Genomic DNA, 144,179 nt, shown 5'->3' with positions numbered 1-144,179 from the left:
ATCCTATTCTAATCAAATAATTATATGAAATGGTGTTAGGGTGATGTCTGGGACTGGGTTGTCGTCAATGTCAAGTGGGGAGAAAAAGAGGGTGAAGTGGGTTTTGTCTGTATGTTAGAAGGGCTGCGAATCCGAAGGATTGCAAATGCCAGGCAGCTGCTTCCCTACACCATAATATATTGCCAACTTTTTATTCATGAATAACCACATACACTGGTTCTATCAGAAAATAAAAACACTGACACTGGTTGCTTGCTTCACAAAAGTGCATCCAATTGACAACTTTCTAAAACCCTTTGTCACAACAATACTTGACAGGCTCCAATGGAAATATAAATTCGCTACAAATAATAATTCAAATGACTTAATTGATTTTTTTAAATTATTTTTAAATGACTTATTTAATATTTTAGTCTTTTATCAACGTAAATGTTATTATCCCTTCAACTCTTACCTAATGGCTCGAATATCAATTATTTATATAAAATTTAAATTTCTAAATTCATTTAAAAGTTTAAATCTATTTTTTACTGCGTACCTAATCGTATTTATGTGAAAAATATTTTAAATAAAAATTTTAAAAAGTAAAATAGATAATTAATTTGGATATCCAAATTTAAATATGTTATATGTAAAAGTAAAGTAGATTTGGATATTCATTATCCAAATTCAAATGTATTATATCAACAAATTATTATCTGCATACACTCTGAATTTGTTACAGATAACAATTTAAAAAAATCAAAACTCACTATATTTAAATAAAAAATCTACAAATATTCGAGTCTATATTCATTCCTTACCTAAATCAAATATCTACTATATTCATTCTTTACATGAAAACCCATCTTTTGTATGACGGCTTTCAAATAATGCAACTCCAGCCTTCACTTTTCTTCATTTTTCTCTTAATGCATTCCCATAATTTAACCTCAAGTATAGCTAATTTGAGGACATTTCAATTTTTTCATGCAGCATCTTTACTTTCTCCTGGCTTTCTTAACGTATCCAATGATGACTCTCTCAATATCTCTCTAGATTCTTTCTCCGCATTCTATTGCCTCAAGACCTCCCCACTTTATTGGCTTCTTCTCCCTTTCTAAAAAACTTTTGTCGTGTAAAGGCATTCAATTTTTTTGGGGGTCATTTTTTGCTCTCCTTCCTTATGTCGTCTATGTCTTGCCTTTCCTTTGCTCACTTTTCTTCTTCTCCAATTTGTGCCATTCTTGCAACTCCTTGCCAAACATTGAATTCCTCCTACCAAGTTTAAACGTGCTCCACCAATCCACCGCAATTTTATTTTAAAAAAAAAACATATTAATTAGAATTAGAAAATAACAACAAAAGGCCTAATAGACCTAATAAATGAAATGAGTCTAATAATTAGATACCATGCCCAAACTTTTTTATTAGGTCCACACTCAATAATGGATTGAAATTTCAAAAGAGAAACGATGTAATAAAAATTGGTCTATTGAAATCATTTTGAAGAACAATGATATAGATATGAAGGAAATTTGATGTCTACATGCATTGGAATGGGTGGTTTTTGGTTTCATGGGCTTAGCAATGGAAAATGTGAAGGCTTTGAGATCAACCCAAATGGGGGTTCGTTGCCTACAATTCTTGACTTGTAAATCTCATCATAATGGGGAAATAATTCGGCTTCCCAACCTTTCTATTTTTCTTTTATATAGACTTTGATGAAGCTACGGTGCCATCAATTTGATTCTCCCGCTGGATGTTACATTTCGCCTTCTAATCGGGTCCCATGCACCTAATCAAATTGACATCTTGGTTAACCCTCATCTAAAACATGTCTAAACAATTCAAAATTGAGTCGACATATTTAATTCATGAGTTCGGGTAGCTGATTTGCACATTTTTCGAAGGGATTTTTTAGAATTGTAAGCTAGATGACAGATTAAACTACTGACACATAAGTTATGGGAGATGTATGAAATTATGTGGGTTGTGAAAATTAATAATCATACAATTTACATAATCAAAATCAGTTGAAAAAAACATGAGAGAGAAGCAATTTATAGAACATTTGATTAGGCGTAGAAAAGCTGAAATATTCGTTTTGGATGAGAGGTCAAGGTCAGGTTTGTCGGTAAACCCTAAAATTATGGTTTGGTCCCCTTTTCCATTTTATCCCATGTTTCATGTTTTTCTTACTCTGATTCTAATTATGAAATCAAATCCCTTTAATCCTTAAACATCAAAACTAAACTATTTGCTTTAACATTGAATACACAAGTAGTTGAAGTTTCTAGATAGATACTTAAATAAGTTAAAATACAATTATTTCAAATTTTACTTTTAATAGTATATTAATAAAAAATTATAGAAAGTTAATAATTTTTATTTTATTTTGAGAAACTATGAATAAAATTCTTCTTGTTTTTTTTTTCAATTCAATATATTAACCACTTAAATAAAGAGAATTGATGACTTTTATTTTAATGTTAACGTGACTACTTTTATCTATTATCTCTTCCTAATCTATAAATTGAAAGAAAAATACACATATGCACTTTTGAACTCACATCCTTCTTGTTATTGTAATAACAACAATGCCAACTAGGTTAACACTCAATTGATTAATATGAAATATATGTTAAACATAGTTATTAAATAAATGAAAAAGGTTAACGTCTTTGTTTTTAATAGGTTAAATTTTGTATTAATCTTTATACTTTGTGAAAGTTGTTGATTTAGTTCCTATAGTTTAATTTGATTAATTTTAGTTCCTGTACTTTTTAAATTGGTCAATTTTAGTTTCTATACTTTTCAAAATTTGAAATTTTAGTCCTAACCCAAACATAGTAGTTAAATCATTTCAATTGAATTCAATTACTAGTATTTTACCATACGTAGAATCATAGATTTAGTCCATATTTTCAAATTGGATCATTCTAAGTCTCTATACTTTTTGAATTATGAAATTTTAGTCTGAAGCAAATGACAGTCATTAATCCACTGATTGGATTTTGAGTGAGTAATATGTAGAAATAACAAACTGATATGGCATTACAAATAAGATAATATGTTTGCCGCATCAAATTTTGGAAATAACAAAACTTAATGAATTTAACAATTATAGTTTGATGAGACCTAAAATTGTAAAAAGTACAAGAATTAAAAATGATCAAATTAAAATACATGGATTAAATTCACAATTTTATAAAATACAAAAACTAATAGTAGAATTTAGCACTTTAATATAAAATTAAAAGTTAAACTTCTAATCTAGTTACAAGCAAAGTTTTGAAAAAAGAAAATATACATATAATTAATTTTAGTTGTTTCAATTCGATTTTTACAAATTTTTCAAGATCAATTCACTTAAAAAAATTTGAAGAATTCACTTAAAATATGTAATTCTTATATAATTATTCTATTGAATATTTGGAGCAGAGTGGTAATAATAGCTTGACGACAGCTTAAAAGTTCTTGGAACATAAATGATTTTCTTCTGTTTTCGTTTCCTTTCGAAGACAATAAAAAGAGACTATAATTAATTCTGACAAGGACCCCAGTTTCATTGTTTCCAATTTGGATTTAAAAAATACAACACTAATCATTCCAAGTGTTAGGGCAAATATTTAAAAATAATGATAAACAAATTTGGTATTTTATTCCCAATAATTTTTATTGTTGTTGCATACATTCTATCAGCATTGTTAATGATTTTAGGACTGAAATACTATTAAGAATTGTTATGGATCTGAAATTTAAGCTAATATGTAGGAATGAAGTTAGGGATGAAAATAAAATTAAATATTTTCTATAAGTTGCAGCTTGTATATTAAAAAAAGACTAAATTGAATTTAAATGCAGTTTTGTTTTATGAATAAAGAGGGTTAAACCCTTTGCTTACTTCCTCAAGATTGTATCTTCCAATTCATGATTTGATCTATTTAGGACTCAATTTTTTATAAGAATAAAAAGAAATAAATTTTAATTCAATATATAATATATCACGAAACATTAATTTGGTATAATTTTATGTATATTCTGCTTCTACATATCATTAATATTGTTATCAATTTTTACTATTTTATGTTTACTTATGGTATATACAAATAATTATATTTTATTAATTTTTATGGGTGATAAAAAATAATTATATTTATCTTACGTGAAAATAGTTGAATGTTTATTTTTAATATATATAATTGAAGGAAAAGTTAAATTTATGCATACAATTGACGTAACTATATATATGTAATTTTGAGAATTATGAAGAAAAAAGTAAAGCCATTAGTCAATAATTAAGAATCAACCCTAACAATTTTAAGTATAAAAATAAAAATAACTTTTTTAGCACAAGACAGAAGAGATAAAGTATAATTTTGTATTGGCCCTAGCAGGCCTTTCTCCCTCCTAATCTTGATAGTCTACATTCATTCATTTATTTTATTTTTCTTAGTAATTTGCAAAACGACATATATGTGTTTATATATGGCTGACCACTTTTTGAATGTGATGTAATAATTTGTGTTTTTGGTGTGAGACCCTCATATTCCTGATTCCGAAGTCAGCACTAACCTATGATTAAAATTTGTCAAGCTTCTTTTCTTTTCCTTAAAGATTGTTAACAAATTAGGGTAACACCTCAATCCTCCTTAGAACGGATTACAAACAGAAGAATTTGAGGATCACTAACCTTTGGTCTAATAGTTGTTACAGAAAGGGCGACTGCAACACATATATAACTTTAATCCAGTATTTTAAATATACTTACTAATTAGATTTGAGTATAATTATTTGTAATTATATTTATTTGATATGTTTAGGTAACCATTATGATGACTGGGTCTTACTGAATTAAGTAAATTAAAAACGCCTCGATTAAGGAAAGGTAAAAATTAGAATAATATACGAGTAATTACAAATAATTACACTATAGCTTTCTGAACATGTTTGTATATGATTTAAGTTTGAAAACTTATTTTATACCGTAATAATAGTATTTTAATTGTAGGATATATATTTTAAAATTTTAGATATTGTTATATGCTATTTTACTAATCTCATTTAAATAATTTAAATTTTTTTATTGATGAGAGATAATTTTCTATGCATTTTGACCTACTAAATAATTAACTAAATTACATAGTATTTGTTATTAATTTTTGTACTTGATCAAACATCAATGGAATATAACAATAAGTATATGTTTAATATTAGAGATAGAATAACTCATTAAATATGAAATGCTAGAATAATTAAATAAAATTACTTAGAATATATTTTTCTTGTTAGTTTCATAGTAATTGTATTTCAGTACTTTTTGGACTAACATATTGTATATGATTATTTGATTATAGGTTTTGTTACTTGTTTATCGATTTTTCTTTTAAGTATTATTGAGAAATCTTCTAATAATTAGTATATTTTTAGAATATAAAATTATATCATTGTGTATTTACAATTTAGTCAAATATGTCTAAATAATTAAAATGCTTTATAATTACAAAGAATATAATTATTACCTTAATAATTTTATTTTTAACCCATTATTTTGTGATGTAAAAATATACTCTAATTATCATGATAGAAGACTAAAATGAAGGAGAATAAAAGTCTACAAATTAACAAGTTCCAAACTTATTATAGATAAATTATTATAAATGCAATCTTGAATTTTGAAAAAAAAAATTCATTTACAACAGTCCATTTACACCATTGTTCAGCCACCATTGTTAGAGAAGGAGATCACCATGTTGTTTATCAACACTTTGAAGGCTCCATTCATTACTCACATGATTGGAAGCACCACCAAAAGTTTTGCAGACATAGTCATGGCGGGAGAGATGATTGAGAACGCCATAAGAGGGGGCAAAATTGAGGGGGAAGCTGCCAAAAGATCGACCCCAAGGAGAAAAGACAATGAGGTAAACAACACGAGTAGCTTCAACTCAAAGGCGATCATAGTTGGTCAACCCAAAGTAGCTGCGGGTGGGCAACAGGATTCTCAAAGGCAGGAATCAGGTACAAGGCACGAAAGGATGCAATTCACACCTATCCCTGTGACGTATCGTGAGCTTTATCAAAGCTTATATGATGCATATGCTATTGCTCCTTTCCACTTGAAACCATTACAGCCTCCATATCCTAAATGATATGATGCAAACGCTAGATGCGAGTACCACGCTGGAATATCAAGGCACTCAATTGAAAATTGTACTGTATTCAAGAAGGTCGTAGAGAGGTTGATCAAGATGGGGGTTGTAAAATTTGATAGTACCCCGAATACTGAAAACCCTTTGCCAAATTATGACAATCAAGGAGTAAATGCCATTGGCGAAGCTAGTGAAAGAATGATGAAGGAAAACATTGCTGAGGTGAGGATGCCTGTGAAGGTGATTTGGGAAGAAATGATGAAGAGAGGGATGATAACCTCTAAGAAAGAAAGAGAAAAAACGGGGAACTACTGTGAGTTCCATGGAGAAGAGGGTCATGAGATCCAAAATTGTGAAGGATTTAGAGTCTTAGTGCAAGGCTTCATAGATAATAAAGAGCTATAAATTTGTAAAGGTAGCTCTTATAAAGGAGAAGTAAGTGTGCTGGAAGATGAACAAAAAGGAACCAGCCGGCCAAGGATTATTATCTCCCTGCCAGGGAATAACGAAGTGGGGGCACCAGCAGTGCCCAAGGTCATTATCCATAAGCCTACTCATTTCCCTTACAAGGATAGCAAGAGAGTATCATGGAGTTATGACTGTAGTATAACAGTGCCAGAGGAAGAAAATATAGCTAGCGCATCGAAAGATGTACAAGTTGAAGGTTCCCATACGTGGAGTGGGAAGCGTTATGATACAAGGGGGCGTCAGAGTGGAGCCCACAAAAACAAAAAGTGTCGAGGTTGAGAAGGAGAAAGAGACCAAAGTACCTATCAATGAGCCGGTAAAGGAGGAGGAGGCTAAAGAATTCCTAAAGTTCCTTAAACATAGCGAGTATAGCGTGGTCAAGCAATTGCGTAAACAGTCGGCTCACATATCAGTATTGGCGCTACTTCTGAGTTCTGAAGTGCATAGGGATAAATTAATGAAGGTACTCAACGAGACATATGTCACCCATGACATATCCGTTAATAAACTGGACCGGTTGGTGAATAATATAAGTGCTGATAATTTTATCTACTTTAATAATGATGAAATCCCACCGGGGGGCAAAGGGTCAACTAAGGCCTTGCATATTACTACTGGATGCAAGGGGTATACACTTCCAAGCGTGCTTGTTGACAATGGATCAGCTTTGAATGTTCTACCGTTGTCTACTCTAAATCGATTACCCATTGACGATTCTCATATGAAGGCATGTCAGAATATGGTGAGAGCCTTCGACGGTATAGAAAGGAAGGTGATGGGAAGGATTGACATCCCTTTAGAAATTGGGCCAAACATATACGAAGTAGATTTCTTAGTGATTAATATCAAGCCTTCCTACAATGGCTTATTAGGCAGGCCATGGATACACTCAGCAGGAGCGGTGCCCTCGTCGTTGCACCAGAAATTGAAACTAGTGACCGATGGACGGTTAATAACCATCAATGCGGAGGAGATTTCTTAGTGATTAATATCAAGCCTTCCTACAATTGCTTATTAGGCAGGCCATAGATACACTCAGCAGGAGCGGTGCCCTCGTCGTTGCACCAGAAATTGAAACTAGTGACCGATGGACGGTTAATAACCATCAATGCGGAGGAGGACATTATAGCTACAGTCACTAGTAAGGCCCCTTATGTCGAGACAAACGAAGAATCTATTGAGTGTTCTTTTTGCTCTTTAGAATTTGTAAATGCGACTTTCATTTCGGAAGGGAGTGAGCTACTGGTGCCAAGGATAGTAAGAGCTACGAAGATGGCTCTACAAATGATGACAAGAAAAGGAGCTTTACCAGGAAGAGGTTTAGGAAAGTATCTGCAAGGAGAGACTCAGATCCCAAAGTTGATTAAGAAGAAAGACCGTTTTGGTTTGGGCTTCAGGCCAGACTATAAGCAAATGAGGAAAGACATCGAGAAGCGCCAAGAAAGGAGAATGGCGCGTTTAGATAGAAGAGAAGTGGGGTGGGAATCGATGACATTCCCTTCTATATCCAAAACTTTCATATCAGGAGGATTACTTGTAGAAGAGAGTCATCAGATTAATGCTGGACACGACGAAGGATCGGAGCAAAGGAACCTTGAGGGCATTCGCCCTTACGAATCAGGAAGCTCTCTGAATAATTGGACGTGGAGGAACTTCCTGTAGTCTTTAGGAATTCTTCAAAGTAATTCCCGAAACATTCTTGTTACTCTAGAGCTTAGGAGTAATAGGATTACATTTGTGAAAATAGGCTTATGTTCATCTATTATTATTTAAATAAAACATAACTTTTATCAATTTGAACGAGTATTGTTTCATTTTTATCAACCAATATTCCTTTAAATTTTGGCAATTCTTATTCTTTCATTCTTAGCACATAAATAATCATTCTTAAATTCATCCATTCTTTGTATATTCTTTATCCTTTACAGGCCCCTAGATGTCAATGACATGAGCATTGATATTACAAATCCTGATTTCTCTCGCGAGCAAGACATGTGTTTAGAGGAATCTCAGGATTTTGAAGATGTCCAGGATTGTGATGTGTTTCCAGATCTGTTAAGAATGGTAAAACAAGAGGAGAAACAAATTATGCCCCATGAAAAGGAGGCAATAGAGAATGTAGCCCTTGAGGAAGGGAAGGAGGTGAAAATTGAGACACTTATTGCCAAGGACACAAGGTAAGGACTGATTGAGTTGCTACGTGAATTCAAGGATATCTTCGCATGGTCCTATCAGGATATGCCAGGATTAAATACCGATATTGTAGTGCATCGTCTTCTAATAAGACAGGATTGTAAGCTAGTCCAAAAGAAGTTGCGGAGAATGAGGCCAGATATTGTTCTGAAAATAAAGGACGAAGTTAAGAAGTAGTTCGATATGGGTTTCTTAAAATAGGTAAAGTACTCGGAATGGGTAGTTAACATTGTGCCTATTCCTAAGAAGGATGGAAGTTGCGAATGTGCGTTGATTACAGAGATCTGAACAATGCTAGTCCAAAGGATAATTTTCTTTTGCCACACATCGACACTTTAGTAGACAACACGGCAGGATATTCGTTGTTCTCTTTCATGAATGGTTTCTCAGGGTATAATCAGATAAAGATGCATCTAGAGGACATGGATAAAACTACCTTCATAACCTTGTGGGGTACCTTCTGCTATAAAGTAATGCCGTTTCGGTTGAAGAATGTGGGGGCAACCTACCAGCGGGCTATGGTGAACTTGTTCCACTACATGATGCATAAGGATATTGAGGTGTATATTGATGATATTATTACCAAGTCGTGAACTGAGAAAGAGCACATTGAGGTTTTGAGAATATTGTTTTTGAGATTGAGAAAGTTTCAGTTGAAGCTCAATCCAGCAAAGTGTAACTTTGGAGCTAGATCGGGAAAGTTATTAGGCTTTGTAGTCAGTGAAAAGGGAATTGAAGTTGACTCAGACAAGGTCAGAGCCATACGAGAATTACCTCCACCACAAACTTAGAAGAAAGTTCGAGAATTTCTAGGAAGACTGAATTACATTGCTCGGTTTATTTCACAACTAACTGAGAAGTGTGATCCTATCTTTCGCCTCCTTAGAAAGCACAATCAAGGTATTTGGGATGAGGAATGCCAGAATGCTTTTGAAAAGGTCAAACAGTACTTGTTGAATGCTCTGGTGTTATCTCCGCCCAGTCTAGATAGACCACTAATACTGTACTTATCAGTATTCAATAATTCCATGGGATGTGTGCTTGGCCAACATGATGAGTCAGGAAGAAAGGAGAAAGCGATATATTACCTCAGTAAGAAATTCACTGAATGTGAAATGAGATACTCGCCCATTGAAAAATTGTATTGCGCTCTGATTTAGACAACTCGGAGGTTAAGACAGTATATGCTATATCATACTACTTGGCTTATTTCAAAACTTAATCCTTTGAAATATATGATGGAGTCAGCAGCGTTGAATGGGAGAATGACGAGATGGCAAATACTACTTTTAAAGTTTGATATAGTCTATGTGAGTCAAAAGGCTATAAAAGGAAGCGCGATAGCAGAATTCCTCACTAGCAGAGCGTTAGAAGACTACGAGCCATTGAATTTTGATTTCCCAAATGAGGAGTTGATGTATGTAACAGCTACAGAGGATCATCCTTGGAAGTTGAACTTTGATAGGACATCTAATGCAGTGGGAAATAGAATTGGGGCAGTCTTAGAATCCCCGAATGGTGATTGTTATCCATTCAAATGCAAGCTAGATTTTGATTGCACAAACAATATGGCCGAGTATGAAGCATGCATCATGGGACTCCGAGCGGCTATAGAACGATGAATAAGAACCATAGAAGTATATGGAGACTCTGCATTGGTGATTTACCAGCTTAGAGGAGAATGGGAGACAAGGGATCCCAAATTGATTAATTATCGAAAGGTAGTTCTGGGGTTACTTGAGGAGTTTGATGATATCACTTTTAACTATATCCCACGAGATGAAAACCAAATGGCAGATGCTCTAGCAACTTTGGCTTCAATGATTAAAGTGAATAAAGAGGAAGAAATGAGACCCATTCAGATGAGTATCTTCGAGGCACCAGCTCACTGTTGTAACGTTGAGGAAGGAGAAAAGAATGATAACCCTTGGTATTGGGATATATTGCAATATGTGAGAGATCGTAAATACCCAGAACAAGCAACTGAAAATGATAAACGAACTTTAAAGAGATTAGCTTGCGATTATGTTGTGGACGCGGACATCTTATACAAAAGAAGAAAGGACTAAGTACTGTTGAGATGTGTTGACGCCGTGGAAGCTAAGTTAATCTTAGAAGAAGTTCATGAGGGTGTTTGTGGGACACACGTTAATGGTTTCACGATGGCAAGACAAATTATGAGATTTGGATATTATTGGTCTACCATGGAAGGGGATTGTATTAACTACACCAAGAAATGCCATAAATGTCAGATCTATGAAGATAAGATACATGTACCACATTCACCTCTACATGTTATGACTTCTCCATGGCCCTTTTCCATGTGGGGCATGGATGTCATTGGGCCAATATCACCGAAAGCTTCGAGTAGACATCAGTTTATATTCGTGGTCATTGACTACTTCACAAAATGGGTAGAGGCCGCTTCTTTTACAAATGTTACTAAGTCGGCTGTGAGTCGATTCTTGAATAAAGAGATTATTTGTCAATATGGGATGCCTGAGAGAATCATATCAGATAATGCATTGAACTTGAACAACAAAACGATAGTAGAAGTTTGTAGTCAGTTCGGAATTAAGCATCATAACTCTTCTCCGTATCGCCCAAAAATGAATGGGACAGTAGAAGCAGCCAACAAGAATATCAAGAGGATAGTGGGGAAGATGACTGAGACTTATAGAGATTGGCATGAGAAAATACCATTTGCACTCTTAGCTTATCGAACATCCATCAGAACTTCTACAGGGGCAACTCCTTTCTCGTTGGTTTATAGGATGGAAGCAGTGTTACCCATTGAAGTAGAGATACCGTCTCTCCGAGTCTTGTCAGAAATAAAGTTGAACGAGGCTAAATGGATATAATTGCGATATGATCAGTTGAATTTGATCGAAGAAAAGAGGCTAAGGGCTATTCGTCATGGTCAGATGTATCAGAAGCGAATGATGCGGGCTTACGACAAGAAAGTGCGACCAAGAGAAATCTATGAGGGCGATCTTGTGTTGAAAAAGATCCTTCCCATTCAGGAAGACTTTAGAGGAAAATGGATACCGAATTAGGAAGGGCTGTATGTCGTGAAAAAGGCTTTCTCTGGGATGCATTGATCTTAGCAGAAATGGATGGGAAGAGTTTGCCTAATCTAGTGAATTCAGACTCAGTCAAAAAGTACTTTGTCTAAAGGAGAAGAATTCAGGGTAAAAACCCGCAAAGGGCGCCTTGAGTTTTTGAAGAAAAAGAAGAAGAGAAAAATGGAGAGGCCAAGGTGAAAACCCGCAAAGGGCGCCTTGTGACCAAAAGGGTTTTGAGTTGAAAACCCGAAAGGGCAGCTCAAACTTTGAAGAATACACGGTAATCTTGCTATATCTGATTCAATGAAAAGTGAAGCGTGTTGCATATCGAGGCATCGACAAAGTACTTTGGGTCTTTTAAACATATGATTCATGGAGTTGGCATATAAACGCTCAAGCAGCGGTATCTAGGGGATCTAACATTTGTCCTGTTTGCTATCTTTAGATTCTATTTCTTCTCAAAGATAGGCTTTCAGATTAATTTCCCTTGTACTTTTGACAAATTCATTCAAATCTAATTATTCTCAAGATTTATTCATCTTCCATTATTCTTAAAGTATGTTGCATTGAAATAGTGATAGATGAACTAAATAATTTTTACAAATAAAGTTTTGCGCATTACTCTGAAAATTTCTAGATGATACAAGAAACTAAAATTGGACAATTGTTCGAAAAATTAATGTAAGTGAGGGTTGAAAGAACTTGAGGAATTTCTTTCTTCCAGTCCAAAATGATTGGACAAATCAAACGATTCGATTCTAAGAAAAGATCATCTTATAGATATTCTCAGTGGGTCGTAGCATTTGAAGAATGATACAAGCCTACAGGCTGAGCAAGAATAATACTTTGAGAGAAGTAAGGATAAACGAAGGAATGTGTGGTGACGTCTGAAATAGGGGTCATATTCATCATAATATGTCTAATTAAGAGCATGTGACTCACTTTGATTATAGCATCCTAATCATCAGGCATAAGCACATATGCATTCTACAGGTTATATAGGTCAAGGATGAGGCGCCTTAACCCCCTAAAGCGATAGGGTAACAGACCAAAGTATAGCAGATCCGGCCTTCACGTGTTTACACTGAAGCAGATCCAAAATAACAAGATTTGGCTTCTCTATCTTCGACGAGGAGCAAATCGAAGACATAGCAGGTCTGACTTTTGGATGTTTTCACACCAAAGCAGATCCAAGATAATAGATCTGGCATCTCCATTTCAACGGAGAGCAAACACATAGCAGATCTAACCTTCAGATGTTTATACTAAAGTAGATCCAAGATGATTTGACATTCTTGTGTTTACAAGGAAAAAATCGAAGATATGGCAAATCTGACTTTTGGATGTTCTCACACCAAAACAGATCCAAGATAACAGATCTGGCATCTCCATTTCGACGAAGAGCAGACACATAGCAGATCTAACCTTCAGGTGATTATACTGAAGCAGATCCAAGATGATTTGGCATTCTTGTGTTTACAAGGAACAAATCGAAGACATAGCAGATCTGACTTTTGGATGTTCTCACACCAAAATAGATCCAAGATAACAGATCTGACATCTCCATTTCGACGGAAAGCAGACACATAGCAGATCTAACCTTCAGATGATTATACTGAAGCAGATCCAAGATGATTTGCATTCTTGTGTTTACAAGGAACAAATCGAAGACATAGCAGATTTGACTTTCGGATGTTTTCACACCAAAGCAGATCCAAGATAACAGACCTGGCATTTCCATTTCGACGGAGAGCAGATACATAGCAAGATCTAACCTTCAGATGATTTTACTAAAGTAGATCCAAAATGATTTGGCATCATTGTGTTCAGAAGGAGTAAATCAAAGACACAGCAGATTTGACTTTCACGTGTTTACGCTGAAGGAGATCTAAGATGATTTGGCATTTCTGTATTTGTCAGAAAACAAATCGAAGAAACAGATTTGGGCGTCTCCATTTTAACGAAGAGCAGATCGAAGATATCAACATGACAGTCTCGAGCTTGCAACAAGCAGATTGAAGACCATGATCCGATAAGGCCAGGAAAATTTGGTCTTTTTATGAGTCTTTGCTCGATTCCTGTTACACAGCAATGAGTAAAGAGGGGCAGCTGTAATAGCCCAAATCTGCCCGGGCCTTAAAAAATAAAAAAAAATAATAAATAAATGTTTAAACAGTCCATTTACAACAGACCGTAAGCCCAAAATTAGAATTACCCAGCAGACCCATTTACACCCTACCCCTGAACCTAGGACTTAATCGGTCCAATTGGCCTAATCTATCTTGACGAGGAACCCTAGTTAGGGTTTGCGCCATAATCGACCAAGAGTCACGCCTTCGACTCGTGTCCGTTAAATCGATCTAGCTACCTCTATCATTGCAGTAAGCTGTCTTGCGATCAATGATCGATCTGTAGTCACCATCGTCAAGCCTCCATCATCATTGAATTTTTCTACGTTACTCGCAAAAAGAAGAAAGGAAATAAAGAAACGAACGAAATAGATATGGAAAGAAATAAAACATTTCTTTCCCAAAATGTAATAGAAATAGTGGCTATAAAAGCCCTTTTTTTGTAACCTATAAACGAGACGAATACGGAGGCAAAAAAAAAATCAAATACAAGCAGTTTTTTTAAGAGGTGAATCTTCTATTTTATTTTTATTCAAAGCATATACATTCACAAACAGCTTGATAAATAGTTTTAAAGTGTGAAAAAGGGTTTTACCTTTCATCTTGTGTCAGAAATCGAGGTCTAGAACCTCTGAAGGTCGTGTACGACGGCGAAAAGGGCTGCGCGTGGGCGCGTAAAGCGCATGAACCGCCCGATGACGGAGGCTTGGCCAGAGCTCCGAGGGCCTCTTTTCCTTTCTCTTTCAGAGGACTTTCTAAATTTTTTTTTAAAAACACGGATCAAAATGAAACTTTAGAGTTTTTTTTTTTATTTATAAGCCTCCTGAACGACGTCGTGTTGGGGTGATCGTTTTGTGACCGAAACGGCGTCGTTTCAAGGCCTCAAGATCCGCGTGTTGACCCGTAACCCGGGGAGGATCCGCGTGTTTTTTATACTTAGGCTAATTGCTCAATTGGTCCTCTCATTTTTTTATCTTTATAATTTCATTTTTAATTCAGCCCTAATATTTTAATTTTATTTCGATTTGATCCTCACAGTGGCTTTAAAACTGAGTTGGTGGAAACGCTGTCGTTTTAGGATTAGGGTTAATTCCCAAGGAGTCCTCTGAATTTAATGCACATTTCAATCAGGCCCAGAGTTTTCGTATATTTTGCAAATAACCCTAATTCCTTAATTAAATTCAATTTTAATCTTTTTATATTTTTAAATTTATACTTTACATATTTTTAAATATTAGTTATACAGATACATATTATTTTTATTATCCATTCTGTTATATTTATATTTTACTATATGGTATATATTTTTATTATATATTATTTACATTACTATATTTTTATATAAAAATATTTCTTATATTATTATTATTATTTCATATATTTTTATCATATTTCATTATATTTTATTTATGCATTTTTATTACATGCTATATTATCTATTGTTCCTTGTAATATCTATCTTTTATATATATATATATTATATATAGATTTTATTATATATTATTATATTATTTACTATATGATTTGTATATATTTTATTTGTAAATTATATCATACACTCTATTTTACCATGTTTTTTTTACATTATTTTTATTTTATTATAAAGTATACCCTATAATATGGTTTTTATATATTAATCTTTTGGGTTTTCTTTTATTATTTTCATATTAATCTAAAGTCTATGAATATTTTTATTTGATTTATATTTCATATGTTTATACTTTGCTTATTTTTCATATTTCGTTATTGTTTAGTAAATTATTTGTTATTGTTGTTACGTATTTGCATGGAAGTTAATTATTTATATTAATTGAAGGTATATTTGCATGAAATGTTGTTATATAGATGTTATGTTATTGAATTCATTATACTCTATGTTGTATTTTTGCATGAAACAATGATAATACATGAACATTTAGGTCATTTATGATGATATATGCCTAAAGTGGTAGTGTATATTGTGTAATTTATGTCAAATTGTATATCATGCATCACTTTTAAGTTAATTATTATTTTGCATGTTTATATGTTTTGCTTATTCATCTTTAATATATGCTATGTGTATCTTTATGTGCATGATGTAATTTTAAACACGTATGTATCTAGTGTACGATCTTTGCATTATTGCCATTGAATTGTTTAAATGCATGTTTTAGCTACCTATTATTTGTAATATGCTATCTTGTATGTTATATTCTATAATGTTAATATGATTCCTCATGCATTAATCAAAAAGGAGATTCCAAAGTTTTCGAATAAAAAGGCAATGCTTGGTATTTGGAATCTTCAAGAAAGGTAGTGCCCTAACTTACTGGGTTGCAACTTTTCTCGTTGATTCGAATAGTCAAGCACCCTTCTAAGTTTTTAAGGTTTTCAAAATACGAGCAGCTGTCTTGGAATTTCAAAGCGTTGTGTCCTAACTTACTGGATATGGCCTTTTTTTGTTTCGAGATAGAGATTTTCAAAAGGTTAGCTTAGCTTCGAATGTCTTAAAAATATTACGTTCTAACTTACCGAATGTGATATTTTGATACAAATGAACCCTAATCAAAATATTCTAAAGGGGATTGCATCTTAAAACTTTCAATTTTCCGACATTAAAGACACTTGATAATCAATTAGGTACCAATTTTTGGGCGTTATGAGGGTGCTAACCCTTCCTCGTACGTAACCGACTCCCGAATCCGTTTTCTCGACTTTCATAGACCAAAATTAATGTTTTAAAATAAAATATTTTATAAGGTGATCCAATCACACCTAAAAAGATTGGTGGCGACTCCCGTTTTCGTTTTTCTTAAAGTCGATTTCTATTTTCCAAAACTCGATTTAAAAATGGTTTTGACATATATGTTTAATATTAGAGATAGAATAACTCATTAAATATGAAATGCTAGAATAATTAAATAAAATTACTTAGAAGATATTTTTCTTGTTAGTTTTATAGTAATTGTATTTCGAATACTTTTTGGACTAACATATTGTATATGATTATTTGATTTTAGGTTTTGTTACTTGTTTATCGATTTTTTCTTTTAAGTATTATTGAGAAATCTTCTAATAATTAGTATATTTTTAGAATATAAAATTATATCATTGTGTATTTACAATTTAGTCAAATATGTCTAAATAATTAAAATGCTTTATAATTACAAAGAATATAATTATTACCTTAATAATTTTATTTTTAACCCATTATTTTGTGATGTAAAATATACTCTAATTATCATGATAGAAGACTAAAATGAAGGAGAATAAAAATCTACAAATTAACCAGTTCCAAACTTATTATAGATAAATTATTATAAATGCAATCCTGAATTTTGAAAAAAAAAAAAATTCATGATTTCCTCATTGCAATCATTTTATGTAACATTCCCAAAATCTCCTCAACGAGATTAAAACACTATTAAACTCTATAATAACCTTGTCTCGAGAGATAAATGAGGGGCAATTAGATCGATCACATCGTTATTTAGTAAACTTTGACATTACCACCCCATCTCTCATATTTCACCCTTATTTATGCCAATACGTATGCATTTGCATTCACATTTTTATACGTACGTATATATCCGCATATATATGCATATATATTTCCACATATACCTCAGAGACTTTGACAAATGAGTAGGCTTCTTAGTATGATCTTGATGATACGTACTTCAATTATACCGACAATGGTTGAAGGGGTCTAATGATGACGACGGTGATGATGACTTCGTCAAGCTCCATAGATCAATCTCGTCGCTATAAACCTGAGAGTTTTGATTTGATCTCTCCAAACGTATGTTCGATAATTGAATATCATCATGGTGACAAAGACTGAAAACCACACTAGGGTCAGTCAAATATGATTGTTGCTTGCTTGTCTCTACTTGACCATTTAACTGGGATGCCACAAATCGGTCCAGTGTGACCCAGTCATTAACCCAAATGTTTTTGGATTCATTATTATCATCAATCACTGAATCCGTCTGATGATGATCATAAGCACCACTATCCCCTTGGTTGATCGAAGATGGTTGGGTTACAGTGATCAGGGTATCGTCGGTGGATTGGTAACACGGCTTGAAGCTTGTTTCTTGATCCAAGAGTGAACTATGAATGGGAAGCGGAGGGAGAGTTGGGCTTTCCAGTCTGGGCATATGCATAAACATTTCATGTTTGTTTTCTTCGAAACTTCTCGGATTGTTCGTGCTGGTAAATAAATCATTCTCCATTTTGCAAGTCTTTCCCATATACTGAAGAACTTGATCTAGAACCTCCTCGTTGCCGGAGAAAACCATCGGCGCCTTTGGACCCGGTGAAGTGTAAGAGGATGAGCTTTTCGGATCCTCTAGGGTTTTCTGATAATTCTTCTTTCTAAATACACGGCAAACCACCCAACCATCTTCAGCCATAGAATCTCCAATGGTTTTGGAACTCTGGACCTATATAAGATTGATACTATAATATTGCATACATGCATGAACATAGAGAGAGAAAGAGAGACTAAACGGTAGAGGGCTGCTTACATTAGAGTCATCATCGAGCCTATATTCATGCATAATCCAATCGGATTTCTTACCATGAGGCGCTCGTCCCTTATAAAACACCAACGTCTTCCTCAACCCAATTCTTCTCAACTCACAATAGATAATCTTATCGCGACCAGTTGCTTTCCAAAATCCGGCAGCCGTGGCACGATTCGTTCGGGTCCCCGTTGGGTATTTCTTGTCCTTGTGGCTGAAGAAGTACCAACCATTCTGTGGGGTGGAACTGGAACCTACTTTACACTTCTCTGCTTGTTAAACAGCCACCCACAAAAAAACAGAGGAAATGCATCAAAATCTATACTTAAAATAGAAAAGAAGAAGAAGAAGAAGGGTGTGTTTGATTTGGGGGCGTACCTTGTATATCCCAAGGCTCAAGTTTGTTAAGATCAACTTCTGGTATAACATTAAGATCTATCTTTTGAGAAGCTACTTTCTTTCTGAGGTAATAGTGAAGAAGTTCTTCTTCAGTGGGATGAAATCTAAAACCAGGAGGAACCTGAGACTGGCCATTAATGGATAGATTCATATCTGCTGACGGCATTTAGCTAATCTCTTCAAATCAGGCAATAAAGGGTAGCTTTTTTTTCTGCTTTCTGAGATATATAATAGTTCTGAAAATAATAAAACAGATCATAATCAGCCATGAGAGAGAAAAAGAGAAAAGGGAAGGGGTGCGTTAAGGGTAATGTAGTCATGATATTGTATATTGGTGCCAAACATGCATGTAAAAGTATGGGGTATCATTCGCGACTGCTGTATTTAGCCCTTCAGAAACGTGAATTAAAGATGGCAATGAGCGGCGGATGATTGTCTCATTCATCTCCACCCTGCTTAGGTAGTTTTTCATTTAACTTGAAATATGATGATGGTTAATGTTAAAGAAAAAGGAAAAATTGAATTTACTTAGGTTTTTATCGTTTTATTCTTTAAATTATTTTATTTATAAAATTATTATTTTAATAAATAAATATCATGTTAAAAATGAGAGAAAAATACATTTATTTATGGGTTAATATTTGATATATTAGTAGTGTATTTTTTATTTGGTCTTAAAAATTGTCATGTGGCACTTGTCAACTCCTTCGCTTTATTTACGGAGTTTAAAAACTTTATTGAGAGTGTATGAAATATTATTCCTTTATTTATTTATTAATATTTTTATAATTTTATGTATTTTTATGGAAAATAAATGTATACTTTTTTTGAATTTGTAAGAATCAACGCTACATTGAAATTGAAGATAAATTTGTTGATTTCTTTTATAATTAGGACCAAGTTGATATAACTTGTAAATATTGAAGGACTAAATTTATTATTATACCAAATTGAAAAGAATTTGTTGCAGAAATTCTTTATAGAACAATCTAAGAATATAGAAGATGGTGGAACATTAGAAAGAAACTTTTTTCTATGTTTCTAGGTATATCCAACAAATGGAATTTCTTTCCTATTTATAGTCTTCATAGGGACATAACTACCTAAATGAATAATTATATCTTTAACCACAAACATAATTATTAAATAGGTATCAACTTGAATAATTGTGACCCTCTGTTATTAATTAAGTGATATAACTTTTGATGGCAAGAGAAATAACTGATCACTATGAATAATAACAACTTTTGCTTAATTACCAAATCACATTATTTTTTGAATCACTTGTAACTTTTCAGTTATAACTATTGGAACATTATAAATATTTTTAAAATGTTTCAACAGTTATTAGTATAACAATATGAGGAAAAAGGCTTATTTATTGCATATGTATTACAATAGTTAGGCCTAAAAAAGTATTTTGTATAAATTTAAGCATAAAATTAGAAATATGAATAAAAACTCTATTTTCTTTCTCTTTACTAAATAAAGAACGACTAAATATCATTAATTAAATTAATTTATTGTTGATTTATATAATAAAACATATATGAAAAGTAATACTCATAGGTTTAAAAATTTAAGTTGAACAAAGTAAAAGTATTTACAATAACAGTCTCACTTCATCTTTTACATCTGATTTTTTTCCTTTTAAAAAAATCATTAAATAAGCTCGAAACAAAATTAATATAGATGATGGAGAGGATTGCATGTTTTTAATTCTTTGCCTTAACATTGATTTTACACAGCAACCGCTTAATCTTTCATTTGATAGCTCAAAATAATAATAATAAGCAATGGACAGTCTAGATTGACGGCAATTTTAGTGGGGAAAGAAAAGGAGAATGGGCATTATTTTGTAGACGTAAAGGTTGACCACGCATAAATACCAGTAGGGGAAACCAGGTTGATAATCTCCCTCAATTAATCAACTTTTATTTGATTTAGGGTTTATGTAGGTTTTTAAATTAAAAATACTTTCCAACTCAAAAGTAATAGCACTTTTGTTAGGTTTTGCCTTTTGGACACAAATAATAATTTTAGTTTTTATTTATAATTTAATATTTTTATGTAATATTTATATTAGATATACAATTACTTTTTTATTAAATTTTATTTTAAATATATATCATATTATAAAAATTTGATATGTGGCATCCACCTTTTATTTACTTTTTATTTGTATGTTGCAAGTTATATTTTCATAATAAGTTGTTCCAATTTGTTTATATTCAACAATTTAACTTATTATTTTACATAATAAGTCACTATAAATTTAAAAATGTCTTTTTAAGTTTAGCACTATTTTTAAAAATTAAATTTAAGATCGAAATATATATCTAGAAATATAAATAAATTTACAATAAATTATTCAGTTGTGATAATATTCAAATTTAATTTACAGTCTTTAATTGTTAATTAAAACATAATAATAATATTATAATATGAAATTCTATTTTGTTATATATAATTAAAACTAAGTTAGAAACTATATATAACAAAATAGAATTTCATATTATAATATTATTATTATGTTTTAATTTCGTGGTCATTATTAATGAAACGCTATATTAGGTATTTTTTTCTTTTATATTTGAAAAAGTTTTTGAAGGTAAAAATAATGCAGAGTTAGAACTTTACCCTTAAAATTTTATAATTCAATTACAATCCTCCTTAAAAAAATTGAATTTACTCTCTTTCTTATACCCTATTCAAATATATATGGAACATGAATTTATTTCAAATTATATAAATTTTGTACAAGAAGTTTATAAGGTGGACAAGTTGGCAAAGCAACTTGGCCATTGTTTCTTGCTATAAACGTAAAGCGACAAGACAGAAGGGGGGAAAAACATTCAAGATTCATGATTTGTGAAAATGGAGCAAGGCAAAAAGGGCTTTGCTTTTGATATAAAAGAAAGAAATAGAAATAGAAATAGAAATATATATATATATATGTATATGTATAAGTTGTGGTTTCATGGATTTGAGCAAGAGAAAAGGATTGGTCTCATTTCACCATGGATTAAGTGCTGGTGGAATCTTGTGTTATGATTTATGAATTTGTGAGTTTCTTAGGCGTAATCATGATCGTTATTAAACTTAAATTCGGAGGCTAAATCATGATCTTGGGCCGGAAATTGATGGAACAACCAATTTCCTACACACTCGACATCTCATCTCTCTTTATCATGCTTTGGGTCGATTGAAATTTTTACTTTTGATTTTTGATTGTTAATGTTAAGCTATAACATTCCAATTATATGAAAATATTTTTCATCTTTTCTTTTTCCACCCAACTTGTTCCTTGCTTTTGTTGTTGTAAATGACATGCTTTCTCACGGTAGGTAGCTGCAGCATTTTGTTTAATTTATTTTATATAGTTCTATTTCATAGTACTCTAATGCACTACTTACTCTGTTCTATTTCATAGTTTTATTTTATATAGTTCTATTTCATACTACTCTAATGCACTACATACTTTGTTTAATATATTTTATTCTTTAGATATAATAGACTTGTGAATATACATAAACTGGTATAATTAATACATTGCTTTTATTAGCGTAACAGGCCAATTTTATCCGGCCAAATAAATAAAAGTCCATTTACAAAATAGATTAGCCCAAACAAAAAAGAGTCCAATAACCTAACCCATCTGCTAAACCTAATACCCAATAACACGAAGCCCAACAGCCCATAACTTAAACTATTCTCAAAAAGCAAAAAAAAAAAAACCCGAACCCCTTTAGCGTTGCTCCCCACCACGTTAGCATACTCGCGCCCGAGGCCTGACGCCTTCTCTGCCACCGTTGCACCAAAATAGCCAAGGCACGACTCCCGTCATCGCCGTTGACCATGGGTTCCTGCAAAGGAGAAAAAAGCACAGAAGCAGCATAATAGAGAAGAGACAAAAAGGAAAAAAAGAGAGAAATATTGTAATTGAAAGGCTATAACCAAACTTTTGTAAGATTCAAAAAGAAAATAGAAAATACGAAGGTGATTCTTTTTTTTTTTGTTTTTTTTCGAAAACATAATAAGATAAAAATCATTTTTTACCTGAGTCTTTTCACCTCCCTCTGTCGTTGTAGGTATTCCCCGACATCGAAAACCCAAGAACCCTTTAAGGTTTGGCCTGGGCTTCGATGGAATAAGGTGTGAAAGGCGTGCGTCGGCTAGGTAGAGAGGTCGAAAGTTTTTTTTTGCGAATAGAAGGCTTTGTCTTCATATTTGGGCCGAAGAAGAGCTGAAAAGGCTCGTTTTCATAATTTTGCCACCAGAGACTACAGTCGCCGTCGCTAATGACCGGTGGTCTCGGCGGGCTCCTGACGACCCTATGGCCGGACCCTAGACTACGTTTAGAGGAACAAAAGGAGAAGGGAGAGGATTTTTTTTTTTAAACAAGGGGGAAGTGCTTTTTTTTTTCCTGAAATTTTTTACTTATATAGGGCCTCAGTACGACATCGTTTTGGCCTGGCTTCAAAAGCCCCAAGACAGCGTCGTTTTGATGCTTAGCCCGGTGACCCAACCCTAACCGCACAGGATCCGCGTGTTTTTATATGGGGGTCTATTTATTTCCCTAGTTCTTCCGCTTTTTAATTTATTTTCAATCCAGTCCTGTTTCTTTTTTTCTTTTTTTTTTTAAATTTATACCATGTGAGATTTTGGATTTTTTCGTTTTGGTCCCTCTTGGAACGGTGCATTTAAGGGATCTGGGAATAATTTCCCATTTGATCCATGCTCCTTTTCGCGCGTTCAATTTTGGTCCTCTAGTTTGCTTTATTAATTAATTAATTAATTAATTTTATTACAATTTATGCTCTTAATTTCATTTAAATTTTGATTCAGTCTTTTATTTATTTTATTTCAACTTTTTATGAACTTTTTAATTATTTATTTATTACTTCTTTACCCTTTTATATATTTAAAATTTATATTGTTTATGTTTCCTTTTATTTGTGCATTTTTTGCCCGTATTGTTATTATTATTAGTATTATTATTATTTTATCGTTCATGTTAATATTATGATGATAACCATGACATGATTATCGCTATTATTATAAATAGATGTATTTTTATTATCGTTATAGTTGCTTATTATAATTCACGAGCATAACTCTTTTATTTTTTATTCTTTTATTATTTTTATTTATCATTCGATGTTATTATTTCATTCTTTTGACCTCTACCATTTTACCTTATTTTGCTAATCATTATGTTATCATGTTAAAATCTATTTATCCATTTTTACACCATGCCTAACTAAATTAAATATATATCATTTAAAATTTACCTTTGTTTTATCTAACTAATAGAAAATACTTAAAATCGATGTAATGTTCATTATTTTTAGAATTCGAGGGGTTGTGCTTTTAACTTACGGAGTATGACATCTTCCTAAATCTGAAGTAATCAAATATCCTATTTAAAATAACAAAAAAAAGATTTAGGTATCGATCAAACCGCGATTATTTTGGTTTTCGATAATTAAAGGTATCGTGTCCTAACTCACGGGGCATGATCCTTCTTCTCGATTAACTTGGAATAAGGCTTTTTTTTATTAAATTTAATTTAGTTAAGTAATGTCTGAAAACAAAAAGGGATTGTGTTTTAAATTCTCTTCAAATTTTCAATTCTCGACACTAAGATATCAAGTAATCAACTAAGTACTAATTTTGGGCGTCATAAGAGTGCTAATCTTTCCTTGTGCTTAATTGACTCCCGAATCCATTTCCTGGATTTTGTAGACCGAAAATTATTATTTTAATAAATCAAACATTTTATTAAAATGATCAAATTACGAGCTGATCTGATCACACTTCATAAAAATGATTGGTGGCGACTCCATTTTCATTTTTAAAATAAAAAGTCGATTTTAAAAAAGAAGTTTCGACAATTAGTTAATTTTTTTTTCTGATTTTAATATAATATATTAAAATTATAAAATTAGTAACTAAATAATTCCTAATCAGTGCGTATAGGAAAAGAATGAAACGAATATTTATTAAATTATTTAGTACTGATCGACAGATTCTACCTTGCAACGCCATCCAAAGGCGACTTGAGTTGAACTCTCTGTCTTAAAAAGCCGCCAGACATATTCTAACAATCATGTTGAATACATCTTGTCTTGTCTGTAATGAAGCAGAAAACAGTCTTTTAACTTGAAGATATTCAAGATATGGTGACGACGAGATGTCGTTTACAATGGCCTTGAAGGTTTCGATCGTGTGACAAACATATATATATATATATAACTATTTAATTTCACAAAAATTTTAAAAATTATTCGTATTTTTTAATATTTTAAAAATTTTTATAAAACAGTTGTTAATTTTTAATTTTATTCGTGAAATTTAAAAATTTTATTCCTAATATATCAAATATTTTTCGTATATACTAAAACAAACCTAAAGAGAAGACGAATTGGCCTATAAATTAAACTTTTAAGTTGAAGTAATAAAAAGATTTTGTATAAGCTTATAACTTTAAATATATTTGAAACTGAATATTTTTTTAAAGAGAAGCTTCAATTAGAAGATTAATTCAATTATAACATTTTCTATAATATTATAATACACTTTTGTCGGATCTTTAATTCTTTTAATTCGCTTTATAAATGTTCTAAAGTTGTAATGGATTAGCCCTTTGACTGCCTCTCCAAATATTTTACAATTCCATTCAAATTTATGTTTTACATTTGGGTTCCAAAACTTTTGATTTAGTTCTTTTAAGGTATCAACTAAAGAAAATTAATGATTAATTATCTGTGTTCTAAAGGTTAGTTTAAAGGATAGATATTAATCAAGAATTTTAAAATTATTTCACACCTAAAGTAAAAAATCGAACCCTCACCTGCTCTTAATAAAATAAGAGAAATATTCTAAAATTTTTAATATCATAAATTAATAGATAAATTTACTACTACTAGGAATTTTAAGCATATCCACAAGTTCATTTTTAATCGACAATTTATCAAAGTTTCTTTCCCACTTTTGAAGAAAAAAATCAGCCGCATAAAGGAAAGTTAAATACAGCTAGCAGGGTACCATGGTACCCAAAGTTTTGATTAGAAACGATTTAACAACACCAACCACTCAATATCCCCAAAGCTTGCTAAATTAAACATCGTGTTTTTTCATTCAAAATCTAGAATTAATAAAGCTGCTTTGTGTGTAGGGAAATTATTATTGAATCAAGTGATGAAAGATCATATGGCAGACCCCTTTCGACTGAAATATCTAACATATGATGAGCCAATAAAATTTATTAATAGAGAGTTAAAAAAGAGTACAAAATCTGGATAAAACCAGAATTGAAAGACCTTACATGGAGAATGAAAGCGTAACAAACAAAAATATTAATCATCCATTTGATAAGCAAATTTCAAGCTTCTTTGTGCGGCAAGTATCACAGCTCCTACATGTAGGATTCAGTTCATATACATAATTGAATTTGTAGTAAGAGTGGTCACGATTGTTAGCAAAATTTTGTGGAACCCATAATTGTGTCAAAATCTTAGCTTTGCTCTCTCTTTTCCTTCCGCTCATTGCGCTCTTTTATAACAAAATAATGGACTTTAAATTTCAATCTCAAAATATATTCGCATAAATATCAAATTTCTAGAAATTAGTTTTCGACGAGTTTATTGTATTTATTTATTAAAAGCATTATATTTAAGTTTGAAAATTATATATTTAAAATTTAAATCATTTACCACACTTTTTTTTATAATTTAATATAAATGAAACAATACATTTATTGCGGCTTGGGTTCAATTCTAAGCAATCCATCCCTTACCCTCAATTATCAAAAAGAAAAATATTAATAAATAATAATTATACGACAATTAAATTAGTGTGTTGTAAGATAAATTAAAGTGAACAACTTCTAGAAACTGAATCCTAAATCATAAAGATCTAATAGAATCGAAGCTTTCGGTGCTCTCCTTCCAAATTTGGTTGGTGGGTTCAATGTTAAGATTGAGAAGAGTCACATATGTTGCACCCCAAGTCAATTGGGCGGTAATCCGATGACATTTTTTTAGGTTTTAGTTGTTGGTCATGTTATTTTCAATTATTTCCTGGAAGACCAAAATCCATAGAAGAGAAGGAGAAAAAGAATATAGTCTTTTGGTGGTATTAGTTCGTCAGATAATTAGCGACAACGAAGATCAATTGAGAGAAGTCCAATTGAAAAGTGAAAATGTTAACAATCATGTTCCCTAATGCAAAAATGGTGGTGGTTAAAGTTTTTGTCAAACACTTATTTGGTACGAATTTGAATTATATTATTGTCATTCCTTATCCCTAATATTATATAATGAAATGAATGAAAAAGAGTTAAAAAAAAGAAAAAAATTTAAAAAAAGAAAACGAGAATGAAAATATCTATTAAATTTAATGGTGAATTGATTAATTTGATTCATTTAATTAACAATAATAACTAAATTAATGAAAAAAATTAAGAATGGGCTAAAATTAAATGATGATTCTGAACCTGACGTTACGTTGTCTTTTCTAACAGGATTTCCCCTGTTTCAAATTCCAAATTTTTGATCGGGAAGTTCTATTATTAATAATTTAAACTCACTCTTTCCCATGTGAAGTTGTCTCTCTTTCTTTGGTTGGTATTCAAAGACCAATCCGATATAGTGAGATCAAAGTTGATACACAAGTGTTAAGAGGCAATCTCCTGAAAATAAATTTAATTAACATTATTCTCATATTTTGAAATTAAAATATATTATTACAAATATAATTTAAAGAGAGTTCACATGATAATTGTAAGTTCTCTTTTTAAATGGGAAAGTAATTTTTTGTAATTATTTTAAATAACTAAATGAATTCATTATTTAAACATAATTTTTCGATAAAATATAATAATTATTCGTATTAATGCTTGCATATTTTATATAAAAATTGAAAATTACTAAAATAATTTTTTAAACAATATTTAAACATTGTTTTAAGTTTATAATATAATTGGCTAAGTATTAGTTCAGTTGGTATTAGTATTGTTGCAAGTATAGAAGGTTATAAGTTCGAGCAAAACACGTTTGCCCTCCTATTTGAGGTTTGAAGAGTGATTATGAGTAATTTTACGGATTGTATAAAAAAATTTATAATATTTTTAGGGTAAAGTACAAAAATGATCATTAAATTATTATCCATATTCTATTTGGCCACTAAATTATATGAAATCAAATAATTTCGTCACTGAACGTTAAGAGCCATTTGACTATTAACAGAAGTACTGATATGGTTTTTTTTTGTCTAATAACAAATTTAGCCTTCTAATTAGTAACACCCCCTAACCCCAAACTGTCGTCGAAATAAGGTTACAGAACATTACTGGACCTATCAGAAAATTTACAATTAATATACAAATAATTATCAAACATAATATAAAATAATCTTAAAATCCCTTAGATGGACCCTCGAGGCCCAAAATACAAGTTAGGAGTGATTCGTGACTAATTCAGGTGCTCGGTGATTTTTTTTTGTGCGAACTCAACATAACCACCTTTATAAATATCTAACCTTCCCTGCAAATTCAAATTGAGACCAATCCAAACAAAAATCACAACCAATTCAATTCACATTTAAATACATCTAAATTATACCTAAAACATTAACTTAATATTTTAATTAAATAAACATTCATAATATCATTCAAAATTGATTGATAATTTCATTCATTTCTATTTAACTTAGTATCAAAAATACCAAAGTGTCATATAACTTTTCTTACCATTTCATTTAACCATCCAAACATTATAAGTCATCCTTTGCAACCAAAACAAAATACATGTTCAAGTGACCTATACAATTCCTAAGTACATGCCACTTTTACCCAAAAAAAAAAGATTATATCACCAAATTTTCTCTGAAGTCGAGATTACTCTGGATGCTGAACTGGGACTCTTGACTTCTACTGACTTGCGCATGGAAACAACTGTACACTGAGTATGGGTATACTCAGTGGTATTACCATAATTCAAATTATAACAATAATAATAAAACATAAACATCAAACATGTAATGTGTAACACCCCTTAACCCTAAACCGTCACCGAATCAGGGTTACAGAGTATTATCGGACATATTGGATAACTTATAAATAATTCATAAATAAATAACATTCATATTATAGTTTAACTTTTAAGTCTTTATAATAGACCCTCGAGGCTCAAAATACGTATTAGAGTGGAGCGATTTTTTTTCTATTATGTTTCTTTACTTTACTTATGTTTTATATATTATATTATATATAATATAATAATATAATATATTATATATTAATACTTAAATATTAAGTTAATATAATATATAATATATATTTTATATCAAAATATCTTAGATTTTTTTCTTTCAACATTAAACCGCCTAATTTTATAATAATGGCTTATTTGTCTATTTAGTCCTTTCTATTTTCTTTAATCTATAATTAAACTTTCACACTTATTTCAATCTAATCCTTTTTTTTCCTAATTACTTCTAATTAAGTCGAATTCACCTAATCAAAACCTATTAGACACACAACTAGCTTCGTAAATATTTACGAATCCAATTTATCGGAACGGAGTCCCGAGAATGCATTTTATTCTTTCTTTTCTCTTTTTATCAATTTAACTATATAATCAATAAAATTTTCCTATCAAAATTTTCATGCAGTATTCCTATCGTAATATAGACTATGCCACAATATTAAAATAAATTTTCTTTTTAGATCGGATTTGTGGTCACGAAACCACTATTCCGATTTTACTGAAAATAGGCCATTACAACTCTTCCCCCTTAAGGATTTTCGTCCTCGAAAATCTTACCAGTAAAGAGATTTGGGTATTGTTTCCTCATTGCCTCCTCCGGTTCCCAGGTAGCCTCTTCAATTCCGTGTCGTTGCCAAAGAACTTTCACCAGATCTATCTTTTTGTTTCTTAATTCTTTTGTCTCCCGTGCCAAAATTTTGACTGGTTCTTCACCGTAAGTCATATCAGGTTGAATCTCAATCTCTGTCGGAGAAATAATATGTGAAGGATCTGACCAATATCGCCGTAACATAGACACATGGAAAACATTATGAATTCTATCAAGTTCCGGAGGCAAAGCTAACTGGTATGCAACAGGTCCGATTCGTTCAGTAACCTCATATGACCCAATAAAACGTGGACTCAATTTACCTTTACGACCAAATCGAATGACTCTTTTCCAAGGTGATACTTTCAAGAATACCTTGTCGCCGACCTGAAATTCTATCTCTTTCCTTTTAAGATAGGCATATGACTTTTGTCGATCAGAAGCTGCTTTCAAGCTATCTCGGATCACCTTTACTTTCTCTTCGGTTTCCCGAATCAAATCAACTCTATGTATCTTTTTCTCACTCAGTTCGATCCAATATAATGGTGTTTTACATTTTCGACCATACAAAGCTTCATACGGTGCCATTTTAATACTAGACTGATAACTATTGTTGTAGGCAAACTCAATCAAAGGTAAATACCTTTCCCAACTACCTTCAAACTCTAGTACACAACATCGAAGCATATCCTCTAATACCTGAATTACACGTTCGGATTGGCTATCTGTCTGAGGATGAAATGCAGTACTGAAATACAACTGAGTCCCTAATGCTTCTTGCAACTTGTCCCAGAAACGAGACGTGAACCAAGGATCTCTATCCGAAATGATAGAGACTGGTACCCCATGTAACCTAACAATATCATATACATATATTCAGCCAACTTATCTAAAGAAAAATCCATACGTACCGGTATAAAGTGTACCGACTTTGTCAACCGATCAACGATTACCCAAATAGCATATTTCTTCTTCGGAGACAAAGGTAATCCCGACACAAAGTTCATTGTGATCCTTGCCCATTTCCATTCCGGTATCGTAATTGACTGTAGTAATCCCAAAGGTACCTGATGTTCAGCTTTAACCTGTTGACATATCAAACATCTCGATACAAACTCAGAAATATCACGTTTCATCCCCGGCCACCAATACATCCTTTTTAGATCATTATACATTTTATTACTCCCCGGATGTATAGACATAATACCACTGTGAGCTTCGTGCAAAATCTTTTGTGTAAGCTCTGAATTCTTTGGTACACATACCCTGCCTCTAAATAGTAAACAACCATCAGATCTGATCTGAAACTCCGAATCAGTACCCGATTCATACTGCACCCGTTTAGCTTATAATTCATTATCACTTTTCTGAGCTTCACAAATTTGCTGTAGAAACATTGGTTTAACTTTCAGTTCAGCTATAAGTGTACCATCATCAGACTAGGGGTGAGCAAAATCCGATTCGATTCAAAAAACTCGATAAAAAATTCAAATTTTGAATTAAATAGTTCGAGTTATTTGAGTTAATCAAGTTATTCGGATCAACTCAAATAAAAAATTAAGTTTTTCGGTTTAACTCGAATATGAATTACACAATTCGAGTTATCCGAAAATCTGAATAAGAACAGACAAAACTACATAGTTTTGATAAATGTTTACTTTATTAAAAGTTAAAATTCAAAATAATTAAGTTAAAAGGTAAAATTACGTCGTTTTGATAAATGTTTACTCATTAAGTTAAAAGACTAAATTATTATATTATTCATGTAGTTAAATAATCTTGTACTTCATCTACTAGTTAAATAATCGGTCCATCTAAATAGAACATTAAGTATAAATAATAGGATTCGTTAACTCGACTCGATTTGACTCGAAATTTTTTGACTCGATTCGATTCGATTCGAAAAAATTTCAAATTGAGTTCGGTTGCTAAAATAGGATTTGTCAACTCGACTAACTCGAAAATTTTTGACTTGATTCGACTCGACTCGATCGAATACTCACCCCTACATCAGACAATGACAACTGAGTATTCATAGCTCATAAAGCAAATAGAGATTTTCGGCTCAAAGCATCAGCAACTATATTAGCCTTACCCGGATGATAGTCAATAACCAAATCATAATCCTTTAGCAACTCAAGCCACCTACGCTGTCGCAAATTCAAATCTTTCTGTGTCATCAAATACTTTAAACTTTTATGATCGGTATAGATATGACATTTTTCACCATACAAGTAATGGCGCCATATTTTCAATGCAAACACAATGGCTGCTAATTCAAGATCATGTACCGGGTAATTCTTTTCATGTGGTTTTAATTGTCTTGAAGCATAGGCTATTACTTTACCTTATTGCATTAAAACACAACCTAAACCATTTAATGAAGCATCACTATAAATAATAAATTCCTTACCCGGTTCAGGCTGTACTAAAACAGGTGCTTTTGTCAATAGATCTTTCAATCTGTCAAAACTCTGCTGACATTCATCAGTCCACTCGAACTTTACATCTTTTTGCAATAGACGTGTCATCGGAGAAGCTATCGTAGAAAATCCCTGTACAAATCTCCTATAATATCCAGCTAATCCTAAGAAACTTCTAACTTCGGACACATTCTTCGGCTGATTCCAATTGACAATAGCTGAAATCTTACTTGGGTCTACCCTGATGCCTTCAGCAGATACAATATGTCCAAGAAACCCAACTTCCCGAAGCCAAAACTCACATTTACTAAATTTAGCATACAACCGCTTTTCACGTAAAGTTTGCAGTACAATTCTCAAATGATCTGCATGCTCATTTGCATCTCGAGAATAAACCAGAATATCATCAACAAATACTACCACAAACCTGTCTAAGTACGGTCTGAATATTCTATTCATTAGGTCCATGAATATAGCAGGTGCATTTGTCAATCCAAACGGCATCACGAGGAACTCATAGTGCCCATACCTGGTTCTAAAAGCTATCTTCGGTACATCAAACTCTTTTGCTCGTAACTGATGGTAACCTGATCGAAGATCAATATTTGAAAATACAGTGGCACCCTTCAGTTGATCAAACAAGTCGTCAATCTGAGGCAATGGATACTTATTCTTTACTGTAACTTTATTGAGCTGCCTGTAATCGATACATAGTCTCAAAGACCCGTCTTTCTTTTTCACAAACAAAACCGGAGCACCCCAAGGTGAATGACTAGGTCGAGCAAAACCCCTGTCAGTAAGTTCTTGCAACTGTACTTTCAACTCTTTCAACTCAGTAGGAGCCATTCTATAAGGTGCTATAGAGATCGGAGTTGTTCCTGGAAATAAATCTATAAAAAATTCTACCTCCCTTTCCGGTGGTAATCCAGGTAATTCTTCTGGAAACACATCAGGAAATTCACATACAACCGGCACTGATTGAACTTTTGACTCAGATACTTTAGTGTCCAGTACATAAGCAAGATATGCATTACACCCTTTTCTGACATACCTCAATGCTGTCATAACTGAAATCACATCAGGCAACTCATTTAATTCATCAGATTCAACCCGGAGCAATTCACCATTCTGACATTTTATTACAATGTACTTCTGTTTACAATTCACTACTACATCATGTGGAGTTAGCCAATCCATTCCCAAAATCACATCAAATTCGTCAAAAGGCAATAGCATCAAGTCAGCTAGAAAACTATAACCCTTTACCATCAGTGGACAATTTTTACAAATTTTATCCACTATAACATGTTGGCCCAGGGGATTTGAAACTTTAACCGCAAATCCATTGAATTCAACAGGTAAATTTTTAATAGATGCTAACTTTGTACATATGTATGAATGTGTAGAACCAGGATCAATCAAAGCAATAACATCAGTATCAAGTAAAGAAAATGTACTAGTAATGACGTCTGGAGCAGAAGCATCTTCTCTGGCTCTAATGGCATAAGTCCTGGCAGGTGCCTGTGCTTCAGATCTAACTGTTTCTCTCACCGATCTTGTACCACTATTAATGCCACCAGCAATTTCAGGTCGTCTACCTTTTTGTGAAACTGAGCTACCTTTTTCAGACTGTTCTGCAACGCTTTCTGACATTTTTGGACAATATCTGATTAAATGATCTTTCGATCCACATCGAAAACAAGCTCGGGAATTTAGTCTACATTCTCCCCAATGATATCTTCCACAATACTCACATGATGACAACATTGGTTTTCTTCTGAAACTCCCAATACCAACCTTAGAGGTCGCCTGCTGAATTTGTTTTGTCTGACTTCTGGATCTTTGCCCAACAGTAGTAGAAATGTATTTAGAATCTTTAAAATCCCTCACTCTTTTTAAAGACAGTGGTGGTGCGGAACTAGTTGCTAATCTCTTTCCAAAACTTTTCTCTTTCGAACGAGCTAACCCTTCTTCCAGTCGTTGTACTCTATCAACCAACACAGGAAATTCTTGTAGATGTAATGGTATGAGAGGACATAAATTTCTTCATTTAATCCCCACTCAAATCTCCTGCACACATCTGCTTCACTTGTTACTAGTTCCTTAGCATATTTGCTTAATCTGATAAATTCACGTTCGTACTCAGCAACAGACATGTTATTCTGCTTCAAATCCAGAAATTCTCTTTTCTTCTTCTCAAGATAAAATTGACTCACATATTTCTTTCTGAATTCAGACACAAAGAAATTCCAATTAATTTTTTCTGCAGGATGAATGTTCACGACAGTGGTCCACCATTGGTAAGCCTCACCCTTTAGTAAAGATACTGCACACTTCAACTTTTCATCTCCAGTACACTGCAATTCGTCAAATATTCTTTGACTATTCTCTAGCCATTCTTCGGCCTCAGCTAGGTCATCATCTTTCTTTCCTTTAAACTCTTCAGCTCCATATTTTCTTATTCTTTCCAAGAGAGATCGATGACTAGTTACAGATGGTTGTAGATGTGGAACAGCAGGAAGAGAAGATAGTGGTGGAACAGATGGATCATTATTAGTTCTTACAACTTGCTGCAACAACTGATTCATTGTCTGTAACAAGGCTGCAATTGGAATTTCTTCTCTAGGCGATATCGGCTCAGTTTCAAATTGAGTTCTTTCTTCAAATTCAAGCTCCCTATCATCCCGCAAGTTTATCGATTCACTTCGAGCTTAGGTTCTATGTTGATCTCTTTCCCTTTCAAAGTTTGGCGCCCTACTCTTCACTTCATTTTTCGACTCTTCATGAAATCTATTTGACATCTTTAAGTTTCTACAATATTCACAAATTATACAATTAAATAATTAAATAAATAAACCTCATCTCATCTCATCACATCAATATATAAAATGGCATGTACGAATGACTCATTCTCGGCCCAAAAAATCAGAAAACCTAGGCTCTGATACCAATCAATGTAACACCCCTTAACCCTAAACCGTCACCGAATTAGGGTCACGGAGCATTATCGGACATATTGGATAACTTAGAAATAATTCATAAATAAATAACATTCATAGCATAGTTTAACTTTTAAGTCTTTATAATAGACTCTCGAGGCCCAAAATATGTATTAGGAAAGGAACGATTTTTTTTTCTATTCTGTTTCTTTTCTTTACTTATGTTTTATATATTATGTTATATATAATATAATAATATAATATATTATATATTAATACTTAAATATTAAGTTAATATAATATATAATATATATTTTTATATCAAAATATCTTAGATTTTTTTTCTTTCAACATTAAACCGCCTCATTTTATTATAATGGCTTATTTACTTATTTAGTCCTTTCTATTTTCTTTAATCTATAATTAAACTTTCACACTTATTTCAATCTAATCTTTTTTCTTAATTACTTCTAATTAAGTCGAATTCACCTAATCAAAACCTAATTAGACACACAACTAGCTTCGTAAATATTTGTAATAAATATTTACGAATCCGATTATCGAACGAGTCCCGAGAATGCATTTTTTCTTTCTTTTCTCTTTTATCAATTTAACTATATAATCAATAAAATTTTCCTATCAAAATTTTCATGCAGTATTCCTATCGTAATATAGACCATGCCACAATATTAAAATAAATTTTCTTTTTAGATCGAATTTGTGGTCACGAAACCACTATTCCGATTTTATTGAAAATGGGCCATTACATAATGTATAAATCATACATACAAGTTTAAACTCAAATTTCATATTTCAACAATAACAATTCATCAATTGATATCATATATCCACAATTTGAACTTTGGACACATCATGAACCTTAGGTTCATTCCTCAATCTCATATAACATTTTAATTCACAATTCAACTTTTTCATCTCATTTCAATAGCTCGATTGATCAAACTCATTCGGTTTATCATTTCATTATTTACCCCTATTAGCAAAGCTCAAACCTTGGCAGATACACGGATCCAACCAAACACTCCAGTATGGCACCCAGTGCCTCATCGGATAGTTCGAAGCAATAGTTGACACTCAGTGTCTCATCGGCAAAGCCGAAGAAAGTTGGTACCCAGTATCTCATCAAATCTATCCAAAGAAATATAGTGACACCCAGTGTCTTATCAACTCGAGGTCGAAGTATCCCTTAACACTTCCAATCCTATGGCATGCCAACTATATCCAACTCAGCCCGACTAGTTAATAGGATTTTCAATTCTCAATTCAATTTCACTTCCATTTTAAATTCACTTTCAATTCAATATACAATTCAATTTCACTTTTATTTCAATCACATTTCAAGTTCAATCATTACACATTTCGAATAATCACACTTTGATTCAATTTAATTCGATTCACTTTTCCAATCAATATACAATTCACATATTCACACTTATAATCATCATCCAGATCAATTTTTGTTCAACTCAATAATAATACTTACCTTGTATTTTAATTACCATACACATAAATTAACATTTAATAATTAATAATTAATAACTTGAATTATAGTAATACAAACCCAATTTCACGATAACTCCTCGATAACTTTCTCATTTCCTTTTTGTGCTGATGCCTCAGGTTTTTTGCTAGCTACGAAAATAATAATAATTTACGCTATTAATTACAACACTAATTTACAATAATTAATTGAAATCTTTTTCAATTTATACCTTAATTTTAATTTAATCCTAATTAACTCATTTACTTTTCTAACTCAATTCACACTTCATTTCTACTTAATATCTTGCCATATTCAACTTAACTATTCAATGTTCATATTAAAACCCTAATTTTAAACTTCTTTCAATTTCATCCCTACTATGTAAAAGTTATAACTTACTTTACAATTCAATCCCCTTTTTCAATTCTATCTTGAAATTCATTCAATTAAACCCCTAATTCATTATTTTGTTCAACCTGAACTATGTTCAAAAACCTAAAAGCTTCCAAAACCTCAACTTAATTTTAACAAAACTTTGTTCTAAAGCTTCTAAAACATCAAATTTAAGTAAAAAGGACTTAATTGACTTACCTATTAAAGCTTTAAACCTTCAAACCCTAATTTTTCTTTTTATTTTTATTCTTCTCCTTTCCCCTGCTCTGTTTAGAAATGCTCTCTGCTTCTTTCTCCTTTATTTTTCTTTTCTTTTGTTTTATTTCTTTAATTTATATTATAATAATATAACTTATAATAATTATTTAATTAATAAATATCTTTAATTATAATACTAGTGTATATACATATTTTTACTACCTTTGTACAACTTTATTACCCTACATTTGGCACCATTTGATTTATTTATTTTATATTTAATTAATTAGTAATTATAAAGATATATTTATTTTACAAGTGTATCAATATATGCATGACACATGTATAATTTTTACACCCTACATTTATCTTTTCTTAATTTATTCCATAATATAATAATAAAATAATAATATAAACAATAATAATAATTAATAATTATAATAATAAATGTCTATTTAATAACAAATATATGTATTACAAATGTAAACATATGTATTTTACATTTGTACATTATCATCACCATCCACTTGTCATAATTTCAATTTATTTATCATATAAAAATCTTATAATATAATTATTTTAAATTAATTTAACATAATTTATATCTATTAATTAATTATATAATTAAAATATAACATAAAAATTTTAAATTTTTATTAAATATATCTGACCTCATTTCTTGTTAATGGCTAAAATCTTAGATTTTTATTAAATATATCTGCCTCATTTATTGTTAATGGCTTGATTACCATTTTAATCCTTTTATTTTCTATTAATCTATAATTCAACTTTTACCTTTTATTCAATTTAGTCCTTTTTACTATTTTCTCTAAATTGAGCTAATTTCACTTAATTAAAGCCTAATTAAACACACTACTAGGCTCACAAATATTCCTAATAATTATTTATAAACTCAGTTTACTAAGACGGAGGCCCGAGACTACACTTTTCCGATGCCCATTAATTTTTGGGTCATTACATAATATCTACACATTCTATCAATTTGATCCTAAATAAAAAAATTCAACAAACTTAGCCCTCAATGTTTACAAAATTTATCATTTTTGTTCAAATTCTAAAAAATTCAATAAATTTAGCCCTCAACATTTAGAAAATAACAAATTTTTTGTCTCTTTTAGCTTTTGAACTAAAATCATTTGTCAAAACACCCCAAAATGGATGAAAAAATTAACGTTTGTTCACTTTACTGGTGTGGCGACTCACATGCATACCACATAATCAATTATTTAAAAATTTAAAAGTATTTAAAGTTCAAATATATATAAATTATTAAAATTTCAAAAATAATATATAAAATATAAAATATAAATAATGGTGAAAAAAGTAAAAACATTATAAAGCTTCCATTTCTAATAGGTAAAAAAAAAACTCTTTCTAAGTTTTTTATTGTCGTCTTTTTTCTATAGATAAATAAAACTTTCTTTTCTTCTATCCCTAAGAGTCGCCATTACTAGTGTCAGCATTGGTGGCTTCTTCCAACCACACCGTAGATGACGTTTCAAATCTAAAATCCTAAAATATTAGCGTCAATACCAGGCATGGAATAAAAACCCAAATCCAGTAGGTATGACCCGACCCTATCCATTAGGGTCAATTTTTTTTTTTGGAAATTTGGGTTAAGGGAGTCAAGTGAAATTAGGAAAAAAATAGTCGAGTTAGGGTTGAATTTGAGGTAAATTCACCCCGTCTTGCCTTGAAATATTTACAAAAATGCCCCTAATATGTATACATATATTAAGATTTTACTTTCAATAAATAAATATATAAATAAAAATAAATATATTAAGTTTTAAGTTTAAACTCAAAAAAATTAATCTTATATGCTTCAAAATAAAAAATAAAATAATTAAAAAATGTAATCTTAATTGTTGATAATTACCCTGCTTTCCCAAATCAAATCATCCTCCATCCAATCGTTCTTTCTATTGGGTTTGAAATTGTCGTTGATAGCATCCCTATTCTTGCTAAAAATCGATAAATATATCTCATTTTCAATGTTTAGACCTTGAATTTTCGTAATATTATTATCCAAGATAAATTTTTCGTTCGATTAATCAATCTTTTACAATTCCTGCCAAAACTTTCGACAATCTTGTCAAGTCTTGAAATCAACAATTAATTCTTGTGTAAATATCATTTAAAGGGCCTGATTTAGCTTGATCGGATCAGATTTGATTGCGAGGAACATCAATTGGACTCCCAGTGAAAGGTGTGTGTTCTTTTACAAGCGAATCGGGGCAAAGTGTGATTAGGATTAAGGTCACATGAGCGTGTGGACCACACAACCATGTACCACTGAAACCTTAGGCTTGTTCAAATCTTACACAATCGAGATCCTTCCACATAGCCTGCCACACGGTTGTGTCTCCCTTGTAGATTAATTTTGTAATTTCCACACGGCCACAGTCTGTTGTACGACTGTGTAACCCTTCCACACAGCTTATGGTTTCTTACACGGTTTGGCCATGCGACCCTCGTTTTATAGATTTGCCTAGAATTTTTTTATTTGTTCAATTAGTCCCTAAATATTTCCCGAGCTATTTTTAGAGTTTTATTTATCTTAATTGAACCCTAATAATATGAGTAAAGAAATTCATCGAATAAATGTCTAAATTATTACCATATATGCGTGATATGTGAAAAAGATATGCCTAATGCTTTCGTATTACATTTTGTATGACCAGTATGCCTTAGGTTATCATTAAATCAAATATATGATAAAACATGTTTTTTTTTTCTTCTGTTGATTGGATTTATTGAAAGCATATTAATTACTATCGTATTGATCTGTTATAAGTATGCCACATTGCATTGTATGGGTGGGACAATGTGAACAAAGGAAGATTAGCAGTTTATTTGTAAATTTGTTATGTACCCACAACTAGAAGCAGATTCCATCTGTGAGTTAATTGTTGTGCAATCCACAACCAAAGGCAGATTTTATCTGTGAGATTTTTGTTGTATACCCATAGCCAGAGGCAGATTCCATCTGCGAGATTTTTCTCTGTGTCCACATCCATTGGCAACTTATTTACAAACCATTGGTGGTTAAACCACAACCTGGTGTGTAGGTAGTTGGAGTTCCAAGGAACTCCCATTGTGGTGTGTAGTAATGAGGTAGGATCTTTCCTATTAAACTGTAACTGTATGACATTCACAAAGCATGTGCATACAAAACTGGGATTTTTGAGATGACATATATATATACATATATTGTTGAGTGATATGAAATATCGATATTCTGAAATTGCTATTGTGAATTATTTCTATGTGTCGTATTTTTGTATGCTTAATTTGTGATTGAACTCACACAAAGCTTCATAACTCACTCCCCATTTTATTTTTGTCTCTACAAATAACTCACCAAGTTAGGAAGCGGACATGGTATTCGAAAGGTCTCGGCTCGGATTTTATTTATTTTTATTATAATATTAAAGTATTTTAGGTTTATTATCCGCATTTACTATTATTCAAATATTGTATTGTTTTAGTATTAAAGCTGTGGCATGAGACTTAAGTTTTAATTTTATATAGTATGCATGATATTTAAATTGTTTTTTTAAATTGTTGAAATAAGGGTTTAATTACTTATGCATGAAATATAAATTTTATTAAAATTAAGTAAATATCACTTGTCCACTATTAGGTTATAGATAAATTTGGAGTAATAAATAAATTAGAAATTAACTAATTTTTCTAAGGTAATCATTGTTACAAGAAAAATGTTAAACTTAATTGGTTTTTGATGACTCATGAATTTTTTTAAAAATAAACTAAGTTTTCTTTTAAAGATAAACAAATGTTTTAAAATGATGGTTTCATATGACTCTAATCGTACTAGTCCATTTCGGTGGCTAATGTAATCTCCTAAATTCAGGTCTAACGTCTAGATCGGGTTGGGATGGTTACAATTAATGTTTGGTGATCAAAATATTTAATTTCGAATAATTTAATGACCAAAATAGAAAAAATTAAAAGTTCAATGACCAAAATAGAACATGAACAATACTTTAGTGACCATTTCTATACTTTACATTTGAATTTAAAATATTTTTAATTATTGTTTAAAGCTCATATAAATACTAACAATAGGGGTTAGGTAAAATAGTAAGGGTCTCTCCTACGTTAATCAGTGGTCAAGGATTTGATCCTTGTCCTGCGTATGAAGCATTTTAAAACTCATGGCCAATATCCACTCCTTAATGGGCCTACAGAATACGAAAGATTAATTACAAAGTTTGTCCGATAGATACATTAAGAAAAAAAAAAAAAACTCATATAAATACTATTTTTAATAGGGTTTTCTAGACCCTTTAATTTTTTATTCACAAGCCGCAAAAGTAAACCCCCACCCACTCTCTCAACCTTCCATTTTTTAGAATGTCTTATAAATTAAAGTTTTGCTTATCATTGGTGTTGAAAAACGCCTTTCATCAGAATCATGATTTTAAATATATATAAAAGAGAGCAAATATTGGTTTTAAACCGAGTCAAAATTGTTGGCTTTTGATTTTTGAAAAAAATGATTTTTCAATTAGGTTACCCATCATCGTATAATTGATAAAATTATATAACTTTTGAAATTGTAAAATATATTATTTAATAAATTAAAAATAAATAAAATTAGGTGCAATATATGTTAGAAACTAAACCAAAGTGTATATAAAGAAGGGATACTGATTGAAATATATGAAATCTTTATAGCAAATATATGATATGTAAGGATTAGAGGAACAAATTTCATTTATTCAACATCATTTATATTCAGATGTGAAATTCGGTTGAGTTGATTTTGTCAACTTTTGAAAAAAGATCATATTTTTGGAGTCCATTTTCCATAAATAAAATCACATCATATATGTAATTCTGTATTTCAAACCTACAACCTTGATTTGGTATAAAAAGTAAGGTTTTAAATAAATAATCATTCATTTTTAAATCCTAAAACTCTAAAAATCTTTATATTTTTTTTTCACCCTTAATTGTTACGTTATCGCTCAAGAGTCTATCAAGGACTTTTCACGTGTTAGCTTCCACGAATTTATAAGTTTCTTAAAGTTAATGAATAATTAAAGGAAAACTTCGTCATGGCGTGGTTCCCATTAGGGACCTCGGCAGCATTTGAATCAATTGAAGACTGTTCAAATTGGCGCTGCAATTGTGGAAACTAAAATAAAAGAAAATTGGATTTCGTCTACAAAATTGCACGATCGCCGTTGTCCCACCATAGACTAAGCTAAATAATTCGATTGTCCTTTATAAGTTAAGATTTTTTTACAACCCCATTTTAAGCCAATTCCTTGCTCCTTTATCAACTTCTGAAATTACTCTAACAAAGTTAAGAAAAATTTGGAAACTAGGATTTTAATTACTACCAATAATATTGGTCCATGTTCAACTTGCACGAATGACTTTTATTATCACTCAAATAAAATTAAAACTGAAACAATAGTTATTACTATCTCTAGATTATTAGACTTTAAACTTTGTTATTTCATTTTTGTTTTTGAACTTAAACAAATAAATTATTTTGGTATTTATATTTTTGGGTCCATTTTAATATCTGAATTTGATAATTAAAGTCTATTTTAACTCCTGAATTTATAAAATGTAAAATTTACTTTGATTTTGTGTTACAGCTTGTGTTTCGAAATGCTCTTTGATGCTTAAAGTTAATAAAAAAGAATATTAAGGTAGAGTGTAAGTAACAATGAATCCAAACCTAAGAGTGAAAATAGTGTCAATTGCTTAATGCTTCTCTCATGATCTTCGGTAAATACTATTGTAGGTTGTTGATGATGGCTCACTAATAACTTTTTCCAATAACACCTATCCGTTTATAAAGATTTGATCAATATATTTCAGCATGATGTTTAATCTTTGGGCTTAGGGTCTATGCTATAACAACGTCAAAACCACTCAAAGAAACATCGTTTATTGAGTTAGCTCAATAAAATTTATGAAAATTCTAGACTCCATCTCCATTTAGGCTAGCATTTGTGATTTCAAAAGCTTGGGTCTGTACTACACCGTGGAACGAAGCAGCCCAATCAAGCTTCTTATCCGAACACCATGGCCCAAACATCATCATACTTCTCTCATAAAATTTACTTAAAAAGAATTCATTTAAGGGATAACATGACAATAAACAAGACAATGAGACATGAGCAGTAAGAAACTTTTCTAGCATTTATGTAATACAGGAAGGTTGGAACTTTATTCTTCTTCTTCTCTCTCCTTTGATTAAAAAAAATAATAATAATAAATTTATCTATTCATATTGAGTTCCTAAATTTTTTTGAATTTAGTTGATTCTTAAATTTATATTTTGTCAACCAAACTAGCTAGTATCTCTATATTAATACTGTTAATTTATGTTAATATGACACTATTAATCAATGCGATAATACTACACGACAACTTCAAAGACTACATACATCCTGTTATGACTGCCATTTCCAATAACCAGATACATGCTCTTAAAGGTTGAAATTGAAGAAATTGTAAGGTGCAATATGTGAGCTTCGACTTCTATACGTTTATCACAGCTTTATTTTATCAATATATATATATATATATTTTTTTTTTGTAATGAGCACCAATATCGACTGCTAAGGGAAATGATCAAAGACTTGCTTTGAAGAACGGTTAGCTTCATTCAGGTCAATAAAATTACAAGCAACCATTATAAAGTGTTTATCTAATAATAACAACAACTAATGACTAACTGTACAACTATTTTCTACATCAAAATATTGATTTTGAAGGGTTTAAATTTAGATTGATATGAAATATTTATGTAGACACAAATTTAAATATTAAACAGAGGGAAAAAAAAGATCAAATAGCAAAATATTCTTGTTCATACTATACTTATTTCAATTGTTTATCACAATTGAAACAATAAGCCGTCTTTGTGAGAGGAAGCATTCCTACTGCTCGACAGACTCCATTGATCTGAGAACCCAACAGATGTTGACACCCCATTTCCACATTTGGCGACCGTTCTAACACTCTCGATCAGTTCTTGAGTTCGAGTTTCTTGCGACAAAATGTCCGACAGCTGTTCCTGGCTGATCGCCAGCTTAACTTTCCAAAATCCATGGTCGCTGTTGTTGTACCTGGAGAAAATATCAGTATGGGATCTCTTTAAAGTCCCCTGGAGATCACATGATATCCTGTAAGGAACTATGACAGACGACGGGTTGCTGTTCGACCGGAGATGGCCTTGTCGGACAACCTGGTCGCCATTACCGTGACTGCTTTCTTTGCTGTTGAATGGAAGTAGATAGTATGACTTTCCAGCCAGAAGCTCCTGATGGTGAAAGAGTGGTTTACAGGACGGATCATGGCTTCGGAAAATAGCATGCCCTGGGAATTCATCTATGATATTTCGTGCTGATATTGGAGCTGAAAACTCCATAACTCCGCTGTCGGAAGTTATGACTCTGATCAGTCCCTCAGGCTCAGCTTCTCCCAAGATCCCGAACAGGCAGTTCCCCATATCTTCTTCTTGTCATACAATAATTGTAGAATGGAGAAGAGTTTAGGGAAAGGGAAGAAAATATATGGCGGGTGGGGGATTCTTCTTTGGAGCTTCCTTAATCCAAGCGACGGTAACACAAATCCAGAAAAAGTGTAAAGAAAAGATAAAAATTAAAAAGAAAAGCAAGCGACCACTCTCAGTGGTGGATGCTTATTCGTAACCAAACATCAGATGCGTACTAGTAAGAGTGGCGAGTAACGTCTCAAATTTTAAAGTCAGTGTAAAAGTAAGTTTTGAGATCTTCGATTTTAAAAATTAGAGTCATAAATATTTATTAAAAATATTTATTTATGAAGTTAAGTGAGAGGTTAATTAAATTTTAATTAAGTAAATTTAATTTAATTAAGATTAATTGAGTATAAAAATTAAATTAAATAAAGTGTGAAAGTCTAATTATAAATTATAAAAAGTCATGAAACTAAACTAACAAATAAACCTTATGTGACAAGTGTGTGGTAAGTATAAATACATGTGTATTATTTTAATTAGTACAAATATATGTATATATATATATTTACTTATTATATAAGTAAATAATAATATAAAGTAAATTATACTATATTATATAATTATGCTATATTAATTAAATAAAGAATGAATAAAGAAAATAAAAGAAATAAAACATAAAGAAAAAGAGAAAGAAAGGCACGACTAGCAGGGAAAGAAAGAAGGAAAAAGGGAAAGAAAAAGAAAAGGAAAATTTAGGATTTTGGAGTTTCAAGTTTGATTGGCAAGTCAATTTAATCTCTTTTCTTGTAATTTTGGTATTTATGGAATCTTAGGAAGAAATACTATTTGAGTTATGTTGAAATTTAGAAAGTTATTAAATTTTTAGATGTTGATTAAGTTGAATGAATGGAAAAATTATGAGTTCAATTGATAGGAATCTAAGTTAGAAGTGAGAGAATGATTGAATTGTAAAAGAGAATATAAGTTTTGTAATAGTGGGGATTGAATTGAGAGGATTCTATAATTAATGTTTTATGCTGTAAAATTTAAGAGTTGGAATAGTTTAAAGTGATAATTGAATGAAAATATAGGATTTATTTTGAAGAGAAAGAATGATTATGGTGATAGGACTAAATTGGAATTTAAGCAAAAGTTGTATAGAAATTGAAATGTGTAATGTGATATAGTATATTGATAATTTTTAAATGTTAATTATTATGTAGCTAACGTGGCACCGGAAACGTCATCGAAGAAGGGAAAAGAGAAAGCGAACGAGGATATCGAGTAAACTCGAGAATAATGGTTTGTATTTCTATAAACTAAACTTATTGCATATTTATTGATGTGACTCCCGAAAATATATATTAAATGAAAATAAAGGTAAGTATATTTATTATCGAATTATGAAAACCTTATTAACAGAGTCGGGCTAGTCGAATATAGTTGGCATGCCATAGAATTGGAAGTGTTTAGGGATATTCCGACTTTGTGTCGATGGTGTCGCCTTACTGTTACTATTTCGGATTCGTTCCAAAGAGGTATCCAGTACCTGACTGTTACTGTTACCCTTACGATGTATTCCGGCTTCTGCTGATGAAACACTATATACTATCCCGGTGTGTGGGTTGGATCTGTGTATCCGTCCAAGTCCGAATTATGTTAATAGGGGTATATGAAGGTACTGTAGATTGACTGTTATCGATTATTGATTATGACTGAATGTTGACTGTTAGCGAATATAATGATATACTAATGTATGATTATTGAAAGTATTGAATGATACAAAATGTGTAAAGAATTGTTTAATGACATTAAAGGGTAAGAAATAAAAAAGAGTAAACAAACCTTAGCATCATGAATGTAAAGGCATAAGGCTAATTGTATTAATAATTTATTAATGCTTTAAGTGTTAGTTTATAGAAATACCACTGAGTGTATACTCAGTGTATGGTTTTGTTTTCGTGCGCAGGATTAGGTACTAAAGAACTAAGGACTCAGCATCCAAATCAATCCCGGACATCAAAGTGGTAAAGTACCTTTCTTTTTGGTAAAATGGCATGTACCTAAGCTATTAAGTTGTTGCTTAATACATGATAGTAAATGAAATTAAAGATGCTGAACTATGGTATAGAATATGAATGTTTGAAGTTAAATCTAATATGTTTGACATAAATTGTGGTACTCATGAGGGTACATTGGTTGAATGAATTATTGTTAAAAGTTAAGAAATTTGTTAGCTTAAAGCTTGAGTTTTGCAGGGTTGGTAAGTTTGTGAATAAAGGCTCATTTTGAGTCCACACGACCTGGCACACGGGCGTGTGATCAGACCATGTGAGACACACGACTAGACCATACGGGCATGTTGTTAGGCCATGTGTCCCATACACCTAAAAATGTCCAAAACAGAATCTCAGTTGATACCATACGGGTTGAGACATGGCCGTGTGACTCAGCCGTGTGAGGAACACGGCCTTGCACCACGGACGTGTCTAGGCCGTGTGAGTGATACGGGATGTTCACACGGGCGTATTGAAAGGGGCACACGGGCGTGTCCACTAGACCACACTGGCGTGTGATACTGATAATAGGGAGAAACTTGAAATTTTCACCTAAAATTTTCTATGCTTCCGATCGAGCGCCGGTTTATTTAAAATGTATCTTATAAGTACCGAAGGCCCATTAAAGGTATATTATGATGTATTTGATGTATAAAATTGCATTTATTCCTAATTTTATGTAAATATACTGTAATGATCGGTAATATTCTATAGTCCTGTTCCGACGACGGGACGGGATTAGGGAGTGTTACAGGCCGTATGATTCATATGAGAAAAAGAAATGTTTTTTTTTGTATTCCTAGAGTAATGTGGGAAATCAACTATCCGTAGTTTTATGTCATAGATGTGTTAAAATATGCTCTAAACATTCCACTAAAACATGACTGCTTTACCAAGTAAAGAGTTTGACTAGTCCATTTTGGTAAAGAATCCTAAAAACCCATTTGAATGGAGACTGGTCCTTTCAATCTTTCTTTATTACTTTCTCTTTAGAATATTACATATATATATATATGTATATATATTTCTTCCCTTAAGGCTTAAGTTGACAGGTTTGGAACTAAAGTAGAATAAGTGAAAGAGACAGAATCGCATACAATCTGTGATGGTTCAATTATAACGTCATAAGCTTTCAAACTCATCCATGAAAATGGCAGTGTTGCAACTTAAGTTGTGTTTAAATAATTCAGGGTACTTTTTTACAGAGAGTATCAAAGTTTTGTCGGTGCAAAATTAATCGAAAAATGACTAACAAGTAAGAGGGTTCAGAAGACATAATGGAAAATTTTGAGGAAGAGACAGAACATAGTGGAAGAGCGTGAAATCCATGGGATGGGAAGACTTCCACTCAGGTAGTGGATATGTGATGGATGCTTCTCCTAAAGGGATGATGAGATTAGAGCAAGTATTATACAATTATAATAAAATATATAATAATTTGAAATCTGACCCGGAATTTGACCTAGCATATCCATTGAGTAATCTTAGGTATTTCATTTGAAAATGACCTTCTATCTTGTCTTCTAAAAGAGAAGACCATCCATCTTTATCTTAACCTTCATTTTGACCTCTGTTGATACTATCTATCAATTAATGTCGATACCAATCAAATTAAGACTTAATCAGTTGTACACTAAACTTTTTACAATGATGGTATATTTAATGAAAGGATTTTCTTATTAGGAAATTATTCATAAAAATGCTTGAAAAAAATAAAGTAATATAAATTAAAATTAAAGGTAATAATGCAAAATATAATAAATTAAATCTTTATATAGGAACTTTAGTAAATAATTATAAACATATAAAACATAAACTAAATTCAATAAAAAATCAAATTAAAAACAAAACTACATCAAATAAGAAAATTAAGGGACCTAACATGCAATTAGGAGAATCAAATCAACAATAAATGCATCAAGTGGTTATATAAAGAGGTTCACCAACTTTTACTTTTTCTCCTTTTCAAAAAATATAAAGCTACATTAATTAATGACGTGGAGAAAAGCACTTGGGAAAACAAACTAAAAACCACCGGTTCAACACCCACCTCCACTAAGCCAGAAATTCAGTAAAATGAAACTTAACGGTTTCTCCCCTCCATATCCACGCAGATAAAAAAACCAAAAGCCAGCTACAGTAATCTCCCAAACTGTAGTGCGTGAGAGGATGGTGTAATGAACCTGGATAGTGAAGTAGAACAATGGAAAACAAATGTGGAAATTTTACTGATAGTATTGAATTTACTTGCTCAGTCTGTAAAATTAGTCATTACTCACAAGAAGGGAAGATAAGAAAACAGAATTGGAATTCGAGATAACAAAATAGGATAACCAACTAGGAAATTCTGTGTCATCATATAGTCTCCCAAACCGTTTTTCTGGTGCTTGACCTGTACTAAACGACAAAATCAGCATAGTTTGGAAACTTCTTTCGGTGTGTTTGTCGCTCTGCCTCTTGCTGATCCATGCTCTGGTGCATGTGTTCTGGTGGTTCTTCTCTTGGAATTACCGAGGTAGTAGGTAACCCCTCTTGAGGTTCCATTAATAGATGGTAAATTTGTTTAAGTTGCAAATTTAATCTAGGGTTTTAGATGAATGAAAAAAAATTCGGGGCTTGACACAAATGTAAATAAATTCAAGTCAAATATAAAAAAATTAAAATAAATAATTAAAATAAAAAATAATTAAATAAATCAAATATTTAAATAATTAAACAAGAACAAAATAGAATAAAAACAATAAAGAACATAAATGGAAGAAGATGAAGATACCAGGTAGAAGTTCTAAGGAGCTTTGGCAAACAATTCTAATTTCTCCTTCAAGAAAAATAACTTGGCAAAAAAAATTGAAAATCACCACAATTTAAAAGGTTATCAAATTTCTTTTAAAAGAAATTTCAAGAGAAATTATTAAAAGAAAACTTAAGAATTTTATTAACTTAATATGAATAATAATTGAATTGATTGTTCATTGTGTATAATTTGGATTCATATAAAATAAAAATTAAACTTAATATGATTTAAACTTAAATTAGAAGCTTAAAACTCGTAATTTTTGTAATAATATTTAATCTCATAAAAAAATTCTACTTATGCAATTTTCAATAAAACAGAATAACTAAAACTTCCGAATTGAAATTCAGTGATTCAAAATGTATTGTAAAGTTAAGAGATAGTCAATTTTTATGTTCTATTTTAACTAATTATGCCCGGATCCCGTCTAAAAATTTGTCATAATTTAATTAATCTTTTCATCTTAAAAATTGGGAACTTGATTAAATTAATTTTAATAAATTTCACTTATTCTATGTATGTATCATTCATCTTTTTCTCGAAAAGATTTTTCATTTTGATCGGATGATAATTTGATTTATTTAACCTTTTACCTTATTATCGAATTTTAAAGTAGTATATTGGCTAAAATTCGGCAATCGGACTCCATCAAGTCTCATGGAAAAAACTCATAGCACACCAACAAACCACCAAAGCGGAGGCAATCTACCAAAAGCTGTTGTTTTCATCGCCACCGTTAAAGTCGTTCTTTCACCGATCGAATATTGTCAATCTCTTTTGCTTCCTCTCCTCTCTCTACCTATTGGTTTGGATCTCCAAAAAGTTAGTTCAAAACCACCAAACTCTCACCTTTATATTTGAAAGCCTATAGTTCTGATCTCCACCATATGCTGTTGGGTTGGCATGAAACTCTAGCAGTAACCTCTCCTTATTCCGATAGATATTTTGTCCAAACGGATCTCCGAAAAACTTCCTAAGAGCCTTTGGATTTGAAACTAAGATGAGTTATCCTCTCTTTCTTTTTTGATGGATTTTCACTCATTTTTATTACTTCCTCTGACTAATATTTTCCTTGTCGTTAGTTTATACCTTTTGCATGTCACTTTCCAATGTGGTTGTGTGTTGACTCCGTGTTCATTACAATAACAAAAAGTGAAAATATATACATAAAAGTAATTTTTAATAACTTCGATTACTTTATTTAATTGCCTTCTGCAATTGTTCTGTCTGTCTTTCCGATAGAGGGATGGAGGATTGTTAACGTCGTCTGCCGATGGCGACTGTTTATACGACTTCGTTTGCAATGTGGAAGATATCAGTTTTGGAAGTCACTTCTGAGCTTTTATGATATATATTTTTTTCAAAGCAATTCTTCTGTTTGTGTTTACTGCAAGCCTAGTATCTATTGGCATGGAACTTTCAAATCAAAATGTGATCATGTTAATTTAATTTTGAGAAGCCATTCCAAGAAAAGCAATTCATAAAGATCCACTACTATTGCACATCAATCCATGGATTCTGAAAAACAAATTCCAGATTCCAAATTAGAAAAATAATACATAAAAATCCAATTAATATTACATATCAATCCATATTCCAAAAGAATGCAGATCAATCCCACACAACTTTAACATCAACATATTAAATCCAATACACCTAAAAGAACTTAACATTAATGGTCATAAATATAGAGTAATACAACATAAGCCAGCAACTTTGATAAACCCTTTAACAACAAAAAAGAAGTAAAATGCCTCAAATATAAGTTGAATGCAACAACTGAACTCAGGCTCAAACCTACAATTCCAAGACGAAAGTTCAGACCAATAGGCGGATAGCAAAATTGAATAAAACGCCAGGGGGATGAAAGTTGAACTCTCAAGCAACTGAGCAAGATTTGTTTAGACGGTAATAAATGAGAAATCACGGAATAAAAATATATGCTTTCTTTGGTTTTTCAAAATATTTTTTATTTTTTATTTTCAGAAATTGATTTTTTATTTTTAATAATTAAAAAGTACATTTGATAAATAAAATAAAATTTTGTTTTCAATAATGAAAACATTTCTCGTAATTATAAGGAACTAAATTTAATATTGGAAAAACTGTTAAAAAATAATATTTTTATGTTTATATGGATTGAAAGCAAGTTATTAAATTTTTATTGTTTTATAAATTTCATATATTTTCATTTTTCAGTAATTTTTTAAAAAATCAATCAAATACATTTTTCAATGTCTTCCATATTTTAAGAAAACAAAAAGTAGTCCCTTTTTTTTATGTTATGGATGTCTATTTTATAATCCATGTTCGAGGTTTGTGATTATCCTTCTTATCTACGTTCTCCTCATAGAGGTATAATGTGTCTTACCATTACACCTAATAATTTATCGGTAAAAAATAATCTATGTTTATTGAAATTAAACTGTGCCTAAATTTTGTAGAAATTAGGTTTTAAGATTAATTTAGGTTTAAACTTAATTTTTTTAAAGATAAGTTCGGACTTATGTTAGATAATATTTAAGTTTGAGTTAGATTATATATATTTAATTGTTACTATAAACATATATTTAAATTTATATAAATAGTTGGATTGAATTAAATTCAAGCTTAAAAATTTATTTAAAGCCGATTTAAATAGAAAACAGGCCCACACTTTTATTTGAACTTAATATTTAGATTCTATTTTTTTCAAATAATCTCGTAGATTTTAAGCTTAATCGATAATTCAACTCATATATAACTCTATTTTTCTTCTTTAAAAGGACTCTTGTACTACTTAAAATTAAAAGTTTGGGATTTAATATTTTAAAAAATATATATTTTAAGAATTAATTGTGGAAGTCTTTTAGTTTGATAAGAAAATATAATAATGTTTAATAAAAATCAAATTATGTATGAGGAATTGTTAGGAGGCGTATATAAAGGGTTAAGACAAGACAAAGGCAAGTTCGTTGAAAAGACGGTAATTTTAATTTGAGTTCTCTTTCTCTCTCTCTCCAGTCTCCCCTTTTCACCCGATCTGCTGTTTAGGGTTCCCTCGAATATTCCATTTTCATTGGTAATTGTGTCTTCCAATTTCCCTACATTCTCTCCATCGACGAACAAGCGGTTTCTGATCTCCGCAGGTCATCCAAATCTGCTTTAATTTTAACAAGGGGTGTTCATCGATCATGACGATTCAAGATTCCGGATTCATGATGGAGGACGGGGTTAGTTGCTTGCCGTGCACGCCCGAAGAACAGAAAAAGATCGTTATTGATTTAAGAAACGAATCCGAGCGTAATTTGAAAGAAGGCAACTTGTATTTCGTTATTTCCAGCAGGTCCGTTTAAATCGAATTTCAATTTTTTTCTCCCTTTTCTTGCTATGCTTTTGGGAAATCTATGAGGAAAATGCTTTTTATTTTTGAATTTGTAAAATTCTTTCTCAGTGTTTAATTAAAATTGGATTAATTATCCAGTTTTTATTTTGGAATAATTTTGCCTCTTTTTTTTTTCCTCTTTGGCAGGTGGTTTCGAAAGTGGGAGAGGTATGTTGGGATAGACGCTGATGCAAATCTGATTGGGAACCAATCTTCTGATTCTTGGCATATGAATGTGACTTCTTCGATGGTGGCAGAAATGCCCGGTGCCATTGATAACTCCGATATTGTTCAAAATGGGAGTGATTGCAATTGCAAGGAGAATGAGATACAGCTTCGCAGAAATTTGATGGAAGGCCAGGATTATGTTTTGGTGCCTCAAAGAGTTTGGGTAAAGCTTCATGAATGGTAATGCTTCACCACTGCCTATTTTTGGCATTAATAAATAGAATGTATACGGTATATGCTTTGGTCACTTCGAAAGTTTACCGATTTACCAAACAACTTGAAGGTCTATTGATATAGGTCCCTGGAAGAGTTGTAAGCCTTTGATGTTTATTCGATGCTAATTGTGATTTAGTAGTTTATGTTAATAAAACGGATGTAGATACAATTAAGGAGCAGACACGTTTTTGCTGTGACAATTAGTATTCCTTCCTGGGTAAAGCAATTAATATAAGCAACTTTGATGTGGGCCAACTTTGAATGTACAATAAGATAGCTGGTAAAACTTGTTTCTGTTGTTTATTATTATTTTTTATATCCTTTTGTAAAATTTGTTTCTGTGTATTATTATTATTATTATTATTATTATTATAGGTATAAAGGTGGGCCAGCATTGCCACGAAAGATGATTTTGCAGGGTGTCTATCACAGAACTTTTGATGTGGAGGTTTACCCACTTCGTCTTAAGTTGATAGATTCCAGGGATGAAAGCCAGTCAGTTATATGGTTAAGCAGAAAGGTATAGCTTTTGATCTTTACAACTTGAGGATTGGTCTTTCTCCAGGCCAAGTGGAAGTAATAGTGATGAAATTATTTTGCTAACGCAGGCTTCCAGTGTTGATGTCTGCTCATTATAAGTTTTGAAATTTATGATGAAACTGGAAATCATTCCAATTGTAACTAATTTATGAAGTGATTTGGAATTTCCATTTGGTTTCTGAGTCTTACACTTTCAAGTCTTTAATGTCCATGAAAATTTGCATTTTTGTTGTAGACCATGCAGATTCTAACTCCTTTTTTCCTTCGCTTCTATTCTTTTTTTGGTTGGATGATATGTTTAGGCTTCTCTATCTGAGCTTTTCCAGAGGGTTTGTGCGCTTAGAGGAATAGAGCAGAATAAGGTGCTCATGTCTTTTTCTTTTTCCTTTTAAGCATGTATTTTATATAATTATTTTAGAAGAAGATTTGTTTGCTTTAAATCAACTTCAATCATGTATTTTGGTTCATTATATATTGCTAGGCTCGTATTTGGGATTACTTCAACAAGAGAAAGCACACACAGTTGTCTGCTTCAAACAGAAGCCTTGAGGAATCAAACTTGCAGATGGATCAAGATGTCAGTACCTTTTGCTTGCCCTTCACTATTTCCATTTCTATTTGGTTTTGATTTATTTGTATGTTTGATGAAACTTTACAGATTCTTTTGGAGGAAGTTGATGGACATCATTCTTCAAGATTTGGGATGGATTCTACAGGAAATGAACTAGCTTTGGTTTCCATGGAACCTTCAAGGTCATCCTTTACAATTGCTGGAGGGCCAACTTTGTCTAATGGTCACTCCTCTGGTTACAAATCAAATCAGTATCCAGGAAGTTCCTTAAGCTCAGGATTGAAAGATACAGATGATGGTTTTGATGCCTATAACACTGTTAGAAAAGGAGAGAAGAGGGGTTTGGCTGGGTTGCAGAACCTAGGAAATACTTGTTTTATGAATAGTGCTCTTCAATGTTTAGTGCACACGCCGCCACTTGTTGAGTATTTTTTGAAAAATTACAGTGATGAGATCAACACAGAAAATCCTTTGGGAATGCATGTAAGCTTTTGTGCTGTCAACCATTTTTGTTTCTGTAGTTTACCATGAACTATTCATTTCTACAATTTTGACACCTTTTTGTGAGCACTTCGCTAAATCTCTAACCTAAGTTATACCTGTGCAGGGGGAGCTTGCACTTGCCTTTGGTGAGCTATTACGAAAATTATGGTCCTCTGGGCAAACTGCAGTTGCTCCACGTGTATTTAAGGGAAAACTTGCTCGGTTTGCACCCCAGTTTAGTGGTTATAACCAGCATGATTCTCAAGTAAGTTTTTTTTTTTTTTTTTCCCTTTTATAAGGCATGAATACTCTATTCTGCAGTATCAGCAATTGAGTAACTTGCATAAAACAGCGGGCATTATGATACTGGAGTATATTTACTGCTACAATATTAATTCTAAAGAAAGTGATGATGTTAAAATTGTTTGAACATAACAAATAGGATGCTTGGTTTGACTTACAATTATGATTTTGGTACTCCCAAAATTACTCCTAGGAAGGCCTGTCAGTTAGTGACTGTATTAGCAACATGCTGTCTGTTGTCTAATCTCTAGTGATGGTAGTATGCAGGGCAAGAGATATTTTGGCCTTCACTACTGTTATAGTTTTGTAATGCACATTTGAACCAGCCTAAGCTTTAACTTGATGTCTTTTTTTATTCTAAAGGCTTACTACAGATCTTTTGCATTGTACTTTAAAGGCAACTTAGGATAGTATCATTTTGAAGCAGAACATCTACTACTTTGATCAGATTTATGCTTTCTCTAATGATGGAGCATCTTTTATTTAGGAACTTTTGGCCTTCTTACTGGATGGGTTGCATGAAGACTTGAATCGGGTAAAAAAAAAACCTTATATTGAATTGAAGGATGCAGACGGTCGTCCTGATGAGGAAGTTGCAGCTGAGTCTTGGAAAAATCACAAGGCCCGGAATGACTCCGTGATTGTAGATGTTTGTCAAGTGAGTAACTTTCTTGTTGAACCTGCATGTTTTGATATAGTGCCGCATCTTGTAGTCATTCTTAAAGTTATCAGAAAGTTAGAGTCGCTCAGGTTTTCTTTTACCTGGCAAATGCAATTACTAATCTAAGATTTGTTGTCAGTGTGTTGTCAGTGCCACTCTAAGCAGGTTGTCAACCAATTCCATTTTTCAAGCATTATTGAGATTGCATTTTGCTTACATTGCCATTTCTCAGTCTATAGATGCCTAGTGCTTTGCAGTACTTGTGCATTTATTTTCATTCATCTTTCATGTCAATATGTGCTACTTCGAGTTTCTGAGCATGGGAATGTAGGATGCTTTTCTCCTAGCTACTAACAATTGGAATATTTTGATGATGCTCTTGCTTCTCAGGGTCAATATAAGTCAACGCTGGTTTGTCCAGTTTGCAACAAAATTTCAATTACTTTTGACCCCTTCATGTATTTGTCATTGCCACTACCTTCAACTATCACTAGGACAATGACAGTGACAGTGTTTTATGGTGACGGAAGTGGTCTCCCGATGCCATATACTGTCTCTGTGCTCAAAAATGGTTTCTGCAAAGATCTCCTTCTGGCTTTGCGTACTGCATGTTGCTTGAAGACTGACGAGAACCTTCTGCTTGCAGAGGTAAACAAAGCTTGAATTGATTCTTAATTTCATTTTTATTTCAGTTATAGGTTACCTTGATTGGCTGATGCATTCAATATTCTATATCAGGTCTATGAAAACAAGATTTACCGGTATTTGGAGATGCCCTTGGAGCCATTGGCTTCAATAAAGGATGATGAGCATATTGTGGCCTTCCGAATTCAGAAGAAGGGGATGGAGAAAACTAAGCTAGTAATTTTTCATCGATGGCAGGAAAAGTAAGTTTAATCTAGCTATTGGTCCAAGCAAATTATATTGTTTTAATTTAATTTACTATCTGTAGGCACTTTGATATTTGGGAAAACTAGGGATCGATAGTTTCATCCATCCTTGTCATTGTCTGGTTATTATCATCATCATTATCTGCATCATGTAGTTCATCCATTGATTGTTCACTCACCTGTCATGAATTTGATTAAGAAAATCTACAGAAGAGTGCATGACTTTTGCTGCACTTATTATTTTAAGATCTGTGTTGTAAGTGTGTGTGGGTCTACCAGGAAAGTGCTATAATATGAATGGGGAGTTAGTATATTTCGTATATTTTCACTAAAAGGTTTCTTGGGTGAGAGAGAAAGTCACGTATGAATCAATAGGGGAGGAAGGATATTTCATCTTATGTTTTCACTAGGTTTTTTAGGGAGGGTGAAAGTCACAGGAATTTGTTGAATAAATAAGCTGTTCTCTTCTTTGTTCAAGATTTGAACCTATATGTTTGGCTTTCCAGATCCACAACAGATTATCTTAAAAGTGGAAAAGAGCTTTTTGGAACTCCATTGATAACTTATTTGGGAGAAGACCAACCAAGTGGAGCTGATATTGAAACTGCTGTATCTAAAGTATTGTCACCTTTCAAAAGAATGCATTCTTCAGCTAAGGCTCATATTGGCAAAGGGAGTGACTTCCTCTCAGATGGTCTGGATGAACTATGCAGCAGTTCTGATGCTCAGTCAATTGAAAATGCAGAGTTTGAGGGTGCATTGAGCATGGACTTATCACTCCGGCTCCTTTTGACAGATGACAGGGTTATGAACTTCAAGTCTTTTAAGAAGGATACCCTCTTTGAACCTGGGAAAATCTTAAGTGTTGTGATGGATTGGACTGACAAAGAACAGGGCCTATATGATGCCAGCTACTTGAAGGACATCCCTGAAGTTCATAAAGCAGGGTTTGCTGCTAAGAAGACCCGGCAGGAAGCCATCTCTCTATCTTCATGTTTGGATGCTTTCTTGGTGGAAGAACCACTAGGGCCTGATGACATGTGGTAAGTGCTTTAAACATGTTTAAATGGATTTCAGATAATAAGTGTGGAGTCCGTCCTCATAGTAAGCAGTATTGATGCCTTAATGGTGTGACCAAAATTATTAATGCAGGTATTGTCCACGTTGCAAGGAACATAGGCAAGCTGTAAAGAAGCTAGACTTGTGGATGCTACCAGAGATTATTGTTTTCCACTTGAAACGATTCACTTATGGCCGATACCTAAAGAACAAAATTGATACTTTTGTGAATTTCCCAATTCACAATCTTGATCTGAGCAAATATGTCAAGAACAAAGATGGGCAGTCTTATGTATATGAGCTATATGCCATCAGCAACCATTATGGTGGTCTAGGTGGCGGGCACTACACTGCATATGCTAAGGTACTGTTGTAATCTAGCTGACATTAGTCTGTCTCAATAGCCATCTCTTGTGGATAATACTTATACGGTATGCATTTTGCGACCATGTCCATATCACGGATTATTTAATGTTTGTTTGGATTAGCTTTCATACAAGTTTACTAATTTGAATGATTATCTCTGTCTTTTTGTTTTTCCACTGCCGCAGTTGATTGATGAGAATAGGTGGTATCATTTTGATGATAGTCATGTTTCTCCCGTCAACGAATCTGACATCAAGACTTCAGCCGCTTATCTGTTGTTCTACAAGAGAGTGAATGAATCAAAGATGGAGATAGGGGAGTCATCATATAGTCATTCCACCTCTTAATAGTCTAGTTGAGAGCATTCTGCAATACCATTGTTTTTTGGAGCTACTTCCATTTGAGGTTATGCCGTGCTCACCTGTGACAGTACTTGGCTGAGCAAAGCTGACCTGCGGTCCCACATTTTATGGAAGATAGATGACACTAGCATGGGACCAAATTCACTCCGGAACGGTGGCAAGAATTCAAGGTAGGGGCAAATTTTAGTTCCAATTTTCATTTTGAAAGAAATTTTGGGCATAGTACTAGCCACTAAGTTTTGTAATAGGTGCTTAATTTTGTAATAGGAGCCATCTATTTGTAGTAGCTGCTTAATTTGTATTATGAGCAAGTGATTGCTACACTCGGCGATTAAAATTGGAAGATGACTGGTCTCAAGTTTAGCCAATACTAGTAAGTGGTAAAGATTTTAGAATCGATTACCACTGTAAGTTCCATTTTGTTCAATTTCTTTGCCCACTTTATCTATCACAAGTTATATCTCTACCAGCTGAATTGACCCAACCCTATTTATTTTCCTTTTTTTTCTCATCTCTCATTTCTATGGGTTAATTGAATATGGTGAGAAAAAGTTTTTGAGGTGTTTAACTTGATATGGACTGCTGCTGTTAATCAGAATAAATCTTGAAATTACACATGCTTCAATTAAATGTTGTGTGGGTGGAAAAAATTTCTACGAAAATACAGAAATATATAATGGTAGTTCTTATTAAGTGAATTAGCATTTTTCTTAGTTTTTCCTTTTTTCTCAATTGAGTTGATGGCATAAATCCCAGTAAATTATAGCATATATACAGAGCTCAATTTCGAACCGGAATTAGAAGTTGAAGTTTATTTACTTCATATAACCCATAACAGCTATATGCAGTGAAATCGATTCTCCATTTAGTCTTGAGATAACACTTTTTGACTACTACATATATCCTTTATACGAAGCCTTTTTTAACTTTTCAACCTCAAAAATAGTATTTACTACAGAGCAGAACAAGGGAGTTGGTTTTCCACCGTTGAAGCAAATGGCTGTCAACAGTTAACAGATGATGCTCCCGAATTTTGCTTGCAGAAATCTGTAATGGAACTCAGGAAAAAATTAGACTCCACCCACATTCAGGGAGTGGCAATGTTTTCCTTGGCTAGTGGAGCAATCTCCTCTCCTTCAATACCCGGTTCACTCCCAGCAACCTCTAAGCTCAACAATATTTTCTCCCACAGCGTTGATGGTCCCTGCATGTATCAAATAGATTTCAATTTAAAAACCCATTTCACTCAAATTTGAAAATATGAGTCAAATATAAGTGTTAAATACGAGTACTTCAAAATACGAACCTTCCATGAAAGATCTTGTGCCATACAATTCTGGATCATTTCTCTCATGGCTCCAGTGCCATACGTTGCAAGAGCTCTAATGACACCTTTAGCCACCTTATCTACATCTCTTGGATCCACTGTATCACACTGAAAAAAAAAAAAGAAAAAAAAATCCCATAAGAGATGAATGGTCAAAATATAGACAAGTCATCCAATGCACTTCATACAAAGACAATCACTTCTTCCTACTCACTTCAACATTGAAGGCTCCCATTTGGAACCCTGTGAATCCTTCCTTGACTGTGTCAACTAGTCCACCAGTAGATGCCACTATTGGTATCTGTAACACAAAGGCAACCAGTTCATGAGTAAAGTCAAATCAGTTGGTCGCAGAGAAAGGAATGGCTAAAAGGATTTACAGTTCCATATCGCATAGCTTGCAGCTGAATGAGACCACATGGTTCAAATCTACTAGGAACCAAAAGGTAATCAGCACCCGCAAAAATCATATGGGCCAATGGGACATTGAATTTGGCTACTCCTATAGCTTTTCCAGGATATAGGGTCTCTAGCTGTTGAATCTGCTTCTCCATGGCCGTTTTACCAGTTCCCTGAAATCAAAATAGATCCATTATTAAACTACTATGCTCATTGAAGCAGCAGTATCAACCTATGTCGCTCAAACTCGAATGTGAGGGTCAGATATAGATACTAACAAGGACAACAATCTGACAATTCTGTCCAATGAATTTTGGAATAGCTGCTGTCAAGATGTCTGAACCTTTCTGCTCTTCTAGCCTACCGATGAACCCAATCAATGGAACATTCTCATCACAAGGCAACCCAAGTTCTGCTTGAAGAGCTACCTTTAATAATCGCTTTGCATACGTTACCTGCAGTAGTACTTGTTGATATAAAAAAACATGCCTTCTAATACTTCAAAAGAACCCAGAAATTGGAAGTTATTGAAAGCACACTAACAGTTGTTGCATCATATTTGACACTGATGTATTTGTCAGTGGTAGGGTTCCATTCTTGAACATCCATGCCATTCACAATTCCAGTGATGCCGGTTTTACGAATGATGTGATCGAGTTCAACACCTTTATCTTCACCGGAAACAAGCTCCTGGGCATAGTATGGACTTACAGTCAATACCCTGTGTGATTCCAAAATTCCAGCCTTCATCCAATTGATTTTCCTTCCCTTGACAGGCTTATCATACCTGACAATAGAAACCATTTTAAGCCCATCACTATTGAAAATAATTCATCGAAGCAATATGAACCATAAATATCAAAAGGGTCAAAAAATGTTTTTATTCATACCCATCCATGAAGTCAAATGAACTCTTGAATTGATCAGGCAAATTGAGAAGTGAGTAATCTTCAAAGGCAAATCTCCCTTGATAGGCTATATTGTGGATGCAAAAAGCAACCTGCAAAAATTTATTTATCATACTGTAAGCTCCAAGCTTCTGCATGTGCAAATTAGCCGATTTCACTTTGAAAAGAAGCCGTCCTACCTTGGCACTCATATAGATTCCCCTTGATTGATACATGCTTTTCAAATAGCACGGAAGAAGAGCAGTGTGCCAATCATTGGCAACGAAGACAACGTTTTCTCCTGCAGAAGATGGAGGACCATTATTTCAAGACAAAAGAGTTTTTAACGTTAAAGGTTAAGACTTAAAGAAGAAGAATCCGTACCGTATGGTCCTGAGAAATATTTGCTGCTATTTAAATTCAGAACTCTTGGTGCCTCCAAAGCAGCCTGCAATTGATGAAATTATACTAACTTGATTGACATTATGAACTGTAATTCGGAATCGTGAACCAGCATTAAGGTGGGAATCAATATGAAATACTGCAAATTGTACAGCTTGATGAGCAGTAATTGATTTTCCATTAGTTTATTCACATAAAACATCTTATACAAGGCTGATATTCAAACCCCAAAGGAGACTGCATGAACTAATTAAGCTAAGATCCGGCTCATACAATTATTGGAATTCGAAAGAGACAATATCATAATTAGGAAAATTTACCAGACATAACAAGCTAAATCGCAATTGATTATCCTTGTAGTCCAGACCTGCTCTAGGGCCATAGATTTTGGATCCTGTTTTGCCCCATACCTGAATCATCACAACCATGAAAATGAATAAACAGATAAAAAAATGGAAATAAGAACATAAGTTAACTGATTCAATCTTTAATAAAGAAACATTAACAAAAAAAAAAAAAGACAGTTCCAAACCTTCTCGAGGAACACAGGGTGATCAACAAAAATACGATCAACTCCACGTTTGTAACAGTGGAAGAACCGGACAGTCAAAATCTCTTCCCCAACTTTTAGCTGCATATTAGGAACTGATCTTTAAGAATACAATCCAATCCAGACCCATAACTCATTTCAATTCACTTTGAACTGTATATATAAGGAACAAAACAGGATTGGGAAACCTTACATCAACTGTGACACAAGTGTCCCATGCATCCTTGTACTGGTCGTACCGAGCAGACACTGTCATAACACGATGTCCTTTGGCCTAATCAATGTCAAGCAATGGGGATTAACATCAAACACTTGATAAACAAAATGAACAGAAAATTGAATATGCGGCAAAAAGAACACATAATGTGCACTATTGCATGCTTATACTTACCGCCATTGCAGGAGGAAGTCCGCCAAGAACATCACCAAGTCCACCAGTTTTGCTCCATGGACCAACCTCAGCTCCCACAAAGATAATATTCATCCCTGTTCCACATATAATTTTCCCAGAAAGCTTGTCATTTGCAGTTGGGTGTTCATCTTTCACTGCGTTCCTAGCAACAGCCTTTGCATTGGTCCTCATCTGCAACCTATCTACCTTGTTTAAAAACCTCAACCCATTGTGAGTCATGGATTGATTCCTCAACCCTGTCTGACTCAGATTGGCCTTAGTTTCAGCTCCATGGGAAGTCCTCGAAACAAAGTGTGAAGCTGTCACTGTTGCCATGCTTTTCTACTTTCAAGCTGTAAGAAAAACAAAAATCAACAAAAACAAATCAAACCCAAGTTCCAAAACCATTTAATTAGAAAGGGAAAAAAAAACATAACAAGAACTCCAACATGTCTCAAATTCGAATCATAGGATGAACAAAGAAACAGAAACATACGAAACTGTTGCTTCACATAATCAGTTAGAAAGATGCATATGCATAGCTTAACTCACCAGTTCTACTCCAAAAGTCCCAGAAAATGTATGGCTATTGGTTAGGGACTTGGAAGTTGGTCAATGAATTCAACCCAGGAGCTGCCTTTTTGTACAGAATCCATGGCTGACCTGCAATCGCACGTGGCTTCAGGAGAATGGCTGAATGTCCTTGCACTGTCTGAGAGCCTCAAGATTGTTTCCCACGTGTAAAGTGGGGCCCATAGCACAGTATTAAGAATCATGGAATATGCTGGAAACTAGCGGTTCTCAACCTATCGTCAGTCCCGTGTTCTAAATGTGAGCTTATTTATTCAAGTTATAACAGAGGTGCAAAACGGCACCGCACAATCCTGTGGCTCAAGGATGTAGCAGAGAAGGTCCTTAACTTGTGGGGTACAACAAATGTATTTTTACGCATAGTTTTATTCCCCTACTTCGAGTTTTTTTTTTCTATTTTCAATATATTATATAAAATAATATATAAAGAAATAATTTATATTTTAAATTATTTAACAAATATTAGTCGTCACCATCTTAAACGTGATTTGAGTTCAAATCACATTAATCGTGTTACTAGGAGAATTTTACACCTCTTATAATTCAAAAAAAAATTATTTAACAAATATTATTTACCATTTGTTAGAAGACAATATTGATAAAAGATTGAAAACTACCGTTCAACCAAACAGAACACTTGTAAATAATGACGTTTTCCACTATTGAAATTGGAACCAAAAATCAATGTCGTTTTCTAAAATAAAGAAAGAGTATATTTTTTCTTAATTAAAATAATAAGTCAAAACATAATGTAATTAGTACAACTCAAATCTAAATCACATTTAAGACGTGATCATTCTTGAGCATCAAGTCATTGCATAAAGTTTAAAAAGAGTATACTTTTAAGGGAAAGGATTGTATGAAACAGTGACGCTACGTCATCTGTATCCATTTTCAATAGTTTTATGTCACATTAGTATTTTTATCCTGAATTTCAGGATTTTATCCTAAATTTCAAGATTTTATCCTGAAAAAAATTAAATCCAAATTAAAATACTGAAATTTAGGATAAAATCCTGAAATTCAGGATAAGAATACTGATGTAGCATAAAATTATTGGAAAGGATCTGAATGACGTATGCTCTTGTTTTATACAATCTTTCCTCTAATTTTAATACAACGTCTTTCACAAAAATAATAATAGTAATATCAAAAAAGCTCTTTAGTAGGAGGTGATTTAACTTTTAAATTATTTTTAGTTTATTTATACTATTTACAAAAAATTTTATTGAGTTGGTGTTATTTATTAATTGAGTTTTAATTTTAAGTGTTATAAGCTTCTAATGTTACATGCTTTGCATGTGACTTTATGCATTTATTTAACTATTATATTTTTAATTATGGTAATTAACATAAGATAATATTCCTATTTAATATAATTAAAATATGAATATTATAATAAGAATAATTCAAATTATAATTAAATTATTTTTAACATATTTAACATCTAATATAGTTTTACTTTATCTAATTAATGTAAAGTAATATTATTCAAAACAATAATTAATTAACATAATTAACTCTAATATATTAATTAACATAATGCAAAGTAACTCTATTTTACATCAATAAAATCAACAAATTTTTTACATCAAATTTTTAATTAATAATTGTAATTTAATTTATAATTATCACGGCAATTTTTCTATATTTTATGCTTAGCGTTCTATGCAAGTAATAACTCTATTTTCAAATTATCATAACATTTTTAACTAATAATTACAAATTAAATTATAACACTTTTAATGTAACGCCCCCTTTACCCGAGACCGTCGCCGGAGTCGAGCACGAGGCATTACTAAACTTATTTGAGCACTTAAACAAATTCAAACAATTTATATCACACTTTCCAGACAAGCTATCCAACTGTGTCATAGTTGCTAAATAATTCATATCTCGAGTTATAAAACTCGAAATCCAAATCCGTAAATTTTCTCTAAATTTATACTCATATATCTACTTACCAATTTTTTTCTAGAATTTTTGGTCAAGCCAATTAGTACAGTTTATTATTTAAAATCTCCCCTGTTTCAGGGTTTGACTACTCTGACCTTTGTGTATTACGAATCAGATATCTCTCTGTACAGAGCTTCAATGACTATGCCGTTTATCTCTAATAAAAATAGACTCAATAAGGAATCTGTACATATAAAGTATGACTTCTAATTATCTTTGTAAAATTTATGGTGAATTTCCAAAGTCAGAACAGGAGATCCAGAAATTGCTCTGGCCCTGTTTTACAAAAATTTAAACATCTCATAAAATATAGCTCATATACCTGTTTTGCTTCTTCCATATGAAAATAGACTCATCGAGATTCGATTCCATAATTTATTCATTATTTAATTCCATTTCTACTATTTTTAGTGATTTTTCAAAGTCAAACTACTGCTACTTACGAAAACTATTTTAGTACAAATATTGTTAACTAGTTTATAACATCTTTACTTCAATTCATTCAAACTCTATACATGCCATATAAATCTTCAAACATAAAACAAAAGCTACCGAAATTGATCTGGATAGTGTGCTTTGTTGTGTTGATCCGATCTACCCACTTCACTTCAAGTCAATCTACATAAAAATATTAAACACACACAAGTAAGCTTATTGAAGCTTAGTAAGTTCATAGGTTAAAAGTAATGCTTACCAAAAATAATATTTCCAAACAATACCAAAACATTTACTAAAGTTTCCTGCGATTCACAACCATTGTTATAATAATTCACATAGTTGAGCTCAACAGTAACAACTACTCAATCTCTTTCATTTGGATCACTTCTCTTTATTTCTTATAATCAAATTAGGAAGCGGCTTACGAAATTGAGTACGTCGTTGCTCAATGCCACGATTCACAACTCAGTATGGTTTTCCTTATTGAAATACCATACCTACATTTTTTAACTCGGTATGGGAAATGCCATACCTACATTTCTTAACTCGGTATGGATTTGATAATACCATACCTACATTTCACTGTTCGGTATGGATAATACCATACCTACATTTCACAACTCAGTATGGATGATACCATACCTACATTTCACACTTTGCCATGGAACAACCATGGTCTTATCCATCAATTCATCACACGTCACGATACTGAGCGTACTCAATCCTGCGTTTTTCCTAATTTGCATTTCCACATTTATTCTTTCATTAACAAAATCTACACAATCCCACAACAAATTCGTATATAATAACACATTATATACTTCAATCATTCACAAATAAACATCTAATTTCAACCATATGAACTTACCCGGCTAATTTGTAGAAGATATTGAAATTTTGGGACTATTCATAACTTTTTCTTTTCCTCGTTCTTCTTTGGATTCTTGATATGATGTAAAAATATGAAAAACCAGCTTTCTCCAGACCTTCTATGGCGTTTTGGCTGAGAAATTATGAAGAAAATGTCTAGATTTTTCAATTACATCATTATTTAACTATTAACTTTTATCTATTTCCAATTTTGCCCCTTGTTCACATTGTTTTCTTGCTTATTTCATACCCAAACCAGCCATTAACCTTTGGGTCTAATTGCTCTTTAAATCCATCTTTTTAAATACTTAAGCTATTTACTCACAATTTAACAAATTTTGTGCTATTTTCAATTTAATCCTTTTCAATTAATTAGCCATCCAAGCGTTAAAATTTTCTAACTGAAACTTTAATATTAACTCAATGACACTCCATAAATATTTATAAAAATATTTATAGCTCGATTTTCAACTTTGAGGTCTCGATACCTCATTTTTGACCCGTTTGACCTAATAAATTCTTTTAATTCACTAATTTCACCATTTCACAAATTCTTCTAAATTCTTACTTGACTCATAAATATTAAATTACTATCTTGTTCAATCTTATTTGTCGAATTTAGTGATCTCAAATCACCATTTTCGACACCACTGAAAATTAGGCCGTTACAACTCTCCCCCCCTTTAAAAATTTCGTCCTCGAAATTTGTTACCTGAAAATAGATTTGGATACTGTGATCTTATTGACTCCTCTGTTTCCCAGGTTGCCTCCTCCATACCATGTCGATGCCATAATACTTTAACCAATGGTACTCTTTTGTTCGCAATTCCTTAACTTCACGAGCCAAAATCTTCTTTGGTTCTTACGAATAAGTCATATCTGGTTGAAGCTCAATTTCAGTATGGGGAATTACGTGTGAAGGATCTGACCTATACCGCCTTAGCATAGACACATGAAACACATTGTGAATCTTCTCAAGTTAGGAGGTAAAGCCAAACGATAAGCCACAGGACCAACCCTTTCCACAATTTCATATGGCCCTATGAATCTCGGACTTAATTTTCCCTTTTACCAAATCGTAACACCCTTTTCCATGGTGAAACTTTTAAAATACTCGATCACCCATCAGATATTCTATGTCTCTTCGTTTTAAATCCGCATATGACTTCGACGATCCAAGCGACTTTTAGACTATCTCGAATAATCCGGACTTTCTCTTGGTTTCTCGAATCAAATCAACCCCAACTATTTTTGATTCACTCAATTCGGACCAACACAATGGAATCTTGCATTTTCTACCATAAAGAGCCTCAAATGGTGTCATTTTTATACTAGGCCGATAGCTATTGTTGTAAGCAAACTCGATAGCGGTAAATACCTTTCCCAACTGTCACCAAACTCGAGTATACAACATCTTAACATATCTTCTAAAATTTGAATCACTCGCGCTCGATTGTCCATCTGTTTGAGGATGAAATCTTGTACTAAAATTCGATCCGGTGCCTAAGGCTTCTTGCAATTTATTCCAAAATCTTGAAGTAAACCTCGGATCCGATGCGAAATGATAGATATTGGAACTCCATGTAGTCTCACAATCTCGACACATACAATTCGCTAACTTATTAAGTGAAAAATCTATTACGATTTGGAATAAAGTGTCTTGACTTTGTCAATCTATCAACAATCACCCATATCGAATCTTTCTTTCTCGAGTCACAGCAATCGACACAAAATCCATTGAAATATGCTCCCACTTCCATTCGGGAATCATAATGGGTTGTAATAAACCCGTTGGCACTTGATGCTCTGCTTTAACTTGCGGCAAATCAAACATTTTGCAATAAATTCAAATTTCTCTTTTCATACCAGGCCACCAATATGTCTTTTTGAGATCACTATACATTTTTTACTACCGGATGAATAGAATACATACTATTATGTGCTTCAGAAAGAATATCATTCTTTAAATCAGAATTATTGGGAACACAAATCCTATTATGATAGCGCAATATACCTTCATCATCAATACTGAACTCTGAATCTAAATTATCCCGAACCATTTGTCGTTTCAGCACCAATTTTGGATCTTCATTCTGCAACTTCTGAATTTGTTGAAGAAACATTGGTTTTACCTTCAATTCTACTAATACAACACCTTCTTCATTAAGAGCCAAATGAGCATTCATTGCCCGAAGTGCAAACAAGGATGACTTTCGACTCGATGCATCAAGAACTACATTAGCTTTCCACGGATGATAGTCAATAACCAAATCATAGTCTTTCAAAGAACTCTAACCACCGTCTCTGTCTTAAGTTCAGCTCCTACGAGTCATTAAGTATTTCAAACTTTTGTGATCCGTATACATATAACACTTCTCACCATATAAATAGTGTCTCCAAATTTTTAAGGCAAAAACAATTGCACTAACTCAAGATCATGTGTAGGGTAATTCTTTTCATGTGGTTTTAATTGCCGTGAAGCATAAGCCACTACCTTTCCCATTGCATTAACACACAACCCAAACCACTTAAAGATGCATCATCTGTACACAACATACGGTATACGATTACGGTTGAGTTAAGACCGGAGCTTCATTAACATTTTCTTTAATCGATCAAAGCTCACGACATTCATCGACCACATAAACTCAACATTCTTACGTAATAAACGAGTCATTGGTGAAGCAATCATGGAAAAATTCTTTACAAAGCGGCGATAGTATCCTGCTAATCCCGAAAACTTCGCACTTGATTACATTCTTGGTGTTTTCCAATTCACCACCGCTAGAAACTTTACTTGGATCCACACGAATTCCTTGGTGATATAATATGACCCAAATCCAACCTCATGAAGCCAAAACTCACATTTACTAAATTTCGCATATAAGCTTTTTTCTCTCAAAGTCGTAGTACAATTCTCAAGTCTTTGTGCATGTTCGGATTCATCTTTGAATAGACCAATATGTCATCAATAAATACCACCACAAATCTATCCAAATAAGACTGAAAAATTCGATTCATTAAATCCATAAATGCAAGAGGGCATTCGTTAAACCAAAAGGCATTACCAAAAATTCGTAGTGACCATACCGAGTTCGAAAAGGTCTTTGGCACATCACACTCTTTAACCTTCGGTGATAATACCCGGATCTAAGGTCTATTTTTGAGAACAACAAAGCACCTTTCAGTTGATCAAACAAATCATCGATACGAGGTAATGGATATTTATTTTAATTGTTACCTTATTCAACTGCCTGTAATCAATACACAATCGCAACGAACCATCTTTCTTTTTCACAAATAAGATAGGTGCGCCCCAAGGTGATGTACTCGGTCTGATGAACCCTTTATCCAATAACTCTTGCAACTGTGTCTTCAACTCTTTTAACTCAATTTGGTGCCATTCTATACGGTGTTATTGATATTGGGTCATGCAGGAATTACATCAATTGTGAATTCAACCTCACGATCTCGGGGTAAACCAGGTAATTCCTCAGGAAACACATCAGTAAACTCATTAACAACTGACAATTGTTCCATCTTCAATTCAGAACCCCGAGTATCAAGAATATAAGCTAGAAATGCTTTATTACCTTTCCGAATCAATTTTCGTGTAAAGGTGAAATAATCGACATCATTCTTTTATCCCCAAACTCAATTGAAACTATTTCCCCGTCGACATTTTAAATCAATCCGTTTTCTCTACAATTCACTATGGCATCGTGTTCAATCAACCAATCCATTCCAAGAATAACATCAAATTCTCGGAAAGGTAACAACATTAAATCGTGAGAGAATTCACGACCTTGTATTTTCGGTGGACAATTCGACATATTAAATTAACCAACACACTTTGCCCTAGTGGATTAGTGACTTGCAATTCAAGGTCGATGGACTCAGCAGTCATTTTCTTTTCGACACTAATGCAGTGCAAATATATGAATGTGTAGATCTAGGATCAATTAAAGCATACACAGAATCATCAAAAAGATAGAAATTACCAGCTATCACATCTGGAGCAGAAGCTTCTTCCCTTGCGGATAGCATATGTACGTGCAGGTACTCTTGTCTCGATCGAAATTGCAGATATCTCGTTCCCGAATGAACAGTCCAGTAGCACTACTTTGACCTGAACGTTTACCTTTCTGAGGAGTATTTGCTTGCTTCTCCCCTTGTTCTCTATCTTCTTTTAATAATTGAGGACAGTCCCGAATAAAATGATCAGTTCCACCACATTTATAGCAAGCTCGGCTCTTTCCCAACACTCACCAATATGAAATCTACCACAATTTTTACATCTAAGTCTCGAATATTTTGCACACTACTAACACTAGCTGCTGGTTTCTTAGTTACTCCGACATCTTGTTGAGTCGTTTCTTTGTTATTCGATCGTTCCGGATTATAACAGTCGACGAATCATTTGAACTTTTGGCGAAAAAGTCAAAGTTGGTCTAGAGAAACTTCTTTTGTATACCTCTTTACCTCTTCTTTCTCTTTGCATCTTTCATTATACACTTCTTCCATCTTTTGAGCTCGATCGACAGAATCACAAATTCCGAATCTCTGTACCTCCAATCATCATTCGATTTCATCATTAAGCCCTTCTTCAAATCTAATGCACATTTCTTCCTCTGTCGATTTACAACATCCCGAGCATATCTCTTGAGATACACAAATTCTCTTTCATATTCGCCCTTGTTTTATTCCTTGTCGAAGATCAAGAAATTCTCTCTTCTTCTTATCTAAATATCTCTTTCCACATACTTCTTCTTAAATTCGTTTTGGAAGAATTCCTGTAAGTTTATCTGCGGTACCCTTTGCCTCAATGGTTTCCCACCAATTATACGCTTCTTCTTTCAATAGCGAAGCGCACATCCCAAATAATCCTCCGGAGAACACATCATCTGTTTAAAACTCTCTCCAAACTCTTTAACCAATACTCGCTTTAACCGGATCATCGTCCGATCTCCTCGAAATTCTTCACTCCAAACTTTCGAGTTTTTCAATTGGTGTTCTTTTGCTAGATTCAGTTATCGGAGGAGGTGGAGGAGCAACCGGGGTACTACAGATGTTGAGATAGGGGAGGAGGTTGCGAGTCGATTTCTTTCTCGCACATTCTCATTATACCACCGATTCATGAATCCATAAATCATATTTTTGAGTTCTTGTTCTCGCATCAATGAAATTGGAGCTTCACTACTTGTTCCTTGTTCAGAGGTTTGTACTCGCTATTAACTTCTTCTTGCTCAGTTTGTTCGGTCTATCGACATCTTTTCAAATCGAAGATAATCTATAATAAAAATAAGGATTAGATCGGATCATACACAAGACACTATCACATGATTTATATGGCATGTAATTCTAGATACTTTTCACATCATACATATTCGAGAATCGGCTAAACCGAAGCTCTGATACCAATAAATGTAACGCCCCCTTTACCCGAGACCATCGCCGGAGTCGAGCACGAGGCATTACTAAACTTATTTGAGCACTTAAACAAATTCAAACAATTTATATCACACTTTCCAGACAAGCTGTCCAACTGTGTCATAGTTGCTAAATAATTCATATCTCGAGTTATAAAACTCGAAATCCAAATCCGTAAATTTTCTCTAAATTTATACTCATATATCTACTTACCAATTTTTTCTAGAATTTTGGTCAAGCCAATTAGTACAGTTTATTATTTAAAATCTCCCTGTTTCAGGGTTTGACTACTCTGACCTTTGTGTATTACGAATCAGATATCTCTCTGTACAGAGCTTCAATGACTATGCCGTTTGTCTCTAATAAAAATAGAATCAATAAGGAATCTGTACATATAAAGTATGACTTCTAATTATCTTTGTAAAATTTATGGTGAATTTCCAAAGTCAGAACAGGGATCCAGAAATTGCTCTGGCCCTGTTTCACAAAAATTTAAACATCTCATAAAATATAGCTCATATACCTGTTTTGCTTCTTCCATATGAAAATAGACTCATCGAGATTCGATTCCATAATTTATTCATTATTTAATTCCATTTCTACTATTTTTAGTGATTTTTCAAAGTCAAACTACTGCTACTTACGAAAACTATTTTAGTACAAATATTGTTAACTAGTTTATAACATCTTTACTTCAATTCATTCAAACTCTATACATGCCATATAAATCTTCAAACATAAAACAAAAGCTACCGAATTGATCTGGATAGTGTGCTTTGTTGTGTTGATCCGATCTACCCACTTCACTTCAAGTCAATCTACATAAAATATTAAACACACACAAGTAAGCTTATTGAAGCTTAGTAAGTTCATAGGTTAAAAGTAATGCTTACCAAACATAATATTTCCAAACAATACCAAAACATTTACTAAAGTTTCTGCGATTCACAACCATTGTTATAATAATTCACATAGTTGAGCTCAACAATAACAACTACTCAATCTCTTTCATTTGGATCACTTCTCTTTATTTCTTATAATCAAATTAGGAAGCGGTTTACGAAATTGAGTACGTCGTTGCTCAATGCCACGATTCACAACTCAGTATGGTTTTCTTCATTGAAATACCATACCTACATTTTTTAACTCGGTATGGGAAATGCCATACCTACATTTCTTAACTCGGTATGGATTTGATAATACCATACCTACATTTCACATTTCGGTATGGATAATACCATACCTACATTTCACAACTCGGTATGGATGATACCATACCTACATTTCACACTTTGCCATGGAACAACCATGGTCTTATCCAATCAATTCATCACACGTCACGATACTGAACGTACTCAATCCTGCGTTTTCCTAATTTGCATTTCCACATTTATTCTTTCATTAACAAAATCTACACAATCCCACAACAAATTAGTATATAATAACACATTATATACTTCAATCATTCACAAATAAACATCTAATTTCAACCATATGAACTTACCCGCTAATTTGTAGAAGATATTGAAATTTTGGGACTATTCGCAACTTTTCTTTTCCTCGTTCTTCTTTGGATTCTTGATATGATGTAAAAATATGAAAACCAGCTTTCTCCAGACCTTCTATGGCGTTTTGGCTGAGAAATTATGAAGAAAATGTCTAGATTTTTCAATTACATCATTATTTAACTATTAACTTTTATCTATTTCCAATTTTGCCCTTGTTCACATTGTTTTCTTGCTTATTTCATACCCAAACCGTCCAGCCATTAACCTTTGGGTCTAATTGCTCTTTAAATCCATCTTTTAAATACTTAAGCTATTTACTCACAATTTAACAAATTTTGTGCTATTTTCAATTTAATCCTTTTCAATTAATTAGCCATCCAAACGTTAAAATTTTCTAACGAAACTTTAATATTAACTCAATGACACTCCATAAATATTTATAAAAATATTTATAGCTCGATTTTCAACTTTGAGGTCTCGATACCTCATTTTTGACCCGTTTGACCTAATAAATTCTTTTAATTCACTAATTTCACCATTTCACAAATTCTTCTAAATTCTTACTTGACTCATAAATATTAAATTACTATCTTGTTCAATCTTATTTGTCGAATTTAGTGATCTCAAATCACCATTTCCGACACCACTGAAAATTAGGCCGTTACATTTAAATGCGTAATAATTATCACAACTTCTATTTTACAAGTGTGAATGTAGTAAATTGAGGGAAAATAAAAGGTATTTTCGTTAATTCAAAAAAAATTCAAACTCATGCTTATACATATATATATATATATATATATATATATATATGAAACTTTAATAAATATATTTGTTATAGATTTGTATATCTATACTATTATTTAAGTCCCTGACTGAGTTGATACACAAGTCAACCAAACATCAACTCGGTTAGGGAAATTACAAAAATATCATTTCGTATTTAAAATAAATTATATTATTTGATGATACTTTAGTCTTTCTATTTAAAAATATATATGTATATTGTGAGATTTGAGCACATACCAATATTATCGGTAAAACCTTATTTACCACTCAACCAAAGCTTTACTTTGGCCTTTACATATATTTTGATTTTATTATGCATATTTTACTACCTCCATCCAATGTATATTTATACTATTATTTAAGCTCGTGACTAAGTTGGTGTCACGAGTCAACTAGGCACCAGAATTACGGAATGTCCTTTCGTAATTAAATTAAGCTACATTATTCGAATGTACTTTAGTCTTTTTATTTATTAAAAACTAATAAAAATTTGCATATGGTTGAATTTGAACACATGTTATTCAAATCGATAAAATATTAATTTTACCATTAAACAAAAGTATTATTTTAATATAATATTTACATTTTAATTATATTATGTATACTATATTACCTTCATCAATTGTATAGGTCTATACTATGATTTTATACTATTAATTAAGCCATTGACTGAATTGGTATCACAAGTTTATATGTGATTGAATTTGAACTCATGCTATTAACATCAATAAGACATTAACTTCACCGCTAAACAAAAATTTATTTTAATATAATATCTATATTTTAATTATATTATGCATATTGTATTAAATTGTAGTACATTTAAAATTCTTAATATGGATGAAAAACCCTAAAAACTTTTCTCTCTTTTTTCTCCAAGTTGTTTGCTTCTTATCTTTTGTTTTTTTAGTGGCGGTATCAGCCTCCGGGCTAGCTATAGCCCGCCTTTTTCCTCTCCCATTAACCCTTTCTTTCTTTCTTCTTCTCATTCACTACACACGTCTTCTCTCTTTTCACTTTGCAAATCTATTTAGTGGGTATCTTTGTTATCTTCACAAATTGTGATGGATAGATGACAATGCCTGTTGTTTGCTAAAACTTCACTAGCCACCAGTAGTTTTTCTTGGAAAGTGGGTAGCTCTTCGTCAACTTATTAATTTGTTTCTGGTTTGAGACTATTTCAGAATAATAAATGATTTCACATGTCGATTTGGACTCATGTTGTCTTAAGTTTTATATGTTTTTTGTTTGATTTCTCATTGTTTAATAAGTCTTTAGTTTTAGAAGTTTTTGTTTGTTTGCTCTTGTAGTACATTTTTTAATATTGCTTAATGCATGTAATTTTAGTTTTATAAGTTATTTTAGGGATGATTTTATTATCGTCCTCTCTAGTTTGGTGAATGATTGATTTTTTTGTCGATTTTTGCTCGCCGCTTTGGAACAGCCGAGGCTGATTTCATTATCGTATTAAGTGCTTGCAATCACTCCAGATATGTCGTGCTTGAGTTGTGACAAAATCAATTATCAACGAGTCATAATGTTCTATTGATGCTGAGATTAAAGTCTTTGTTGTGTTAATAGAGTTTGTCCTTCACCATCTACGACGAATGTTTGCTTCTTCTTCTTCTTTTTTTTTCTCTCTAAAATGTATGGTTCTATATTGAATGAATTTATGAATTTACTTTTCAAAAAATTTATTAATATGATTTCTATAAGGAAAAAGAATTCTTAATATGATGTATTTATATATTTTAATTTCATTTTATTCATAATTTAATTTATTTTTATCTTAATATCATATCTATTTCATTTGTTGTTATTAATTAGTTTCAAATCATACGTTTTCATTATTTATTATATGTTATTTTAAAATTAACCTTCGTATTTAAAATATATAATTTTTTATATGATAGAATTTCTATTATTATTTATAGTATTGTAAAAATTTTAAAAATTATTTTCAAAATAAAATCACCCTAAAACTAAGAAAATGATAATTTTTTATTCTAAAATGTTCAAAATTAAAAATATAAAGTGAATATCATTTAACAAATGAAAAAATATTAATCACATATTCGTTTTTAATATTTTTTTCATTTTTTTGAATATTCAAATATTGGTTTTGATTAACGATTATTTTAGCCGACAGCATTGAACTTGACATGTGATGAGATGAGTGGCTGCAAATTTCAATGTGTTTACAAAGGCTACCAGATATTTTGCCATTCGATTTATGGACACCATTTAATTAACTTGTTTTTTTCCTTATAATTTTCATCAACTTGTTGCCCAAAATGCAGACACATTTGTCGTATTTATTTTGAAACCAATTTCATACATAATTTACCCTGTAATATACTTATTATTTTTAATATTATTATCATTATAGAAGAACGGAAGTTTTAACGCATTAAAATATATTATTTTTTATTTATAAATTAAGGGAAGTCATGAATAATATTAGATATTATGTAAAAATATATATATATATATATAATCAGAATTTAGAGTGAGATTATTCAAAAGATTTAACTTATAATTTATAGACATTGAGTCTACTGGTACTAAAAATTACAATAATTTAGAATCAGTAGTTTCAATTTTTTGATATTATTAGGTATGGATATTTTAATAGAGAAAAACGAAGACGACCTCTAGCTCAAATAGTTGATACACTAACATCTTGTGGCCAGGATTTGTTCATTCATGAAAGTAAATAAAAAACAAAGGTTCTTTCATTTAAAATTCCTCCTTGCCTTGCATATGGAACAATATCTTTCATAAGAGCCTAAAATGTTTCTATTATATACACAAGAAAGAGAGATGGAGATGGAAATGGAAATCAAACGGCTTATAAGATTTTGTGAAATAAATATATTTTAATGGCGACTTTTTAAATCTATCCATACCCACCATTATAGTTTACTAGTTTCTTGGATCAGATTTCAATTTATACTATAGTCACACAATGTTGTATATATATATATATGCGCATATATGATGGAAGAAACTAAGATCATTTTTTTCATATTCATAATTTTTTTCTCTACCATTCAAGATCATCACCAAAAAAGAGGTAAAGAAGAATAGAGAAAGAGGGGCAAATATTTAAGGACAAATAATAGGAAAAAAAAAGAATGGTTTAATGTCAACCACACATTTTAATGTAATCTAATAATATAAAATTATTGGTTGATGCTCAGAACCATGGAATCTTTTACGTACGATGCACCGTTCCTCTGGCCTTCCTTGGTTGGTTATGGGAGATTTTTATGAAATTATTTTGAGAAACATGGTGGTAGGTGATGTCGATGGCAATTGGCAAGAGTCATACTCCAGTATTGCAGTGGTTGCTACTAACTATTATATAGATTTATTTGCAAAGAAGGCCGCTAGAGACCCTTCTCAGTTAATTTTCTAGGGTTCAATGCTATGTTACTGGAGAAATGAATGCTAGATTCACAGTGTGTTTCAGGTCAAAGGAGATTTGGGAAGTTGTTCCTTCAATGCAACCCACAAAGGCATTTGGGCCCAATGGATGCCTGGATTTTTTTACCAAAGGTCCAAGTATGATATTCTAGTTTGCATGGGGTTCACCTTAATAAAATTACATGGTGAATTATTTTTTCGCCATTCTTATTGAGTTAAGAGGATATAAATCAGTTAATTCCTAAAACTCAAAATCCAAGTAATATGACACAATATACACCAATCAGCATATGTTGTTTTTTCGTATAAAATAAGAGCAAAGGTTATTGCTAATCGGCTAGTGTTGGTTTTGGTGCCTTTGTGCTTGGTTGACAAATCGTAGACAAGATGTCTACAAGAAATGATCAGGCGGGTTCTTTTACTCTAAAACTTGATATAAGCAAATAAACTTTCTTAGCAAAAATATGCTACAAACGGGATTTTCTGATGAATGGGTCAACTTGATTATGCAATGTATCTGCTTCTTGATATTATTGGGGAGTATAAAGCTTATTCAGAACAAATAGTTAACTTTGAGAAGTCTTTGCTGTTTTTTAGTTCAAATGCTTCAAATTGCTACAAATAATTGTAAAATCCTGCATAAGAACAAACCTGCATCTAGTAAGGTTAGGAGTTTGGAGCTTTTAATTTCACCATCAAATCAATCAAACAAAAATTACTACTAATAATAATAAGCAAAAAACAAAAACGATAGGAATTATTAAACAATACCAAGAAAAACGTTACTTCATAATGTAACAATTAAAATTTTACCCAACAAAATAAATAAAATCTAATTAATAAACGGCGAGAAAGGACGGTATTTTGTGTTACTAATCATCTCCTCCTATCTGTGAGCTGTGATCAATGTTTCTATGAATCTCAACCCATCAAATCGTGGCGTGAAATTCTCCCGCTCTGTCGCCGTTAAATTCCTCGACGCACCATTTCTTGTCCCCTAAAAAATCAATATTCAATGTCAAAAACTAGAAATTTCAAAAAATAAATATATTTTAAAAATATTTATCCACATATTAGACAGAAAGGGGAAAAATGAAAACAAAAGGCAAATTCAGATCCAGAAACAAACAACTTAAATCAACAGATCGAAGCAGGCAAAACTTTCACATTTGGAAATGGAAATGATTAAATCACAAGAACCGAAGAAACAAAGTTTTAAATATTAAATGAGAATGAATACCTGGTTGGAAGAGGTAGGAGGAAATGAAACATTGTGGATTCCGGGGGAGGAAGATGATGAGAGCGCCACCGTGGAAGCAGCGAGCAAAGTCGCAACAAGATGTGTAGATCCCTTCATTTTTTGATAATTCCTTTCTACTCCGGCGGTTAGAAACTTAGAAAGAGAGAGAGTACTATCGAACCCCGACGACAAATGGACGAAATCCGACGAAAATTTGCCGGATCTCGACCACTAGTTCCCGGTTTTCTTTAGACTGCCCCTTTGCGTTTTTTAACTTCCCTTGCGCTTTTATAAGAATATAAAATGAAACCAGCTCCCTCAATTTACGGAATTTAATTATACTCTTCGGTCCCGTTTTGCTTTTTTAAGACATTTGAATTAATCTGTGTAGTTGATGTGCCACGTCAGAGTCCAAGGTATCCCCTACTGTATTTAGCAAATAAGTATCTTACCCTCTTTGGATGGTACGTTACTTGCAACGTTTATGTATAATTAATATAAAATTAATAATGGTAATAATATTAAATACTATAACAATAGTATGAGATAATTTAAAAAAAAAAAAAGCTAAATGCATGGCGTTCAAAACAAATGGTAGTCTAAAGGAAGTCAATCTATGAATTCTACGGCGATGAAGGATAGAAGCCCAAATGCTTTTTGAGGAAGCACACTCGGAAAACAGGTGGCTCCTTGTTTCTAACAAAGCACAGCATAGTTTACACTGCCCATCATCAATGATGCCCAACTGAATCAATTTGTCCTTGTTTCGTAGCCTATCAAGGATAGACATCCAAGTAATGATAGCATGCTTTGGAATATGAAGGGGATACCACTGAACTTTGGTCCCAGCCCTCCTAATCTCGCACCAGATTTTGCTAACAGACAGCGAAAGAGACCAAGAAAACACTCGAGCAGCCTCATCTCTCATCTTTAACAGCCTTCTCATACTCCAGCTCATGCCATCCTTGCTTACAACTTGCCAAAAATCTTCACCTTTAAGGACATAGGGCTTGACCCAAGCGAACCACAAGGAGCCCTCACCAGCAACAAACAAGCTTTGTTCCAGCTGTATGTCTTTCAAACCCAATCCCCCTTCCGACTTAAGAGAACAAAACTTGCATCCAACTCACTCTAGCCCCCGAGGCAGACGCATCAGCTCCTTTCCAAAAGAACCTGGAGCGTCATTGATTTATTCTTTGCAGTACAGATTTGGGAAGAATGAGCTGCCGACACCAGTAATTAGATGTTCTAAACAACACAGCTTGAATAAGCTGTAACCTCCCTGCAAAGCTCAAATTCTTAGCTGACCAGTGTCGTATCCTAGCTTGAATCTTATCAACTCAGATAGCTTCCTAGTTACCAAAGGGACACCCAAATAACGAACAGGTAGTTCCCCATTCCTAATGCCCGAGATGCTTTGAATACTCTCCAACTCCAGTAGTGAAATTCCAGAAACAAATTATTCACTTCTGGCAGCATTAAGCTTCAACCCAGACATCAAGTAAAAATGATCGAAAACACTCTGAACACCAATAACCGAGCCCAAGGTTCCTTTGCAAAAGATCAAAAGATTATCTGCAAAACAAAGGTGAGTGAGCTTTATTTGATGGCACTTGCCATCGGATGATACTGAAAGATCCCCTTTTCCACTGCAGCATCGAGCAACTTTGAAAGAATATTCATAGATAGAACAATGGGTCCTCCTGCCTAATACTCCGAGCACCTCTAAAGATTATGAACAACTGAGCAGCATGAAATAGGCCGAAAGTCCTTGATCTGGTTGGGGCTTTCCATCTTCGGAACTAGTACAAGTGTCGTAGCATTGAACGTCGGCAGTATAACAAGAGGTTGTGAAGAAGTGCTTTGTAGCAGCCTTGAAATCATTTCCCACAACACTCCAGGCAGTTCTAAAAAGAAAGCTGTAAAATCATTAGCCCCAGGACTCTTTTCTGATTTCCCTGCTCAAAATGGCAGATCGAAGCTCCACATCACTCATCAGTATCTATGCATCGAGAAAGGATTCAGGATGAAAGTAATGATGTGACATAAAATTATTGAAAAGAAATACAGATGACGTGGCATCACTATTTCATACGATTCTTTTCCCTATACATCGTATAAGTTAGAATATAAAAATTGACGGTACATAATTAATTTTCATTTTCTCCTCAAATCATTATTTATAAACTCTTCAAACTAATCTATTTGTCATAAATATAATTATTGTTTATGAATTCTTGAAATTATTTTGTTTGTCTCAATCAGTCACATTCATCCAAATTCAAATCAATGGAACTATGAATGCTGTATTATCCTTTAATTATGGATTTGGAAGACCACGAGTAGTAGTAGAAATTGTAATAGCAAAATAGATAGGGATATTTGTGAGATATTTATTTATTTCTACAACTTAATTACATATATTTTTATGATTCACTCACTCACTATAGCAACCAATGCTATAATAGTATTTTGTTAGGACAATTAAGTGTTTTTTTGTAAATTCAATTTTTAGGTTTTATTTTAATCTTTTAAAATAATTTTTCACTTATAAAAACAGTAATTATAGTTATGAAATATTTTCTTTATAAATTTAATTCTCTATAACAACATATTGTCGAAAATTTTAAGTATATTTTAGTCTTTTCATATAATCAAGCCTATTAGTTATAATTTATTAAATAAAAATAACCTTAATTAAAATAATATTTCAATAAAATATTTAAATTTCACATGAAAAATCTGTTAATCATAATTTATTAAATAAAATTATATTCAACATGAATTTAGAATATCGTAAACTTATAAATTAATTACTTGAATTTAATAAGTCATAATAAATTAATTAATTGAATTGAAATGAATAACTCATCTTGATTAATTAAACTTGTTAAATTTATGAACTTCATAATAATTCATGTAAAAAATATAAAATAAAAATGCATGAAAATGATAATTTTACTAATCTGATTCCTACTTTTTTCTATTTGATAAAAATTTATGAAACAAATTCTATTGTTAATTTACAACAATTATCTCTCTATGATAATATGTCGCTATAGATATATAAAAGTCATATCTCTATATAGACAAAATCTTAGTCAATTATTTAAATTGGACCAGTTGAAGTGAAAATTGACCTTGAAAGTGACTTTGAAGTGGTTAGATTAGAAATCGGTACAAACCAATTAAATCAATTAAAAATTAATTGAATCAACTATTAAACCGACTAAAAACATATTGAACTAACATTGAATTAGAAATTATTTTTTTAAATAATCAAACCGATTGACGTTCCGATCCAAAAAACATAAATCTTTATAGATAAATAACTCGAAATAATTTAATCAAATTTGAGCTTTCAAACCTCAAAATTTGGGTGAAAAGCAGGGAATTAATGAACTCAACCTCACTGAAATTAATCAATGGATCTGGATGATTATATTCCACTCGGTTCTGCAGTCTTCAAAACATAAATATTTGCAGAGGGAAACAATGCTGGGCTTGCCAACATTGGCTGTTTATCATCATCAACTCAAAATCTAGCACATGAACACGCCATAATCAAGGAGATAAAACAACATATAATATAAATAAGTATATATATTGAAATAGAAGAGCCACTGAACAAGAAAAGGAACTCAGTTTCGGTTTTAAGATCTGTTTTCGACATGGCCATTTAAAAAATCCAACTATCTGATCCCATTCTCTTGTGCCCAATTCTAACTTCTTATATGGCCCAAATATTGCAAAAACTAATATAATCTTTCCATCTTCCAACCTTTTAAACGCGGCTAAGTGAGAAGATTCATCCATCCCCAACATCTCACTTCATTGCAATGGCAATCTGCTTTGCTGGTGGGTGCGGTTTCCTTCGATTGACCCACAAAAATATTCAGGATTACAACCTTCTTCCGATTTTTGCAAACCTTCGGGCTACTCCGAATATAACAGCTTTGGTTAAGAGCCCTCGATCTAGAATACAAGCAACAGCAATAGCCCCACCAACAACTACAAGTTTGGGAATGTTGTTCTTCCCTGGTTTCTCAGATGAATTGTGTGTTTCAAGCTCTGATGAATCATTACTATTGCTTTCCAAGGATCTCAGATAGTCTTGAGTTACTTTGGTGTTTATTTGAGCCATGGAAGCTGAATGAGAAAGGGGCGCTCCCGATGCTCTTTCGGTTTGATATGCACGTAAGCCAGGGTCAATCTTCCTAACAGTTCCCCACATGCCTAGCTTGACCCCAAGCTTTGCAATTTCCCATGGTATACCCATATTTTCATGGTGAAAAAGTAATACCTCGCATGCAGTCAGCTGGCCATCCCCTTTCCTTGATTCAGCTGTTCAAAACGTGATGCATACAAATTATTGGCAGACTTGTATAAACTCAAACATGATATTCCTAGAAAATTCATCTAACAAAGAGTTATACATTCTCCATTTTTTTTATCCTCGGAAACGAATTGCCTACAACTAAGAAAATACAAGTTTCAAACTTCCTAACAGCACAGGAAAAATTTAAAAACAATTTTAAACTAGGTTGGGTTGAAAAGTCCATTACCTGCACGAATGCACCAACTTGAATAGTATAAATCAACGCGCCTAGGTTTGGTTTTTCTAGGAATAGAGGGATATGGTACTCCCTGAAACGGGACAAAACATACTACTAAGTTAGCTACAAAACAAATTTGACCAAATGATGCTGTCATGGCATGAAGTGTTTTAGACTTATAGTCATCGACCTATTATTAGGCAATAAGACGACTAAGCAAAGAAATAATAAGATTAATTCAAAGCTTAGGAAACAATCTCGTCAAGTGTTCCCTTAATGAGATTAGAACAATTTTCATTTTTGTTCACAACATAAAAGATCTTATAAATGTAAAAGGTATATTGTTCCCACTAATATTTGGTCAAATGTCAGACTATCGGCTGCAGCCTAGTTATTTCTAACGAGAAATGCAGAAAACAGAACAATATAGGGAAAAAATAGGAAAGACTTGTTAACTTGCAGCATTTTAATCAAAATCGAAAACCAGGGACCAGAATAGGATGTTACCTTTGTAACACAGTAATATGTCCGACCACACGACCAAATCCGACGACCTATCAAGTATTCTCTGTCACTGCAGAAGAAGGGAAACTACAAACCAGAGAACATATTATAAAACAACTTTAGAAACAACAAAAATCAACCAAAAAGAAAAAGAAACAATTAGAAAACCTATTACGAACCTTTCGAACCCACTGGACCACCATGGTGCCATCAGTGGGAGACGACTCGAGAGTTTCGGCACTAAGAAGCATTTCATCCCACTTCAATTTTGATCGGAATTCATCGTCCCAAAAGAAATCCCTCACCATCTCAGGAGTGGCATCATCGAAAACAGTCCGGCTACGATATTGTGTAGGACCAATCTAACAAGCAATAAAAAGCATAATTCAAAACATCAAATGAATCCCAAACACAACCAGCAGGTTTATTTATAATAAGTTTTCGATTTTTACTGGTTCTGATAAATTAAATAACAGGAAGAAGAAATGATACCTCAAGATCTCTTTGCCAAGCCTGATATCCCATAGTTGGGGTGGACTTATCCATCATGTGAATCCAAGCAGGACCTCCATCTTTTTCTTCAACTAATTTATATAAATGCTCTAAATCATCATCTGTCAGAAAACCCAGTTTTTCCTTCTCGTTCTGTGATGAACTGTCCAATTAAACAGACATTAGTTGTTGGTGAAATCAAATCAAATACAATCCCAATTCCCATTAGAATTCCCTCTCCTATACCATTTACAACTACAAAATTGCTATTAAAGAAGGCAAAATATGGAGTTGCAAACCTGCAATTGGAATGAAGAGTAGGTGACAAAAAGAAAGAATCTTTTTGAGGCCCATCATCTGAAATCCAAGAGATAGCACTCGACAACTGAAACTTGATCAAATTCAAGCTCGGAAGGGAACCAAAACCACTGGAAGAAGACTCAGAAGATTCTGCAGGAGCCGAATTCTTAGAACCAGAACAATCCATGAACATCTCCCTGCCTATATTTGCCCACTTCGGCTTCCATGCCCAACCAACTAAAACCCCAACAATTACAGCAACCCATAAAGGAGCTATAAAAATCAGCAACTCCCTCACCACATCTCCAATTGTGGGTTTCTTTAAAATCTCCCAAAAAACCGACACCAAACCCATCTCTAAAACAACAAGAAGAAGAGAAGGAAAAGAACCCCTCGAATGAATAAAAAAGTAAGCGTTAAGCGCATAGATTTCTCGAGGGTTTTTTTGAAGAGAGAAACCCTTGAAAACTAAACCAAAGAACCCACCAAATTGAAGCTAAAAGGGAGTGAAAATGGGGGAGAAGAAGAATATTAAAAAGGGAAAGAAATTATTGGGGAGTGGAGGAGATAAAGGATATGGAAACCGTGCACAGTGGAGCAACAAGACAACAAGTGAGGAAGGGAATTAAAGATAAGGATTTGGTGATAAGCGGTGGAGAGTCGTGTTCCCTGGATTACCGTAGGCCCATAAATGAACTCAGTCTCATACACACCACCAAACTAATATTTTAAAATTTAACATTTACATACATATATATACTTGTAGAGAGAGAGATTTACATGACAAGTCATTACTCACTAGCCTATTAGGATTATTACTCCTTTAGTTTAATCATAAGATTAATCTTAAACTCTTAACTCCTAATTTTACATCAAATTTAATTCATTTTTCATTATTTATATAATATAGTTCGTATTTTAGTAGAACGGTGCATTATAAATATCAAATATATTATCTGTGGTTTTATTTGTAACTTTTAAAGAAAGGTTTTTAGCATTTATAAATTATCTTTGATTAATTTAATAAAATATTATTTGAGGTTTAAATTTGATAATATTTTTTACATTGAGATCTAAAATTTTTTATCTAAATTTAGTTTTGAACTAGACTTGAACTTGATTATATTTTTTATTGGAGCCTTGAACTTAAAAATTATTTTCACATTATGACTTAAATTTTAAAGTTTTTAAGGTAAACTTAAACAAAAAAATTCAAGTCGAGAATATTTATCAAATTTAAAATATAACTTGAAGAAAAAAATTCAAACCTCAACTTAAAAAAAATTACGAAATTTAAGCCCATAATGTGATTTAACCCATAAAAAACCTCGAGTTATGTTTTTACCCTTTTACAGTTACATATGTTATTCTTTTACTTTCTCTTTTAACCGTACATCGGAAGGGTTTTTTAACGTATTAGTTTTGAACATTTGGCTGAAACGAAATTCAGACAGAATTAAAAAGAATTTGCCAAATGTTTGGTAATAAATGGGTAAAACTAGATAAGGGATCCTTTTTTGTTTTTCCCTTAACAAATATATTTTAAAAATGAAAATCAAAGAAGGTTGTAGATTATAACGTAAATTTGATTATGCATTTATCCTATTATTAGATTACAACACATCTGTGTTGTGATGCTAATGAAAAAATTCTTTTACAACAAATGTATTTATAAATACTCCATACAAAAACAAATAATATTATAGTCAAAATAATAATGTTCAAATATTAAAAATTAAGAGATTTTGGGTTAAAATTTTAATATGTGTTATTTTTTCTAAGTTTTATATAAAAGATAAAAAATTTACAATATATTCATGATTTTGGAAAATAATTAAATAATTTAATACATTTTTAACTAAATTAAGTTTTAATTGATGGGTCACACTTTTATAATTATATTAAACTGTTTTATATATTCACCATATGCATTAAAAATATTATAAGATTTATCATATTATATTTGTTACTTTAAAATATTGTATTCTAATTATTTTTATTTTTTTATTTATATCAAGATTTTAATTAAGTAGGTGTTGTCCATTCATTTAATTGTGAAATTATTAAAATTTATATATTTTTTATAAAATAATGAGTATTATTTCAAATGTATTTTATTATTTTATGTATCTATATAAAATCTAGAACAATATATAAACATAAGAAGATGAAACCTAAAACACCATAAATTTTATTATTTCAACTTTATCATTTTAATCAAACTCGTGTAATTTACTTAAGTATTTATTGTTAGGTTAATAAAGAGTGGGGTGTGGTTGAGAAAGCATTATTGATGGTATTTGTGTGTCTTAATTGATTGGCTTAAAACTGACAAAACAAAAACCGTTCATTTCTAAGTTTTGTATTTATTTGAACTTGATACACTTCCCACTTAAATTTGTGGTCGCTTGCGTTTTTCGTTTACATCCAAATTTCATCATTTTTACTATCTTTTATTTATTTCTTCTTCTTATATATAAAATCTTATTTTAAGGGTTAAATTTACTTTAATATTCTAATTTAGGTATATAATACAAAAATAATTATAATATTATAATATATATAAGAATTTATACAGTATAAATTATTAATGTGCAAAATTTATACGATTTTAAAATATATACTTGAATACAATACTAATACGTAAAATATTAAATCAAAGAAAATGGAATGCTGCAGTAATGAATTGAGTTTTATTTTTGAACCATACTCTTAGGGATTGGTTGAGGATTTGTCTGATCAAAAACCAGAAAATGACAGATAAAAAAAGTTATGAATTTAATGAACAAAACAAAAGAGCTATGAATTTGATGATTAAGTTGACACAAATATACTTATAAACCAGTAGTGGTGGCAAACAAATTTTTTGCGCCACAATTAAATCGTGTTTTTTTATAATATTCTATATTTTATAATTTTTAAAAGATTAAATTAATTTTTATTATTTTAAAAGGGTCAAAGTATAATTTTGTCATTACTAATTTAAAATTTTATAAATTATAAATGGCCTAAATAGAAATTTTTCCATTTTAAAGAGCCGGAACCCCTACTAACCCCCCTTGGCTCCACCATTGTTATAAATCCTAACTATTTCCGTTTCCATAAACTGTGAATGTAAGTAGGGGTAATTTTGCATAAAAATACATTTCTAATAGGCATAATCACACATTTGATTATTAATTCTAAATATTTTGTCAAATTGACTCTTATTCTTTTTTGAGTTAAATTTAACTCACAACCTTTCAAAAGAGTTAAATTTAATCATCAACTTTTTAAACAATCAAATTGCTTCTTCTTCTTTTTTTACGAAATATTGACTAAATTGTTAATTTTTAAACATAACAACCCACGTGTAGTTAATGCTAATATTTTTAATTTTTAATTTTTATAATTTTGAGTTATTTTTGTTTGAATTTTTTATAATTATAAAGTTATTATTGATGTGAGGTACAAGACAAATATTATTATGTTAGTATGAAGCACATATATATTGTCACGCCAACATCATTAAAAAATTAACGCTTTAGTCAAAATTTCTATTAAGAAAGGCAATTTGACTACTTTTTAAAACGTTAATGGTCAATTTTAGTTCAAAAAAAGAATAATGACAAAATATGTAAACATTGAGGGCTAAATTTATTATTATGCCTTTTTAATGAAAACATTGAGAGGTGAAAAAAGCTATGATTATTAAATTAGGGATAAATCTCAAAATTATACATAAATTTTAATTTAATGTGCAATTTTATATAAAAATTTAATTTTGTGTAATTTTATACATAAAATATTCATTTGATTCAATTTTCACTTATCATTAATACAATTATCAATGTAGAACCATTTTATACTTACATATTGCATACACAAATTATTATATTTATCTAATTTATAATAAATTGATATATTTATTTCTTTAAATGTATACACCCTATAAATGGGTCACATGTAACGCTTCCATATCATGTAATCATCAATATTTACGCATTTGTACCATGTATTATTACATAATAACCAACTTTACACAATATTCTAATTCAATCCAATACTAGACAGTTACACCAAATTCCAAGATATTTCAATTATATTCAAATATTCATACATTAAATTAAACACAAGCATGCACATATAATTCCAAGTGAAATAATATGCTCCATGTGAACTCACCTGTTTAAAACACCAAACAAGTTGATTCTTCCGGGAATCAATAATTTTAGTTTTCCCTCGATTAGCTCTACTTTAATACGATTCTTAATCTAAACAATTATTTTTATACAATCCATCAATACCAAATATTTTCATATTATGACACGACATAAATAAAACTATATAATCTCATTTTTATACCCTAGAATTTTAAATTTTATTCAATTTAGTCCCTGAATTCTAAATAGCCATAACTTTCAATTTTTGACCTCGATTTACAATCTGACTTCTCATACATTCATTAGGGATCCTCTACTTTCTATTTATACCGAAATTTCACAATAAGTTTATATTTTTTTCATTTTAGTCCTTAATGTACAAAGTTAACAATTAAGCTAAATAATTTTACAATCTGGTCATTCTCATGATTTAAGCTTAAAATCTATTAATTTCAAGCCTAATTATTCAATAAATCAACAATGGAAACTTTCAAAAAACTTTAACATTTTTTCAAATTGATACATATGATAACTAAATCAAACTCTCACAACCTCAAATCTATAAGAATTACAAGAAAAAGGCATGAATTAGCGAATTATTTGAAGAACTTGAAGCTTTTCCTTAGTTTTCTATTAATGGTGGACGGCGAAGGGAAGAAAAATAAAAGATTGTCCACTAACATTTTCTATTCATACATCAATTAGTTGTTAATTAATTTTTTAATTAGTTAAATTATGATTTACTTAACTTAATTAACTTTTAATTAAACTTAATGGAATTCCCATCATCTTCTACTATCACACATTATAAAATGGTTTAATTTCTATTTCGGACCTTTGGTTAATTGTAATTTGAATCCTTGAGTTTTTGACTAATTAAAAATCTATAATGATTAGACTTTTACAATTTACTCCGTGCACCTAAATTACCTATTTAATTTACAAAATTAATGAACCAAACATCTATATAATTTTATATTAATCTCGTAAATATTTATATTTAATATTTATGAAATTAGTTTATTGAAATAGTATTTCAAAATTGCCTTTTTCGATACCACAAAACAATTAGGCTGTAACAATTTTCTTCCACAAATTCTAGCTTCAATCACTTATCGAGTCAACGATTTTGATTGAAACTGAAGGGAACCTTGACTCTTCTAGTTTAGATGCCTTTCATGGGAACAAGCTTTTGCAAATGTTATAGCATCAATCGAGTACAAAGACTTGCTCTAAATCAACCTTAAACAGATATTCAAGTTTATAATAAACCTTTTTTATGGTTAAACTAAAAGATTTATCCATAGTTGAACAATGCTTCAGCACTTGCAGAAATCCAGGTCAATAAAGTATATGAATCAAGAGAGTTAGAGTTTCCTTCAATTGAAGTTAGAATTGGGTCGCAATCCCCTGATTTGACAAGGGATTGTAGTAAAATAAAAAAGGTTGAAGGAAAATAATTTTATGGGATTTTATTGGATGCTTTAATTTAGGGGTAATTTCACTCACAAAGTAAACTAATATAAATAAAAAAAAAAGATGTTATAATAATCTCATCCTAATAAAATTTGATTTGAAATTATTTGATACCATTTATATTTATTTTTTAATTAATAAAATATCATTTGATTTTAAATAATGAAAAATATTTTAAATATAAAATGTTGAAAAGTAATTTTCAATATTACAACTATTTAAAAAACTAATGTTTTGATATTAAATTTAAATAAATGATTACTTATTTAGATGTAGACTAGTTACAATATATGTGATTGCTCCAAATAATCCTAAGATTTGAAACATTTAATATTTTTATTATATTAAAACTTAATAAATACAGAATTAAATATGACTTGGTGTTATCCCTACTAACTTATTATAAAATTATAAAAATATCCTTACTTTTAAATTATAATTAATATTATTATCCGTCACTTTTCATATTTTTATATATTTTAATAAAATAATTAAAATAGTAAATTCATGGATCAAACACGTGTTCACTAATAAACCCTAAAATTAAAAATTTAAAATAAAGTAAAATTAAAAAAAGAGAGAATGAACAATAATTTTTATAAAAGCTTTGAAAATCTCATAATCAAAATTTTTACAATATTCAATTTTCTTTAAAATTTTATTTTAATTTTTTTAAAAAAGTCATTTTAAATTGTATCATATAAGATATAACATATCATTTAATGATTAAATTAATAATATTAGTAACGGAAGCATCTTATTAATATAACAATGATAATTTTAAGATATTATTGAAATGTTTTAAAGTTAAAGACCTATTTTAAATAAAAGTCTTAATTTGGAGATATTTGATGCAATTGATTCGAAGAACTTAAATAATTTGTATTATAAAAATTAATATATTAGCACATTTTTCTCCTGTAAATCTACTTTATATGCTATCTTGAGTGACTATATATTTGGAAATTTTGACACAAATAAAGGCGTTCTGAGTACCATACAAAATTACTTCACGATACTCTTGATTGGAATATGATTTTGTTCTTATTTTAGATTTAATTTTATACCTTAAATTAAAATAATTTATTCATTTATTTTATAATAATATTAAATAGTTTTAAAAAATTAATATATTGAAATCTAAAAATTAACATTTATAACCATTAAGATTAAAATATTTTTATAAACAATCCTTAAAATAAAAATAAGAAATTGTGTGAGCATAATGATTGAAAAGATTATATTTACGAAAATAATTTATTATGAATTTTAGTCACATTGTCACTTAAAAATTTTAAAATTAAAAATAAAATTTTATATATTTTAAAAAATTTCAAGTGATGATGTGATTTACTCAATCATACCTTAACAAAATCTAAATTTAGGAATAAAAAAACATGTTTTCATATTAATATATTTAACATTGTTATCTATTTATATCAATTGATGACATTAAAATATGGCATAATGACTCATTTAATCCTCAAATTTTATAAATAAAAAAAAGTCATTTTAGTTATCTTATTTTAATTTTTCACCACTTTTAATCCTTCAACTTGTGTTATTTGTCAAATCACCCCAAAATAGATGAATAAGTTAATATTGATTAATTTTTTGATGTGGCGTACGTGTATGTCAAATAAACAATTAATTAATTAAAAATAAAAATTCCATAAAATAAGAATATTTAAAAAATAAAAATTACAAAAAATAAAATTGATTTAATACTAAATTTGTAATAATATTCTATAATTTTACATTTTTTAAAAATTAATTAAATGTTGATGTGGTATTCACGTGAACTGTCATGTCAACAAAATTAACAAGCATTAATTTTTCTATTTATTTCAAGGTATTTTGACAAAAAACGAATTCAATAGCTTAAATAGATTGAAAATTAAATAATAGACTATAATATTTTTTGTTGTAAAGCTAGAAAACCAAATAAATTATGCCTAAAAATACAAATAGAAAAAATTATATGAAATAAGAATATAAAAATAAAATCTCAAAGTCAAGTAAAGACAAAAACTGTATTTTTTGACATTTTCTTTTCCAAATTCATTAAGATATCATGTACTAAATCTTGAATGCCTAACTACCATTGAATATTCGTGTGGAATTTCTATGATTTCGCACGTAAAGCGCATGATGTTCCTTGCGTTTCTCCAACCAAAACACTTTGCCTCGCAAAAGTTTGTATAATTTTGGATATTTGTAATTTAGTTTTTTTAATTTTTATTTTAAAGAATTTAGTTAATTTATTTTTAGATTTTAAAATTTAAATTTAATTATTAATTATGACTAAATTTTTTATTAAATTTAGTTTTATAACATTTTAAAATAAAAATATTTATTTAATAATCATGTAATAAAAACATATTGTAATAAACTTAAATTTAATTAAAAAATTAATGATATTATCAATTAACTTTTAAATTGGAGAAATAAAAAAGTTAAATTCTTTAAAACAGAAATAGAAAACTAAATTCCAAATATAGTATCCTTCTATAACCTAAACACACAACCTAATATCATTGGTTATTGTGTCATATAACAAATACGCCTTGCTAATTATAAACCTATTTAAATAATATCGATAAATCACATGATATGGTCTATTAATAAATAGACAAAATGATTTTAGTAGTATTTGCAAAAATGGAGTGTTGGGTGTTTTATCTGTTTCTTTAAAATAGTGGTATTTATATATTTATATGATATATACTCACTATTTATTAATATGATATATTTGATGGGTTTTATGTATGTAAATATGTATTCTACTTTAAATTTAATACGTATTTATATGGTTCTATACACATGTAACTTTGCGAGAAAGTAAACTCGGTCTACGAGGTTAATAGAATTCGACTTAAATTTATTCAAAATTTTATGATAATTATCCTAATAATATCGAAGTTGGATTTCCACTCTTTATAAATCATGTCTATCGTCTCAAATTTTATCTAAGTTAAATGTCATCAATAACATCATTCATTCGTTAATAATATGTGCTTTTTTTTTTTTCCCCTCTTTGACGTTAACACATAACAGTTATGGGTTGAGAGAGATCGCCGACGACTACCACTAGTGTCGGTTACTTAGAACACTATAAACCGACCATGCTTTTGCACATGCAATTTGTGTGTACTTCCACTTCAATCTAATACATCCCAGATTCCACCTTAATATATAGGTTTATATATATATATATATATATATTGTGGTTTCAAATCTTTTTCCTCATTTTCGCGACTTTATTTTAGAAATTTATTTGATTTAAAAGTTAAAAATTAATTGATAACGATGTTAACTATATATTATTAAATTTAAATATGTGTCATCAATTGAATTTCCACTTTTAAATATTCATACGAAACATAATTAAATTTAATAAAATTTATCAATTCAATTTAAAATTTCAAATTAAACAAGTGAAAAAAATGAATTTCTAAAAATAAAAGTAAATGTACTAAATTTTAAGAGTTTGAAGAGTAAAGGGACTGAAGACAAAATTAAACCTTCTTTTTAAAATAAGTGGTGGAAATATGAAGTTTGGCAGCAGAGCCTCAGTTTGACCCACCAATTGCAGTACAACAATGTTTTAAACATTTTAATTTTTTCTTCCAACAGGTACATTCTTTTTGAAGATTTTATTTTTGATAAGAACGAGGCTGTAATTTTATAATAAGAGATGAGACTATAGATGTTAAGATACAAGTTTTGGAGTGGATTGATATGGTGGAAAGTTTCAATTTTTTAAGAACTTCTTTTAACAATTTTAATTTATATTTGTTCCTTTTTTTATGTAATGTCTAAAATTGTTTATAGCCTCTTTCCAATTTATAAACAGGAAGATAATGCGCTTCAGCACACTTAAAACCATGTCCTCATAACAATACCCATGTCAATTGAACGAAGAATCAATCAATAATTTTTTAAGAATTTAAATTAGTTGAAATATTTGGTATGAAAAATTAATTTACAGATAACATTTCGTTATTTAAGTATAAAGCCTTTTTAAATCTATTTTTAATTTGTTAGGAAATATTTATTTTAATGTTTTTAATGGATTTGATGTACTATATTTTTAAAACTTTTATATAAAAATTAATCTAAGAAAATTAATCTTGGTGGATTGGACTCGAGTTAAACATTTTTAATTTGAGAAGGACTTAAAAGAATTTTAAAACTAAATAAAAAATAAATCTAAAATTTTATATCGACCTAACCCGTAATTAGATATAATCTCAACCACTCACTCTTTTTCATAAATATACCGTAGGACTTTTTATTCATGCAAAAATAAGGAAATTAATCAAAACTCCTATTTTGTCCACTTTTCAAGATGCATTACTTTAAGAACATATTCATGGTTATATTTTAAAATATATTTATAAATTATAAATTAAAATGACAATTTTGAAAACTATCATTTCCTTTAAAAACCATCATTTAAAATATTATTAAATATTTAAAAATTTTAAAATGACGATTCCTACGTGTATGCCACATAAATAAATAAATAGTTTTAAAAATTTTAAAATTAATAAAAACTATAAATTTTATTTTTAAAATAAAAAGCTACTAAAAGTATTAATAATTATATAAAAATTATAAAAATATTTTTAATTTTTAAAAATTAAATTGCTAACATAACATACACATGATGCCACGTCAGTAAATTTAACAAAAGTTAATTTTTCCATTCATTTTGGGATAATTTGACAAATAATGCAAGTTAAATAAATCATTATGTTTTTTTTTTTAAACCGAGGTATTCCAACATCAATAAAAGTGATTAATCCCCCTGCAGCGGGTGTTTTTCGAAAAGATAAAACGGTTAACCATGAAATGTGTTCTTTTTCCACGAGTGGAGATTAAACTCCTCAATCACGTGATTAAGGGACGAGGTGTGTAATCAACATGCCACACCTCGTGGTTTGACTGCAATATGCTTTTAATTAAGGATCCCTTTAGATCCCATTTAGCTCCGATGAGGTTAGATTTCTCGTCTGTGATTTGATTCAGTTGAGGCATTCTATTGCACTAAAATTGTGATTTTTCACTAGAGCTGTTTTAAAGAAGGAGAAGGCAAAAGAATGAGTGTTTTGATTGGTCAAAAATAAATATAACTTTAATTATTTATTGTATTATAAATACATTATAAATTAATATCTATAATGATTATTTTTTATTTTAATCTCATCTCACCACAACATTTATAATTAAATAAATATCTGACTATTGATTTTAATCTCACCAAGATAAACTCATTGCCCCTCCAAAGGATGCATGCTGTGCGTTTGCTTTTCAAGGCTAAAATTCCATCAACAGAAGTGCCACCCGAGTGGGGTGAGTTTTGGCAACGGAAGGTATAAATTACCATTGGAGCTTTAAGCTCTAGTTGACTTATTGAGATTGTTATGGACGAAAGTACCCTACCTGCATGATTAGCTGTAAAAATTCATTGTCAAATTTGATTAAAATGATCCATTAAACTTGGCTTCAAAGTTTTGTCTGTCCTAATCCAGAAGTTTCGCGGTTTTACCTGAAAGAATGAAGCTTAAAGTCTCTGCGGAGTTTCCCAATATTGTTGCAAATCAAGCCCCTATAGAAATGGTGCTATCATCAAATTCAGTTGAAGTGAATCGAGGCTTTAAAACTAAAATATCTTCATTTTCATTTTCTGGAAATGAGAATACATGCAATAACTAGTGTAATCCAGTTCCAGTACCGATTGCCCCATAACATTGGAAGGAAAAAAGATAGGGGCTGACGGCATTGTTCAATGCATAAAATTTGTTCAAATATACACAAATATGCTATAACCAGGTCCCTAATATGCTTTCAGAAACCAGTATCCCAAATGGCTTGGTCGCCTTCCCCACAACGCTGGTGCACCTCCTTCATTCTCACTGATGACTTGCAAATGCCACTGCAGCTCCAATCGAATGATGCACCGCAGTGATTCCCTGATTTAGCTTTCCACTCGCAATCTATTTAAAAAATTTAAACATTAGATTATTTGTGCACTCTCGATTGCAGGAGAAAACAAAGAATACAAAGTGAACATTGTACCATTCAAGCATAATGGCTACCATATCTTACCAGGGGGAGTGGTACCACAGCATAGACTTCTATCATCTATGTGCTCAACATCGAGACCGATAAACCAAGATCCTAAGGAGACATCTTCATTCGCATACCTATGAAGTATGTGCCTGGACAGAAAACACAAATGAATAAGCGATCTGTTCATTTTTGAAAAAACGTTGCTGAATAATTGTTTACCGATTGACTAAGATATAGGTGGCCAAGTCTTTGGAGATTGCATATATTTGTCCGGTTGCATGCCGGAAATACTTGTTTCCCTCACCAAATTTCCAATATTCTGGCTCGCGGTATTTGATGCCTCTGCATGCGAAAGGCAAGAGGGTAACTTGGTGGGAAAGAAAACACAAATGACACTAAAAATCTTGTTCACAAGAAGTTCATCCTTACTTCTGTGCCACAACAGGTCCAGACTTCATGCAACCAATATAAACATGGGGTTTGTGTCTGTGACGGGCCAGTGTAGAACTCACCACACCTATTGAATAATTTGATATCAAGTTAGTCACCAGGATATAGATCTGTTTGAGAAGAAATGAAAGTACTGAGAAACTTTAATGTAGCAATACTAACCTAGATTTACATGTACATCATCATCAACTTTTAGATAGAAATCGGCATCCCACTTTGCAACCACTGCAGAAAAGTACACTTGAGTCTTCGTTGATAGTTCATGGTAACCTTCAATATGATTCTGCCAAATAAAACATTCGATTCTACGTAAGTTTTGAATTTCTAAATCGGGTCCGGACTGGAAGTGAGAGCATACCAGGTGCAAAAAGTCCTTGTGTTGCTCTTCTTCTGCATTGATAGCACGATCCAAAGCACTGCCTGGGGTTGAACTGAGAATCAAGGATACATTATCATTCTAACAAAGTTAACTACCATGTTAAAGTTAAACACTTTGCTTTTCAATAAAATTTACCTGTGTCCTATGACGAATCGAATTATAATTCCCTTCTCTTTCTCCAACCTCTTTAATTCCTCCCCTAAGAACAATAACCTCGAAACGTATAAATACTTGACTACATCCCTTCCCTGGTAGAATGCCAAAAGAGTATTGAATCAAACCTTGAGGCATCCAAGTCTCCCGGATTGAATTCCTTCGTTTTATATTCCTTAACGCTGTAATAATTCCCATAACAAAGAATACTCTCTGGCGTTCATTCAGGTCCTTGGTTCCTGATTTTGTAACCATCGGTGATCCTTCCTCGGTATCTGCTTTGGCAGCTCGAGCTGCAGCTAGCTGCCTCTCCAATGAGGAGATTGTTTTGTCTAATGTACTGAAAGTATGTATAATGCGAACTGCCTTAAGTTCTAAATGCATTTTAGACATCCTAGATGTATTGAAGGAGAAAGGTAACATAACCTACCAAAGAATTCTCCGGCAAGACATAAGAACTTACTTAATTACATCCCGGGTTTGTGAAACTCGAGAAAGAATGTTCCCTGTCCGAACAGAAACATCCTGTTACAACATACATAACACCATCAAAATTCTAGGCATGCAATGTATAGCTTATGACATCATTGTACTCTGATCTTACCTTATCACAAATAACCATGGGATGAACTTCGTTGCTCCGATGTTTCTGTGCGGAAGAAGCCGCCTCTTCCACTTCAACTGGATCCCAAAATCTGTAAACGATCGCCATACACCACTAGTCAATGCACAATTACATACAAAACTGCTATTATCAAACAAATGCAACAACATAGTGAATTAAGAAATGCAGATATAATGCAATTGATAAGAACAAAATTTGGTGGCCTAAAGAAAACAAATGAAAATAAAAAGAAACCTTAGTAAAGCTCAAGTTTTTTGGTGATAATACAGGCTTTTAGAGCTCAAGAACCGCTGAATTTGGGTCAATATCTAACAAAAAGCACATGACTGGAAGCTGATTTTCAAAAATTGAAACCATAAAACCATAGACATAAGTGCTTCATAATTCTGCATCAAATTAGCAAAACCCTCCAATATGTACTAAAAAACAAGATGGCAGAGAAATGCTGCAATAGTTAAAGCTTCTAAGAAAAACCGTTAAAATGGAACATAAAATCTGAAAGTTTGGCAACTCCCAACAAGAACCTGTTCATTTCATAGTCCACTTAGAGAAGAGAGAAAAAAAAAAACCTGTTGACAACAAGTACACCCAAGAAGAAACTGGCAATGCAAAAGAGAGAAACCCATCTAGTGGGAACTCCACCGGGAGGCTTTTGAGGTCTACTCAAACCCATTGCTGGCTTCAGCTTTAACAAAAGCTTAAAGCTTCCTCCTTTTCTTTTACTCTGTGAAAACTTAATTATATGTCACAAGGAAGAACCCATTGAGAGAAAGAGAAAGCCTTAACAGCAACAGGCACTAACCAATAACAACATTTGGCAACAATGGAGGTGTGATTGTTGCTTGCTCAGCTCTCCCTCTCAATTATAAATATAATACCCCATTTTCCCCCTTTCCTCTTTGTCTTTCAAGTTCTTTTCTATTTCCTTCTTCCTTTAAGACTATTTATCCACCGAAAACCCAATAATAGTGTCAAGTTACGCACAAATTCTTCAATACCAGACATTTCTTTTCCATGAAAATTCTTGGGGTTTTATAGGTGAATGAACTTGTTTAAAGGATACAGTTATATGTTAGGTAGATAGTCTCATTTCTTCCTCTTGCTCTGCAAAATCATTTAAAATTCTCAGGAAGAAAAAGTGGGGGCAGGTTTAAAACTTTTGGTATTTCATCAATCAATTTTGATATTGCAATAATACCTTCAACATTGGTTCAGGTACTACCAATTCCAGCCAAATGTAGCAAAAATTTGATTGTTGCAATAAATTTTTATTGCCACAAGATGAAGCAATGTAATGCAAAAAAGTGCGGTATTTTGTGGATTGATATGAGTAGCCAATGCTTTTTTTGGGGACCAGTCTGCCCACTTTGTAGAGTAATGAGTTTGCTTTATTGAGGTGTAGATAACAAATATATACAGTGAGGAACAATTAAAGTGCTGGGTGTTATCTTAACAAGCAATCAACAGATAGAGTAATTTAAGCTAAACCCTATTTAAGGTAGAGGTGAGTATTTGATTGAGTCGAGTCGAATCGAGTAAAAAAATTTCGAGTTAGTCGAGTTGACGAATCCTATTTTAGCAACCGAACTCAATTTGAATTTTTTCCAATCGAATCGAATCGAGTCAAAAAATTTCGAGTCAAGTCGAGTCGAGTTAACGAATTATATTATTTGTACTCAATGTTGCGCTTACATAAACTGATTATTTAACTAGTAAATGAAGTATAAAATTATTTAACAACATAAACAATTTAATGATTTTGCCTTTTAACTTAATTAGTAACATTTATCAAAATAACTTAGTTTTACCTTTTAATTTAATGGTTTTGACTTTTAATTTTAGAAAAGGTAAACATTTATTAAAATGACGTAGTTTTGTCTTTTTTATTCGGATTTTCGGATAACTCGAATTGTATAATTCACATTCGAGTTAAACTGAAAAATTTATTTTTTTATTCGAGTTGATCCAAATAACTTGATTAACTCAAATAACTCAAACTATTTTATTCAAAATTTGAAAATTTTATCGAGTTCTTTAAATCGAATTGGATTTTGCTCACCCCTAATTTAAGGTGATAAATACTGGTCCACAAGACATATAAAAATACTTGTAATTATGGAGGCTAAATTTGCTTTGAAGAGTTAATAATTCTATTTCAAGGTAAAATCATATATGCTAGAGCTAGACCAATCGATTAAAGAGAGTAATTTATTATTACATCATGTGTATGTATGTGTGTCATTTATGTTTGCATGTTAATGTGGTGCATGTGGAATTGTAGTATACTATATGGCCTGAAGAATAGGATGATAGATGCAATAACATGCATATACGTATGTAGGGTCAATGATGCATCATCATTAGCCGAGATACGCGCGTGTTTAGTGTAAATAGACTTTAATTATTTTCATCTTCTTATAATTTTGAGATAAATCATAAAAATATACATGAAATTTGAGTTAATGTATAATTTGATACATAAATTTTAATTTAATGAAATTATATACATAAAATTTTAATTTTGATTCAATCATATACATTTAAAGAAATAAATACATTAATTTATTTTTATATTAAATAAATATAGTTATACGTGTATGTAATATATAAATATAAAATGATGTTATATCAATAATTATGTTAATAATTTATGAGAATTGAATCAAATTAAATTTCTATATATAAAATTGTACAAAATTATATATTAAACTAAAATTTATATATAATTTTAAAATTTATCGTAATATATATATTTTGCATACGTGAACCTTCGTTTAAAAAAATTAACTCCTAACATAACCATATGTAGATTTTAATATTTCCTTGTAGTTTAAGTTATTTAATTTAAAATTATTAAATGAAATAAATACTTTTATGATAATGTTTATTATATATTGGTATGTAATCATTTGATTGTTGAAACAAATTATCACTGCTCATGTGATGTACTGATGGCATTGTATACATCGCTTTTGTGCTTTTGATTGGAGGATGACCAATCAATTCAACAATTTAATGTCTATATGTGATAAAATAATTTTTAAAGAATAACTTTTTGAAAAATAATTTTAAATAAATAATAATTAAAAAAAGAAGTTATTAGAATAAGTAAATAATATTTTTAAAGAGCATATATATAATACCTTGAGTGCACGGTTATCTTAGAAAGAGACGTTATCAGTAAAGGTGGATAATAGTAGAAATTTTATAACATATATATTCGCGTGAAAATTATATATTTAAAATGTAGGTATGTTTAAAATAACATTTAATAAATAATAAAATGTAAGGTTTAAAACTAATAATAATAACTACACATATGTAATATGTACAGAATTAAACTAAAAAATAGTTTAACTTATGAGTAAAAGGGTATATTAGTCCTTTTCAAACCAAGTTGGTACCCGGTTAACCCGTGACACCAACTCACTGAGGGTTTTTATTAATAGTAAGTATAAATATATGCAATTGATGGAAGTAATAAAATGTGCATAAAAAAAATCAAAATGTATACAAATTTCAAAATAGAACTTTAGTTGAATGGTAAATTAAAAGTTTTACCATTGAAATTGATGTGGATTCAAATCTCAACATTTACATATTTTATTGATTTTTTTACTAAAAGGATTAAATTATCCTTAAATAATATAATTTAATTTACTTACGAAGAGAATTTATATAATTTTCCTAATCGAGTTGGTGAGCCAGTTGATGGTAATTTCAATTTAAATATAATTAAAAAGAAAGTACTTTGGAATTCATAGAATTATCTTAGAATTCAAAGTTTCAATATATATGTTCTCATGAAAAATATGAAATTTAAACACATAAATACATTAGATAAATAATATTAAATACACTACAATTAATCGTGTTTTACTAATTCAATTGGTGGAGTTCAAATCCCACAATATTCATATTTTTATTAGTTTTATTAAAATGAGAAGATTAAAAGACGCTCGAATAATATAAATTATTTTAATTATGGGAGGACAGTTTCATAATTTCCCTAATCGAGTTGGTGCTAGGTTACTCATGACACAACTCGATCGAGAGCTTAAATAATAATATAGATACACAAAATTTGTGAGAGAAAACATTTTATGTTAAAATTATTTTTTTAAACTTTACTCAAAAATTATTATTGGTGTAGTGATAAATAATTTGTTTATAAATATATTAAAATAAGTTTAATGGTTAGACATGTTGATTTTAGTTTTTTATTTAAAAACTATATAAAAGTATAGAAAAAAATACTATAAAAATAATAATAGTTTTTGTTTAATAGAAGGGTATATTAGTCGGTTCCTAATTGAGTTGGTATCTAGTTAGCATATGACACCAATTTAACTAGGGATTTTATGCATAAACAGGGGCGAAGTCAGAAAAAATTTTTGGGGGGCCAAAGAAAATTTTAATTTTTTATAGTCTATATATTTATAATTTTTAAAGAATTAAATTAAATTTTTATAATTTTAAAGGGGGCCAAAATGCAATTTTACCTTTACTAATTTAAAATTTTAAAAAATCTAAAGGGCCTAAAAGAAAATTTTCCATTTTAGGGGGGGGCCATGCCTGCCGAGGTTTAGCCCAGTAATAAAGCATGTATAATAAAATTAAAATGTATACAAATATTAAAATAAAACTTTAACTGAATGATAAATTAAATGTTTCAATAATGCAATTAGCATGAGTTTGAATCGATCATATGAATATTTTATTGATTTTTTAGTGAAAACTAAAACACCTTCAAATAATATTATTTATTTTAATTATAAAAAATATTATTATAACTCCTTACCTGATTGCCTTCACATTAACTCAATAAACCGATTAAATAATATATATATATTAAGCAATGTTTTCCTAATATATTTCTATAAAAAGAAATGCTTTAAAATCAAACTTAAAATTCACCTCAACTGGAAATTTAAATACATGACGCACATCAATTAATAAATGACGTCACAGTCCAAGAAACTGTTGCGGGGGTCTGGCCGACCAAAATCCATCGGATCGGGATACAAAGCAGAGCGACACAAGGGACAAGTAAGCCTCCCCTCCTTTACCCATCCATCTATACATTCCCTGTGGAACACATGGCTACACTTGCAAAGCTCTCTCATCTCATTCCTTTTCTCCATTGCTTCCAAGCACACACTGCATACCCTATCCTTCTTCATCACTTCATCTCCAAACCTTTTGACGAAATCACCGTATTCAATAACCCGCAGGTTGGTCATGATCATCGCTGTAACAACCTGGACAGGGACCAGGACTATTGACCCGTTCGACTGTCGGTCGAAAGGACATAACCGTCGCCGGTATGATCATCTTCTTCTGGCGGAGGTTGTTTGAAAAGACCCAGACGAGTGAATGCGTCTTTGAATAAGGACTTGACGTAGTTTACAAGGTTTAAAAAGAACATAGCAGGGATGTAATTTTTGATAATGTTCATGGGAATGCAAGAGAAAGGTTTCTTCCCCCCTTTCTTTGTTATGGGAAGTTGGGAACATATAATAGTGAATATGATATAATTAAGTTAACAGTACATTTACACCAATGAAGTTGACTATGATAATTTAAAAATGGCCCCATGATGTCTCTTTCAATAAACGTCTTGTCATCAATGCAAAGCAATAACCTATAAAAAAAGGTGTTTCTTTTCAGTGTAAAATAAAGACAAGTTGATTCATGATATTAGATTGACAACAGCAGCCTTGGTGAGAAAAAAGAAAAAGTCAAGGCTGGAAAAGTATTCCGCTGTGGTAATATGACCAAAGACGATTGTAGGTAGTAGGAAATAGGTGTAATTACGTTTGATTTTGTCACATCTTAGTAGTGCCCATGTGGAATGCTTTCCTTTTGTGCGCACTGTTCCGCAGGTAGATTAAATAAATATTGCAAAAGCCTGTTATAGGATATCATGAAATTCGATCAAAAATCGTGTATAGGATGTAACATCGCTTGAATGGTCATTGATTCGAATTAGAAGTGTCAGAAATGCTGAATAAGAACACTTCAAGGACAATGAAGAGTCAGAAAAATAAACATTCTACCCCATCGACAAGGCTTAATCTCTTGTAGAAGGGGCGGTCCATAAACACCATTATGGCCAAAGGCCAAAGAACATTTAATAGTCAAATAGTTGTAAGCTGTAAAGTACAAAATCAAAGATTAATATGCAAGGTATAATATTCCCCGGAAAATTTTCAGAAAATATCAGTCATCCTTAGCAATTCATCGAAAATTTAGAAGCTTATACATTCTGGTTAGAAATGTCATCGAGATGCATTAAAAATAGCTCTGCCAACGATACTAGTGGCCTCAATATATCGATCCACACATCTAGAGATGCAACTACTTTCCGCTCAGACTTGATCCATCAAAGCACACATCAAGATATTGTTCATAGTAGAGATTTTATGAAGTTAGCCCCAAAATAATTCTACAGAAAGCATGATGAGATGTTTCTAACACTGCAATCAAATAGCAAACACCGCAATCAAATAGCAAACACCATACTTCCATTCTCAAAGAGGACATTTAGCAATCTATGTTTCTTAGACTCCGGTACAAGTGCTGACTATGGGTACATCTAAACTTTTTCCAAAATCTTTCAGTGCTTGAAGGATCATATACCTATATCCTCCCCAGTTTCAGATACTATAGGAAAAACAAAGGGTTAAACCACCATAGGTAGTAACCAACAGCCAGCCTAGAGGTGAAATGTCCAATAACATTGTGTTCATATATAGGAACTGAAACACTTCAATATGGCAAAAAGATCTAAGCATATAAATAAACATACAAATAAGCTATGAAGTATTAACTGGTATTTTTTTCAAACCATGTTAAACCAGTGACAACTTATGTCAAACAAGCTTCTATCAGGTATGCTTCTGTGGAACAAACAAAAGTTTGAAGAATAATCTATCAAAACAAAGAAACCCATGAACTGTTGTATAAGAAAAATTAAATTGGATTCCAAATCGATATTTTGTAAAAGCATTAAGAATAAATATTTCTCCTTTGTGTGCAGAATAATTAAGAAATACTATTTTCAGGATACAATGCTTTTTATTTTAATGGAACAATTTATACGAGACTACAAATTATTTTAAACCAGACAAAAAAATACAAATATAGAGAAATACAAGAAAAGAAGTTTACAGTATCCTAGTATCCTTTTCTCAGATTCATTTCAATTCTCATTGTTTTTATCTATGTAAATTACAAAAAAGTACTTATGTGTCTCTTTGAAAAGAGACAACCTTTACGTATAGAAAGGTTTATGAATATTTATATTAATTTACATATAAATCTCTTTATATTACATATATGTATTTTTTTTCTTGTGATGAGCATAACCAGGAATGTGGTTTTTTGCTATTTTTGGGCGCTATTGTTTTTAGATTTGGGGGGCGGGGGGTTTGGTTTTAGGTATGGGTTACTAATGATGGTGTTGGGGTACTGTTGTAAGTCTTCTTCCATTCACCATGTCAGGAGATATCTGGTTTAGAAAATAAGGAAAGAAAGAAAGAGATCTATAGGATCTGAGTTGTGCTCTTGAGAGATGAAGAATCCTTTAGAGAATATTTAATTTGGGTGAAAAAGAGAAATTATTTTCGGTTTTTTAATCGTCAAAAAAATGGAGTATTTATTTTGGGTTTATTATAAATTTTTTTCTTCAAAGTAAAAATTGGTATAATTAATCATAGGTCCTTTACTTTAAAGATTACTTCTTCTGACAAATAGTACCACATGGCAAGTTAAAAAGTAAATGTGTAACTTGTGTCAGAAAATTTATAGACAGAATTAAAAGTTGAAGCATAACATTTATCAAATTGAAACCGCAAATATCGCATTAAAAGATTTGATGAAATGTAAATATAAAAAATCAAATAAGAACTAAGATAATTGTGGGTTGATCCCTCATCAACTTCCGCAGCAAAATATTTGTCTTTAGAAAAGAAATAATCTTAGAAAATGCATAAAAAATGAAGACTCCTTTTGAGTAAACTTGATGCTCTCAAGTTGTGCTATTCATGGAGGATTGTATTTCCTATCTATAAGCCCCAATCAAAGTAAATCTCATTAAAATATTCTTCCAAATCTTTAAGATAAAAGATGCATTTTATCACTTCATATCTCCTATAAATCATCTACATCCTTGTACATAAACGGGGAAAATAAATCGCATGATCCAAGGACTCTCTAATATATAATTTCCTACTACCAAAAATGATACAAATGATTACAAGTAAAAGTTTTCAAGTCCTTTGACATGCTATAACAAATTCAGCTTTTACTGTTTAAGTATTATAGATGTATTTATATTAAGAGTTAGACTATATTTTATTTATTTTACTCAAAAAAATAAATAAATTAATCCCTGTAATTAGATTAAAGAGTAATTGGTCATTTCTGTTAAAATTTTTTATTCATTTGCACTGTTAAAAACTGACGTAATTGATGAAATAATTAAACAATTACATGTAACGTGCTACATGTACTTTATTTTTAATAGCAGAAATGAATGAACTTTTTAACAGAATGACCGGTTTACTCTTTGATCTAATGTACATTAACTGATTTGCCTATTTTCTAAATGGAAGTAGTAAAATACAATCTGATCTTTAGTACAAGAGCCTTTATGATATTTAAAAATTAAAAAAATAAAAAGAGATTACAATATTTCAAAAAAAAAAAGTTAAATATGTAGAAATATTTATATATACAGTGCATTCAATATTACATTAAATGCAAATTATATTACATGATGGAAATGGGTGGGTACTAAAATGTTTTATATTCAGGTTTCTCTACATGAGACAACAGGCGGCATTAACATTGTCGTCGTTGAACATGTTGCTGATCTTATCATCACCTCGGTGAGTTACCGGAATATTCCCATGCCGATGTCCGAGATTGTACCCATGTTTGTAGTAATTATAACTCTCTTTGAACTCATTTGTTGTGTCTCTGAAGTAATCTCCGGAGGAGATGAAGTACAATGGGGGATTAGGGTAGGGCCAGAACTCGGCCCTTTTTCCCGACCTCCTTACTTGTTTCAGCACCTTGTGTCGGTCGATGTGTCCGATCACAGTTACTTTTCCCATCTTCAAGTCAACTTCCACCGAATTCACACCTAAAACAACTTTCATTAACGAGGGTAAATAAAAAATGTTATGCCAGACGGTCAGCATGAAATGAAAAATGTTTTGGGCTCCATAAAAATATTAAAATTTTAAAATATCTTAAAACAACTCGCAGAATCACATGGATGTTCCAACTAGATCTAATTAGACTAATCCATGTATTTATTCAAATAAGGAATTGAATGGTTAGAAGTAGGAACAGTTTGGAATTGATAAAAAAAAAAATCTAGAAATTAGGACAAACAATCCACAATTAAATCAATTTATTCATTTATTAATTTTAAATATTTAATTAATTATTACCGAATTAACCATTATTATATCCATGACAAACCGGAGGAAATTTAAGCAATCCAAATTTGTATGTTAAAAATTTTAATTTTTACTAAGTTAATGTTAAAATTTTTAACAATTTTCTGCGTTAAAAAGGTTAACGATTTAGTATATAAACTTGTAATCCGTTAAATGGATTTATCCTTCGCGTTGGGTTATTTTTTATTAAATTATAAAGCAAAAATTTGACAGTTAAAATATGTTATTTTTTATATATTTGAAATTTTATTTTTATATTTTATATTTATAAATTTAGGAATTTAGTTTTTTATTTTTAAATTTAAAAATTTAGGTCCAGTTATTAATATCGTTAAAATCTTTTCTGTTAAATTCATTAATATGACATATTAAAATAAAAATAAAATATTTATTTAATAGTCATGTAACAAAAAATAACATTGTGATGAATTTAAATTAACAAAGAGTTGTAACAGTGTTAACAATTATTAAAATTCACGTAAACATTTTAAATTGAAAAGTATTTAAACTAACTAATGACATTATAAAAATTGAAATATCAAATTATGTAAAAACTAGAATATAGAGTTTAATTTTCATATTTGAGCATAATATAGGGACCAAAATTGATATTTAATCATTGTTATATAATCTCAAAAAAAAAAAAAGTAAAAGGCTGTGTTTTTGACAAAAAATAAAACATTTAGAGACGTTATCAAAGCTTAGGTACCAAATTCTGTCAACAATTAAAACATAAATATTAAAATTCAAATTTGAGCATTGTATAAGGATCAAAATTGAAATTTTACCGTTGTTATATAATAATAATAATAATAATAATAATAATAATAATAATAAAGAAGTAAAAAAGGAATTGTATTTGGACACGTGTGATTCTTTTTTTCTTTTGATACTGAAATAAATAGAAATTGAAGCAGAAGCAAAGTCCAGGTATATACCTCTAAGCTTGTAAATGGCTCTTTTGACTACTCTCTCACAACCAATGCAGCACATCCTCACTTTCAGATCCACTGTCTGTAAAAAACCATATCAACTTGTATTGTAATTTGTAACTCTAATTTATTCACAAATTCTCTTCACCTTTCTTCTTATTCCTTTGTTCCTTCTTTTTTAACTCCCTTTATGTTTCATCCAGTCAGAGGAAACCCAAGGCATTAAGAAATACCATGTTGGGTCTTTTTTATTTTTAAACTTATTAATTTGTTTGCAGATTCTTTATGCACTTATTCTTATAAGATAACATTCAAATTTTAATATTTTTGCTATCATTTCTTCTATTTTTAAACAGTAGAAAACAAAAAATTTTGGTACAATAAATATGGTTCTAAGCCATCAGCATGGCCAACAAAAATGCTGTGGGAGCTTGTCCTAGGACACTACCTTCACTAAAGGTTATTTAGCTGCTGTGTTTAACTCAAATGTATGGTTTTTTGCAACATAAAAGATGGTATAGTCGAAGATTAATGAATTGATTGTTCAAATTAAACTTGTGCTTCAAACATTTCGCTATGACATGAAACATAGCATGAAGGTTTAAGACCAGGTGACATTTTGTAAGTTTGGAGTTGAAATCTTGGGTATATGAAATCTTTTCGCTCACTCTTATGGTATTTTTCTATTTTTTTTTGTATAAAACAACATATATTACAAATATTAAACTCCTTATTTAAAAAATTAATTGATGACAAAGGACGAGAATCAATACTTGAATATAAAGATTTAACTAATACGAGATAATGCGGCAAACTTGAAAGAGATATTAACAATATAGGATGAATATATCAATTGATATTTGAGTTTGGCTTCAATGTTCAATCAGGTATTAGTTTTTTTATTTTATCTCAATATGTTACTTGAAGTTGGCTTCAATATTCAATTTGGTACTCAGATCAAATGACAACATGTGGCCTAATAAATATCTGACACGTGTGCTCTCATAAACATAAGTACTTAATTAAGACAAAAAAACTCAAATACTATATAAACGTTAATAATATAATAAAATTTGGACTCTTATATCATGTGTAAGTATCCAACCTAAAATCAATCCAAATAACACCCGCCCTATCAAATGGAATCGTTAAAATGGAAGGGAAAGTTTGGGAAGATAATGGTGAAAGGTGAAGGCAAGCAAGGTAAGTAACTTAAGATGGACAAGAAAACAAAACATATTTACTTCGGGGGGGGGGGGGGGGGGATGAAAAGGAACCTGCAAAGAAAGTGGTTGACCCTTATTTGGCTTCTTGTGGTAGTAATTGGTGTTGCTGACCCCTTTTTTGTTGTCCCGGTAGCCAAAGAAACTGTTCGCGATGGCTGCTATAATTGTCCCAAATGCTCTCTCTATTAAGTTAGCCATTGATAGATATCACAAAGTAAAAGATGAAGAGAAACCGATGGAATAACACAATCCCAGCACAAGTATTCCCTTTATGGCATTTGCAGTGGCCTCCCTTGATGACTTCTAAATCTCTCGCTATAATATGAAAGAAATCCGATACTATAAAAAAGAAAGAACCATTTGTTGTGCTTATATCTATGTTGGGGGAGGGCGCCATATTTCACACGTACTTCACACGTATATTTCAAAACTATAATAATGTTGGAACCTTTTGAGAAGGAATAGTATCAAACTCTCATGCTCGATCAAACGTCTTTTCGATTGAATCGAGTCTATAATAGTTGACAGTAATAGCAGCAATAACATTATTAAAAAAAGAATATGAGATGGATTCGGGATATGGATGAGCCTGAATTTTGATGCAAAGGGAACATATATTCCTAAAATCTTGTGTACCCACCATCTTTTAGAAAAATATAAAGGGTATACAGCATACATGCAGCAATATTCAATTTAGAAAAACCTAACAAAGTTTGATTCCCTAGCACATTGTTTTTTTTTTGTTTTTCCATTTTATAAGTAAAGCCTCACAAGCTATAGATGTCATGCAAACCTACAGAAAGGAATACTATTGCATAGTGGAATAGTAGTCATAAAAATATCAGTCCATGATTTTTAATAATATCTGACAGAGTGAACAAATGCACTGATAATTATATATATTCTTCCCAAATTTACAGCCAACCACCTTAAGTCCTTTTTCTTTATTATATATTCGTGCATGTTTTCTGAAAATATACTTGAATACGAGTATGATATATAATCCAAGTGTCAATTACAAGTGTCAAATGTAACTCTAATTGCAATTTAGTTGACATATAGTGGATCAATGTAACTTGTCATATTTCGTTGGTATCAAAACTCTTAGAGCATTCTGATGAAGTTGAAATATAGAGAAAATCAAGTTAATAAAGGATATTTTGAGTACCTTCAATGTGATCGTATTTTATTAGTTGAAAAGATTTGATTTGTAAAGGAGATTACATCAGGAAGATCTCTATTGGTTCATTCAATGTTAAAAGACTTATATTGAGTAGAATTCAAAAAATTAAAAATTCACATTGATTGTAATTAAGCAAACAATTATATGGTTATTCAAGAGATGGCTTGTTTTAGTATAAATTGTTGTAACTATGAGATCAAGAAAACATTTATCTTGTTTGGTCAGGAACTTATTTTACTGCAAATTATTGTAAGTATGTTGATCGTATTGTCCAGTTTTCGACTATGCTTTTAAGGAGAAAGTCTTAGTAGGAGAGTGATTTATATTTTGTATAGGGTAAGTTTACAATTCGACGAGTAAATTGAACTCAAATGATGCCTTATATGAAGAGATTAATAATGTATTACTCTTCGAGTAAAATCCTACGTAGTATAAAGAAAATTGAAACAAAATTGAACATACACCAATACAATATCTAAAAATATATGTGAATCAAAATTCAAGAGTTTATCAAGCAAACTCAAATAGTCAATATTTTTATCAAATCAAATATGGAACACTATTGAATTCGAGTTGAGCTTTAAAGATCTTAATTTTGAATTTAGATTAGAGCCTTGATCCTCAAAATTTTAAAAAATAAATCCTATATATTTTTTAAAAAATTCTCATTAACTCCAAAATTTAATGTCACCGATACTATTAAGTCGACTCATCTAGTTTAGATACCTCAACCCTGATCATATATATATATATATATATTATGGATGGTGCTTGTCCTAGTCATAGCCTACTTGTAGTTATGTATTTTATGTTCATGTCTCTTAAAGAATGTTATCCATGTGGTTTATGCCAGTGTAGTTTATTCTGCGACAACTTTTCGTCACTAAATGCTTCAACAAGATGCGATGCCTTCTTTTATATACTTGTTTAAATCAGTGACATTTTGTTGCTTGCAATTGAATGCATAATTCGTTTATCTGAAAATGGGGAAAACAACATTTATACTCTGAGCCATCAACACACATTTCTGAGATCATAAAAACGACAAAACAGCAACACTGTCCCTTTAATTTATAACTCAATTACTAATATCATAATTTTTAATCCTTCTACTTTTAAACTCCATGGACCCTAGCTAAAGCGAGGAAGGGTTTATAATTTAAAGTTGAAAAAAGTTTTAATTAAATCATTAAATTGTATTATTCGAATACTTTCTATCAATTTAGATCTTGAATATTTGTTCGGATCAAGTTATAACTTAATTTAGGTACTTTAAATATATTCTGTGTCAAATTTGAGTTGACATTTAACGTCTAAAATAATGGTTAAGTTGAGAAAATGACCTGATTGATATAATATTAATATATTTAAAAATTCAATTAAAACTTTTTTAAATATCGAAAATCAATTTAAAATATGAATGATAAGAAAACCTTTGGTTGGATTAAACGGTAATCTCACCACATAATACGAAAAAATTACACTTTCACCACTCCACTTTAGAATAATCACAAAATTTGGTTTCTCTTACCACTATTCGAAATTATACATGAAGTGTCCCTAAACTTGAAATGGGACGTTTATTATACAAAAAAGAGCAAAAAGGAAAAGAGAAACAATGGTGAAAAGAATTGAGAATAAATAAGGAAAACCTTGAAACAACTCAATGAACCTCTTGATAAGAACTTCTAATAACAGAGGGCAAATGATACATACATTATATTCAAATTAAGTTAACTCTAAATTACAACTCAATGAATTGTGATAGCAATAATTAACACATAATTGTTTAGGCATTTCATGCCTTGATCGAGGCCTCCCAAGCTCGTGAGTACTGTGAATGATATCAACATTACCGAATGGTCTCTTGTGCACCACTATTATTGTAAGAGGTTAAAATGCAACTTTACGACTATTATTGTTTAGTTAAAAGGTTCGAATTTATGCTATCAAAGCATAACATGTTTGATAGGATCAAAGCATCACATTCAAAAATACAAATCATACCATAGAATCATTTAAAGTGGGAAGGGAGCTTCTTATGCTCCGAGGGTCCACGTTACCTATGGTTTAAGGCAAAGAATGTCACTGATATTCAAATCACGACCCACATTCCAACTTAATGGATGGGAGCCATTAGTTAAAAAGTGATGGAGTTCCCAAATTGTTAACAAGTAAAGATGTTAAGATTATACCAGTTGAAAAGGATCATCACTAGATTTAAGAAAAACAATTTTTATAAACTATAAAATGGATATAAAAATAATGATAATTTCAAAAGGTAAAAATAGATAAAATGATATATTGGTTATAAAAAAATTACTTAAAAAGTAACGATAAATTATAATTTTTTTTTCCTTTCTTTCTAATTATTTGAGAAAAATTGAAACTTAAATTCGAATTTTACGTTTAAGTAAATCATCTCGGCATCTATCTGTACATTTCCCCCCACCATATCTCTTTATCAATCCCATGTTCAATCACAAAAATATCCCAAAATAAAAATCACAAGTCTACATCCATACATATAAAACAAGAAAATATCTGTGGGTGATGATGTTACTGAGAGTGGTCCAATGGCTTATCCTTTCAGATTTATGGCAAGAAAAAATGAATCACTCCATTGATAGCGCCTATTAGATGGTCTGGCCGGTCCCAGTAATTGTACTAAACAAATACTAATGATGAAATAACATCGTATTCGGACTTGATTAACCCTTATAAAAATTCCTTTAATTACTAGGTTTTTAAATTTTTATTAGATGGGTTCGATGTAATCAAAAACTAAGATATTAATTGAAATTGAAATTGGAAATATTCAAACAAAAAAATTGATGTAGATTCAGACAAACAAAAAGGACGCCTACTGAAAACTACACAAATTACATGAAAGTAAAAATAGTGCCATAGGGGAAATGCCAGTAACCCTGATGGCAAGGCAACCATGCTAGTAATTTGGTCTCCACCTTTTCATTGAATCAAACCTTTTTGGCGATTTTTGTGAAAATTTTGAGACCAACCAAAAACAAGGATAAAAGCATGGTTGAATCACTGATGTTGGTGAAGAACTGAATATGAAAACAGAGTTCATCAAATTGAATCTACCGAGAAAAGCAAGCAAGTTGGAATGGAAATTATATTACATAGATGAAGCAAACAGAGGTCCAGAGAATGTACACATAACCGAAGTCTGCATATGGGAAAAAAAAAAAAAAAACAGGGGTTTAAGTAGGGGATTGGATAAGAAGGGGAGTGGAGTACACAAAAGGAAGACTACGAAGGATAAGGAAACGCATTCGCCTTGGAAAAGGAGCTTCATGTAACATCTGCTCAAGCAGCCTTGCCAACAGCACCGTGTACTCCTCCATCAACCCCGCCACTACTGCCACCAGAATCATCTCTTTTCCAACACTTGTTGTTCAATCAGTCTCTGGCCAAAACTGAAGTTCACTTCAAGACAGCTAAAGAAACAAAAATTTGGGTGTGTTAGTGAAGAAAAAGGCCGATGGGACACTCTGATTACTGGAGAGGGAGGGGGCGGCGGCAACAAGGCTTAGAAGTTACCAGAGTGGCGGTGGGGGTGGTGGGTTGAAATGAGGAGTTCCCTCCACCTGGAGACTGAAGACGAGCCCACATGAAAGTATACAGTGTTTTGTTTTATGTAATGATAATTATTTATATGTAAAATGGATGGCTCATGAACTCATCCTTATCATCTTCTCCATTCATTGATTGTGCAATTAATTATTTATTACTTTGTGCAGTCTCTGATATGATACGATTTCTCCCCAATTTAATGTAATAAAGTAATCTGGTTCTTCTGCCACATCATTTCTCCGGTGGAACTTTCTCAACATGCTTAGTATTTATTTAAATAATAAGGTTAAAATATTATTGGTTAAGTCTTAATTTGATTGATATTAATATTATTGTCAGTATAAAAGGACGTAGGTTTGAATGTATTGGAGTGCATTATTCTCCTATTTAAGAGGTTAGGGAGGAAGAATGAATAGTTTTAGACATTATATAAATGAAAAGAGTAAATATAATAAAACTTAAAATGAAATTAATGTTAAAAATAATGAGGTCAAAATATTAAACTATATATTGGGTTATTATTTTAGTTCAACATTTTTATTTGTATTAAATAAATTTTCTTTTGAAATGATTAATTTATATTAAGAATTAATTAAATTTAAAAGATTACAACTTTATTTAAATTAAATTTCTTTCTCACTTGTGGGTGAATTTTAGGTTTTATAAAATAAAATAAATAATATATCACATATTAATGTAACTATTATTTAAGATAAATAATATTTTATAAGTAAAAGAAGTTGAAAATAATTTAGAAATTTAAAACTATAATAAAAAGTAAATTAAAATTTTAAATTAGAAAAAAAAACAACATGCATGATGATTGAAAATAATTATTAAAATTTTATATGGTGATTTTTTATTTTTTAATCTGTCATTTATTTATAATTTTATGTATTTTAATAATAATAAAAGAAGAAGAATAAAAGAAGATAAAAAGAAAGTATAAAAGAATACTTGCTTCACATAGAATCAACAACCAATAATTTAAAAATAATATTATATTATGTCATCATCAATTAAAATAATTTTACATGTCTCACTTAGAGATAAAATTAATATATATTTATATACTTAAATTTCTATTCAAGTTATAGTTTTATTTTATTACATTAAGAAGTATGAAAATAAAAAATTTAATTATAAAATTAAAAAGTCAAAATTTTAAAATAATATTTTAACCTTAATTATTAGTTATTTTGACTTATTGATAATGAGTATTTTTTTTATACAAGATAATGACTATGCTTAGACTTTATTCAAGTTATAACTTTATTTAGAGTCAATAAAATTATCAAAATTTATTTTTAAATAGAGTTATAGCTAATAATTTTAAATTAAAATATATATATTTTTAAATGTCAATTTAGTAAAATGGTAGAAAATAAAAATATTTTCATTGGTTTAAAAGTTTTTTAAACTCGTATTTTATATATATTATAGATATATGTTAAAAGATTAAGAGTTTATTTGTATACAAATTTAAAAATAAAAGTGTTATTTAAGTGTAATAAACATAAAATTTATCTATCTAAATAAAATAAGAAGGAATAGGGAAGAACAAAAAGTAAAACCGAATTGACCTTAATATCACGCACAAGGAGAATTGACCCATTTAAAAGTATTAACTAGATTTAAGGGCTTTTTAAAATAAGTCATTATAGTTTAAGGGTTTATTTAGGTATAAAAATATTTTTAAAAAGTTATTGTAATTTAAGGACTTTTTAAATAAATCATTATAGTTTAGGGTTTTTTTAATATATAAGCTAAAATAGTACAAGGAAATAACATATATTAATTAATTAATATATGTAATATTTATTTAACATTTAAATTATTTTCGGAAGCTATGCAAGTGGTCAATTCTGGTCGACGGTTTAGTCGACCACCATAATCATTTTCTTTGTAATGACGATTAGGTTGAGAAATTTTGAAATTTGGCTAACTGTCTCAACTAGCTTCTTTTTCTGGGCGATTCATTGCCGAAATTTGGAGGTTTTTGCCGTTTATTGATGAAGTTATTTGACACAAGAAAAGCCTGAAATTTGCTGGATGGAGAAGACGACGATTTTTTTGTTCCCTTTTTTTCTGTTTTGTTATTTTTTTTGTTTATTTTGGGTTTATGTTGAGACCGGTTTCAGACTTCTCTAGATGGATTTTTCAGGCCCAAATAACAAACGGACTAATTTTTAAAAAACAAAATAATTAGAATCTTATTTGGTTTAACCAATTAAATAAGAAAAAAAACTAAAAATTTAATCTATTTGTCCTTATCTATGATTCCTGTAACCTTCTTCCCTCTTATTATAAAAACAACTTCAAGCTAAAGTAGTAAGAAAAGGCCCATTGGGTACTTTATTTTATACAGTAATTGCCTATTTCTTCACAGCATATGCATTACTCCTGGGATACAATTTACAAAGCCTGATCAATTTTCATATGATGATACAGTGGGAAATGGATAACCTACCTGCAGCCAGTGTCAACATCATCCAGAATAACCTAAGATATAAGTTATCTCTATATTCCCCATGACAAGAACGATCACAATAGTCATAATGATAACAGCAAGAAATAATAGGGTGCTCGAGCGATGATGATGATGCGTGGGAGTTGCCTTTGATGGCACTGATGGACCCATTTGGCCGCTACCTTGCTCACCATCTTGTTTCACCCTCTGTCTCGGTTTAGGAGAAGATTCTTCAGCAATACCCCCGCTGCCATCGAACTTGAATGGTTCATTCTCGTTATCCGACTCATCAGAGCTAGAAGTCTCTCCTGTAGCTTCTGCTTCTGTGACCTGCATTGCAAGCATTGAAAGATATAATTCAATTAACCTACATTATACTCGATCTTATCCAAAACGCAGAGAAAGGTAAGATAAATACACTTCAATATTAGCTATTCCTGGTCACCCTACCTCAGTTAAAGCAGATTGAACTTCTTCTTCATCAAGGCTGCCACTTCTCACTTTGTCATCATCAGCACAGCCTGCAGACACCTTCATTGGCCCAGTAGAAAGTTGTTTGCAAGCGTATTCTTCTTGGAGCAGTACCCTGATTTACAACGTTGTCTGGACTTGGCCGTTGCTGAGGTCCACGGATCCTAATCCTGATTCCAGTTTCAGTTCCGAAGTTTTTCAGAATTTGATTGTTGCAGAGGCTGGTAGGCTCTAGCATTCACTCTGGTTGTACGGAGATCGCCACCGTCATTCATATAATTCTTCGGACTGGCTAATTGTTGCAAATTATCAATATTACCCATTGCTGAATCAGTGGATGAAGTTGCTTGGCGAACTGAATAATTTCCAAGATCACCAACATTTCCGATTCGACTCTCTTGGTTATAAAGTACGGTTTGAGCATGGCTAGACTCAAAAGGATCTTCGCATTGGCCAAAAGCTACTTGCTAAGTATGTGAAACAATAAAAGGTATAAAAATAAAGGTTTTAGCTTCAATCTAGATGTAGTTATAGTATAAAACTATTTTATATACTCTCGTAAATAATTTTAATAGGAGAGAAAATAGCTTAAACGCATTTAAATTGTATTGTTATAGTTAAGATGAAACTCAATTAATTATAAAAGTAGTTTTATTTATAATAGCTATCATTTATAATAACATTTCGTTATAACAATCAAATTTCTAGTAGAATTCATTTATTTTGTTTTATTTTAACCCTTTGTATCATATTTTTACTTATAATAATAACCTTCATAGTTATAAAGTACATTCTTTATTAAATTGATTTTTTTAATAACATATTACCTAAAATTTTAAGTAAAAATATAGCTATTTCATATAAGCAAACATACTAATTATAATTTACTAAATAAAAATAATCTTAATTAAAATATTATTTTAATACACTATTAAGTTCTCTAATTAAACATTCTACTATGAAATTGAAACATTATAAACTTATAAATTAATTATTTGAATTTAATAATTCATGATAAATTAATCAATTTAATTTGATAATGCATATTGATTAATTGAACTTGTTAAAAGGATTTCATAATTAATGAAGTGAAAGAATGTATAACAAAAAAATGCATAAAAGCAAGAACGCATACACATGTTATACATCTTTTAATTTTATTGATTTGAATCTTATATGAAAATTCATGATATGAATTATATGGCAGGTTTATAACAATTCTCTCAATAATAGACAAAATATTAACGGACAAATGGAGTTATTATAGAGAAGATTGATTGTATTATAAAATTATTAAACTAAAAAAATTCAAAATATCTAAACATTTAATTATTACCTTATTGGGCTGATCATGTATGTAAAAGTTCAGCCACAAAGTCCAATAACGTAAAAGTTTCAGGTCCAGAACCGAAGGCATACGACACCAAGCTGTCATCATTTTTTGTATTTTCAGTTTTCTTAGATATTCAAGAATTAATAGGTTAAATAGGCCATATCTGTCAAAAAAGAGTTTGTTTTTTTTAAATTTGAGGAAATACATCATTTTAGAAAATGTGTGAAAGCTCATTTAGTTGGGTGAGCTTTCTGCTAATATGTCAAAAAAATGTACTCAATTCACACGTTCTCTAAAAATAATCTATTTCTCTAAATTTTATAAAAATTGACCTATTCGTCAATTAACATTTTGTTCTATCATATATATATATATATATATAGCTAATTTTACTCAATTAATAAACAAAAAATAAATGTGGGAAGTAGAAAAAAAAAAAAGAAAAAGAAAAGCCTCTTACATACAAGGAGGACAAGAAAAAAGCAGCCACAAGTAATATAGAACATTTGTATTTTATTTAAGGGTAAACTATAAAAATTGACACTTTTGTTTACCTCAGATTACATTTTAGTCAATTACGTTATTGTTTTGTTACAAAGTGATCCCTCTACTATTAAGCTCCGTTACCTCCCTATCGGCAATCCTATATTGCAGTCCAAATAGGATTTAAATGCTAACTTGAATGTCCAATTCAGATGAGAATAAGTTTTTAATTAAATAAATTTAATTAATTAAAAATTTTAAATTAATTGCATTTTAAAATGAAAAAAAAAACCGTTCGTTTCTTTTTTCTTTTAGTTTTCTTTTTCATTTTGATTGAAAAATTATTCCCATCTCAATTGGACATCCAAGTTGGCATTTAAAACTCATTTGGACTATCACGTAGGATTGTCGTTAGGGAGGTAACGGAGCTTAACGACAAAGTAATTACTTCATAACGAAACGATAATATAAGTGACTAAAACATAACATCTCAAACATAAGTGACTAAAATATAATTAGGCAAAAAAAATAACTATTTTTATAATTTACTCCTTTATTTAAATCTTTTGGATTTGGTCTAAAAAAAATAAAAATCTATTGTTTAAAAACCATTTATTCTTTGGTTAGATTACAAATTGAGGGAAGAATAAAATTTGGAATTCGAGCTTTATAAATAAATAAAAACAAGAACGGAAGAGCTTCTCCCTTGAAAAGATAAAAGGGAATAAGGGCAGCTCTAATATGTAGATGCCAAAATTATCTCCAATATGAAGAATAAATGATAGGAATATTGCTTATGCTCAACCAACGATCATTTGTACTGTTGTTAAATGTAACAGTTTACATACATACGCTGTGAAGAGCAGCGAAAGATATATGCTATGGTTCCGGCTCCGGCATCGTCGATTGTGAACTGTTTTCGGTGGTTTCTTCCGATAACGGCGGTGGGGAAAGACAACTACAGCGGCAAGTAGGACAAGATGAGTGGGAAGATAACCACCGCTGGATGCATTGTACATGGAATCCATGGTTACACTTTGCCAACACTTGAATTCCCTCTCCCTCCACGAATTCAGATAAGCAAATCGCGCATTCAGCTTCCGCTCCCGCCAACTTCATCCCACTCGTGTAAACCAGCGTCGGCGCCGCCACCATGAGTGCCGCACCTGCCTCCCCCACGGGCTTTCTCTGCTCAACTTCTTCATCATCTGCTTCCGCAATGTCGTTGCGGAAATGACGCGGGCGGCGACCCTCACTGCCACGCAGGAAGCAGCGGATGGCGGCGTTAAGAGCCAAAGAGCATATTAAACCACAAAAGAGAATGATCAACACCGTGGCTACATTAGCTTCCAAGTCATTCGATTTTGGGTAAGACCGCCACCTGCAAGTATGGGGGCTACACGTAGACGTTGAAGTGGAAGACATTTCTGGTTCCCCTGACGAAAGCTGCGGGGACAACCGCACCAGGCGCTCACCGGTCGCCTGCGGCTGCGGTCTCATTTCGTTTATGAAAATTCTGGGGGTATTGGCTTCGGATAAAAAAAGAAAAAGGAGAGAATGAATGATTGCGTGGGGAGTAGAGAGGAGGAGGATTTATAACCATAATTTAGCATCCAAAAATGCATACGTGCACTCGAGGTTTCACAATTCCCTTGTCGCAATTATTAAATGCTTTTAGCTGTTTAAAAATTCTGGTGGGGTCTTAGACTTGGACCGACCCTTTTTCTAACCAAAAGGCCCTTCTTTTCACTAATTTTCATTCGTAAGCAGTAATAATCACCTCCCTTCTCACTAACTTACTATAGAATATATTCTACATTAATTAATTGTAAGCAACGTGAAATCTAAAGAAGCATCTTCCACCATTTTCCAGAATGTATGAATGCATTGATGTTATGAGACGATGGCCGGCCATTCATTCATATTCTCTCTCTCTCTTAATCATAGAGATAGCCATTTGTCTTTCTTTAATTAACTACGGGCGATGGACTCTAACAGTGTGTTTTTGAGGTTTTCAGACAAGGTGGACCCCAGGGAAAGGTCTATAAGCTTATAGAAGAGGGCACTCCAAAACACTGCTGATTTTTAATTTGGTAGTATTACTTGAAATCGGAAGGGAGAGAGCAATCCTTCCCTTTATATCAACATTATTACTATTGTAGCCATCCACATATCGCTACGTCTCAATGCATTAATATTTTAAAATTAACGATTATATTTGTTTTCATGTAATTATAAAAAAAATTATAAATTAATTTTCTTTTACCAGTTAGTCCACACATATACAGGATGATATTTCAAAATTTTACCCAAACAAAATTAGTTAATACTAATTTAAAATTGATTTTATTATGTAATCTGTTTTCACATTTTATTTCTTTAATAATGGCAATAATGTGAAATACTTAAAATTCTTAGACTATATATATACATTTTTAAATACAATTTTCCGGTTAAAACTTTTTACTATGTATTGTATTTTTAAATTATAATTTGATTATCAAGTCACTGATTTTTATTCAACTGTAAGTCTAATTTCATTTAAAAATTATAAAATTTAATTCAATCTATTTATAAATTAATTTTTTATTCTAATCTCCAATTCAATCCAATTTCATTCACTATGATTTTTTATAGTAACTTTATAATTACGTGTCAGAGAGTGTGGAGATTGAGACAAATACGGTCCACATATGATTTGTGGAGTGGAGCAGCCACGAGGGCCACCATGGCCAGTACTAATACCAGAAACTTCCATTGGGGGGAAAACCAAGGGGCGTGCATTAATATAAACAGCGCACCAACCACATCATTTTATAAAAACAAACAACGGGATATTGCCATATCTGCCTTTGCCTCCAGGTAACTGCACAGTGACAGTGGCTTCCTCATCCATTTCTCCACCAATCTTTTTGGCCCACTTCCTTGCTCTCGCATCTATTGCGTTGGGTATAGGTTGCTTTCTTTCCTTCCTTCTATATCCACGACCCACTTATATACTGACATCCTTTAGTAGATATTAATATTTCGATACGATTGATGTATTTGCCACCTTCTCGAATAGAATTTTAATCATATATTTTCATTTTAATTTCTTACATAGTAATATAGCTGATTTTGATCACAATGTATAAATACATGTGTGTGCACAAGTCACATGGTTTCATCGTAAAAATATAACTCGAATAGTTTCATCTTTATTCATATACAATGCCAGAGTTATTATAAGAAGTTAATTATTCCAAGGGAAGAATATTCATTGATTGCAGAACCCAAATTTCTTGAAATTTCAATATTCCGACGACATTTGTATTGGCTGAGAGCCTACGTGGGTGTAGTTAATCAAGCAGTTTCATGGGGTAATCATATAAAAGTATACATTCGATGCTATCTGTGTGTTTAATTTTCTTTCAAGATTTCTATGTACGAGGAGTCTCATATCTCTCCATACTTGGATATTCGTATATGAATAAGACTTGGGGTGTGGGATATAAGTATTTATCCGTATATGCAAATATCAAAATTGTTGCATTCAAGCTCTTGAATATATCATCCTATGTTTAGTATGGAGATATATCAAAACAATGACAAAAACAATTTCATTTCAATGAAAACAAAACAAAAAACACACCCCTTCTCTATAGTTTCCGAGATATATGAAAACGCCCCTTATGATGAACTGACTTTGATGATCAAACTTCACCCACGGCTTCCTCACTTCTCTCTCAATTTTGGGTCTCTAGAGACGACAAACCTGATGAAAGTGAGATCAAGTTCGACAGTCATAATTACCCTTCTTAGAAGGTGGAGCTAAAACTTTGAACATGATCGAGAATAAGGAGCCTCGGTCCGGGTGGAATTTTCACATCTCTAAGTGCACTGGAACACATTAGACAATTTCAAGGCCGTCAGAATATATGCATAGACACTGTTCATAAAATACTACTCAGAAAGTTAAGTTACAATAAAATCTCCAATTACTTGCCTATCGGTGAGCAAAGGCAATGTGTTATCAGTTAACAAGCCTTTCTTGAAATTCTTCTCGTAGTTCTGGAGCCCGAGACTATTTAACATGGATCTTGTTCGGGAATAGTACATGTCCTCGACAGGTGGTTGTGATAACTTTTGTCCAAACTGAATAATCGTAAAAACAGCTGTTAGATAAGAAACTACAGGCCAGTAAAGCACTATCTTGAAATGTTACTCATTCAGAATACTCAAATGTCAAAAGGGAAAACTAAGTTGAGAAGCTCATTGATAAAGAAATTTCAGCAAATTCCAGCACATCAAATTCACAGCTTTTTAAGCAGTTAGTAACTGGAAATGGCTGAAAACAAGATGATGACATCGATTGGCATAACGAGATGATTGATTAACCTGGAAAAGCACGCCTTGAATGAGCGCAAAAAAAAGTCCAGAAGTGACTGCATTTGCAGCCTGATTCGGGCCGCCCATGCCACTCACTAGAGAAAACATGGCCCCAGAACCAAAAGCCGCCACCATGCTGCAATAATAGAACACTTACGTTAAACAACTGTGAAAACCAAAGGTATAAAGCCAACCAATATTAAAACAAACAAATGAAGTCTACAGTTCTTTATTCAAACAACAAGCTTTGATCATCTATTCATCTTCGGCTTACCTAACTCAAATATCTACAACGCTCAACAAAACATAAATTATATTGCAATTCTACTTTATGATGGGAGAGAGGAGGTCAAGTAAGCAGAACATAGAAGTGGGGTGAAAGGTGGAATCTACACAAATGAGGAAAAAAAAAAAGAAGCTAGTGTCTGTTTGTCATCAATAAATGCACCTCCAAGTTTCTACATTGAAGGAAAATAAGCTAGTTCGAAATGGCAAGCTCTTCACTATTATCAGAATTGCTACAAAATAAAATATATAATCAGTTAATCACCTTCTAGCTGTACCAGTTAAAATGTTTGATCACCTTTCTAACTAACCATTTAAAATATTTGCAGATGAGTTTCTAGTCATTAGATGCATAGAGATTAAAATAATAAAGGGACCATGATCTCCACGTAGGCAAATTTCAGGCTATTTTCACTAGAAATGGAAATTAAGTTGGTTCCAGAAGGTGGAAAGACAACAAGTTGAGAGTTTAGAGAAAAATGCCTTCACATTATGGCTTGACAACAAACCAGAGGAACAAATGAGAATAACTTGTTACTTTGTTAATGAATCCAACTTGCTACTTTTAGACCAAAGCAAAAGAGAAAAAGCCAACACAGATACATGACCGTAACACTTCCATGGTCTGGAAAAACCTGTTTGACCATAACATTTGTAAGCTAAGACTGATTTGGCCCTCAAAAAAAGACAAAGATTTTCTTCCCATCTCAACAGTATCTCTCTGAAACAGCATAATCAAACAACAATACACAAAGAAAAACAATTGTACTGTATGCATGTGTTAGCATGTCGTATTCCGATTGAACTAACAATATCCACCAGCTGTAAAACAACAGAATGAAAAAACAATGAAGATAAAGAAAATCAGGATTAAAAGGGTCCACCTAGATTGAACATCCTCCTTCCCTCTCAATCTTTTCATAACACAAGCTAGGCCAGCATTGACACCAGTCATCACAGCAAAATTACGAGCTTGTACCCAGGGAGCTCCTGATAGAGCCTGTAATCGAAGTAAACATGTATAATTAAATGCTACTTAGAAAACCCTTCAGTGGTTGTAAGTTGTGATTTAATCCCTCGTAAACAACACTAGTCAACAGAACTCAATTAGCATGCACTATCTAAGAACATGGTCTTCCCCAAAACCGAACCTTCACAATTAATGCATATTCTTTTTCGATATGTGGAAATTACAGTTCTTTAAAATATCATGATTGCAGATAAGAAATGAAAGTAAAGCCAAAATAAAAAAGGAAAACGACCTGGGCTTGCTTGAGAGAAGCCATTGCCTGATGATTGAGGGAAGCCTGAGGAGGAGTCGGAAAAGAAGAGGAAACATCTTTGGTGAGGTTGCCCGTTAAAGCACCAATAGCAGCACCCTGAACGGCGCCTGTGGCGGTTACCACGGCCGCCTCGACTGGCATGGACTGTTTGTCTAGCCAAGCCTTGAACCCGTTCTCAACTTCCTTGAACTTGGCTTGCAATTGCTCCAGTGGGTTTTGTTGAGCCATCAACCTGGTTACCACCAACATTCCTTGCTCTTTTCCTCCTTCCACTTCGTCACAACTTCCGAATGTAATTTCCTCGAGTACCAAGAGAAAGAAAAGGCTTTGGAATTGTTGCCTGACCCTGATCTACATTTCCTACAACATCCATTTCCTCCTGTTTTGTTTTAAGTTTTGGATTTATTCAAGATTGGGCTTTTTGCTGAAACGTCTTTTCAGCCATTGTTGACGGTCTCCTTTTTAAGGTTAAATAATTGGGCCCAAATATGAGCCAATCTCATAAAAGACCGCAAAAAAGGTGTGAATTAGTACTGAGAAATTGAAATATCGAAAAATTGATTCCAACTAATATATGCGGTTGGATTCAGGTTTTGTATTATTTAGTTCTGTTTCGGGTTGATGTTATCATTCAAATGATATAATTGGGTTCGGTTTGAGTTTTCCGCATAGAATTTATTTTATTTAAATTAAATTAAATGAACAAATATATATGTTTTAAAAATAATCTTAATAAAATGATAGATTAATTATTTTAGTGTTTATATAGACTAATTCATTTCATCTAACTATTATTATATACAAAAGTTTTACTTTCCAAAAAAATAGTTAAGAAAGTGAGTTTTATATTAAAGTTAGTAAATTATTTCTTAAATATAATAATTATAATTGTAAGCCTAATTTTAATTTTAAGAAATTAGTTTAATAATTTTTTTATCTATAAAAATAAAAATAAAAAAACAATTTTTCACTTGTAGTCTTGGTGGGTTTACCATGGGAGTGTGCTGTCTTGCTGAACTGGAAGTTTGGAGACACTTCGGTGCCATTGTCGGGCTGAAAAGAAGGCCGGTCACCGTAGCTGGCGGAGGCAGGGGCGTGGTTGTGGAAGGAAGAATATAAGGGTATCAGGAAAAGAAAATGGAAATTAATTACTCAAAAAAATGCAGGGAAAATTTACAATAAAAATAATAAGTTCTAAATTTTTCACTTTTAAATTAAAAATTGGTATAATTATTTTCAAGTTCTTTAAGTTTGATTTTTGATTTTTTTTTGTCACAGTGCCACATGATAGCCTATGATTGGGCCACGTATCAAATATGTCAGTAATTAACCCCGTTTTGAGGAGGTACCAAATCAATAGACATTAGTGATTAATCCCGTTTGGAAGAGGTACCAAATTAATAGACGAAAATTATACTTTAGATACAATATTAGAAATTTTGAAAGTAAAAGCATTACATTAAAAATTTATTATTTAAATACCCTTAAACTATTTCGTCAAAAGTAAAAAGATATTTGCCTTATATTTGCCTTTTTTATTGGCATGCATGTCACATCATTAAAAAATTGACGTAGTTAGAATTACATATTAGATTAATGATAATTATTTGGTATATTAATAATGGAAATTTTAATTTCACAAATGGAGTTAAGATTTTTGTTATATATCTTTAAGTTGCATTTAAAAACTTTAAAAATAAATGAGTATAACATGTGACAAAATTTTAATTTTATTTCAATTTTACTTATAGAGTTAAAATTTTACACAGTCAATGTACTAAATAATTATCAGCTAAAACTTTTAAGTATCAAATTGAATATTTTAAAAGTATAAATGTCATATTAGAAAAATACACTAAAGTGTAGGGACATATGTGCCATTATCCCAATAACATATTATAAAAGATCTCGTTTAGAAGAAAAAGTAAAATAAAATAAAAAGAGAAAGTGAAAAAAGAAAAAAACAGCGGATCAATTCAATGGGGATGTAAGGTTCGTTGCACTTTCCTAGGTAGCCACGTAAGTTGTGTAGAAGCCACGCTTTTAAAGTATGACAAATTTTTCCACATGTCAAAGATTTATTGGATATATTACTTAATTCTCCACATTTTCTTCCATGTCGGCTCCTTGGTTTGGCTTCAGATTTCGGAGTGAAAATGGGCTCTACAAATGAAATGAATGGTCGAATTGAAACGCACATTTGAATCAGCGGCCTAACAAGAAAAAATATTTAGGGCGGAAATTAAATAATCTTATTTTTTTAATATTTTTAATATTTATATTTTTTTAAAAGAATAAATTAAAATTTAACATTTTTAAAGGGATTAAAATAAAATTTTATATTTATTAATTTAAATTTTTAAAAATTGTAAGTAACCTAAATAAATTTTTTTTATTTTAACGGGATCGGGGCCTTGTCAACCCTCTTATTATGCCCCTGATTTCAGTTATCATCACCTATTTTAAAATTTTATGATTGTTAAATAAAAGTGGTTGGAGTGATTTGCAAAGAAAATAAAAGTTAGGCATTTTATAGGCTTGGGTAAACAGTGATCATGAGTTTTAAAATTACTTTATATATAAGACAAGTAACTAACTCTCAACTACTGATTAACATATAAAAGACTCTTACGGTCTCACCTAATCTTCATAAATTTTGACATAACATTTTAATCCAATACCATTTTAATGTTATATTGTTTTATGTCAAAATCATGTACACACAAAAACTTTTAAGTCATTAACGCATATAATAGAAGTCTTTATGGATTAGGTTGGGTCATAGTTCAAGTTCAAAAGTTTCAAAATTGATAAATATGTAATATTTTAGTATTTTATTTAATTTTCTCTTTTTTAATTTTAAACTTGTATTTATTGTCAAATTATTTAAAATAGATGAAAATGTTAATTTTTTAACTTTGTGATTAGATATACACGTGGATTGCTAATGAATGACATGTTGGCATTTAATTATTTTTTAAAATTTTAAAATTTATTAAAATTGTTTAAGAAGTATAAAAATTATAAAATATTTTAATATTTTAAAATTAAATTAAGTAATGAAATCTTTGGTGTGTCATTTACATAGTAATCTACATATGTATCACGTTAGCAAAGTTAGAAGACGTTAACTTTTTCATTTATTTTGAGGTGATTTGATAAAAATGCAAGTTTGATGGCTAAAATTGTAATATCCTGATTTTGGGCCTAGTCGGAATAGTGGTTTCGTGACCACAAAATCTGAGATAGAAATAATTATTTTATGATTATTTTGAGGTCTATGATATGATTGCATGATTGTGTGAAAATTTCGTGAAGAAATTTTATGCATAAAGTGCTTAAATTGAAAGTAGGGACTAAATCGAATAAGTTGCAAAATTTGCATTCTAGAAGTTTTTATTATGAAATTGCATTGAAATATTAATTAGGAGATCTTAAATAGCAATTTGACCAATTTTAAGTTCATGGACAAAATTAAGACATGGAAGGAATTTTTGGAAAGTTTAGTAGTAAGGGTATGTTGGTCATTTAGGGGTAAAATAAATTAAAATACAAAATTAAAAGCCAATTTTGCTCATCTTCAACCCCATGGCCGAATATAGCAAGGAGAAACCATTGCTAGGGTTTTTCAAGCTTCCAAGCTCGATTGTAAGTCCATTCTAGCCCCGTTTTTCAAGTTCTTTACGTTTTTGGAGTCCCGGTAGCTCGATTAAGCTTATGCTAGCAATAATTCAACCTAGGGTTCATATTTGGAAAAATACCCATAGGTGAAATTTGTGTATTTTGGTGTTTTATGATAGAATATGAGGTTTAAAATTATGTTAGACAACTTGTGCTACTCGGTTTTAAGCGAAAACTAGCAAAAGGGCTTAATCGGTAAAAATACCTAATAGTCATAAGTACATGTTAGAGTGAGAATTTGATGTTGCCATAGAAGGGAAAAATGATCAGCATGTCATAAAACATAAGAAAATAGGCTGAAGTTTAATTTACGAGCTTTGAGGCAAAAGTGTAAATATGCAAAAGTTTAGGGGCAAAACTATAATTTTGCCAAAATATGATTTTGGGTCAATTTGAATAATGTGAGTCCTAATTAGACTATATTTTAAATGATAGAGCAAGGAAAACTAAAATTCGGGCTAAAATGGGGAAAATACCAAGTTGTGGACGAAATGGTAAAAGTAGCCATTTTCGCATACGAGGTAACTTCATATGTAAATGTTGGTAACATAGTTATTACTTTAAATGTTTTTATGTTATTTAAATGATATGATAATTATTATGAAATATCATACTTGTGACAATTGTTTGATAATATGTCAAATTATGTGATATACTTGGAAAATGAAATGTGAAATACTACCGAGTATCGGTATCGACATTCTGTAGGAGATGGTTGAGACACATGATTGGGAAAAAGGTCCCGTTGAATCTTAGGAATGGATTAGGATACAAGTGACATGTCACTAGGATGTTTGGGCATCCGAACTCGTTGAGTTGAGTCCGAGTTCACTTATGGATGCGAATGTCCGAACTCGTTGAGTTGAGTCCGAGTTCGAGAGATGTAACTAGGCATCCGAGCTCGTTGAGTTGAGTCCGAGTTCACTTATGGATGCGAACGCCCGAGCTCGTTGAGTTGAGTCCGAGTTCGCTTATGGGTGGGTTACATGGTAGCTTGGCTACATATGTGGCACTTATGTGCAAACTTTCCATGTATCCGAATTATATTTCCGATGTGTTCAACGGGTAAAGTTCTACTGAAATGGAGGAATACTCAAGATGAAAGGGACGTATTGGTAAGTGTTGTGAAATGAATACTTTGAACAGGTATGTACTTAACCCTCGGGTTGAAAACTCGATATAACAACAATATGGTAAGATGATAAATGAAAATGTGATATGAATGTCTCGGTGATGATTATGCAAATGATGTTTTATGTTTTGCTTATATAGTTATGCTACTTGCTATTTGCATGTGAACTTACTAAGCATTTATGCTTACTCCCTCCTTTTCATTCCTTGTAGTTTTGAACAAGCCAGCTCGGGAATCGGGACGGGTCGAAGGTTCGATCACACTATCCAAAGGACTTTCATCTGGGTAAATGGCTTGTAAAACTTAAGTATGGCATGTATAGCAATATATTTATTTTGTGTAAATAATTTTATGATATAACCATGATTGGTTGAGAAAATGTTTGATATTGATAAGTCATGGTGATGGTTAAATTTAGATCATGTTTGATATCATGGAAGTTTAATAGGTTATCTAGTTCATAACAACTCATGAAAAGATGAAATTTGCCTTAAAACAGAATATTGCTGTAGCAATGACATGAATTTGAAAAATCACTAAAAATAGTATAAATGGAATTAAATAATGAATAAGTTATGGAATCGAAGCTTGATGAGTCTATTTTCATATGGAAGAAGCGAAATAGGTATATGAGCTATATTTTATGAGATGTTTAAATTTTTGTGAAATAGGGCCAGAGCGATTTCTGGATCCCCTATTCTGAGTTTGGAAATTCACCATAAATTTTACAAAGATAATTAGAAGTCATGCTTTATATGTACAGATTCATTATTGAGTCTAGTTTTATTAGAGACAAATGGAATAGTCATTGAAGCTCTGTACAGGGAGATATCTGATCTGTAATACACAGAGGTCAGAATAGTCGAACCTTGAAACAGAGGAGATTTTAACTAATAAACTGTACTAATTGGCCCGACCAAAAAATTCTAGAAAAAAATTACTAGATATATATATGAGTCTAGTTTTAGGAAAAAATTATGGAATTGGATTTCGAGTTTCGGAACTCGAGATATGATTTTTAAAGCGACTGTGATGCAGTTAGGCAGCTTGTTTGGAAATTTTAAAAATAAATTGTTTGAGCTGTTTAAGTAATGAATTAATTCTATTAACACCTCGTGTTCGACTCCGGCGAAGGTCTCGGGTACGGGGTGTTACAAAAATAATTTTTTTTTATAAAGTTAGAGGAAAAAAAATTCATTATGCCTAATTTTTTAAGGTAATTATTTAATAGATGTGACAAATGTCATATTTATTTATATATCTAATTTTTATTTTTATACTACACTCTGTAAGACACTTATGAATAGTTAAAAACTTTAATAGATAATTCACCAAAAAAAACTTAACAGATAGTGTATAAGATAAATTTTCATATTTTTATTAATAAAATAAAAGTATTCATAAATGTATAATATATATTTTATTAGTGTTGTAATTATTACAATTAATATTACTTAATTAAATTTTGGCTACTTAATTTTAAAAAATTATAAAATGATCACTAAATTATTAAAAATTTAATTTAAGTCACTAAATTATTACGTCATTTAACAATTGGTTGATGCAATTAAATCATTATTTATCATATATAATATATATTAACCACGTAATATTCTGAAGGCTTTAAAAATAAAAGTAACATCTTTAAGTAACTTTTTGAGTGTAAAATTACTAATGATTATTTTTTGAGTGTGAATTTACTCGTATAATTTTTAAAATTTAATGATTAAAGTGTAAACTTTTTAATATCAGTGACTTTGTGTGCAGTTTACCCAAAAAATAAAAGTAACCAAAATCCAAACTACAAATTCCGCGTATAAAACGCGGCGCGAGTAATCAGAGGGTGAATTTCTAAGCTCCTTCCTATCATTTTCCTTCACAGTATCCTCTGAATAGACGAATGGGCCATCTTCCTTTTCATTTAAACTCTTACCCTAAACCCTTCTAACTACTAATTTAATCTCCCGTTTCTTCCTTTTTCTGAATCTTCTCTTTTCATCAACAAATAATTAAAAAGTTATTGGGTATTTCGAAAATCTCCCTAAAAAATCTATGTTTTTGGCCCTTCACTTTTCATTTTAGCAGCATTTTAGCAATGGGTGTTCTCTTACTGAATTCACTCCCATTAGGGTTCCGGTTCCGACCGACTGACCAGGAACTGATCGATTTTTATTTACGGTCTAAGATAAACGGAAATAGAAACGACGAGATTGAAATTATTCGTGAAATTGATGTTTGCAAATGCGAGCCCTGGGATTTGCCTGACTTATCTGCTATAAAAACCCAAGATCCGGAGTGGTTCTTCTTTTGCCCACTCGACCGGAAGTACCCAACCGGCAACAGGCTCAATAGGGCTACCGATGCTGGTTACTGGAAAGCTACGGGTAAGGACCGCAAGATCAAGTCTGGCTCCACCTTGATCGGCATGAAGAAAACTCTGGTGTTTTACAACGGGAGGGCTCCAAGGGGAAAACGAACCAATTGGGTTATGCATGAGTACCGTACTACACTCGATGAGCTTGATGGTACCAAACCTGGACAGGTTCCTCCTTTTCTCATACCTCTCGTTTGATTCTAATTCGAATCCCCTTTGCATCAATTTCTGTTTTTGATTCATATAATTGGTAGTTCAATTCTGCTAATTTGTACAAGCAGAAGTTCTTTACTTGCATGTATTCTTCGTTTTTCCTGCAGAATGCTTTTGTAATTTGTCGTCTATTCAAGAAACAAGATGAGACCATTGAAGATATAAATGGTGATGAAGTTGATCCATCTGTGTTGTCTCCTACTGAAGACATGGTGTCGGAGTTAGAAGTGCCTCAAGACTCTCCTACTGTAAAACAGGAAGCCGAGAAAGCCTGCGATACCAGTGAAACATGTCTTGCCAGTTTGCCCGATGAAGTGATTTCAAATGCTGTTGCACCCATAGTCGAGGGCAATAGTGACAACCATGATAATTATAATAAAATAGACCAAGTGGCTGAAATAGCCCCTGCAGAGGTGAGGGAACAAGAAAACTGTATTTTGATTTAGATTTTGTCACCATTTCTGTAGTACTTATGTTATTCAATTTCAGGTGGATCTACTTGAGGAAGCTTTGAATCATTTTTACGATCCCATGATGGAGCCACTATTTTCTCCATTACACAATCAGATTGAAGCAGAGCAGGCACCTTGGATGTTTGATCATGTGGGAAACTGTTCCAATGTGGAATTTGGACACGGCACAAACGAAAATGATCCTTATATTTCTAACTTCCTGGAGTCTATACTTAAAAATTCGGATGACTACCATGGTGATGACACTGGTAGTCAGAAGAATTCAGAATCTGAGACCCATACAACCATGACCATTGGCAAGGATGGTGGATTTTGCAGTGAATCTGGTTCTGAAGTGACCCAAGTGCTGGTGAGTAGAGGCAAACTAGTTACATGTCATTTATCATACTCTTTCTAGTTTCCACTGAGCATTGTAGTGCATCAAGATCATTCAAGTGTTATGCCTCATGCTCGTATGAATTACGATCATTCATATGATATGCATATTTACATTTTCAACCATTAAGTAAAACCCTTTGTTTATATTAACATCAAGAATTTCCGTTTTGTTACAGCTTGGGACAGACACTGTCAACGGGGTTCCTCCTCTAGGGACCGCACAAGATTGTGGAATTCCAATTTGCATGCAGGACGTTTACTTTTCTGGCACAGTGCCATTCTATAATGTTCCAAATAGTGATGGAGAATTATTTAGCAATCATATGAATACATCTTGTGATGTTGATGGTGCTATCACTGGAATCAGGACCAGGTCTCGCCCTTCTCGAAGTCAACTGGACTCTGAGAACCCCTTGGCACAGGGTAATGCATCAAGAAGACTACGGCTGCAGTGTAAACTTCAGGTCCACTCACTTCACTGTGACAATGCAATATATAACCGGAGTGATGTAGAGATAGAAGATGATTCAAAATCAGTTGTTACAAAGGTAAGAAGTTTTTGACTGATGTAGTATAAAACCGCTATCAAATCCAGATATGTATCCGACCTTATTAAGTTGTCTTTGCAGGAGGAAAAAGTAGTGGAAAAGGATATCACTGTCAGTTGTAATGCTGATTTCGGCATTGTTTTGGGTTCAAAGACCATTGTTTCAGCTCGTAAAGAGACTTCATCTCGGTGGTCAAAGGTGTTTTCAGTGCATCACTCACGTAAACCATTTGCTGTTGGTTTTCGGGTAGCTGTGATGTTAATCTTGTTTATAGTTTTGATTAGCACACCAAAGGCCTTGTAACTTGATGCTACTTATTGCGTTGTGTATAGTTAACAGTAGCACATCACCCTTTTTTTGCCCCCATTTCGAGGATCGTACCTAGTTAGGGCTGCAGCTATGTTTTTGAGTGCTGATGTTTATGATATGAGTACATCTATTTAGTTGTTGTAATATACAAGAGTTTATATACATATATTTTTTTATTTTTGCATATTGCCTCATGAAAGCTTGTTTTTGAGATGAAGCTGAATCCAAGAGAAACTAGGTTAATGTTTTACCACTCATCACGTCCACATACTTGAAAAGAAAATCAGAGAATTTAAACATTATTTGGCTCTCTTTATGGTGACCCTGCTGCTTACACCAGTAACAGGCTTCATTCCCAGCTTTAATATCGCTTGACTACTCTTTCTTTTCACTTCTGCTTTCCTTTGAACTTCCATTAGCACCTGCAAACGATGTTTTGATAGACGAAGAATCTATGTTACTTGAGTATAAGTGTCCAATGCTGGTGTGTTTTTAAATTTTCAGGTTTTTGGAGAATTTCTGAGAGCCATACGTCCATACCATGAAAAAAAGGGAAACAGACAGGAGCAACATAAAAATATGTAATACACAGCAAACAAAGAAATGCTGGGATGCATAGCAACTAGCAAATCAAAGGTCTAGAATATAATAATAGTACATTGCTACTAATTGCATGCTTATGAACGATTTCAGATTGTCAAAGCTAATAAGCTGCAAAGCTGGTGTATTTTATGTTAATCAATTAAATTTTGAAAGAGGGGGGGGGTTATGTGTGTGAAAGGAGAGTTGTAAATGCTGAAATTCAAGAATTAATTTTGATTCATTATGTTTTGGGTCAACAGTAACCTAATGAACATTGTCATTATGATTAATTGCCACCACTACCATCCAGGCTTCATTTGGATCTTGACCTTCATGTCATTTTCTTTTTTTATCATTATAATGTTGGAGATGGGGAGATGTCATCTTTATTAGATTTCATAATGTTGGGTAGCACTTACCTGGAAAACTAGCTAGATACCATACCATGAATCTAAATCGTAAATTAAAAAAAATCATATGTACATCTTAAATTAATAAAACTAATTAATTTCATTGCTTCTCCCTGTACAGCGTTCGTGCAGTTTTATATTTTTTTCTACTCTGTTAAATATATATATATATAACCCATTGTGTTTCTTCGTCAGTTCTCATCCTTGATGCTTCCCTCCCATGTTTCTTCTTTGGTTCTAATTTTGTTTATGTTATTGTTTTTCTTTTTTCTTTTTAAAGATTCAGTCTTCCATGGAGTAAGGCGGAGATTTTCAAATGCTGATTGTAAATTTAATGGGCGTGAATTTTGGACAAGAGATTTAATATGTATTACTACAAATCAAAATGAGTCAAAATCATGTTTAGATCCATACTTTATGTACCTTTCTTTTACTTTGTTTCACTTTGAATCTTGAAGATTGTTTTGAATCCTTGATCTCTTTTTTAAGTGATATATATATATATATATATATATATATATATATATTAGTTTAAACAAGATAAAGATATCGATAAAAGAGACGTTGCCTTGAGGAAGCTTTAAAATTGAGGTTTTATGAAAAAATGTTTAAATTTATTTTGATTCTTGGTAAAATAATTTTTATAGTACATGTATGAATACATTAATTGTAATTATAATTTTTTTAAAAAATTAAATTTATAAAAGTGTATAAATTTATCGTCACATCATATCATCGAATCTATCAAACAATTCATTAAAATAATAATAAAAGTGAATAACTCAACACCACATCATATCATTGAATCTATCAAATAATTCGTTAAAATAATAACGAAAGTGAATAACTCAATTGAATAATTACAGATGTAATCATATATAAATCTAATGCAACATTGTAATAGGCAAGTAATAGTTAATGGGTTATGGTAGGTTGTTACAAGTTATTTAAATTAATTTTTTAAGTATAGGTTTGATTTAATTTGAAAATTGGATTTAATTTTTTCCAAGCTTAATTTAATTTAAGAAAATTAAATCGACTCGACTGATCTATTTATATTTAAAATTTTAAATTAATTTTTATTTATAAGTTTTTAAAACATATATATAATACATTAAATGTACTAAAAATATTAAAATAATTAAATGTACTAAAAATATTAAAATAATTTTTAACACATTAAAATACATTAAAATATTTATATTAAAAATACCACCATAAATATAATAAATGTTTTATTATATTAAAATATATATAATAAATATTTTATTGTATTAAATATAATTTTAAAATTTTATATTTTGGGTTATGTTATTTAGTTAGATAAGTTTCTTTTTAAGTTTTGGATAATGACTTTTAACTTTTTTGAGTTAGTAATTTAATATAAAAACAAAAAATATATATAATTATTATTTTACATATATAATTAATATAATTTTTTATAACAAAAGGTTAACTAAAAATTTTAACTAAAGTCTGGCTCATATAAAATTTAATTTTAAATTTTATTTAAATCCATTTCTCAAATATTATATTTTATCTAAATCCTCCTACTCTTCAAATTTATTTTCCGAACTGAGTGGACAACCGAAGAATGAATAAATTTCCAGCACTACAGGAAATATATAATCACTAAGTACGTAGTATCTTCATTATCGACAAGAAGCACCAGTTCCCAGCTCGCATCAACCGCAGATTCAATAAAGCATAAAAGCTAATATTATCGCACCAAGGTTTCGAAACAGTTCAACCCATCGAACTGCGGCGCCACCTTTGGTGGCGGTGGTGTGTCCTTCACCTTTTGGTTTCGTTTCGCCGGCGTACTCCCGATCGACCTCCTAATCCCTGCGCCTCCGAATTCCTAAACAAGTTAAAAAAAAAAAAAGAACCATCATGAAATAAGTAACAAACAACCAACTTCGTTATAAAATTCATATTGATTTGGGATCTGAAAACCGACTCATCAACCAAAAACAAAAAAATAATATAATTAAAAAAATTTACCTTGGCTTCTGAATGACGAGCAAAAGAATAAATCCCGGCAACAGCAATGGCAACAGCTGGAATGGCGGCATAGACTGTAGTGGAAGTCATTGATACGAAAGATTTGAGTTTCAAAAAGGAATGAAAAAGTAATAATGTAAATTTCTTTCTAAGCAAAGCGAATGAATGACGAAAGATTGGAAGGGATGGAATTATTTATATTTACGGAAATGGTATTTGAAGGGGTAATGTATTTACAGAAAGGAGGCGGCTTCGAATAGGATACAACAAACTAGTGGTTATTTTTTTATAATCTAAATATATATAAGAGAAAGAATCTGAATTTTAGTATCATTGTCCAAAATTCCACAAGATTTTTGTTGATGTCCGAATTTATCGCGATTTTTTTTTCGTTGCCCTAAAGCATGTTTGGGAATAAATTTAACGAATTGAAAGTTGATTGCTTTCATTAAAAACTAAATATGCCGCTCAAAAAACTCACGTTTTGGTTAAAAGAATCAACCAAATGCTCTTTAATCATATTGGGTTTTTTAATTTAATTTTAAGTTTATATTGGGTTTGGCTCAAAAAATTAGCCTAAATTTTTGCTTAAATTTAGCTCTAATAAAATACAAAACTCGAGTTTGACTTGCATTAAAATTTATTTTATTTTTATATAAAAAGATTAAAATATATATAATACATAAAAAATATTAAGAACATTAAAATAAATCTTTACTAATAAATTGAAAATAAATTTAAAAAGTCTTATTTAAATAAGGTGCTACTTAACAGGCAAATGTCTCTAAAATAGTAACAAATTTAATAATAAAACAAAAGTTATACAATATCTGATCAATAACAACAAAATAGTAGCAACATAATAGTGGAATGGTAGCAAAACAGTTGAAAAACAACAGCATAATAACAATTTTTTTTTACAAATTCGGGTAGAGCTCGAGCCAAAAAAATATTATCTAATACTCGACCCATTTTCTAAATGAGTATTATTTTTTTGTCCAAACTCATTTTTTAGACCTATAATTTTTTTTCAAACCCTCCTACTATTTGGACAAGCCTTCGGGCCAAGTCAGTAGCTCGACCTATGAATAAGTTTATTGAATATGAAATCAATTATGAATTAAAAAAAACAAACACAACAAATAACCAAATATAAATAGAAAACCTTTTTTTATAAATTATAATAAAATTAGATATTTAAATTAACTTAAATTGTTTAACGGTTAACATTTTATGGCACCAATTGGAGCACCGGTGCAACCGGTCGGTCTAACCTTCGACAAGCATACTCATAGTTGAGTGGAGTACCTCTCCTCCAATGGATTTTGACATTTTTTGGGGTGTTCTCTTCTTACCACTTTGGGCATTCGCTTTCCCATCGTTTCGATTCAGGACGTTTTTCCCACCTTCACGAGGTCCCCTTCTTCGATTTCCAGAAAGTACCCTCCATCAGATTTAAATTAAGTTGCAACGGTACCATGAGTTGTGATGTTGACCTTGGCAAAGAATAGAGCATAGACGACACAATCAAGTTTTTCGCGCTTTTGATGACCTACTGATAGGTCCACTTCAGGCACCATTCTTTGGAAGGTGTTAACACCCACTGGTTTTCTTCGTCGATCTCAATCCTTATCATAAGGCTAATTGTGGTCAGACTCAAGATAAAGCAAGACCTTAAGCTAGGTGTGGTGACAATTGAATTATGGAGGGACCATTGTTTCAATTGACAATTTAAGTATAAGATCACTATCAGCAAAACATTCATAAGGCAGTCGAAGTTGCACTGTAAACTTCTTACCCGGACAGCGCTATTTAAAATGAGCCATTTCGAATAAGTTTAAGTCTGGTGGGTAGCTCGCATAGGATGTGGACTAATACAAAAATAATAACCCCACCAAAATTAAAACCACTGATATCCAACATTTGTCATCCGAGCAGTCAAGTTCAAATAATTTATGACAGGTAAAGATGTTAATGAGTTACTGCAGGTCGAATTTGTCTGTCTAAGCATAGTTTAAATATATTTAATCTTTGCTCAAGCTCCGCCTAACTTATAATTTTATCTGAATCCTTTTATATTTACAAAAGATTTATTTAAATTCATTTTAAGTATTTTCATATTATTTTTAAATTTTTAAAAATATATTTCTATTATTTTTAATTTAATTTTTATTTTTTAATTTTTTATTTACTAAAATTTTATATAACCATCTTAATATTATTTTAATGTTTATATTAAAATAATATTATACATTTAGTATAAACTTATTTTTAATATGTTATAAATTATATAATATGAAACACTATAAAATATATATTTTAAAGGATTGAATTTTTTATTCAAAACCTTTAAAAATTTAAATGAACTTTCATGAATAAAATAAAAATCACACCATATGAATTAAGAAACAATATACTTATACGCATTGGCACGACAAACAACAACCATTTGATCATAAATTACTTTTTACACTTTGGTCAACTTTAAACTACAAATAATGATTTAACCTTTTGTTTTAGGATTAAGTGATATTTACGGTCAAATTTTTTTATTTATCTTGAAACTTGGTAAATTTTTTTTCAAATTGCTCCTTAAACTTAAATTTTGTTAAGTTATGATATGTTACACTTTAATATTATGTCACAATAAATTTTTAAAAGCATTTGAAATTTTTAAAAAATTATCAAGTAATGATGTGACACTTGGGACTAGATTGAGAAAAGCCGCTAAATTTAGGACTTAATGTTAATAAAAGAATCAAAGACCAAGAAAGAAAAAGTACCAAATTTAAGGGCTAAATATTATTTTATCCTTCTGTTTTTGCATTTTGGTGGGCAGTATCTTTCCTTCAGCTTTTACGAAGTTGGGATTTTTCTTCAGTTTCAACATGTAATAATGATAATATCAAGAAAGAAACAAAAGGACAGTTTTCTATTTGACTTGTCATGTCCATCAAAATTATTTACTAATATAGATATGTGTAGATTTCATTTGACCATAAATTACTTTTTACGCTTTTACATTTTATATCTATAAAGATTAAATAGAACCCATGTTTGATGATCAAAGTATCCACGGTCTTAAATGAGTCACGTTAATTATGTTTATATAAGTAACTTGAAAGTTTAAGCAATGACATCTCCTTTATTGATCAGATTTTTATCTTTACTAATTTTAAAGATAAACAATTTAGATAAATTCATTTTTTAGTATTTATTTAATAAGAAAATCGGTTTTTTAAAGTATTTAGAGATTTAACTGAATGGTCGAATCAAAATATAAAACCCGAAAATTGAAAATTTAAATGAATTTAACTTTTGAGATTTAAATAGGTTTTATGGTGTTTTAAATATATAATGAAATTGAATCATCCGAATGAATAATAAAAAAATCATCATTTTATAATTTATATCAACAAATATACAACGAGCTGAAATCCTTTCAGTATGGAATAATTGTCTCGAAACAGTGAACGCCATCAAGCTCCGGCGCAAACCTCGGCCGTAAACGTTGTTTTTGCGGTGTCTTAACAACGGATGACGACGACGACTTCGATAAATTGTTAAACTCTGTTGTCTCTTTCTTGTTCCCTTCTGAACAAGAAACTTCATTGGGCTTCGCTTTTTCAATCGGAGTCGAAGTCGCCGTGTACTTCTTCTGGCCGTGAGAATCAAAAAAAAGGGCTTCGAACGAACTGAACATAGACATCATCATCGTAAACAACAAAGGTATTGATGTCGGGAAAAAAAGAAGAAGCGGCTATTTGGCAGTTAATAAGCTGTTTTGGAGAGCGAATTTAAAGGCTTTTGAAAGGGTATCGAAGAAATTGCGATGTGAGGAAGAAAGGGGAGGGGGATTTTTAATGGCGGAAAAGGAAGATGAGAAGCAGAAGAAAAAGACATATGGGATAAGAAACAAAAAAACGAGAATGATCTGGAAGGACGGTGAGTCGTCGAAGTCCAGTCCACGCGGCGATGCGGAAAGCTAGGATTAAATTCGGGAGGGTTTTTTTAGGACTAATCATGATTCTGTTGTCTGACGCGTACGTCAACGACGGATAGGTAATCTAAATCCTGATCGCTATTTTATTTTCAATCACATCGGTATTTACTTTTTTTTAGTGACCCCATATTTGTTTTTCTTTCATTTTTATCTTCATTTTACTTAATGAAATTATTATTATTTAGATTTAAATTTATTTCTTTTAAAAATGTAAAAAATCGTATCATTACATCAAATGGTATCACATATGTATTCATTTATCAGAGTCGAGGGTTCTGGAAGTTGGAATTCGAAACCTAGAAGTGACCAGAAACTACCGCAGTTAGCATATGCGTGATGCGGCCACTAATATATGCATATGGTACGGACCCATACTTTATGTTATTTTTACCAACGAAAGGAAAATAAATAGACAAATTATGTTATTCCCCAAAATTCCTGATCTCCAACATTACCAAGTGTGTATAATGAAGCGAAAACCTTAACATTACTATACAGACATAGGCTTGTCACTCAGAGGTAAGCATAAAGGTCCTGATCCATAAACTCTTAAAACAACGGTGGCTGCTATGAAGCAGTCGATTGAAACTTAACAACTTGGCTGTCACTTGGTTTTTTAAGGAGATAGCTAATATTAAACAGGGTAGCAAGATGAGTGCAGAAGGTCCAAGGAGATGCACCCCAACGGAAAATTAAAATTTAGTGGTTGAATGGAGAAAGAATAATGAATCAATTAGTGTAGGTTTTTTGCTTGAGAAAATTTGGAACGGTGCTAGAAAACGTTACTGCAGTGAAACCGATTATTGTTAGAATGGCACTAGCAAAACTCAATCATCATGGAGTTAAAAAATGCATTATATGGAGTAGAGACAAAGGCATTAAGAAAATTATTAAATCTGATAATGATAGGATGCGCTGGTCAACACAAACTTTTTCCAAGGATATTCAGCAGATGAAATCTAACTTCAACTGAATCGGGATGAATGGATGGCATTGAGGCAGATGGTGGATAAGGGTGGCAGCTTTAAAGTAACTTAATAGAAATGGCCTGTACACAATAACTTAATATTCAACCAAACTATAGACACAAATGGGCTCACTTATCAAATACAGTTAATGACCCATGAGGATCATTCAAGCTGAAATGGGCTCATTGTGGCATTGGATCCGCATAGATACTCCAAACTCAAAATCCGGCAGTCATTGAAAACAACAATGTGAATAAAGAGATTTAACACAAAAGTCAGAACCATTATCCCTGTCCCCATGGCTGCGCAATATGTGCCCACTATTTTCAGAATGCTTCAGAATCATCAAAATATGTAAAAGAACGACAAATACAAGGACCATAATGCAAATAACCTACTTTGACATTACCATTGTCCTAAACAGCTTAATTACCAGCAAGATAAGTTACCATTCAACAGCAGTTTCATTACCCAGATAAAAATATTGAAACCTCATTGAAACAAAGAACAATTTCAATGGCAATATCAATTAAACCAAGTAAGATTAACCATGTAACTTCTTGAATCTCTGCAAAAGTTCTCAAATCCCAATACAAAAATTCAACTAATATTTAAAACGAGTCCTAAGTTTCCGCAATTTCAAACAACAAAACAAAAGAAATATCCGAACTGGGAAGAATTGTGTCTAGTCAAACAAGCTGAATCCCATGTCATCATCACTCTCTTCCTTCTCTTCTTCCTTTTTCTCCTCAACAGCAGGGGCAGCCGCAGCAGCACCACCGCCAGCTGCACCAGAAGCAGCAGCAACGGCAACAGGGGCAGCACCACCACCGGAGCCAACGCTGGTGATGAGATCATCGACGTTGACTCTCTCGAGGAGCTTGGCGAAAAGGCTTGGCCAGTAAGATTCAACGCTCAAGTTCGCTGCCTTCACCAATGTAGCAATCTTCTCGGCCTACAAAATATTTCTCAAAACGTAAACAAAACAGAAAAAAATAAAGAAACAACGAAATTAGTTACAAGAGGCAGGCAATGAAAATAAAATGTGGCGACGTACGGTGATTGAGATTCCATCGTCATGGAGAATCAACGCGGCGTAAGTACAGGCGAGTTCACCGGTGGCCATTGTGCTCGAGATTTTCAACACTAAATCTACGAATCAATCATATAAAAAAACATTATGCAGTCATTTAACCAAATAAAAACTAAAAAAAAAAAAGAGAGGAGAGGAAGAGAGGGAAACTACCTTGGCGCTAGGGTTTGGTATGCGTTGAGATCTCAGAGACCGGGGATTTAGGAGGCGGCTTAAATATATATGGAGTGAAAATCCAGATCTTGAGAGGTCTAGGGTTTTTGGTTGAGACAGTCGGCCAATGGGCTTTGATTTCGTTTTGGATCAGTTTTTTTCTTCAACTGATCATGGGCTAAATGGGCCTCGATTAAAATATTTAAAGATCTTTTCATCTAAAAATGTCATGTGTTGACACATTTTAATGGCCTTACTGTTTAGGTACCAAAAAGTGATGGAATTGAAGTTTTAAGTATCAATTAAGTCAAAAAAAAATGTATCAAGGTATAAGTGGCCAAATTTAAAGGATAAATATATATTAGCCAATAATTTTTAACGAAAAATGCAGTTAAAAAGATGAGCTTAATTGATTTTCTAAATTTGTTGAATTGTGAATCAGTTAAGTTAAGGATTTAGTTGAATTTTTTTATTTTTTTTCTTAGGCATTTTAGGGCTGTAAGATTTTTTTCAGCATTAAAATGTTGCAATTTAGTGGAGAAAAAGGGGTCGTGGGTGTTCAAATTTTAGATTTGTATAATTCTTATAGCTTTTAATATATATACTTATAATTTTTACAATTTAAATTTTCTTTAAGTTTATAATATATCAAATGTAGAATTAAATTAAACAAATTTTAACAATTCTTTTAATGTGGCATTTGTGTTAGTTCATTTAATGTGGTATTTGAATTTGATAAAAATCAGTCAAATTTAGATTCCATTAG

At 31.4% G+C, this 144,179-nt stretch overlaps 13 protein-coding genes and 2 long non-coding RNA genes across 19 annotated transcripts; 3 read left to right on the top strand and 12 right to left on the bottom strand.

Moving 5' to 3' along the window:
- Positions 1-17,307: 17,307 nt before the first annotated feature.
- On the bottom strand, positions 17,308-19,358 carry LOC108456336 (NAC domain-containing protein 43-like). The gene is made up of 3 exons (XM_017754932.2): positions 18,879-19,358; positions 18,504-18,769; positions 17,308-18,419 (listed from the first exon to the last, which is right to left on the bottom strand). Exons 1-3 carry the CDS (start codon positions 19,063-19,065, stop codon positions 17,652-17,654), a joined length of 1,221 nt encoding a protein of 406 aa, XP_017610421.1. The 5' UTR covers positions 19,066-19,358; the 3' UTR covers positions 17,308-17,651.
- Positions 19,359-43,873: 24,515 nt separating this feature from the next.
- On the bottom strand, positions 43,874-44,958 carry LOC108456334 (uncharacterized). The gene has a single exon (XM_017754930.2). It carries the CDS (start codon positions 44,739-44,741, stop codon positions 44,127-44,129), a length of 615 nt encoding a protein of 204 aa, XP_017610419.1. The 5' UTR covers positions 44,742-44,958; the 3' UTR covers positions 43,874-44,126.
- Positions 44,959-52,502: 7,544 nt separating this feature from the next.
- LOC108456714 (ubiquitin carboxyl-terminal hydrolase 9-like) lies at positions 52,503-59,769 on the top strand. Its single transcript, XM_017755328.2, has 13 exons — positions 52,503-52,908; positions 53,095-53,355; positions 53,767-53,911; positions 54,234-54,293; positions 54,413-54,508; positions 54,590-54,985; positions 55,110-55,250; positions 55,776-55,946; positions 56,340-56,597; positions 56,688-56,836; positions 57,346-57,882; positions 57,992-58,262; positions 58,450-59,769. The coding sequence occupies exons 1-13, from the start codon at positions 52,757-52,759 to the stop codon at positions 58,609-58,611; spliced, it is 2,799 nt and encodes a 932-aa protein (XP_017610817.1). The 5' UTR covers positions 52,503-52,756; the 3' UTR covers positions 58,612-59,769.
- LOC108456715 (granule-bound starch synthase 1, chloroplastic/amyloplastic-like) lies at positions 59,411-87,749 on the bottom strand. 2 transcript variants are annotated; one of them, XM_053019080.1, is made up of 15 exons: positions 87,739-87,749; positions 63,135-63,196; positions 62,583-62,935; positions 62,385-62,465; positions 62,174-62,272; positions 61,962-62,051; positions 61,624-61,687; positions 61,440-61,540; positions 61,243-61,352; positions 60,896-61,139; positions 60,631-60,807; positions 60,334-60,525; positions 60,168-60,254; positions 59,933-60,061; positions 59,411-59,830 (listed from the first exon to the last, which is right to left on the bottom strand). In XM_053019080.1, the coding sequence occupies exons 3-15, from the start codon at positions 62,916-62,918 to the stop codon at positions 59,714-59,716; spliced, it is 1,827 nt and encodes a 608-aa protein (XP_052875040.1). In that variant the 5' UTR covers positions 62,919-62,935; positions 63,135-63,196; positions 87,739-87,749; the 3' UTR covers positions 59,411-59,713. The 2 variants fall into 2 exon arrangements, with proteins under 2 accessions (XP_052875040.1, XP_052875039.1); XM_053019079.1 differs by lacking the exon at positions 87,739-87,749 and adding an exon at positions 67,113-67,123.
- LOC108454906 (uncharacterized) lies at positions 78,351-79,155 on the bottom strand. The gene is made up of 2 exons (XM_017753529.2): positions 78,834-79,155; positions 78,351-78,590 (listed from the first exon to the last, which is right to left on the bottom strand). The coding sequence occupies exons 1-2, from the start codon at positions 78,948-78,950 to the stop codon at positions 78,480-78,482; spliced, it is 228 nt and encodes a 75-aa protein (XP_017609018.1). The 5' UTR covers positions 78,951-79,155; the 3' UTR covers positions 78,351-78,479.
- Positions 82,313-85,410, bottom strand: LOC108456952 (uncharacterized). Its single transcript, XM_017755720.2, has 6 exons — positions 84,685-85,410; positions 84,386-84,548; positions 84,073-84,255; positions 83,897-83,980; positions 83,399-83,480; positions 82,313-83,177 (listed from the first exon to the last, which is right to left on the bottom strand). Exons 1-6 carry the CDS (start codon positions 85,038-85,040, stop codon positions 82,735-82,737), a joined length of 1,311 nt encoding a protein of 436 aa, XP_017611209.1. The 5' UTR covers positions 85,041-85,410; the 3' UTR covers positions 82,313-82,734.
- An 8,215-nt stretch (positions 87,750-95,964) lies between the features above and the next one.
- Positions 95,965-99,355, bottom strand: LOC108455851 (beta-1,6-galactosyltransferase GALT31A-like). 2 transcript variants are annotated; one of them, XM_017754413.2, is made up of 11 exons: positions 98,558-99,355; positions 97,968-98,058; positions 97,827-97,888; positions 97,492-97,703; positions 97,346-97,409; positions 97,190-97,262; positions 96,994-97,114; positions 96,811-96,898; positions 96,601-96,723; positions 96,418-96,530; positions 95,965-96,305 (listed from the first exon to the last, which is right to left on the bottom strand). In XM_017754413.2, exons 1-11 carry the CDS (start codon positions 98,659-98,661, stop codon positions 96,157-96,159), a joined length of 1,200 nt encoding a protein of 399 aa, XP_017609902.1. In that variant the 5' UTR covers positions 98,662-99,355; the 3' UTR covers positions 95,965-96,156. The 2 variants fall into 2 exon arrangements, with proteins under 2 accessions (XP_017609902.1, XP_017609904.1); XM_017754415.2 differs by lacking the exon at positions 98,558-99,355 and having other exon boundaries at positions 97,794-97,888; positions 97,968-98,045.
- A 3,585-nt stretch (positions 99,356-102,940) lies between these two features.
- On the bottom strand, positions 102,941-103,237 carry LOC108455432 (E3 ubiquitin-protein ligase RHA1B-like). The gene has a single exon (XM_017753989.1). It carries the CDS (start codon positions 103,235-103,237, stop codon positions 102,941-102,943), a length of 297 nt encoding a protein of 98 aa, XP_017609478.1.
- A 3,448-nt stretch (positions 103,238-106,685) lies between these two features.
- LOC108456376 (heavy metal-associated isoprenylated plant protein 30-like) lies at positions 106,686-110,031 on the bottom strand. 2 transcript variants are annotated; one of them, XM_017754971.2, is made up of 3 exons: positions 109,671-110,031; positions 108,400-108,475; positions 106,686-107,148 (listed from the first exon to the last, which is right to left on the bottom strand). In XM_017754971.2, the coding sequence occupies exons 1-3, from the start codon at positions 109,815-109,817 to the stop codon at positions 106,814-106,816; spliced, it is 558 nt and encodes a 185-aa protein (XP_017610460.1). In that variant the 5' UTR covers positions 109,818-110,031; the 3' UTR covers positions 106,686-106,813. The 2 variants fall into 2 exon arrangements, with proteins under 2 accessions (XP_017610460.1, XP_017610461.1); XM_017754972.2 differs by having other exon boundaries at positions 106,686-107,139; positions 109,671-110,029.
- Positions 110,032-113,924: 3,893 nt separating this feature from the next.
- Positions 113,925-114,637, bottom strand: LOC108455777 (uncharacterized). The gene is made up of 2 exons (XR_001866824.2): positions 114,367-114,637; positions 113,925-114,263 (listed from the first exon to the last, which is right to left on the bottom strand). It is a non-coding gene; the product is annotated as an uncharacterized LOC108455777 (long non-coding RNA).
- Positions 114,638-120,035: 5,398 nt separating this feature from the next.
- Positions 120,036-120,656, bottom strand: LOC108457455 (RING-H2 finger protein ATL79-like). Its single transcript, XM_017756530.2, has one exon. The coding sequence runs from the start codon at positions 120,654-120,656 to the stop codon at positions 120,036-120,038; it is 621 nt and encodes a 206-aa protein (XP_017612019.1).
- Positions 120,657-122,663: 2,007 nt separating this feature from the next.
- On the bottom strand, positions 122,664-125,500 carry LOC108457454 (chloroplastic import inner membrane translocase subunit HP30-2-like). Its single transcript, XM_017756529.2, has 5 exons — positions 125,072-125,500; positions 124,694-124,809; positions 123,534-123,660; positions 123,142-123,290; positions 122,664-123,035 (listed from the first exon to the last, which is right to left on the bottom strand). The coding sequence occupies exons 1-5, from the start codon at positions 125,339-125,341 to the stop codon at positions 122,954-122,956; spliced, it is 744 nt and encodes a 247-aa protein (XP_017612018.1). The 5' UTR covers positions 125,342-125,500; the 3' UTR covers positions 122,664-122,953.
- A 3,164-nt stretch (positions 125,501-128,664) lies between these two features.
- LOC128280745 (uncharacterized) lies at positions 128,665-130,300 on the top strand. Its single transcript, XR_008270882.1, has 2 exons — positions 128,665-128,740; positions 130,118-130,300. It is a non-coding gene; the product is annotated as an uncharacterized LOC128280745 (long non-coding RNA).
- Positions 130,301-131,723: 1,423 nt separating this feature from the next.
- Positions 131,724-134,384, top strand: LOC108454090 (NAC domain-containing protein 62-like). Its single transcript, XM_017752407.2, has 5 exons — positions 131,724-132,447; positions 132,600-132,905; positions 132,982-133,314; positions 133,520-133,891; positions 133,973-134,384. The coding sequence occupies exons 1-5, from the start codon at positions 132,001-132,003 to the stop codon at positions 134,192-134,194; spliced, it is 1,680 nt and encodes a 559-aa protein (XP_017607896.1). The 5' UTR covers positions 131,724-132,000; the 3' UTR covers positions 134,195-134,384.
- Positions 134,385-142,678: 8,294 nt separating this feature from the next.
- Positions 142,679-143,541, bottom strand: LOC108454730 (60S acidic ribosomal protein P1-like). Of its 2 annotated transcripts, none has more exons than XM_017753281.2 (3): positions 143,414-143,541; positions 143,225-143,319; positions 142,679-143,122 (listed from the first exon to the last, which is right to left on the bottom strand). In XM_017753281.2, the coding sequence occupies exons 2-3, from the start codon at positions 143,291-143,293 to the stop codon at positions 142,853-142,855; spliced, it is 339 nt and encodes a 112-aa protein (XP_017608770.1). In that variant the 5' UTR covers positions 143,294-143,319; positions 143,414-143,541; the 3' UTR covers positions 142,679-142,852. The 2 variants fall into 2 exon arrangements, with proteins under 2 accessions (XP_017608770.1, XP_052875044.1); XM_053019084.1 differs by having other exon boundaries at positions 143,225-143,313; positions 143,414-143,474.
- Positions 143,542-144,179: the final 638 nt, after the last annotated feature.

This window comes from Gossypium arboreum, chromosome 9 (genome assembly GCF_025698485.1).
Source record: "Gossypium arboreum isolate Shixiya-1 chromosome 9, ASM2569848v2, whole genome shotgun sequence".
In the NCBI taxonomy this organism is placed as follows: domain Eukaryota; kingdom Viridiplantae; phylum Streptophyta; class Magnoliopsida; order Malvales; family Malvaceae; genus Gossypium; species Gossypium arboreum.
The sequence above is the reverse complement of the archived record's forward strand: the minus strand, read 5'-3'. Positions and strand labels throughout refer to the sequence as shown.

Excerpts from the sequence above, each read along its gene's own strand:
- LOC108456336 (XM_017754932.2), bottom strand. The coding sequence starts at position 19,065 with ATGCCGTCAGCAGATATGAATCTATCCATTAATGGCCAGTCTCAGGTT. Across the intron at positions 18,770-18,878 it reads TGAGCCTTGGGATATACAAG|AGAAGTGTAAAGTAGGTTCC; the intron begins GTACGCCCCCAA and ends TTTAACAAGCAG. Across the intron at positions 18,420-18,503 it reads GGCTCGATGATGACTCTAAT|GTCCAGAGTTCCAAAACCAT; the intron begins GTAAGCAGCCCT and ends AATCTTATATAG.
- LOC108456334 (XM_017754930.2), bottom strand. The coding sequence starts at position 44,741 with ATGGGGAACTGCCTGTTCGGGATCTTGGGAGAAGCTGAGCCTGAGGGA.
- LOC108456714 (XM_017755328.2), top strand. The coding sequence starts at position 52,757 with ATGACGATTCAAGATTCCGGATTCATGATGGAGGACGGGGTTAGTTGC. Across the intron at positions 55,251-55,775 it reads ATAACCAGCATGATTCTCAA|GAACTTTTGGCCTTCTTACT; the intron begins GTAAGTTTTTTT and ends TCTTTTATTTAG. Across the intron at positions 56,598-56,687 it reads AGAACCTTCTGCTTGCAGAG|GTCTATGAAAACAAGATTTA; the intron begins GTAAACAAAGCT and ends ATTCTATATCAG.
- LOC108456715 (XM_053019080.1), bottom strand. The coding sequence starts at position 62,918 with ATGGCAACAGTGACAGCTTCACACTTTGTTTCGAGGACTTCCCATGGA. Across the intron at positions 62,273-62,384 it reads ACACTTGTGTCACAGTTGAT|CTAAAAGTTGGGGAAGAGAT; the intron begins GTAAGGTTTCCC and ends CCTAATATGCAG. Across the intron at positions 61,140-61,242 it reads TCATTTGACTTCATGGATGG|GTATGATAAGCCTGTCAAGG; the intron begins GTATGAATAAAA and ends TTCTATTGTCAG.
- LOC108454906 (XM_017753529.2), bottom strand. The coding sequence starts at position 78,950 with ATGAAGGGATCTACACATCTTGTTGCGACTTTGCTCGCTGCTTCCACG. Across the intron at positions 78,591-78,833 it reads CTCCTACCTCTTCCAACCAG|GGGACAAGAAATGGTGCGTC; the intron begins GTATTCATTCTC and ends TTGATTTTTTAG.
- LOC108456952 (XM_017755720.2), bottom strand. The coding sequence starts at position 85,040 with ATGGGTTTGGTGTCGGTTTTTTGGGAGATTTTAAAGAAACCCACAATT. Across the intron at positions 84,549-84,684 it reads ACTCTTCATTCCAATTGCAG|TTCATCACAGAACGAGAAGG; the intron begins GTTTGCAACTCC and ends TTAATTGGACAG. Across the intron at positions 83,981-84,072 it reads TGGTCCAGTGGGTTCGAAAG|TTTCCCTTCTTCTGCAGTGA; the intron begins GTTCGTAATAGG and ends TCTGGTTTGTAG.
- LOC108455851 (XM_017754413.2), bottom strand. The coding sequence starts at position 98,661 with ATGGGTTTGAGTAGACCTCAAAAGCCTCCCGGTGGAGTTCCCACTAGA. Across the intron at positions 97,704-97,826 it reads CAAACCCGGGATGTAATTAA|TACATTAGACAAAACAATCT; the intron begins GTAAGTTCTTAT and ends ACATACTTTCAG. Across the intron at positions 96,306-96,417 it reads CTGTGGTACCACTCCCCCTG|ATTGCGAGTGGAAAGCTAAA; the intron begins GTAAGATATGGT and ends TTTTTTAAATAG.
- LOC108455432 (XM_017753989.1), bottom strand. The coding sequence starts at position 103,237 with ATGATCATGACCAACCTGCGGGTTATTGAATACGGTGATTTCGTCAAA.
- LOC108456376 (XM_017754971.2), bottom strand. The coding sequence starts at position 109,817 with ATGGCTAACTTAATAGAGAGAGCATTTGGGACAATTATAGCAGCCATC. Across the intron at positions 108,476-109,670 it reads GTCAACCACTTTCTTTGCAG|ACAGTGGATCTGAAAGTGAG; the intron begins GTTCCTTTTCAT and ends GGTTTTTTACAG. Across the intron at positions 107,149-108,399 it reads AGCCATTTACAAGCTTAGAG|TTGTTTTAGGTGTGAATTCG; the intron begins GTATATACCTGG and ends CGTTAATGAAAG.
- LOC108457455 (XM_017756530.2), bottom strand. The coding sequence starts at position 120,656 with ATGAGACCGCAGCCGCAGGCGACCGGTGAGCGCCTGGTGCGGTTGTCC.
- LOC108457454 (XM_017756529.2), bottom strand. The coding sequence starts at position 125,341 with ATGTTGGTGGTAACCAGGTTGATGGCTCAACAAAACCCACTGGAGCAA. Across the intron at positions 124,810-125,071 it reads CTTCTCTCAAGCAAGCCCAG|GCTCTATCAGGAGCTCCCTG; the intron begins GTCGTTTTCCTT and ends CTTCGATTACAG. Across the intron at positions 123,291-123,533 it reads TTCAAGGCGTGCTTTTCCAG|TTTGGACAAAAGTTATCACA; the intron begins GTTAATCAATCA and ends ACGATTATTCAG.
- LOC108454090 (XM_017752407.2), top strand. The coding sequence starts at position 132,001 with ATGGGTGTTCTCTTACTGAATTCACTCCCATTAGGGTTCCGGTTCCGA. Across the intron at positions 132,448-132,599 it reads ATGGTACCAAACCTGGACAG|AATGCTTTTGTAATTTGTCG; the intron begins GTTCCTCCTTTT and ends TTTTTCCTGCAG. Across the intron at positions 132,906-132,981 it reads CTGAAATAGCCCCTGCAGAG|GTGGATCTACTTGAGGAAGC; the intron begins GTGAGGGAACAA and ends ATTCAATTTCAG.
- LOC108454730 (XM_017753281.2), bottom strand. The coding sequence starts at position 143,293 with ATGGCCACCGGTGAACTCGCCTGTACTTACGCCGCGTTGATTCTCCAT. Across the intron at positions 143,123-143,224 it reads ACGATGGAATCTCAATCACC|GCCGAGAAGATTGCTACATT; the intron begins GTACGTCGCCAC and ends AATATTTTGTAG.